This window comes from Amphiura filiformis, chromosome 8 (genome assembly GCF_039555335.1).
Source record: "Amphiura filiformis chromosome 8, Afil_fr2py, whole genome shotgun sequence".
Lineage (NCBI taxonomy): Eukaryota > Metazoa > Echinodermata > Ophiuroidea > Amphilepidida > Amphiuridae > Amphiura > Amphiura filiformis.
The window spans coordinates 18,749,938-18,894,116 of NC_092635.1; the positions used below are offsets into that span (position 1 = coordinate 18,749,938).

The 144,179-nt window shown below is 36.6% G+C and overlaps 1 protein-coding gene, 2 long non-coding RNA genes and 1 pseudogene across 4 annotated transcripts; 1 reads left to right on the forward strand and 3 right to left on the reverse strand.

Moving 5' to 3' along the window:
* Nucleotides 1–44,302: 44,302 nt before the first annotated feature.
* Nucleotides 44,303–47,193, reverse strand: LOC140158236 (uncharacterized). 2 transcript variants are annotated; one of them, XR_011859736.1, is made up of 4 exons: nucleotides 46,970–47,193; nucleotides 46,101–46,381; nucleotides 44,860–44,959; nucleotides 44,303–44,456 (listed from the first exon to the last, which is right to left on the reverse strand). It is a non-coding gene; the product is annotated as an uncharacterized lncRNA (long non-coding RNA). The 2 variants fall into 2 exon arrangements; XR_011859737.1 differs by lacking the exon at nucleotides 46,101–46,381.
* Nucleotides 47,194–50,437: 3,244 nt separating this feature from the next.
* On the reverse strand, nucleotides 50,438–56,470 carry LOC140158747 (uncharacterized). Its single transcript, XR_011859824.1, has 3 exons — nucleotides 56,100–56,470; nucleotides 53,118–53,233; nucleotides 50,438–52,015 (listed from the first exon to the last, which is right to left on the reverse strand). It is a non-coding gene; the product is annotated as an uncharacterized lncRNA (long non-coding RNA).
* Nucleotides 56,471–56,804: 334 nt separating this feature from the next.
* LOC140158749 (aldehyde dehydrogenase 1A1-like) lies at nucleotides 56,805–112,709 on the forward strand. The gene is made up of 14 exons (XM_072181956.1): nucleotides 56,805–57,072; nucleotides 63,058–63,111; nucleotides 63,569–63,673; nucleotides 75,522–75,662; nucleotides 76,782–76,908; nucleotides 79,177–79,367; nucleotides 83,326–83,439; nucleotides 84,864–84,966; nucleotides 93,440–93,624; nucleotides 94,173–94,331; nucleotides 97,229–97,386; nucleotides 110,102–110,176; nucleotides 111,538–111,577; nucleotides 112,561–112,709. Exons 1-14 carry the CDS (start codon nucleotides 56,893–56,895, stop codon nucleotides 112,591–112,593), a joined length of 1,665 nt encoding a protein of 554 aa, XP_072038057.1. The 5' UTR covers nucleotides 56,805–56,892; the 3' UTR covers nucleotides 112,594–112,709.
* A 16,481-nt stretch (nucleotides 112,710–129,190) lies between these two features.
* Nucleotides 129,191–130,951, reverse strand: LOC140158750 (very long chain fatty acid elongase 6 pseudogene; annotated as a pseudogene).
* Between the last annotated feature and the right edge of the window lie 13,228 nt (nucleotides 130,952–144,179).

Consider the following 144,179-nt stretch of genomic DNA (forward strand, 5'->3'; position numbering starts at 1 on the left):
TAAATAAATAAATAAATAAATCCTACTGATGTTCAAGGTTCACAAGAACCTACCCCAACTTCCTGGGGGCACACTCAGTTGGGCTTTCCAAACTGAGTGGGAGAACATCCTTACGGAATGCTCTGAAAAGCTTATGGATGCCGCAGCAAATTATCTGGTGCCAGAGAGAGTTGCGACATTAGACAAAACGGCTAACGACATTGCTCAGAACGCTGTACATGACTTCAAAAAGGCCCTTCCACCTAAGGAGACCAGCAAGGGACTGGAACTCTTCTACATCGTTAACAAGTCCATGAACCGACTTAAACGAGTGAAGAGCGGCAAGGTCACCAAGCCGGACAAACCTATCCTGCCGAAGAAGTCTACCATGAACAAGAAGATGAAGAAGAAGTCAAAGGCAGCACGCCAACTTAAAATCTAAAGTTGGCTCTTCAACATCAAATCGGCCTTTTCAAAGGCCCCATATTTTCCTAAAAGAGAGATGATCTATGTGTCAAATATGAGATAAATGCCATATGCTACTTGAGTCAAATAAAATATCCCCAGTTTGATACCTGATAGTGTAAAATGGCAAAGAAAAGAAATTATCAAAACATGAGTATTAAGAGACACAATAAGGACAAAATTAAGTCCAGAAACTGTCACTTAAATTCCAAAATACTCAACAAAAATCCAAGAAGTCCAAAAAACTCAATATAAACAAAAAATTCGTCATAAACTTAGCAAACAAAAAATTCTCTGACGCAGAATACTCTGTATTAGGGAGAGGTTTGAAATTTGTAGATCCCAAAACCCCTCAAAGCAATAATTTTGCTTGACAGGGATACCAAAAGTTTCATAAGAAAAATGTGCATCCGTTATATCATGTCCAATAGGAAAGCAAAAATTAAACATAAATTTAAACCAGCTTCTAATTGGAACCCACTTTCTGCACCTTCTTTAGACTTAGAACATTATCTAGAGTCTACAAGATCAGAACTGGCAAAAGTTAACAACAGAGTTTCTGGCGATAACTTGACAAAACCCTAATGTTAAGCTCTGAAATCTCTAAAGGAAAAGAAACATTTACTTTTCCAAAAACCAGACAAATCTCGTGGCGTTGTCGTTATCAATAAAAATGATTACATACACGAAGGTGAAACTATGCTACAAGGAAATCAGTACACTCCAATCAATGTCAACATGACATTCGATACAGTGAAATTGATTCAAAAACAGCTAAACCTTATGTTATGGGATCAGAGTAAATTGATAAAAATACATACGACTATGATGACTATCTATCCGAATGAAGGCAAAATCAGAACACCTACGTCTACGTGCTATCTACTGCTGAAAGTTCAAAAAACCACCCCAGCAGACAGGGTTTTATAGGACGACCTATAATCAGCAACTGCGGTGGAGCATGTGAAAAAATAGGCGAATTTATCGATATCTTTCTTGTACCTCTCGTGCAAAAACAAAGCACTTACTTAAAGGGCTAGATCGTTGTGCGCCCCAAATGGAATGTGTGTCTGGTTTATGTAGTTACAATAACTAGCTGATGATACATATCCACCACAAAGTTGCTAACTCTTGACACTGCCTAATGGATATAAGCATTATTAAAACTAGTTTTGCAAAGAAACTGCCTCTAATTTAATGAGTAATATTATTTGCAAACCATAGGCATTCCAATGGGACAAAAATGTGCCCCAGAACTCTGTGATATAATGTTCCACTCATTGGAAAAGATTCATTTCCCTTAGTGATAAAATCTTCAAATGGTTCAGATATCGTGATGACATTCTTATGTTTTGGTCTTATCCGAGCAAAGATAACTTAAAACGACAACCATGATGATGATTTATCTTTGACTTCTATCTTGCCAAGCAAGGATGATGTTAGCTCTGAAACATGCCCAATGTCTTCGACCCTAAAAGACTTCCTAGATCTTTTAGCTGAAAACTGATTAGGCTGATGCTCCTACATCTCATGAAAGCGTGTGTTTATGACAATTCATGACACTATTTTAGGTCAAACTGCATGTGATTTCTTTATTGTGACCTTTTCAAACATCATGCTTTTTCACTGAGACCAGTATTGACTCCATTATACAAATTGCACCTAAGCGCGCAACATATATGGATTTCATTAAATGGACCAAAAAATAGCATATATACCATAAAGATCTACTTATTGATTCATTATGAAGGCACTTATATAATAGTGCCTACTCCTCAGTTTTATACCTTAAACAAACTTTATACCTATTGTACCCAACAAGATTTTCATTATCATGATATTTGTAGGCCTACTAATAGGTCTACTCTTTTCTAATAAAAAAGATATCCATTTTAATGAAATCAAAACCACTCATGCTTACTTTTCATAGTAAAATATAATTTCTGTCACTAAATGTTAGCATAGGCCTACAAAATGCCATAATTGACATAATTGAAAATTCCATTTTAGATAAAACCTTTGTCACTAAAAATGGACCAAATTGCCAATGTCATAAAGTTAGGCACTTTAGACCTAAGTTAATGAAGTATGCAGATCAATGTTTCTACTGTGAACAAATATACCAAAATACTAGGTGATCTTAAAATTATGCTGAGCAAAATGTAGCTGATAAGATTAATAAAAAGATCAACTAAGTCTTGATCATCATTAATCAAAATCGTCCTATGATAGCTTTCTATTGTTTCTCAAAAATAGAAAACTCAACTGTCTTTTTCCTATCTGAAATGAATGGGTCTTTTGGTTGGAATTTCTTCACAACCACCCATATTACAACCTCTATACGCATTGTTTGCATAGCAAAACATAGCTTCTTTTTACTTAAAACTCTGCAATTAATTTGCATAAAGGTAAAATATATAGCTATACCATTCTATTCTCTAAAAAAATATAGGCCTACCGATATCTGACATTAGATTGCGTAACTCTATCACCCCCCTTACCAGACCTATTCTCTCATCCAGACACACAACAGTCACTTACTGATATGATACATATTGTTATTTAGGCTCCAATAGGTGTGAATTGCAGAGACTCTTCACATGTCACTGCTGCAGGTAACATCATCGAAACATGTCACTTGCACCAGTAACACATCCATGTGTTACTGCTGCGAGTGTCGGTAGAGACTATATACAGCACATCAGGTTACCATATCCTAACACCGTATTAAGTTTGAAGTTGATTGGTAATTGCGTTAGAGATATTTTTGTACATAAACATTATGTAACCAGAGGTTTCAAGTGATATAAAAATCTCAACTTTTTTTTGAGAACAGTGGGAGGATGATGCTGTGGATCACGAAATGCCCTTTTAAACTTTGCATATTAATTAACCAGGACCAAACATGCTCAAATAATTTTACACCCGATCATTTGTATCAGGAATACATATGAGAAAAGAATAAGGAATAAATGGGGGTAAACATATGGTCAAAAGAAAAAAAAAATCATTTCAAGAAGAGTGAAATTGGACTGGGAAAAAGTAAAAAAAGTAAAATTGAATGTAATTGAGTAGGTCCATGCCTAAAAACATCCCCCAGACTCCTCCCTGCATCGCGCAAGCACGTAGCACCGCGTTGTCGCGTCACAAAACAACATCACCACATAGCCCCTTGTACTACGCACACCTCTACCTACACACAGCCCGACATACAGTTGGACATACAGAAAAGTGAATATAGTCTCCTGCCTTATCAGAAGAGGCAAAATAAAAGGCACAGCAAGTCAGTCTAGTCTGTCCGTTTAACATGGTTTTCCCTCACCTTAATTTCAAATTATGTTACTGTTTGTTATAGGTAATATACTCTGACAGCATACTGAGGCATGTCGACATACCAGGTGTCCTGGTCATACCAACTGGAGGAGGCCGCATTGACGATATCAGAGAAGGTGTGAATTAAAAAATGTATTATAAAAACATTTGAATTACCGCATAATATGAAGTATTCTTATTCAATGGAGTGCGTCTTGTAAAGAATTCACGTAATTTGATTTGTTTTCTTGTGTATAATATCTTACAATAGTTGATAGTGATATTAGTCAGGCGCGCGCCGCACGCAATAGCAATGGCACGCTTGTTGCTCCTCAATGATCGTAGCGATAATGCGTTAGCGTAATACGTCTGAGAACTAAGAACGCGATGCGGCGGCTTAGATGTTCGTGATGGTTTCGTTCATTTAAAACAACGGGGATGTCCTCACAAAAGTAACTCAATTTTTTCTGAAAAAAGGCAGTTTTTCTCGCAAAAATTACATTAAAACTGAATAAGAATGAGAATAAATGATAGGATTTTGTCTTTTGCCTATCCAATATCATGTCATAATGGATGGGCTGGCCAATATTTTTATCGTAGTGGGTACCGGCTGCGCCGCATCCACTACTCAAAATATTGGCCAGCCCATCCATTATGACACGATATTGATGGGCAAAAGACAAAATCTATCATTTATTCTCTAATTCTATTCAATGGAAGTGCGTCTTGTAAAGAATTCAAGTAATTTGATTGGTTTTCTGGTATACAAATATTGACTGCTATGAGGGGCATGGTTAAAATTATAGGCCCAAGGTGATCTCAAAACCATGACTATGCCCGAGGCGTAGCCGAGGGCATAGTCATGGTTTTGAGATCACCAAGCCTATAATTTCAACCATGCCCCTAATAAAAAGCAGTCAATATTTGTTTTATATACTCAAATCTTAAGATTCTTGTCATCTGTTTGGTTAAAAGCATCGATTTTGGGAAGAGAAATTAATAGTTTCAATGCGAACGGCACACAGATTACAATCTGCGATTTCTGCGTATTTATAGCGCGTGAAAACATGAACGCGCGTGCGTAATATCATTTTACGCTGGGAAAAGCGCGCCCAGTTTGATCGTGGCGCACGTGACCGGTCCATAGTTCATTTCCATGGACCGGTCCATAGTTCATTTTATGGGGCATAGTTAATTCAATGACTGCACTTTCAACCAATCAGATGACAGGAATCTATATATGAGGTATATAATGTATAATATCTCACCATAGTTGATAGTGATATTAGTCAGGGCGCGCGCCTCCACACAACGGCGGCACGCTTGTTGCTCCTCAATGATCGTGCGATAATGCGTTTGCGTAATACACATGCAAGAACTAAGAACGCGATCCGGCTGCTTAGATGTTCGTGAGGGATCTCCTCACAAAAGCAACATTATTTTTTTTTCTGAAAAAAGGCATTTTTACTCGCAAAACATTAAAACTGAATAAGAATGCGCCGGCATCCACTACTCAAAATATTGGCCAGCCCATCGATAGGGTGCATCAAACGCCCCTCATGTCAATGTTATTTTTTGCTTGAGTGATTAAAGTGTAAATAAGTGCTCCAAATTTAAATTCAAATGGAGGTCGGAAATGGGTCCTCCATGAGCTCAAAGTTTGAGCGTTATTTGTAAGTATAGACGAATCCAAATACACGCACTCCTACACCTGACTAGCAGCCTTTAGTTGGGTCCCCGTCGGCTGCAATGCATCCAAAATGTGAAATGATTCGGCCTTGCCGGAAATTTTAAACTGCAATCCATCACCCGTTTTACACCTTCCGCGAAAACACAGGTAGACAAAGGAATGAAAGTTTGGCGGACAATAGAATAACCATTGATTGACAAGGTTACCCCTGCGTCCCCTAGCCGCTTGTAATGATTTAAGTTTACAACACAATACAGTTCCAACAGTTGTGCAAATAAAAGCCGCCTTACACCTAGATCCCGGACCTAGATAAGGTCGAGGAGGATTAATAGAATAATACAATAGAGATAATTTCGCAGGTAATCCCGTCGCATCTATTCATAGATGTACAAATGGATGAACAAAAGGGGATATATGAATAGATGCGACAGGATTACCTCTATTGTATATATATTATTCTATTAACCCTCCTCGTCTTTGCATCTTCTCCAGGTGTTAGGCGGCTTTTATTTGCACAATCGGGCGCTCAAAACCCCAGGTTAGTGCTAGCGGGAAACCAAAGATGGCCGACCAAATCCTGACCATGACTTGGCTCGTTGGATTCGTCTATAACGGTAGAACTACACTTTTTAGTTACAAACACACTGTTTAATGCAGAATCAATATGGCAGCCTTTATTTTACATGTCCAAAAGTGCGTAAAACAAAATAGCTGCCTCATTTGTAGTTCTACCGTTATACATACAAATAACGTTCAAACTTTGAGCTCGCGGAGGACCCATTTCCTGAACTCCATTTGAATTTAAATTTGGAGCACTTATTTAACTTGATAAGTGGCACACTTTAATCACTCAAGCAAAAAATAACATTGACATGAGGCGTTTGATAGGCAAAAGACAAAATACTATCATTTATTCTCTAATTCCTTGTTTCAGAAATTGTTAAAAACAATGTGTTCAAGTCTCATTGAAATCAGGCCTCGAAATAAGAACAAAAATCCAAGGGTCCTCCGGACCCTTGCCTTTGAAATTTCAAGGGTCCTCGCCAATTTTCAAGGGTCCGACCCGGACCCTTGACTTTAAAATTTCAAGAATGAGAATTAGCTACGGCGATCCGGGTTGAAAACTTGATGGGAAACTAAAATGAAAGTCTACTCAGGGAGCTGTACATATTATGTCAATCGGATTTTTCAGTGGAACAACAAAACTAGGATTTTTTGCTCTTTGCTTGGTTCATTTTTTACGGGTCTCGCGGACCCGTACCGTCGAAATTTGCGGTCCGCGCCTACTTTCACGGGTATTTGACGCAAGGACGCGCCTTATTTCGAGCGCTGATTGAAATCCCTTTTGCACATTGGAGAAATGACCAAATGTTAACCTTTGGTGCCATAAAATAAGAAATGATCTCACTTAACCTTAAATAAATAGCAGCTTTTAAATCCAAATTCATCACTAATCATAGGTATGTCACAGTGGCTGCACAATAATTCTGCTACACTGTGCATGCAAGCATAACAGTGAATTGAAAAGGGCGCGCTTCAAATTTGGCCAATTTTAGAAAACATCCATGTCGATAAATGAATTTCTTCATATGCTTCATTTATCCAAATTGTTTGAATTTTTAATATATTGTGTGTGAAGCCTTCCCGAGGCTACCATCGGGTCCCCCCAAATTAAAAATTGTTTTGTTTAAGAACTACTGCCTGTTTTTATGGATTTTTGAAGATCGCTCATAAATCAGTAAATATAGGCCTACTGAAGTAAAGGAACTACCACCATTTAGCTGAAATACTAATCTTTCTTAGCATGTAAATTAATTCCGTGACAACAAATGAAACACTTCCCTAAAACCAGTTGAAGCAAAACATTAATCAATGTTTTTTTAGGGAGTAATTTTCCAAACCACAATAGCTCTAAGCCATTGTGTGTGTCCAAAACCATACTATTTTTGCTTACGCGGTACAGTAAAATTGCAGTTCATTTGACCGATTATCCTCCATGTTAATCCAGATGACAAAATTTTAATTTAAAGTCTCATTGCAACTGAATTTTAATTTTTACTTTTCGGACTTGGCTTTGAGTAATGGTGACACATACCATGTTTACAGTAAAAATGAAAATTATATTCCAGACACCGTCAAAATGTCAAACTTTTAATTTTTTTGTATTGTTTTTAAATAATTAACTGCAGTTCATTTATTCAACCTCATAACAGGATCATACTTAAAGATTTATGATGAATGAACAGGCGTTCATTAAATATTGAAAAAAAACCAAAATTACTCATGCCTAATTTGCATAATAATATCATAAATACATAATTAGCTGTAATTACCTAATTTGCATAATTAATTACTTTTTGTGTATTTTTTGTCATCAATTGAAAGAACTTTGTATACATATGTGTGCAAAAAACCCGCACCTTTATATCATGTACGGTTTTCTATTGGCATCAATTTTGCATATTAATAAGCTGAACTTAGTCATTTTTGAGATTTAATTTGTCTGCAGATTGGCGAAATGGCTAAAATAGTATATTTGATTAATTTATTATAATTATTCAATGATGGATTTTTTAATTTTGTTTTCTGTAACGAAGTCAGGAAAGATAGGCATTTAACATGTGCTATTTAAATTAACGCTGTTTTTCCAAGCAAGCGTCCAAATAAACCTTCAAAATCTCGAAATGTGCCAATTTTGTCATTACAGCCATTTGTGGCAGGATTTCATTCCATCTACGAGCATCTTTAAATTGACATTACATCACAATGCATTGACCGATTTCAATTCTGTTTTTTGATTTTTGATGCTTTAATAAAGCTTAATAATGTAGGAACATTAAATAACGCGTTTCTGCTGCGATTATTTTTGAGGTGATATACCTACTAATCACCCAAATATATTACACCTAAAATGGATGATCAAAACATTTTGAGGCAAAATAATTCAAATGGTTGTCAGTTAATTATAGGTTAATACATGAGTATCACTTGTTGAGAGTGAAATTGAACACAATAATGCAGCGTGCTGAGATGTTGATCGTCTGATGCACGAGCCCCAAGGGGGAGGTGCATTAGACGCATCAACATCTCAGTATAAGTGCATTATTTTGCATAATTTCTAGATCAATAAGTGATACGCATTATTAACCATATTATTATTATTTCATACGAGAAAAAAATCCTGTGGTTTTGCTATTTTTTATAACAAAATTGTCACAAAATGTTGGAAAATACAACCAAATATAAGTGCATCCACCCGCAAAAAATGAACGCGTCTGAAAGCACTGCACGTACTGCGCGGAGTGCGGGCCCGTGCAATTGTACAACATTTATGCACGGCTAGTTATTTACTAACGATTGCTCCGATTGGTTGTCACTATCTCTAGGAGTGTATGAAATGGAATTAACATTGTTTAACTTTAATAAATTAAATTAATTAATTTGTAACATAGTCAAAACTAATTCTTTATCTATTTCTGGACCCAAAGTTGTGCGGTTCAAGTCCTTCAGCGACATACCGGTGGTCATCATCCATGTAGGAGGAAACGACCTGGCAAATGGGAAATTGCCAGATGCTGCAATTAGCAATACAAAACAACTTATGATTGCAGTTGAGGAGATATACCCAAGAAGTAATATAGCCTTGTCGGCCATTCTGCCAAGATTTGACATGTAAGTAGCAAAAAAAATTGGTAAAATATCTCAAATTCACAACTGCTAGTAGAAGATTCTTGTTAAAATTACAGCCTTTATGATCTAGTTCAAATTGTTATTGCTTTTCATATTTGACTCTCACCTGCACACATATTGATGTTTTTATATACACAGCGATGACAGACACGTATCTAGAATGAACTGGTTGCAGCAGGAGCTGTGTAGTTCAAAAGAGAACTACACCTACCTGGATTTGTATGATGAGGATCTAGAATAGTAAGTACAGTACACCCCATACACAATGTTAAATTTCCATCCATATTACCAATAATTGTGCAAAATTTCATTCAGATGCCCTCAAAATATGTCCTTTACCCAAGGCAGTCACTTGCCGTGTCTTCGAATGAAGTTGCTGTTGGTGCCCCCAGCCCTGCCCATTCATTAAAAAATCATCTATCTATGTTTGTGTGTGTTTTCTTCAATTTTGAGAAATTGCCTTGGTGCACTTGTCACATTTTCAACAGTTGCCATGATGCCCTCTTGAAATATTACAAACTGCTGTGTTGCATTGCCTTTTCAGTGAAAACCCACATGAATTTTCAGTGATATAATTAAATTTTACTATCCTAAGGATGTGAAAAAGACTTGGTCAAGTCTATATTAAAGTAAGGATCACCAACTGAATTCGCTGTCGTAGTGCACGTTAGAATATGACCGTTGCCAGGTCAACTGGATCACGCTTTCCTTGTTACGAACCACTGATCAAAATGATCACAACACCAAGCCTATGGCATATCAAAATTCGTAACAAGTGTGTGATCCCAGGCTTGCAGCAGTAACCAATGGTTACTAACGTGCACTACAACAGCGAATTGTAGACCTGCATTAATTTTCAGCATTAAGGTTATACAGGATTTTGAAATTTTGTGTAGACAAATTGGCTGCACGTAACCACCTAAATTTTTTTTTTTAAAAAAATAAACATGGTAGGCCGGATATGATACATATTGTTATTTAGCTCCAATAGGTGTGAATTGCAGAGACTGTTCAGATGTCACTGCTGCAGGTAACATCATCGAAACATGTCACTCAATTTACAATTAATGCATGGTCCGCATTTTTATAATATTTGCTCTGGTTGGATCTCGCTGATGACTAAGACTGTATGAATTGTATGAATATATGACAATTGATATACTTACAAATATTTCCACATATTTTTACAGCAACGCGACGGTATCCATATGTCTCGGTATGGTTATGAGATTATTGAGGATGTTTTGGCTGACAAGCTACATTGGTTGCATTCAAGTAGAAGAAAGATGCAGATAGAGGAAGAAAAAAAAAGAAAGATTACATTAATCGTACTTTAACAAACAAGGTAAATAATAACCATAACACATATTTACATTATTAACTCGCATTCATAACAACTAGTAATGTGGCTTTGCTATTGGTTATTATCATGTAGACCTTAGGCTTGTTAGAAAGGGACTTCCCGCAAGTTGAAGGTAGGTAGCAGGCTGGGTAGCCGGCTTGGACACTTGCATGAACTGCTCAATGGAAAATCAAACTGTAGAGGTAGCTGTCCACAAGCACTTTTATTGGTGGGCACAATGAGTATAGCACCGGTGATGATGATGAGGCTTAGCCTTTGACATCAGCCAAAAAATAGCTAATGATCGTCTTTATGACCAGAACAAAATAGATTTTGGCAGATGTATATGGATTACCAAAAACTCTGGAGGATGACCAGATATCATGAAACTCTCATCTGCCACTAACCTGATTTTTTCATAATTTGTACACTGCTTAGATGTTAATAACTGTGCATCGGTTATTTGGAGGGCATTGTGAAAAATCTAAACATTTTGCCTTTGGAGCCGAGGGATATTCCGAGTTATATTAATAAGGTTATAAATAAATGATCTAACATGCGTAAATGAGTACACATTTTATACTAATGCATACTTGCCAACATTGAAAACCCAGAAAACAGAGTCCAATAATAATAATAGACAGACCAATGTAAGAAAGAGAGCAAGGCGTTTTTGAAGCGGGTCCAGCAACACCCCCTGAAGCTCTTAGGTTTTAAGCCATTAACAGTGCCAACATTATAGGCTTTTACTATGTACCAAGATAAAATACATCAACATCACACACAGGCGGACAACGTGATCACGGTATTCATGGCCACAATAATTATTGCATTTGTTTCAACAAGAGAAGTTAGACCCTAAATTGTGACACAATCTGGTCAATGTTGAATCTTAATAATGACCATAATTTTTTTTTTTTAAAGGCTTGAATCATCATCTATGGTTTGACAATTATGACAAAGGTCTTGGGTTCTGACAGAATAGATTGTATTATACACATTAATTCTTCATGGTCACTTGATCACATTTTTGTTTTTACTATCACAATTGTGTGTGTTAGACGACACCTTTACCTTTGATTGCATAAGGGAACACTAAATTTATCATCAACAGATGTTACTTAAATTTCAATCATTTATAGACATACTTCTTCAAACAATAAACAGGCTATTATTATATAACTCCATTATTAAATGAAGCGAGATGTAAAGTTTTATCATAAAACTGCAAACATTTTATTGATAATCTTCTATACTTTTTTGTTAAAGGGAAAAATGCAGCCTGCAGAATTGCAGCACTCACCAACCAAGCTTGAGGGGACATTCATGATTAAACTAAAAGAAGAGATGAAAAGACAACCAAGAAAACAAAAGGCCCAAAACACGAGATACTTTGCCAAGTAAGTAAAGCTTTAACCCTGTTTCAAAAACCGAAAGATTGTGCAATAATCATCATGTATCTATTGCAGCATTTGGTAATTTGGAATTTGTTTTACTGTATTTATGCAATTATATGACTGCTATGTGTTAAATTAAAGCACGTCTCAATCAATCCTTTATTTTAATATTGGAACCACATACATAAAGGAATACTCATATGAACAAAAATTATTAGGGGGAGGTATGACCACATGTATAAAATAAAAAATGTTGGTTGTTTTAACGTATGCTTCACCTAAGCATCAGCACACTTTTATTCCTCTGCCATTAGGATATATCAGAATCATTTCCACTTCACCAAGTCCGCAACAGATGTGCAGGTACTCTCAGCGACTTAGATTGTAATTACCTCCAGCAGTTCCCCATTTTCCACCTGAGTGGAGTGAAGTAATTGGGAATTAAGCTATCTTGCTCAAGGACACAACACACTGGCCGTGGTGGGGCTTGCATCTACAACCTTTCGATTATGAAGCTCACGCCCTAATTAACCACTAGGCCATCGTGCTTCCCATAAATACATGTAATAAGTGTCCCAGGGCTAATAAGTGTCTGGGCAACCTGATACACAACTTTACGAGTTTGAAGGCCATTGAAATATTTTCACAAAAGTCAGCAAGGTGGACTCAATGGCATCATTACCTGTCTGTTGTTTACATTTGAGCCCAAATACAAAATGTCACAAAATGTGTACCAGTGTAACATTTTACCATTTAAGTTTGGGCACATGACTGATGAGGGCATTTTTGATTTGTGATGCAAGATGAGATGACTACCCTCATAGCTAATGAATCACAAAACCAATGCCAAACATAAGAAAATAGTAAAATAGGGACACCTATATAAGATTGCACAAATGTTAGCTATGGTCCTCTTCACCTGATCTAATATGTATATTTTATCATAGGGATTGGTACCCTGCTGGTGACCTGCAGATGTTAGATGGGCCCAATGCAAATGGAGTGGGGTCTACGTCATACTTGGTGCCACATGGCTCTTATAGTTATAAGGTAATGGAGGTTTGTAGTAAAATTTTAAATTGAGGTCATTAAAAAATGCAGCGACAACAAACACGAAATATGATAAACTTTTTCTTATTTCTCACAAACTATGATTGCTTACTGAGATGAAGCTTTCATCCAGAATTCACTTGGACTTCTTCAGCCCCAATAACTGGCATGTGGGGGTACTGTTGGCTATTCTGAGTGCACGTGAAACAAACGCACCACCATGATAATTCTGCATTGTAAAACGTTTCACCTGCTGTAGACATACCATTTATTTTGATGGTGTGCTCTGCCATAATTCCTGGGAAGTCAAGCTCTACAATCAAAGGCACACCACGGATGATGTAGGCAGTATCTACGAGGATGTCCAGCAGCTGCATCTTTTCTCCTGAACCTGTAGCACAATAACAATAATATTTTTTTTTTTTTTGATAGTAAAAGAAAACCAAACTCACATAAATTTAAAGCTTATTATTCAAAACATAATGCTTAGTGTTCATGGTTTTTTTTAAGAATGGAAAATTAATGGTTGAAAATGAATTTACGTGTAGTCGTGTACATGTCTACTGCAACTGCAAAACCCCTCCAGTTGACCAGGCAAACTTACAAGGGCAACACAATTAAGTAGGCTTAAATATAATCAAGTCAATGTTCACCTCTGTGCCACCAAACTTTACACAGCTCTCAACTTAAGGTGTTTTCCAGATATTTGGAGCGTCCTTTAACGTATCATGTGTGCATTTAACAGTACATGCGTTGAACATTCCCCTTTTAATTATTAAATAGCTTAAGATGACTGTTCAAGGCCAAATATTTTCTTATGATTATAGTTTTATACTGAAATGGCATTCTTTAATTACAGAGTACTGTCATAATTAGAGAGGTTAACATGAGCAGAAACTTGAAGAAAAAAAAAAAAGGAACAAAACCCAAAAGTTGGTCAGCACCAAAAACAGGTATGTCTTCAATGTTAAACCATGAAATTTGTAAACTTTTGCAGGCCTAAAGAATGGAGCGCATGCCCTCAAATCCATCTTCTTGTTTGTTTTGTGGACCCACCACTGTTCATGTAGTGAGAAGCAGCATTCCCTCACAGTCTTGTCATAGTATTTGCAACACAGTTTCTTGGTATCCAACAAAACCAGCTTTCCTTCACATGATCCCGTCTTTATAAAAAAGCATACATCCTCTGGATCCATATTTCACTTTAACATTATAATGCAAATTAAAATTGCAAATTGCAAATGGATGCACAGAAGTGCAGAAGGAACTCACAAGAAGCTTTACTCATGTACTGTTACTACCGACATGAATGTTTCAAAACTTTTTGAATTTGATTCAATGATACAAAAAATCATGCATGTGATGTGTTTATGAAACCGGAGATCTCCAGATTTAATATAAAACTTTAAATTTTACTGTAATCCAAGCACTTCAGGATTAGTCTTTCACATGACACTTAAATAAAAATTGAGGGCATCGATGTGGACCAAATCACACATCATGGCTTTAACTGTATGTGATGACTTACTTTTAGATATTTAATTTAATGATTTTAATTACAATAACATTATTTATTAACCATATTGATTCGGTTTCTCTTCATAACAGATAAAAGATGAAGACATCAAGCAGATGGTTGCGGAAATCTGGGGCGAGAACAAAGGCAATGATAGTAAAGATAAGAATGGTGAGGGTGTGATTGAGAGTGGTGAAGGTGCGAGGAGTGGTAAGGGTGTGATTGAGAGTGGTGAGGGTGTGATTGAGAGTGGTGAGGGTGTGAGGAGTGGTGAGGGTATGATTGAGAGTGGTGACGGTGTGAGGAGTTGTGAGGGTGTGAGGAGGGGTGAGGGTGTGATTGAGAGTGGTGAGGGTGTGATTGAGGGTGGTGAGGGTGGTGAGGGTGTGAAGAGTGTGAGGGTGTGAGGAGTGGTGAGGGTGTGATTGAGAGTGGTGAGGGTGTGAGTGGTGAGGATGTGATTGAGAGTGGTGATGGTGTGATTGAGAGTGGTGAGGGTGTGAGGAGTGGTGAGGGTGTGATTGAGAGTGGTGAGGGTGTGATTGAGAGTGGTGAGGGTGTGAGGAATGGTGAGGGTGTGATTGAGAGTAGTGAGGGTGTGAGGAGTTGTGAGGGTGTGAGGAGTGGTGAGGGTATGATTGAGAGTGGTGACGGTGTAAGGAGTTGTGAGGGTGTGAGTGGTGAGGGTGTGATTGAGCGTGGTGAGGGTGTGAGGAGTGGTGAGGGTATGATTGAGAGTGGTGACGGTGTAAGGAGTTGTGAGGGTGTGAGTGGTGAGGGTGTGACTGAGCGTGGTGAGGGTGTGAGGAGTGGTGAGGGTGTGATTGAGAGTGGTGAGGGTGTGATTGAGAGTGGTGAGGGTGTGATTGAGAGTGGTGAGGGTGTGATTGAGAGTGGTGAGGGTGTGAGGAGTGGTGAGGGTGTGATTGAGAGTGGTGAGGGTGTGAGGAGTGGTGAGGGTGTGATTGAGAATGGTAAGGGTGTGATTGAGAGTGGATGCTGTGTGAGGAGTGATGAGGGTGTGAATGGGAGTGACTCTGGTGGTTTGTATGATGGTGGATTGTTTGTGGAAAATGGCGGAGATAAAAAGAATGAGTGCAAGTTCAAAATGTTCAAAGAAAAAAGACAAGATAAAAGTGAATGCAAATCATATGGTGGTGGCAAACCACAATCAACGAAAAAAAGTCTTGGAGCAGCTTGCGTGTAAATAACGGAAAACTGTCACCCCTCTCCCCCGTGCAATGTTGAGAAATACCAAAGTCTTCAGCGGTTTCCCAATGTGTTCCAACATTGATTGATGGGGAGAGGGAAGGGTAAATCATTGTTGTAGATGTCATGCTTGTTCCCAGGCAACATATACATCATTTCCATGATCATATGAAATTCTGCACGAATTTCGACAGAGTGTACCAAGCGTTCCAAGGACTTTTTTTCGTAGGTTGTCTCTGCCGAATGCAAAATATTTCATCTAAATTTCGTTTTTGTCTCATAACTCAAAAACGGAATGTCGTATGAGCTTCTCATTGCATACGATTTGAGAGTGGATCATATGCTTTGGAATCATAACAAAATTGTTGATAAAGAAATTGGTTTCTTTAGGAAGTGGTCACTGCAATCACCCCTATGCTAAAATACACACATTTACGCAATTATAGCTCTAAACTGCTCTAAAATGTCGTTTTTGTCCCATAACTCAAAAACAGAATGTTGTATGAGCTTCATATTTCACAGGATTTGGAAGTAGACCATATACTTAGGAATCATAATACAATTGTTGATAAAGAAATTGGTTGGTTCAGGGAGTGGGCACTGAAACACCCCCCCCCCCCATACCCCAACTTACACGCATTTAATGACATTTGTATGCTATATATCTCAAAACCGAGAAATCGTTTCAAACACATATCTCGTAATTACGGCTCTAAGCTGCATGATTCCGAGTTCCCTAATTTATTTTTAAAATTAATATTAAAGTTCACCTTCATAGCACTTGTCAGATAGGTGAATGAGCGTTAGAAAAAAGAAAATTGAGTTTTAATTTAATACTAAAACCGCATGTACGTTACGATTTGTAATGATGTAAATAATAAACTACGACTATCTTCAGTAGATAGCATTAACTTGTTTTTGACATGATGTAACAACTATCTTCAGCAGATTTGTGCTTCACAATTTTGTGTATGTATAATGTGTGGGTGTGTGTGCGTGCATGGTGTAGGGCGTGGGATGTATGTGGGGTAGAGCGGAGGGGGTTTGTAGGACTATTATGAGATCACATTTAAATCGAAAGTATTTCATTTGGGAGCTTTTGGGAAAGAAATAAAGAAATGATTAAATAAAGTAATCAAACAGAGAAAGACAGTAAAAAAAGCAAAAATGTATACTTCATGTATATATAATAAACAAAAATTTTCACCGGGTTCACCGTCGCAAATAATAAATGAGACAGAAAAAGTAACACCGCCTGGGAATCGAACCCAGACCCTCAGGTTTACAAGAGCTCTGCCTTAACCACTCGGCCACGTGAGCTTCATGATTAAGGTGCTTGCAATTTGAACCTATAAGCGGTCACTTCAACTTTTTTTCCACGTTCATGTTTTTATTTATTTAAAATGTCTTTCGTTCATTCTTTCATTGATTGAAACTAAGTATTTTATTTAAAATGTCTTTCGCTCATTCTTTCATTGATTCATTAATTGATCTTTCTTTCCTTCTTTTCTTTTCTTTTCTTTCTTTCTTTCTTTCTTTCTTTCTTTCTTTCTTTCTTTCTTTCTTTCTTTCTTTCTTTTTAATACAAAGAAAGAAAAAAAAAGCATAGAAAATAATGAATTCATAATTTAGCAATGATTCACGGAATAGTCTAGGGTGTAAAGTGGACACCCATAATGGTAATCTGTATGGTAAACTGCTACATTGAACAACGTGCATACTGAGCAGTTTGCCCATGCGATTGATATTAATATATACGTATAGATATCTATTTCAATTCAAAATGGTAAACTGCTAACAAAGTTCATAAATGCGATCAATGTGTGATTACTTTTGTATTCAAACATTCTCAATTGGTATAGCCAATGTAAGCGAACGTCACGCTTCATGAGATGCGGCCTAAAACCATAAAAGGTCGATTTTGGACCATTTTGTCATTATGGTAAACTGATGCACTTTGCCATTTGCACTATACAGCTTTACACTTTCCCGATACCTGACTACTATAAAAGACCAAAACTGGTTACTTCGATTGCGAAATGGCAGCGTGGCATAGCGGCTTAGTCCTTCGACTGGTAATCTTTTGACTATTGATTGATGCGAATGGTTCGAGTCCCGTGGCGGTCGATTTTTTTTCTTTAAGTGTATTCAATTGTTGCTTTCTTTTTTTTTCTTTTTTTCTCACTGCAAAAGCGTATTTTATTATAAATAATATTCAGAAATGAGTTGTTTCAAATTGTTACATCATAATCTTTCTGATTCGTTCGGATAAGCCTATACTCAGCAAACGCAAGTTTGACAGAAAACATGTACATGTTGGGTTATACTATAAAGGGTACAGAACGTTTTAATAAAATTCAAAAACATTTTGAAAAACATGCTGCAAAACATTGTAATATTTTTTAAAAACTATATTTGTAGTGTTTTTGAATTATGAGACAAAAACGAGATTTTAGTCATAATTACGAAATGTGTGTAATTTAGCATAGGAGGTGTTTTCAGTGACCATTCCCTAAATAATCCAACATCTTTATCAACAATTTTGTTATGATTCAAAGGGATATTATATACTCCCAAATCGTGTGCAATATGAAGCTCATACAACATTTTGTTTTTAAGTTATGGGACAAAAATGACATTTTAGAGCAGTTTAGAGCCATAATTACGAAACGTGTGTTGTTTAGCATAGGGGATGGTTTCAGTGACCACTCCCTAAATAAACCAATTTCTTTATCAACAATTTTGTTATGATTCCAAAGCATACAACCCACTCTCAAATCGTGTGCAATATGAAGCTCATACAACATTCCGTTTTTGAGTTATGACACAAAAACGAAATTTAGATGAAATATTTTGCATTCGGTAGAGACAATCAACGAAAAAAGTCTTGGGCAGCTTGCGTGTAAATAACGGAAAACTGTCACCCCTCTCCCCAGCGCAATGTTGAGAAATACCAAAGTCTTCAGCGGTTTCCCAATGTGTTCCAACATTGATTGATGGGGAGAGGGAAGGGTAAATCATTGTTGTAGATGTCATGCTTGTTCCCAGGCAACATATACATCATTTCCATGATCATATGAAATTCTGCACGAATTTCGACAGAGTGTACCAAGCGTTCCAAGGACTTTTTTCGTAGGTTGCAGATACGATAGACCTGACTGACAGATCTACTCCTCCATCATCAGGTAACACTCCTCAGGGTAACCGTATAGGGTTTGCCAATAAGCAATATCCTGTATCTTGTTTATCTCAAAAAATTACTTACCTAGACCCTGATGATTCTGTTAAATTATCAGATCCACTTTCTTCAACATTCATTCCACCCATAAACCAACTTCGTACCTTAATGACATCCTTGAAAGATATGAAAGGAAAATGGGTACAATTGGATTATGGCATATACAACTTGGATGGTCTACTCCAATTTAGAAACATGTTTCAAAACAAGGAGACAACTCAAGAAATTAATATGGAGCTAGACTGGTTTTCATCTCCATGTAATCTTCCATTTATGCCAATGCAAGAATTAGATTTGGATGTGATTGATAAGTTTAAAGCACTTTTGTTCAACAATCCGTCTGGTACGCAACTTCATTTGGGCAGTCGCAAATACATATATGTTGATGAACTCAAATGTCTATCATGTGATAGGTGGATTAATGATGACATAATCCAGGCATTCCTGGAAATGATAAATGCAGATGTCAATCTAAATACCTATGTTGTCAATTATAACAGGGTGAAAGATTTTGGTGACTGTGTAAAAAACATGAAAACTCTTCATGCCAAACTTGATGGATGTAATTTCCAAGTTATTTTTGTTTTTAATGTTATCACAATCAAAAACAAAACATATACAGGCCTAGAACCATCATCAAATGAACAACAAACTTATCACCCAAATCACTTCACATATGGGGTGTATAAATTTGCAACAAATACGTTCACATATGCAGATACACTCGCAGGTCCCATTCCTTATAAATTTCAGCATGAATTTGATGCATGTTACCACCTTCTGAATGATTCCCCACCATCGTATTTACTATGTCATCAGCTGAATTACTCTTTACTTGGTGGTGTAGTCACTCATAAATGTAAAGAAACATGTGCCCCATACCCAATTCAAACCTGTGGCACAATCTGTGGGGTAGCCACAATAATTGGCCTGTGCATTGCTGCATATGACAGGCCAGGTTTTAACCTCCTCACTCGCAAACAATCAAAGCTGATGAGTGCTCATAATAAAGGTAAGTATGCACACCTGAAATATATCTCACAACATTCAAAGTTTTTACGGCGTGTACTCATGACATGGTTGATAAACTTTCAAATTGACTTACGATATTTACAGAGGTCTAATAAGGCAAGGCATACACAGCAAAATCAACAACATTCTGCAGAAATAGTCAAATTGGACAAACGTAAACTAAACACATACAGTGAATCAAAATTGGATATGTCACAAACAGAGAATGAAAGTGCAAATATATCAAACAAAGCAAAGGAATCCAAATTCAAAGAGTCCTCAAATGATCAAGAGAAAAGAGACAAATCATTTGTAGCAAAAGAAAATAAATTGAAAGCATCACCAAAAGAACATGATGAGAGCAAAGATATGTCAAACAAAGCAAAGGAATCCACCCTCAAAAGAGCCCCAAAGGATAAAGGAAAGTATAAAGAACAAAAAGATGGATCAAACACAGCAAAGGGATTAAAATTAGATAGATCACAACAAGATAAAGAAGATGAATCAAAATCAATGCATGCATCATTAAGCATGACATGTACTTTGAAAGATAATAAGAAGAATAACTCCAACTTTGACACATCTCAAATTCAGAGCCTCATTAAAACATTTCAAACTAATTTTATACAGGCTAAAAAATGCATACGCCTGCGTGTAACAACAAATAATGGCAAATTAAAGGAAAAATGTTTTGGTTGCACTTCAGAAGGATTCAATGACATGGAATGTGTACAATGTATTCAACGATTTCTTTCTGATGAGGCAAAACAATGGCTAGAATGTGAAACCTACCCATGGATTTATGTTTGTCAATTAAATGATGGTATTGAGGCCAAGCGCTATCTGGACAACATTCGATTCAACTTCAATAAAGTCACTAAATATAAAAGAAAAGATATTGGACAAATTTATGATGAGGACACATTGACTGTCTCAGTAACACAACATCCACAATGGGGCAAGACCCATAGAATGGATGAGTCATACGACTTGTCCAAAATTAATTTGAAAACGGACACTGAATTTACTTTAGTTGATGTCCGTGTTAAGTGCTCCTCACAGTCACCATTATGTTCTGGTGATTGTGGTGTTATCCTGTCAACAATTGATAAGAGTAATCATCCATCAACTTGTCCAAAATGTAAATTCATCATCAAATTAAATATGACTTGCTCAATGTGCAATGAGAGAAACTCTCAACGTTGGTATTCACTTGATGGATTTCCACATGTTTGTAGTGCATGTTACCAATATTACAAACAGCACAATAAATTTAGATCTCAGGCCCTAGTCATCAATCAAAAAAAAAAGCCCCTCTATGTTGATAATTTTCAATGCAAGTGGCAAATAAAGCTTCTAAAACAAACAAATTGCCTCATGGATGGAATGTTTATAAACATGTATCTAATTGTAAATTCCACAAGGACCAAGACAATCCAATTCAAATGACCAAACGACCACCATTGACTGTAAGAGACACTTGGGATACATTACGTTCAGCAACAAAAACAACACCCAACCAGATTTCAAGTACAGAACTACGCAAAAATTCAATAAAAATTAACACTAGTGGAACTTGCCAAGATCGTCTCAAACAAATCCAAAATCGATGTAGAGTGGTAGACCAACATGAAATTCAAGTGGGAATGGGAACAGAACACACTATTAGGTACATCAAATCAGATTGGCGAAAAACCGAATTAATTTTAGAAAGAAACTTCCAGGACGTTTTATTTTTTCAAAGGGGAGATATTAATCTTAATCGTCATTATCATATTGTTCTAGCAAATCAGGAAAATTTATGTAATTTAGGTATTTATGGGAAACATGTTATAGGATATGATATTAAGCAGGATTTCAATGATGCTCGATTTAAGACAGGTTTTGTAACATATGCCGACAGAGAAGGGTGGGGAAGAACTGGAGCAATCACAATATCCAATGTTGAAACAGAGCAGGCGCATACTTTACATCTACAAGTAGTCTTTGCAAACATTCCCTGTGAAAATAAGAATTGCCAACATCAAAGGGAACTTTATGCTTTTAATGATGGATGCGGCTTCATGTGGTTTAGACCATGTGCTTTGTTAAGTCCAATGAAACCAATAGTTCAGCATGACAAAGCAATGGATATCCGACAAGCTGTTCTTTCTCTTTCACTGTCTTCAACATTATGTAATTTCCATGCACTTCAGGCTTTTCGCAATTTTGTTAGAGAGGACCCAAATCTTCATTTATTCATAAGACCCCTTGAAATAGGCTTTAAATGTATAATGAGAGCGTGGAATGATGAAACAACAGATTCATTGATTCAAAAATATATTGCATTCATAAATAATATATCAAACCAATTGCTGGTTCCTACAAGCAAGAAAAAAATGTTAGATTATTTACAAAAATACTGGTTTTGCCCAATATGGAAGAAAACATTTACTGCTTCCACTCTTGCTGCACTCCCAGTATCAGAAAGATCCAATTCCCTGATTTATACTAATAATTTAACTGAAAGAAAATTCCTTGAAGTAGATGTCACCGAAAACAATAAACATTTGAACAAGTCCCTTGCCACAATTGTATGGAAATTCATTGACAGGACATTACCCCGTGATACACAAAGAACAAAATCATCATCAGAAAAAAATGTGTCACAAAAACTAAGGAAACTTAAATCATGTACATTGGCTATCCAAATCCTCAAGGACAAAAAATTAATAATAGCAGATGGTTGGGAAAATCATGGGTGGGTTTTAATCAAAAAGAGGACCCGGATCTCAAGGCTATAGATACACTACCAGAATCATATTTCTTGGGCACAGATGGGGAAAATGAGGAGGATATTTTCCTTTCGCAAAGTCAGGCAATGAAAAATATAAAATTCCTTGGGGAACAAATTTCAGATGAGCACAGCTATGATGTCACCAGCAAATGCAAAACAATTACTTTGGAACTTTCTCAACTGGCTTATTACATGTTTAAGAATGAGCTAATCAAACATGTACCACCACATGCCTTTAAGGATTTGTCTATACCATCTGATTTTAATTCATACCACATTGTAAATGTTTACCTCTGTGTATGCTCATGTCCATCATTCATATTGCGAGGTCAACATCACCACTGTAAGCACTTGCTAGCATGTATAGCCTACATCGTCGAGCAGCAATGTAATGATATGAAAATGGGCAAGTCCAAACATCCCTCATATAAAACCATAGAGGGGATGAAGGACCCAGAGCAGTTACTGGAAAGTGCACGTTCTGTGGTGCCACGCTGGCCTGCATTTAATGACTCTTTCTTAACTAAGCAAACTTCAATACCATTTGGAATGGTCCAAACTGTAATTAATAATTCATATGTCATCCCTTTGGAAAATAAACCACAGTTCATTCTTCAAGAATTAAGCTCAAAGGAGCAAACAGCAGACCAAATAAAATCTTATTCTGGTAAACTACCCAAACGTGCCCCACATAATTCAGGTTTCAGGAAAACTGGTGGTCCCCAAAAAGATTCAAAATACATTTTAATAGACAGCAAATCAATACCAGAACAAGACCCTTACAAGCCAAACGTAACTTTTCCAAGTAATGCAAGAAACCGACATGGGGGACGCCAAACTGGGCGCAAGACAATAAGGTCTGCAGGTAGAGTCAATTACAACAACATAATTTCTGATGCTTTAAAGAAAATGTCAATTCGTGCAAAAAAGTCTCAAGAATTGGCCTTTTCTTCAGGTCATCAAGCAAATAGTTCACCTCCTTCACCTTCATCTTTCTCTTTTGATTTGTCTCCTCCTGAATTAACTCCTGAACCTGATAGCTCTGCAATTACCAGCGCCACTCCTGTTCAAAAGAAGAAGCGGATAATTAAAAAACAAGTACAACATACAGGTAATATAATGTGCTATTATTGCATTGCATCAGGAAAAAAAGTGAAAAATATTTATCGTTCACAAAAAGACTTGGATGACCACATCAAACGCACACACAATCAAAACACCATCGTATGTGCCAAGTGTTACAATACCAACAATCAAAACATTCTTAAGTTCAAAAACGAGCATGCACTGAGAGAGCATATATCTATTTACCATCAAAATATACCAGGAATAAAATTTGGAACTGTTGAATCTACTATAAACAATGTGCTCTCCACATCAAACAAAAGTAGACTTGAGCAAATGTCCATTGAAAAAGACCAGCCTGGTATAGCCAACCTTTCCATGTTGAAATTGAATGAATTATAAGCCATTGAAGCGCAAGCTATCAGGAAAGGAGTTATTGGATCAGGAGAAAAGCAAGAAGGTTAAAGCTATCAATCAGATGCATCCTAATCCAATCATATGTAAAGAGTGCACAAAACCCATATCAGTGTCAGAAAACAAGCATGTGATTTGCAGTCAATGCAAGTTTCCGTTTCATTTAAGTTGTTCGGACCAATTTGATGTTTCTCCTGAATTTATATGCACTCAATGTGATATTGCAATGGCACTAATTAGTTTGCAAAATTAGACACAAATAGCCCAATGCAATAACCATTGCAAATTATAACTACATCAGTGTTCAGCCTACCGAAAACTTGCTCATGAGCCCATATGAAATGGTTTACGGACAAACTTGTAACTAACTGCAATGTGGCAAGTGATAATTAATCATCAAGTTAACCAAAAATGATATGTAGGAAACATATGTTGCTTCAAGTTAGGTTTTCAAAATTTGTGATTTCAGTATGAACATTTGGAGTTCCAAAATTATTGAAACATGCATACATGTGTATACATGAATATTAATGAGCTCCTTTACACATTTTATGCTAAATAATATTTTTTTTTATATGGAATGAGTTTTTACTTTTTTTAAGATTTTTTAAAAACTAAATTTTGAATTTTCGAGTGTTCAAAAGTACACACATAAAATTGTGGTTGATTTATACAACTGAAGTACAAAATCAATTGTTTTATACATAAACAATGTGAGTATCGAATCAAGTAAATTTTCTTCCAAATTTTGGTCTCTGAATTCCATAATTTTACAGCAAATTAATTAGAAAAATAATAAACAAAATCAGAAAATAAAAAATGAATTTGCCGTTTCAGCTGACATGGCAGCTTTGCACACAATTTTTTTAACCTTATCTAAAATTCTATATTTCCATACATGCTATAACCAATAAATAAATTTGAGGATGATTTGGTTCTTTGTGTATCACATGGTAATGTCCTGTCTAAATAATCTTTTATAATGGGGTTGGTCACTTTTTTAAAACATCATTTTTGTCATTTGAAATGTTTACATGTCCCATCTCACCATCTCACACCTGTTTGGATTCAGACAAAATGTCTGTGTTTTCAGGACAACAGAGTTAGTTTGATTTTAATTCATAATTATGACTTAAAATCTTTCATAGAATACCACAGCTACACAGCTAAGATAGTGATTGAGATTTTGATTTCATTTTACCTCAGTAGTTACATTTAAAATTATCTGAAAACTTTTCCTGACAGTTGTTACTAATAATATTTAATAATATTTTGCACAGAATTAATTTCGTGGGTTGATCACATCCCTGAAAGGTGCTATCACTTCAAACTGTTCATAGTTCTGGTCGCTGGGGTTCAACTCCCTGCACAGGCATGGAATCCTATGTAATATGTATCATGTTCGCTTCCATCTGGCGATCAATAACCTGAATAACCATTTTGTAAAATTCAATGCACAAGCTCATACACAGTTTTTGCCAGAAATAAGCTTTTTCTATGGTTACTGACCAGCTCATTAGTGCGGTTCATCAGACATTGGGACATTCTTTACTGCCCTCTGTTGATGACAGGGCTTCGAACTCTTATCAAGGTGATATAAAAAGTGCAGGGCTGTGTGATAGATAGAGTATGATCACCTCTTGTGCTCGTTTGTGTCATATTAATTGCATATTTATAAGTATTAATGAGTTTCTAATCATATTTTACCTGAAATTCCATAACTCCACTTGGTAGCTTACATGCAATCAATGATGAACAGTAAATTGGTAGGATGATAGAGGAAGATCATCTTTTGTACTGTAGGAGATAGAGAAAAAAGTATTGTTATGAGAAATAATTTACATCCACCTTTAAGTAGGGATGACCACTGTCAATACATGTAGTACTAGAACAGTTTTCCATTTACTGTTGTGTACATTCACCCATGTATTGTCAATGCAAAACAAAATCAATACATGAAGTCCCACGGTATGCAGTGCTTGCATTGGCCCGATTTAGACCTAAAACAGGCTGTTTCAAGAAATTCCTGATTACACCAGAAAACATTAACCAAACTCTTTCCTGATTGGTCAGTAAATAGAGAAGACCTTCCTTTATCAAGAGATCATTTTTTAAAGAAAAATTTAATGAGATGAGAACTACAACAGGTTGAAGTGACACCATTCTGTGCATCAGGTCTTGAAACACAATTATCTCAGAATTTGGATTGATTCAGACATGCAAACTTACATACTCATAAAATTTAACTATTTTTGAAGACAAAATGTACAGGATGTTAAGAAATTAAAGAATGTTTAAGCCTGCCGAAACCCATCTGAAATTATGCACTTCTAACTACTTTGTCCATTTCATATGCTATCCATCATGGCTTCTATGCACACACAGTATATTGCTCAATGTAGTAAAGATAACCTTTGAGTTGGAGCAAATTTCTCAAAATTGGTAGTGATTAAAGGCCCTTTCAGTGATTTCACAGGAACATAAAAAAAAATGGAAATTTGTCAGAGTTGCTTAGAAATAAAGAATAAGTCTACAGAATTTCATTAAACCACTTTTCCCCTGAATACATCGACAAATTAGTCAAAAAAACAGAAGTTTTAGAAAGGTTTTCTACTTCAACTCAGATCGACTCGAGAAAATCGAGATTTTCGTACAGTGCGCCACCAATCGACTGGAAAAACTTCCTAGTCCAGTGTTTCTAACACGGGAAGTAGAGTCTAAATTGATTTAAAACAGACGCTTAATTTTTGTAGTAGAAAACAAAATAAGCAATTAAAGGTCACCGAGGCAAACTAACGGTCAATTCAAATATGAAAAACAGTTAAAATTGTGTATTTTGTTTAAAATAGTAGCTACTGATGTAATAAGTAGTAGAAACAATACGCAACGCGTGTTGAGGTGGAGAGTGAGCTTCTTTCGATCTCGAGTCGGACTTTTGTACTGTCAGTATCAAAAGTCCAGATTCATGTAAATGCTTTATTTTGTCTAAAATACACGGCTTTCGACCGAACCACTAGCAGGCTATGTTAGCACATCTATGCCAATTACAAAGGTACCAAAATCTGAATTTTGATGATTTTTACGATCGTCCGGATGAGCAAATCACTGAATGGGCCTTTAATGTTACCAAACTTATGTCATGATGAAATATAACCTTTTTTGAAGATAAAATGTGCTGACTAAAAAAATTGAACAATGTTTAAGACTGCCGCTATTCATTTGAAATAAGGCACTTATTGTTCAGCTCCTCTATGGAGATATTTTCCATGGCAGCCATTTATGATCATACTTAAGGTTCCACCAAACAAACCATGGGTTTCGAGGTCTTATATTTTATGTTGTATGTCAACGAAATTGTTTAAATTTTCAGGATGATCTTATTTCATGTTGTTATAAGCAAATATAATGTTCCAGATAACGCTGGTTATTAAATACATTAAGAAAAAAGTACCTTAATATTGCACTTTCTGTTAGTATTCCTTTTGGACTTAAACTTTTTAACACGTTCTAGCAGCCCTATATAAAACCGTGACACTCAAAAGGCCAGATCTCTGGAATGAAATGTCCAATTAAGATGATTTAAACGGCAAAATGTTTCTTTCATCAATTCCCAGCCAATAGGTCAGTTCTGAATCAATTTAAAAGTACTTCAATTTTTAGTGGACATGCCTACTTTAAGTACCATTAACTAAGTGAAAAAATGGAGCGGGATTTCGGAGAAATGTTGCTACCAATCCACCACTTTCCAAGACGCATGCCTCATCAGAAAGAAATCATTTATTAAATTGTACATACTACATGGACATAAAACAATAAAAAATGCATACAATGGAAATGGGTAATATTTACATAAACTCAGTCTTTTTTTAAAAAAAATATATTGTTCTAGATCCAATCAGCAACCAGCCCTGGCAACCAGCTTGGTAAATGTTTATCTGTTCAACTAGTTAGCTATTTGAATGGCCCATGATAACTTCTTTAATTTGAAAGTATGGTATAGATGAATTTACACATCACATCTGCCAAAACCTACATGTAGCATTCATTTTGTTTCTCTATCATGCTTGTTAATGCATCTTTCAATGCAATGTGTGAAATTACATAGCCGTGGAGTGGCTGTTTCCTGGCTTGATCTGCAATCGACATTTTTTAAGGACGTGTACAGATGAAGCAAGTTGTTGTTTGCTGTATCAAGCCCAGGTAGACATATTTCAAATCCTGTTCCATCAATCTACCATTCTGCTGCACTGCTCCCGACTTGGGATGGGCAGTGGTTGGTTGAGTGGTTTATTTCCGGGAACCCTCCCTCTCCAGTGCAGCAACTGTTGACATCAGAGAATCACATTACAGTAGTTGCAGGGTCCGAATTCAGCTTTATCGCATAGCAGTTTGCTCCTTGAAGCAACTGCTACCCAATTTTGCATTAATTTTGTATAGCACTTTTTATACTGCTTTAGTTCATTTTTGACGACAACTGCCATGTTTCGATGTGATGGGTCACAATTCTGAATGAAATGCCGGTGACTTTCTGTTGATTTCTGTCGACTACTGTCCCACATCTAGCTTTCAAAACAGCAGGAAGTATTACTCTGGGATTTTGCTATGCTATGGTGCATCCTATGTGTCATGAATCAGATCAATGCACCATTGATTCAATGTGTAGCTGGCAGATCACACTAGTTGAAAACTTAAATTCCTTTGAGACACATTAAAGGGCATATTTCTCTGCATCAATACATTATTAACTTTATGACTTCATTCAAGCAGATGGGATTCAATTGAAACCATTTGGTAAAAGATACACCTATTCTGGTACTCCATTTTAATTTGCTAGATTTAGATAGACTTCATTGTTTTGCTTGCTTCTATTGAATTTTTTCCATTGTTTCAGACGTTTTAAATCTTTTCAGGAACTGATCAGAGGTTATTGAAATTTATTTCAGAATTTAGATGTGGTGGGTGAATGAAGATGCCAATCCTAATTTGACCTTTAAAACATATACTTGACTTCTACTGCCAATTCTACAGCCCAGTTCAAGTACTTGGTACTTGGTAGTGCTTCCTCCTAAATACTCCAAAAAGAGTTTTAAGTGGAGGTCGGAGAGAGTGGTCTAATTGATGTGAATTGCAGGGTCAGATTTGAGAGCTGTTTTGAAGGTCGATGGTGAAGGCTGGTCTACTGTGGTATGAAGGAGTTTGTTCCATTCCCTGGTGGTTCGGATGAAGAATGAGTTTGCATTAGTCTCTGTGTTTGTGTGTTGCTGCTGGAATTGTTGTGAGTGTCCTCTTCTGGGTCTGGTCATTTTAGGTTTGATGTGATCGGAGTGCCTAATCTCCAGGTGGCCATTCAGGATCTTATAAAAGCAGGTAAGCCGATGGCACTTCCTTCTTTCCTGAAGCGAGGACCAATTCATTTCTTTCAGGATGGCAGTGATGCTGGTATCTTGTCCATAAGTGTTGGACATGAACCTGGCAGCCCTCTTCTGAACTCTCTCAATGGTGTCAATGTTCTTCTTGGTATAGAGACCCCAAGAAGCGGTGGCGTAGTCTTAAGTGGGGTCTAACTAGCGTCAAGTACAATTTTTCCTTGACAGATGGAGCACAGTGATAAAAATTTCTTCTGATGAATTTAAGCACCCTGGTTGCTTTTGAGGTAGCATACTCTGTCTGTTTGTTCCAGCGAAGATCACATTGAAAGTGGACGCCTAAATACTGGGTATTAGTCGTCTCCTCCAGGTCGACTCCTATCATGGAATAGTTGCAAGGTTCTGGATTCCTCTTGCGGGTGGTCCTCATGGTTTTACACTTTGATGGATTAAATCTCATGCCCCATGAGTGGGCCCACTCAATCATTTTGTCTAAATCTGCTTGTAGCTGGTGTTCATCCTCAGCTGACTTGGATGTAATAAATTATGAATAAATTTTGGATTTATAAAGCGCCTTTCTCCAGATCTCACAGGACTCAAAGCGCTGTAATTTCGCTGCAATGGTGAATCTGTCAATCATCACAATCAGATCGCATCAACTAGGTTGCTGCCGAACGGCGCACACCTATCCGCATTTAGATTGTAACATCCACCAATTATCTGTGCAGCTCCCCAAATTCCATTTGGTGAAGGAAGTTTTTGATAACCAAACAACTAATCACCGATTTTTGCGACACAGGAGGAAACCGGAGATCCCGGAGAAAACCTGTGAGAGCGAGCATGGAATCAGGATAAACCAAGTGCACATGAGTCTTTGGGCCGCGCCGGGGCCTGAACCCGGGACCTCAGTGGTGCAAACTGAGGGAACTACCACTCCGCTGTTGTTGTATACAAGGCAATCATCAGCAAATAAGTGAGTGATACTAGAGATGTTTTCATGGATGTCATTTATGAACATGAGGAAGAGATGAGGACACAAAACTGTCCCTGGGGAGCTCCGCTGAGAACTGGTTTCCAGTCGGATGAGTTTGCATTCACCCCTACACGCTGGAAACGTTTGGTTAAAAAGGAAGCAATCCAATCTTTGGTTTTGTTTCTGATGCCATAATATCCTATCTTGAGAAGGAGCCAGTTATGTGGCATGACATCAAAAGCTTTTGAGAAGTCAAGCACTCCCAAGTCAGTAGTATGTTTACTGTCCAGATTCTGTAGCAAATCATGTGAAGTGAGGATGAGTTGGGTTTCGCAGGATCTCGCTTTACGAAAAGCATGTTGGTTGTCTACGATGATGTTAAACTTGTTCAAGTGTCTCATCACCTGACTATCCACGATGTGCTCCAATAATTTGCAACATGTACTGGTCAAGGACACCGGTCTGCAATTGGCAGGATCAGTGGTGGCACCTTTCTTGAAAATGGGGCTTATATTTGCTCTCCTCCAGTCGAGTGGCAATGAACCAGAGTCCAAGGACTGAAAAGTCAATATAGGCGCAAGTTCATGAGCCGCCAGTTTCAAAGCCTGGTTCTGGATCTCATCTGGTCCAATTGCTTTGAAAACTTTGATGTCATTAAAAAGTTTCTCGACTCCTTCAGTCTGGATTTTAATCTCAGGCATGTCTGGGTATGGACTATCAGGCAAAATGGGCATCGACTCGGATCAGGGTCTTCTCTTGTAAAAACACTCTGGAACTGGTTAGCAAGAACCTGGGCTTTATCAGAGTCACTTGTAAACAGCTCGTCGTCAACCTTCAGTGGCTGCACACCAGTGTTATCTTGGCGTCTGGATCTAATATAATGCCAAAATATTTTGGGGTCTTCTGAATCAGGTACTGTCTGCACATGTTCTCTGTGTGCCTTACGGAGAGCTCGGTCCACTTGCTTGTGGATACTGCATAACTTATCCCAATCAGATCTTAAGCCACTCTTCTTTGCTCTCACGTAAGCTTATTCCTTCTTGCTGCAGAGGCGCTTCATCTTGGAGTTAAACCACGGTGCCAGCGGTCTACCTTTAACACGATTATGTGGAGCTAGTTCAACCACAAGTGAGTTCAGAGAATCTTTAAACCAGGTCCAATTTCCCTCAACGGTACTTGTCTCCGGCAAACGGGCAACTATGTGTTGCTATGGATTTGTTTTACAAATCTGGACTGCTACAAAGGTAAAAAGCCTTTCTCAACGACTACAATTATGTACCATCTGTCAAAGGCATTATTTTGCCCATGCATCCCAGGAGCAAAACGGGTGGCTAGCTACAACACTGATGATTGGTTTTCATACACTCCTATATCAAAGCAGCCAATCAGAAAAGCTGTTAGAAAAGTGCGAAACATGCATTGATTGTGTATATTGTGCACTCCAGCGTAATACGCTGCAGTGTTTCTCAGCGTTAAGCGTCGCGTAGGATTGATTCATTTTTCGGACGGGTTGATGCATTTATATTTGGTTCTGTTTTCCAACATTTTTAGTGATAATTTGTTATATAAAAAAGTAAAAATCACGTGTTTTTTTCTTCTCGTATGAAATAGATTAATAAACTTGTATTACTTATTGCTCGAGAAATTAGACAAAATAATGCACTTGCGTTGATGTTGATGGGTCTAATGCACTCCCCCCTTCGGGGCTCGTGCATTAGACCCATCAACATCAGCGCTGCGGCATTATTTTGTCTAATTCTCTCACAATAAGTAATACGCTGCTCATTAACCTATAATTCATAAACTCTTAGATATTGAGAACCAATCTGAGCAGACATTACAAAATGCCAGGAGTGTATTTTTGAGTATGTATAATTGTACTAGTGTGCATGCCACGTTACTAGTCGCAGTGCTATCAGCAGAGATGCCAGTGGTTGATGACCTAGGAACACAATGGCTCACAGGGATGAGCATTCCATTTGATGCAAAAATCAAATTTGGCATTCATGCCGATGCAAAGAACGAAGGAGAAAAAAGCTTGCCGCAGCTACGACTACTGGTGGGTTAAAAATGCTTATAGAGCTGAGATTGGGACAATTTACATGCCTATTGACACCACAGAAGAATCGGCAAAGAAAACCTAACAAACACCAAGGCAAAACCATTATCAACTTTGATTTATGGCCAATCTAATAAAAAACTGCACAGGGCTTTGTAATCTTTACCATATCCATAAATTCATACCTGCCACCACGCTGTTCGTTCCTATCTATAGGGGTGGGGGTGTGTGTGTAGGGGTGTATGTATGTATGTATGTATGTAGATAGGGGTTGTTGTGGGTATGTATGTAGGGGTATATATGTATGTAGGTGTGTAGGGGTGGGCGCAGGGATGTATGTATGTATGTATGTATGGATGGATGGATGGATGGATGGATGGATGGATGGATGTGTGTGTGTAGGGGTGGGTGTACAATGCATGTATGTAGGGGTGTGTGGGGTGTGTTTGCCGGCAAACGAGGACAAATCACAAGATTTTTCAGCCTAAACTGCGGACTTACCTCCAACCAAAGACAGTCATCAGTCTTAAACTGCTGCACAACACCTCAAATGCATGCTAAATGCATTATAGTGATATTTGCTCCAAACCGCAGACCACACATATAAAAACTACAGTCAGCAGTTGATGGATAAAATTCTGCTTCGTATCATACACACAAAAAATCTGCCATTTTAGTCCACGGTTAGACTATGAAAACACGATACACATATCCGCAGTTAGATAGCAATACACACTGTCCTCAGTTGGCTGCAAACACATCCTATATGTGTGTGTAGGGGTGTATGTAGGGGTGTATTTATGTGTGTATGTATAGGGGGTGGGTATGTAGGGATGTAAGGGCGGGTGTGGGTGTGTAGGAGTGTGGGGGTGTATGTATGGGGTGTGTAGGGGGTATGTATGGGGGGGTGCAGGTGAGGGTGTGTGTATGTATATATTTGCCATAGCCGGTATCTCAGAGCAGATTGCTACTCAATTTTGATCACTTTGCTATATATCCAGCGAATTGTGCAAATGTAACAAATTTCAAGTAGTGCAACCTGATAATGCTATGTACAAAAAATGTCTCAGATCTAACACTGTATGGATATTTACCGGTAGGGTTTTGTGTGTGTTGGGGTGAGTGCGTCTGTGTCTACCTGCAACCAAGGCCAAACACAAGATGTTACGCATTCAAACAATGAACCAACCAGCAAACAAGGACTTTCCTCATTCTTTGAGAGGATTGTAGTACAGTAGGTCTCAATTGCATGCCAAATGCATTTTAGAGATACGTCTACTATTGTGCATTAAGTATAGTGATCTCATTTGGTAGATGCATTTTGCACTGGTTATTGCTACTACACACAGCTATAGTTTGATCAGCTCTTAATAGGCGGAAATGTTAGGCTTTTACCACTACACGAAAAGTAGACTGATATTAAGAGTGCTGTCTGGTCAATATTTTGTGTGTTGTTGACGAAAGTAGATAAAGTATAGGACGAGTTTGTCATGCTTCTGGCAAGATGTCATAGACAATTCTCAAAGTAAAATATTTTGATATTAATCCGGGATGCTATAAGGCCTAACGATTACACGAGCTGATCAAAGTATACCTGCATGAATAATCAACCACTTTGGTCCTTGGTATGTCAAATAAGCACTGATTCAGACATCTTTGGTTTGAAAGCAATACAAAATGGCCATGGTTGACTGCAAGGGAATGTTTGTGCATGCAGTGTGTGAGAACTTACAAACAAATTATGGGAAATGTTGTTTAACTTGTTGGAAACCAGTGAAATCATTTGCCTTCTTACAATCCACACCCACTGAGTAAGAATAAAAGCTCAGTAACAATGGACTCACTAAAACAGAGGACATATGTATATACCACTTGACATCATTGTTTATCACATCATTGTTTATCAACAAAGGTGAGGGACTCATCTATTGATATGCTCAAAAGAACCGCTACACTGGTCAATGGCTTTCTTGTACTATATGAAATGTGGTGGTCGATTAAAATGCACGTGCCCTGAGCAAACTATGATGTGTACGCACACAGCAGGGCAAAGACCAATGGAAATTGCCATAATTAATGCGCATACTGCCGGGCAATGACGTCACATGTGAAGTGGTCTATAGCCTCCACAAAAGATGGGGAAAATGTAAATACATAAGATAATTAAAAACTTGTCCTTAAGTCTTTTGTGACACATCAAAACATTTTAAATAAGGGCAGTGTGGCAATCTATTTTCAAATGTTTGTGCATGTCCTTGTATGTTTACACATATAAGTGTGTAAATCAAGGGGTATCATAGTAAGAATTCCAATTGAATGAACGCAGCTTTTAACAGCTGCACTCAATCCAACCGCGATCGTATATTGCGTATTTCAAACTACATCGCGAACGCATGACCTTGGATACAATGCTATCCAATCACAAGTGCGTTGGCATGGTTGGATTCACTTCCGCGTTACTCACGCACAGTCGCACACGCTGGCGTACATCACGCAGTGTACGCAAAAATTCATCACGCTATTGAAAGCTGCGTTCATTCAATTGGAATTCCTACTATAGGTGTTATTGTTTCACACTTAACACAAGTACTAGTGATTGTGTGGTATATGGTGGTTGTATGCATGTATACAGTATGTGTGTTGGGTGTGTGTGATTAGTGTGATATGCATCCACAGTGAGGATTTCTAAAACTGTTGATGTTAGTGAGAGTGAAAGAAGAGAATATAATCATTTGAGAATTACAAAATTCCAACACACCAACAGGTTTTAATATTAAATAGAAAACATTAACATGTTTAATATGCAAGTCTTCTAAGTTAACCCCTTGTATAGAGGCTGTCAGCCTTTTGCCATCTTGTGGGTACAAATGATCTGTGTGTTCATGCGTCGGACACTACGTGCAGGGTGCAGCTTGCCACGCAGCTGTTATCACGCGGTGATTTTGCTGTTCATGCATGGAGATCCAATGACCATTGGAGCTTGTACCCACAAGATGGTGCCATATGACATCATACTGATTACCTCTATTAGCTCTTGTATTGTCATCTGAATGTACATGTGCATCTGCAGTTCTTGTGTTTTCAATGTAACCAGGACCTAGGAGACAATAAAAGTAGTAATTTTTTAAAATTTATTAAGGCCTATAATGATATCTACTCAAATTATAGATCATATTTTTCCATCTCTTATGCATGGTATAGTAGTTACCATATTTTGTGTAGTCAGATACATGTATTATGTAAGCATCAATGCAATCACTGATGTGATTGCTCAGAGTGATACAATGTACATGTTGTTAAATTTTACACTGCAGAGAGAAACATAAAACATTAACTTCAACATTGTGTAGGTGTGCACATAATGAATTGATCGACATGCGTGTACAATTGTACAGAGATCATTTTGTTTTAAATGTAAAATTAAACAAAGTACAAAGAGGTGAATATTAAAATTATATAAAGGGAAATCTTAAACATGTAAGGTACCAGTAATTGACTTACCAATTAGAGAAGTGTAAAGTTTGCAATTTGAATAATAATCTCAAGTCTAAATATGAAAACAAATATCTTCTATTGCCATCTGAATGTACATCTGTAGGACCTAGAAGAAAAAGAGAGTAAAAGGACATACTGCAGGGTATAGCACAAATTCTATATCACACAAGAATGACAAGATGTTTTGAAGTTTATAAATCTGTAACAATGTTAGGTTTACAGAATCAAGGTATTGCTTTTAGTCACTGTTATCTATTGTCTGAAATAACACAGGCAACATCATTATTTTAAGTAAAGCAAAGAGGCGAAGCCGAGCTGTTTTACATTAAAAACAATACCTTTATTCACTTCAATTCAAATAAAACTACTATAAGTATACAAAATTTGCATGAACATTCTCAAGTGTTTAAGAATTGGTAATATCATTATGCTTTGTCTGTAAAAAATAGCAAAATTGGGTCAAAAATCCCTAAATGTAGATACATAAATCAATAGATTTACAACATAGTAAACATACCATAAACTTTCTGCAAAATATATCTAAAATATTTGTTACAAAAATAAATTGTACAGGGGGACTGAGGGGTAAAGGCCTCCTTTTGGGCAGAATGAAGATTTCTCATGAAAAGGTCAGCATATATGACAACCCTGGGATGACAACATGTAAAGAAATGGACCTTATTTATGCCATGATATTGAATGAAATAAAATAAAGCAAAGTATATTATTAATAAATATGATTCAGTCTTATGTTTTGGGTCTGTGTTGCATGAATTTGTTTGATATGTGAATGGATGATGGGTTATACATCTTGTCCTCCCATAACTGTAATTTGATTTTAACTGATGACTTTGCACAACTGTTGACTGTAATTTTACAAATTCTGTATTAATGGAAGGGTCACACACCTATGATTTTAAAGTTATCAGATGGACAAGATGTGGATTCAGCTGTCAACTATACTGCCCCCTCCATGACAAAAGGGCATAAATAACATAAGTTTTTGGAAAAATTAAGTTATCACCTCATGAAGGTCAATGCAGATTATAACCTATTATGAGTATGAATTATAACTATGAAAACTATATAACACTTTTATTCTAACCTGCAAACACCCAAATTAGGATGGGTTATCCTGTACAAGTCAATGCGGGCTGAGCACGGTTTTAATTAATTATCATGAACTGATCAATACAGTTGCTCTTTTGTCATGGTGGGGCAGTAGCGATTTGACCAAATACCTGAGCTTACATTTTAATTGGGGGTATTCGGTTTCCCTCGGAATGCGCTTGAGGCATTCGTTGTCATGCAAGCGTGACATGGATAATGGACGCATTTGAGAGACGCACTTGATGGGACCTGCACGCGAGTATCAAGACGCTTCAGATGAGACGCAGAATTGTTTTCGTTAGTCTCCAAGCACTTCCCAGCGCCAAGCACCGTCGGCAAGGACACGAATACCCCCAATTTTCTCCCCATAGCTGACGTCGCGATTGTACGTGGCTGTATAGGGAGTCCCGGTTCTCCTTCTCTAATTCTGTGGTAGAGATTCAATAAAATAATAAGAATTTTAAACATGCCATAAACATAATTCAGATCTGAAATTTACTTGGTTGTATGCATCCATGCATAATGATTATGATGCATGTAGCAATCCTCGGTTTGTTGTGATTTTCTTTATTATTAGCACACTGCTTTTACAAGGCCAATTCGCCTTTGTGACATCCGCCTCGACAAAGTCAAGAGAATCAAAGAGTGTGAATATTTGACATGGTTTATACTAGTCTAGATATTATGTGCAGTGATGTGAGGGTACTTGAATTGACCAGGCCTGGTACCGTATACTAGATAACATAACAAAGTAAATAAAATCGTTAAATGCAATAATAAATCCCGCAGCTATCCATGGACCTCGACAATGCTATGCATGTGTACATAAAGTCATAATCATGAATGATAATTTATGAACCAGCATGCTGAAAAAAATAATATATATCGAGAAAATCAACACACTGTCGCCGTGAATAGATTTCACGATCAACGAAAACTATCAAAAAGAAACAAATCTTTTCTATAGTCTAGTACAATTTTTTTTGCTTTATAATTCAGAATTATGTCTAAATTACCTGCAAAATACTGAACACATTGTTTACATTGAATTCACATGCGTTCGATCGACAGCCCGTATACTTGATAATACAGTCCGTAGCACATCGCTTATTGGCTGATTTTTATTTTTCCGCTTTCGATTCCTGACAAACAGCCATGCCCGCAAAGTCTGGAACACAGACTAATTACCCGCACCTGCGCAAAGCGAGTGAGAATTTAGGGGAGTAGGTCGAGATTCAGTTTATTGCGCTCCAAGCCCAGATTTTGGGCTTGAGTTTGCGCAGTATGCACTTGTTTATATGACGTAGTCTCTAACGCCGCCAGTTTTATCCCGCTCATGGCGCTAAATTACATGGCGGCTAAGGAGACTATATCATGAATAAGTAATGAGCTTGCGTCATGGCTTGCATATTGTCGAAGTCTGGACAATCATGTTATCATCTGCCAGCGGGTAGCGGTACTGAGACAGTCAGACAGTAGGCCTAGGCTAGGCCTACTTTATAGATTTTTGGAAAGCAACAGCCGAGTTTGAATGGTTTCGTTATTTATTCACTTTCATTGCCAGAATCATTATTATTCCAAGTTATTCTTTAATATTCTTCTTCGTATCATTATTATTATTAATGTTTTGGCACAGAAACACGTTTTTCATTTATAAACATATATTTTTCTTACTTTTAACTTTTTGGTTAAAAATAAAAGACTCGATCACAAAAAGCCATGACTCTCGACTTTAACTGATTGGGTATCATATTAGTCCCCAAAAACCAAGAACAAAAAATCACGCTGTCCTACTTTCAACAAAAGAATTTTGCCCCCCCTCCTTCGTGCCTGACAAGATCTTTCTTTTAAAGCAACCGCTAAAAGTGAGACAGAATGTCGGGTTTATAATGGGCATTCAACGTTTTAATAAAATCAATAATTTACAAAAAATATTTTGACATTTAAAAAGTGTTTATAGGCCTATTGTGGAGTTTTTAATAAATTTAACACATTTTCATGACCTTTATACTTTTTATAGGCCTATATTAAATCAGACATTTGAATGTTCTTAGGAAGTGTTCATAAATACCTTGGGGCGGAAATAGGGGATCAAAAACATTTTGGGTCCGAAAAAGGGGGAACAAAAATTCAGTTCTTAATAGGGGGATCAAAATATCAAGAAAGTTTGCGCACTTCACACTTTGGGTGTAAAACACTAACGGTAATTTTTGGCTAATGAGTTCTTTTTTAGGACATGAAGGGGGGGTGGAATAAAAAAAGTTTAGACCATGAAAGGGAAATAAAAATAAATAAATCCACGCTTTTTTAGGGGTATCAAAAATTTTTGATGTCCGAGGTTCCAACACCCCCGCCCACCAAAGTATTTATGAATCCTCCCTTTTAACGGTTTTTTTTTACCAAAACCAAACTGTTTATATGAAAATTATTATTTTTGTACATAAAAAAGGCATACCAGCAAGCACACAAATGTTTTTAAAATTGCTGGTATGCCTTTTTTTTCAAGCAGTGAATGTGAACGCATCACAAAAGAAACCAATTAATATTTTGACTAGAGACCTGATTTTGATGGAAACTGTTTACTCAGTTGCTTGGCTCAAAATGTTTACATTCATTTGATGAAAAATCGCGTTTAATTATATAAAATCTTATATTTACAAGTTTATAGGGTTTTTAAAATAATGTTTGATTCCTCTTAAGGGGATACTGTCTACACCCCTGGCCAATTTTGTGCCTATTTTTGCATTTTTCTCAACAATTATTGCGCATATTGGTGACAAGATATGTATATTATAGGGGCAAGGACTACAATTACTGCACTAAAAATTCAGGAACTCAAGGAAAGTAGTTATTGACTTATTGATCAAATATTGGTTTTCCTTCATTTTTGACTGTTACTCCACAACTGTTGTATGTGTTCAGTGTGTTGAAATAAAATTTCCAGTGCAGTAGTTGTAGCCCTTGCCCCTATAATATACATATCTTACTTGTCACCAATGCGCTTAGTTGAGAAAAATTATCACCCACAAATACACCCAATATTGATACCAGTAAGTCACTAAAGGACAAAACAAAAAAAGAAAACAAGCACACAGATACTGGTACATGATACAATGTACTTCTTTTCATTTTATTTTTTATCACATGACTGACATGGTGCACAAAGCACACACAAAAAAGGATTACAACTTGATATGGTCAATATGATTCAAACAAGCATCAGTTTATTTTAATTGGAAAAATACACTAAGAAAATTTGCATTTTAAATAAAAATCAATAAAAAACCCTGCTTTTAACATGAAATAACTGGTATTCAGATTACTCAGTTAACTTATTTTTGAGAGACGCTAGTAAATACATAATTGAATTTATTGATACAGGAGATAATTTTTGAGACAGGCTGTAGTACAAAATTAAAACAAATAATGTCTAAGGCCATCTTAATTACATCCGGTGTCTCAAAGCTACCGCAGCGTTAGTAAAATCGTCGCTGTAGTCCTCTTTGAAAATCAAAAATTAATTTTTTTATCTCTTTATTTTTTTTTAAACAAAAAGGCGAAAATAAAACTCAAAATTAGTATTTGATTTCAAGTTTTTGATTTTTTGAACACGAATATATTCAATTCAATTCAAGAAACATTCATTTCACAATTTACAACTTCAATAATACATGATATACATTGTACTGACTGATATACATTGTACTGACAAATGTACAAATATAATAAAAGAGAAGAATAATAGTTTGTAGCAGTTACTTTTTTGTCTGTTATTCCAACATTTGCAACATTGGATATACTGTATTTTGCACAAAATGCTTGTCCGAAATCCTGTACTGACACATAAAAAATACAGTAAAAAACACAGCATTCCGCATTAGGTTTTCAATTTCTCACAAGCTTTGAGACACAGGATTTAATTAAGATAGCCTTAGCATCAGTGTCGTACACAAAATCATGCATACCTCACAAATGCAAAATTGGAATCAACTGAAATTTTGGGAATAAACCTCTTTTGTGGATATCTACTTAAGGGATCTAAAATGAGCGTTTATTGGGTTTCGACAGTATTTTTTGTGGGACATGGCTCACAGGGATGAGCATTCCATTTGATGCAAAAATCAAATTTGGCATTCATGCCGATGCAAAGAACGAAGGAGAAAAAAGCTTGCCGCAGCTACGACTACTGGTGGGTTAAAAATGCTTATAGAGCTGAGATTGGGACAATTTACATGCCTATTGACACCACAGAAGAATCGGCAAAGAAAACCTAACAAACACCAAGGCAAAACCATTATCAACTTTGATTTATGGCCAATCTAATAAAAACTGCACAGGGCTTTGTAATCTTTACCATATCCATAAATTCATACCTGCCACCACGCTGTTCGTTTCCTATCTATAGGGGTGGGGGTGTGTGTGTAGGGGTGTATGTATGTATGTATGTATGTAGATAGGGGTTGTTGTGGGTATGTATGTAGGGGTATATATGTATGTAGGTGTGTAGGGGTGGGCGCAGGGATGTATGTATGTATGTATGGATGTATGGTATGGATGGATGGATGGATGGATGGATGGATGGATGGATGTGTGTGTGTAGGGGTGGGTGTACAATGCATGTATGTAGGGGTGTGTGGGGGTGTGTTTGCCGGCAAACGAGGACAAATCACAAGATTTTTCAGCCTAAACTGCGGACTTACCTCCAACCAAAGACAGTCATCAGTCTTAAACTGCTGCACAACACCTCAAATGCATGCTAAATGCATTATAGTGATATTTGCTCCAAACCGCAGACCACACATATAAAAACTACAGTCAGCAGTTGATGGATAAAATTCTGCTTCAGATCATACACACAAAAAATCTGCCATTTTAGTCCACGGTTAGACTATGAAAACACGATACACATATCCGCAGTTAGATAGCAATACACACTGTCCTCAGTTGGCTGCAAACACATCCTATATGTGTGTGTAGGGGTGTATGTAGGGGTGTATTTATGTGTGTATGTATAGGGGGGTGGGTATGTAGGGATGTAAGGGCGGGTGTGGGTGTGTAGGAGTGTGGGGGTGTATGTATGGGGTGTGTAGGGGGTATGTATGGGGGGGGTGCAGGTGAGGGTGTGTGTATGTATATATTTGCCATAGCCGGTATCTCAGAGCAGATTGCTACTCAATTTTGATCACTTTGCTATATATCCAGCGAATTGTGCAAATGTAACAAATTTCAAGTAGTGCAACCTGATAATGCTATGTACAAAAAATGTCTCAGATCTAACACTGTATGGATATTTACCGGTAGGGTTTTGTGTGTGTTGGGGTGAGTGCGTCTGTGTCTACCTGCAACCAAGGCCAAACACAAGATGTTACGCATTCAAACAATGAACCAACCAGCAAACAAGGACTTTCCTCATTCTTTGAGAGGATTGTAGTACAGTAGGTCTCAATTGCATGCCAAATGCATTTTAGAGATACGTCCACTATTGTGCATTAAGTATAGTGATCTCATTTGGTAGATGCATTTTGCACTGGTTATTGCTACTACACACAGCTATAGTTTGATCAGCTCTTAATAGGCGGGAAATGTTAGGCTTTTACCACTACACCGAAAAGTAGACTGATATTAAGAGTGCTGTCTGGTCAATATTTTGTGTGTTGACGAAAGTAGATAAAGTATAGGACGAGTTTGTCATGCTTCTGGCAAGATGTCATAGACAATTCTCAAAGTAAAATATTTTGATATTAATCCGGGATGCTATAAGGCCTAACGATTACGAGCTGATCAAAGTATACCTGCATGAATAATCAACCACTTTGGTCCTTGGTATGTCAAATAAGCACTGATTCAGACATCTTTGGTTTGAAAGCAATACAAAATGGCCATGGTTGACTGCAAGGGAATGTTTGTGCATGCAGTGTGTGAGAACTTACAAACAAATTATGGGAAATGTTGTTTAACTTGTTGGAAACCAGTGAAATCATTTGCCTTCTTACAATCCACACCCACTGAGTAAGAATAAAAGCTCAGTAACAATGGACTCACTAAAACAGAGGACATATGTATATACCACTTGACATCATTGTTTATCACATCATTGTTTATCAACAAAGGTGAGGGACTCATCTATTGATATGCTCGAAAGAACCGCTACACTGGTCAATGGCTTTCTTGTACTATATGAAATGTGGTGGTCGATTAAAATGCACGTGCCCTGAGCAAACTATGATGTGTACGCACACAGCAGGGCAAAGACCAATGGAAATTGCCATAATTAATGCGCATACTGCCGGGCAATGACGTCACATGTGAAGTGGTCTATAGCCTCCACAAAAGATGGGGAAAATGTAAATACATAAGATAATTAAAAACTTGTCCTTAAGTCTTTTGTGACACATCAAAACATTTTAAATAAGGGCAGTGTGGCAATCTATTTTCAAATGTTTGTGCATGTCCTTGTATGTTTACACATATAAGTGTGTAAATCAAGGGGTATCATAGTAAGAATTCCAATTGAATGAACGCAGCTTTTAACAGCTGCACTCAATCCAACCGCGATCGTATATTGCGTATTTCAAACTACATCGCGAACGCATGACCTTGGATACAATGCTATCCAATCACAAGTGCGTTAGCATGGTTGGATTCACTTCGCGTTACTCACGCACACAGTCGCTGCACGCTGGCGTACATCACGCAGTGTACGCAAAAAATTCATCACGCTATTGAAAGCTGCGTTCATTCAATTGGAATTCCTACTATAGGTGTTATTGTTTCACACTTAACACAAGTACTAGTGATTGTGTGGTATATGGTGGTTGTATGCATGTATACAGTATGTGTGTTGGGTGTGTGTGATTAGTGTGATATGCATCCACAGTGAGGATTTCTAAAACTGTTGATGTTAGTGAGAGTGAAAGAAGAGAATATAATCATTTGAGAATTACAAAATTCCAACACACCAACAGGTTTTAATATTAAATAGAAAACATTAACATGTTTAATATGCAAGTCTTCTAAGTTAACCCCTTGTATAGAGGCTGTCAGCCTTTTGCCATCTTGTGGGTACAAATGATCTGTGTGTTCATGCGTCCGGACACTACGTGCAGGGTGCAGCTTGCCACGCAGCTGTTATCACGCGGTGATTTTGCTGTTCATGCATGGAGATCCAATGACCATTGGAGCTTGTACCCACAAGATGGTGCCATATGACATCATACTGATTACCTCTATTAGCTCTTGTATTGTCATCTGAATGTACATGTGCATCTGCAGTTCTTGTGTTTTCAATGTAACCAGGACCTAGGAGACAATAAAAGTAGTAATTTTTTAAAATTTATTAAGGCCTATAATGATATCTACTCAAATTATAGATCATATTTTTCCATCTCTTATGCATGGTATAGTAGTTACCATATTTTGTGTAGTCAGATACATGTATTATGTAAGCATCAATGCAATCACTGATGTGATTGCTCAGAGTGATAAATGTACATGTTGTTAAATTTTACACTGCAGAGAGAAACATAAAACATTAACTTCAACATTGTGTAGGTGTGCACATAATGAATTGATCGACATGCGTGTACAATTGTACAGAGATCATTTTGTTTTAAATGTAAAATTAAACAAAGTACAAAGAGGTGAATATTAAAATTATATAAAGGGAAATCTTAAACATGTAAGGTACCAGTAATTGACTTACCAATTAGAGAAGTGTAAAGTTTGCAATTTGAATAATAATCTCAAGTCTAAATATGAAAACAAATATCTTCTATTGCCATCTGAATGTACATCTGTAGGACCTAGAAGAAAAAGAGAGTAAAAGGACATACTGCAGGGTATAGCACAAATTCTATATCACACAAGAATGACAAGATGTTTTGAAGTTTATAAATCTGTAACAATGTTAGGTTTACAGAATCAAGGTATTGCTTTTAGTCACTGTTATCTATTGTCTGAAATAACACAGGCAACATCATTATTTTAAGTAAAGCAAAGAGGCGAAGCCGAGCTGTTTTACATTAAAAACAATACCTTTATTCACTTCAATTCAAATAAAACTACTATAAGTATACAAAATTTGCATGAACATTCTCAAGTGTTTAAGAATTGGTAATATCATTATGCTTTGTCTGTAAAAAATAGCAAAAAAAAAAAAAAAATCCCTAAATGTAGATACATAAATCAATAGATTTACAACATAGTAAACATACCATAAACTTTCTGCAAAATATATCTAAAATATTTGTTACAAAAATAAATTGTACAGGGGACTGAGGGTAAAGGCCTCCTTTTGGGCAGAATGAAGATTTCTCATGAAAAGGTCAGCATATATGACAACCCTGGGATGACAACATGTAAAGAAATGGACCTTATTTATGCCATGATATTGAATGAAATAAAATAAAGCAAAGTATATTATTAATAAATATGATTCAGTCTTATGTTTTGGGTCTGTGTTGCATGAATTTGTTTGATATGTGAATGGATGATGGGTTATACATCTTGTCCTCCCATAACTGTAATTTGATTTTAACTGATGACTTTGCACAACTGTTGACTGTAATTTTACAAATTCTGTATTAATGGAAGGGTCACACACCTATGATTTTAAAGTTATCAGATGGACAAGATGTGGATTCAGCTGTCAACTATACTGCCCCTCCATGACAAAAGGGCATAAATAACATAAGTTTTGGAAAAATTAAGTTATCACCTCATGAAGGTCAATGCAGATTATAACCTATTATGAGTATGAATTATAACTATGAAAACTATATAACACTTTTATTCTAACCTGCAAACACCCAAATTAGGATGGGTTATCCTGTACAAGTCAATGCGGGCTGAGCACGGTTTTAATTAATTATCATGAACTGATCAATACAGTTGCTCTTTTGTCATGGTGGGGCAGTAGCGATTTGACCAAATACCTGAGCTTACATTTTAATTGGGGGTATTCGGTTTCCCTCGGAATGCGCTTGAGGCATTCGTTGTCATGCAAGCGTGACATGGATAATGGACGCATTTGAGAGACGCACTTGATGGGACCTGCACGCGAGTATCAAGACGCTTCAGATGAGACGCAGAATTGTTTTCGTTCGTCTCCGCGCACCCCGGCGCGCACCGTCGGCAAGGACACGAATACCCCCAATTTTCTCCCCATAGCTGACGTCGCGATTGTACGTGGCTGTATAGGGAGTCCCGGTTCTCCTTCTCTAATTCTGTGGTAGAGATTCAATAAAATAATAAGAATTTTAAACATGCCATAAACATAATTCAGATCTGAAATTTACTTGGTTGTATGCATCCATGCATAATGATTATGATGCATGTAGCAATCCTCGGTTTGTTGTGATTTTCTTTATTATTAGCACACTGCTTTTACAAGGCCAATTCGCCTTTGTGACATCCGCCCGACAAAGTCAAGAGAATCAAAGAGTGTGAATATTTGACATGGTTTATACTAGTCTAGATATTATGTGCAGTGATGTGAGGGTACTTGAATTGACCAGGCCTGGTACCGTATACTAGATAACATAACAAAGTAAATAAAATCGTTAAATGCAATAATAAATCCCGCAGCTATCCATGGACCTCGACAATGCTATGCATGTGTACATAAAGTCATAATCATGAATGATAATTTATGAACCAGCATGCTGAAAAAAATAATATATATCGAGAAAATCAACACACTGTCGCCGTGAATAGATTTCACGATCAACGAAAACTATCAAAAAGAAACAAATCTTTTCTATAGTCTAGTACAATTTTTTTTGCTTTATAATTCAGAATTATGTCTAAATTACCTGCAAAATACGAACACATTGTTTACATTGAATTCACATGCGTTCGATCGACAGCCCGTATACTTGATAATACAGTCCGTAGCACATCGCTTATTGGCTGATTTTTATTTTTCCGCTTTCGATTCCTGACAAACAGCCATGCCCGCAAAGTCTGGAACACAGACTAATTACTCGCACATGCGCAAAGCGTGTGAGAATTTAGGGGAGTAGGTCGAGATTCAGTTTATTGCGCTCCAAGCCCAGATTTTGGGCTTGAGTTTGCGCAGTATGCACTTGTTTATATGACGTAGTCTCTAACGCCGCCAGTTTTATCCCGCTCATGGCGCTAAATTACATGGCGGCTAAGGAGACTATATCATGAATAAGTAATGAGCTTGCGTCATGGCTTGCATATTGTCGAAGTCTGGACAATCATGTTATCATCTGCCAGCGGGTAGCGGTACTGAGATTAGTCAGACAGTAGGCCTAGGCTAGGCCTACTTTATAGATTTTGGAAAGCAACAGCCGAGTTTGAATGGTTTCGTTATTTATTCACTTTCATTGCCAGAATCATTATTATTCCAAGTTATTCTTTAATATTCTTCTTCGTATCATTATTATTATTAATGTTTTGGCACAGAAACACGTTTTTTTTTTTTTTACATATTTTTCTTACTTTTAACTTTTTGGTTAAAAATAAAAGACTCGATCACAAAAAGCCATGACTCTCGACTTTAACTGATTGGGTATCATATTAGTCCCCAAAAACCAAGAACAAAAATCACGCTGTCCTACTTTCAACAAAAGAATTTTGCCCCCCTCCTTCGTGCCTGACAAGATCTTTCTTTTAAAGCAACCGCTAAAAGTGAGACAGAATGTCGGGTTTATAATGGGCATTCAACGTTTTAATAAAATCAATAATTTACAAAAATATTTTGACATTTAAAAAGTGTTTATAGGCCTATTGTGGAGTTTTTAATAAATTTAACACATTTTCATGACCTTTATACTTTTTATAGGCCTATATTAAATCAGACATTTGAATGTTCTTAGGAAGTGTTCATAAATACCTTGGGGCGAAATAGGGGATCAAAAACATTTTGGGTCCGAAAAAGGGGAACAAAAATTCAGTTCTTAATAGGGGATCAAAATATCAAGAAAGTTTGCGACTTCACACTTTGGGTGTAAAACACTAACGGTAATTTTTGGCTAATGAGTTCTTTTTTAGGACATGAAGGGGGGGGGGGTGGAATAAAAAAAAGTTTAGACCATGAAAGGGGAAATAAAAAATAAATAAATCCACGCTTTTTAAAAAAAAAACAAAAATTTTTGATGTCCGAGGTTCCAACACCCCCGCCCACCAAAGTATTTATGAATCCTCCCTTTTAACGGTTTTTTTTTACCAAAACCAAACTGTTTATATGAAAATTATTATTTTTGTACATAAAAAAGGCATACCAGCAAGCACACAAATGTTTTTAAAATTGCTGGTATGCCTTTTTTTGTACAAGCAGTGAATGTGAACGCATCACAAAAGAAACCAATTAATATTTTGACTAGAGACCTGATTTTGATGGAAACTGTTTACTCAGTTGCTTGGCTCAAAATGTTTACATTCATTTGATGAAAAATCGCGTTTAATTATATAAAATCTTATATTTACAAGTTTATAGGGTTTTTTAAAATAATGTTTGATTCCTCTTAAGGGGATACTGTCTACACCCCTGGCCAATTTTGTGCCTATTTTTGCATTTTTCTCAACAATTATTGCGCTTATTGGTGACAAGATATGTATATTATAGGGCAAGGACTACAATTACTGCACTAAAAATTCAGGAACTCAAGGAAAGTAGTTATTGACTTATTGATCAAATATTGGTTTTCCTTCATTTTTGACTGTTACTCCACAACTGTTGTATGTGTTCAGTGTGTTGAAATAAAATTTCCAGTGCAGTAGTTGTAGCCCTTGCCCTTCATAATATACATATCTTACTTGTCACCAATGCGCTTAGTTGAGAAAAATTATCACCCACAAATACACCCAATATTGATACCAGTAAGTCCCTAAAGGACTAAACAAAAAAAGAAAACAAGCACACAGATACTGGTACATGATACAATGTACTTCTTTTCATTTTATTTTTTTATCACATGACTGACATGGTGCACAAAGCAAAAAAAAAAAAAGGATTACAACTTGATATGGTCAATATGATTCAAACAAGCATCAGTTTATTTTAATTGGAAAAATACACTAAGAAAATTTGCATTTTAAATAAAAATCAATAAAAAAACCCTGCTTTTAACATGAAATAACTGGTATTCAGATTACTCAGTTAACTTATTTTTGAGAGACGCTAGTAAATACATAATTGAATTTATTGATACAGGAGATAATTTTTGAGACAGGCTGTAGTACAAAATTAAAACAAATAATGTCTAAGGCCATCTTAATTACATCCGGTGTCTCAAAGCGCGTGTTAGTAAAATCGTGCGCGTAGTCCTCTTTGAAAATCAAAAAATTAATTTTTTTTATCTCTTTATTTTTTTTAACAAAAAGGCGAAAATAAAACTCAAAATTCGTATTTGATTTCAAGTTTTTGATTTTTTGAACACGAATATATTCAATTCAATTCAAGAAACATTCATTTCACAATTTACAACTTCAATAATACATGATATACATTGTACTGACTGATATACATTGTACTGACAAATGTACAAATATAATAAAAGAGAAGAATAATAGTTTGTAGCAGTTACTTTTTTGTCTGTTATTCCAACATTTGCAACATTGGATATACTGTATTTTGCACAAAATGCTTGTCCGAAATCCTGTACTGACACATAAAAATACAGTAAAAACACAGCATTCCGCATTAGGTTTTCAATTTCTCACAAGCTTTGAGACACAGGATTTAATTAAGATAGCCTTAGCATCAGTGTCGTACACAAAATCATGCATACCTCACAAATGCAAAATTGGAATCAACTGAAATTTTGGGAATAAACCTCTTTTGTGGATATCTACTTAAGGGATCTAAAATGAGCGTTTATTGGGTTTCGACAGTATTTTTGTGGGACATGAGAGCACCTCAGACCTATCGAATTGCATTCTGAATCTGAAGCATGTCTTTCTGATATCAAATAATTTTCATTTTTTGAAAATCACAATATAATACAAATTTTATGACAAATTATAAAAATTTGATATTTTCAAATTTTGATATATCAGTCCTCAAAGTAAATTATATAAATCTAATGATATATTCTTAAAGTGTATGTAGCAGGAAGGAAAAGCCGACGGTCAATTGAAAATTTTGACCTTTCATATTGAAGATATGGATTTTTTCCCAAAAAGACCTAATTTTTTTTGGTGTTTTGAAAAAAAAAATCCATATCTTCAATACGAAAGGTCAAAATTTTCAATTGATCGTCGGCTTTTCATCCCATCTACATACACTTTAAGTATAAATCATCAGATTGATAAAGTTTACTTAAAGTACTGTTAAATATCAAAAATATCAATTTTTAATGATTTGCCATAAAATGTGTATTAAATTGCGAATTTCAAAAATCAAAATTATTTGATATCAGAATGACATTCTTCGTATTCAGAGTGCAATTCGATATGTCTGATGTGCTCCGATGTCCCAAAATAAATACTGTCCAAACGTTCATATTCATCCCTTAAAAATGATATAAAAAGAGTATGCTAGGATCACTAAAATTAACATTGTCTAATTATTGTCCACTGTTTAATACATACAGGTACATGTCTAACCTACTAGGTTATTATTATTAATTATTTATTTATTATTATAATTCAGTCTGTAAAATGGGCACATACAAAAGTCGTGTAGCCTACCAGGGTAAGGGACCGTTCACAAACACTTGTAAGGGGGGGGGGGCCTGATGCAAAAAAAATTATCGCAACATTTTTTGGGGGCCCCACCTTTACAGGCCTCAAAAATTTCAGGGCCCCCCCTTTTTGACATGAAAATTATGGGTCAACCCCATAGAAAAGCATATAAACTCAATTTTTCCAGGAAAATTTGTGGTCATTTTTGTCAGGGCCCCCCTAAGGAGGGTAAAAAAAATTCAGCCCCCCCTTTTTGCATCAGGCCCCCCCTTACAAGTGTTTGTGAACGGTCCCTAAGGGGACAGCTAATTAATGGCAAGTTAAAAATGGGCGAGTTAGATTGAAAGAAAATGGCGAGTTAGATAAGTTACTCCCCTAGCCCCTGCAGAGAATAGGGGAAGTCTCGCCGGTGAGTTAAGATTTTTATGGCAAGTCCAGCAGACGAGTTATGACAAGTCTCATCGATGAGTTAAAATTTACGGCAAGTCCCATCAGCGAGTTATGGCAAGTCTTATCAGCAAGTTAAGATTACAATCTGATTTAGGGTAAAATGGATTTTTTCTCACCATCATGAACCTCAACTAGTGAAAGCAATTTCCCTGTCATAGTGTCATCATATAACGGCATTGCTGTAACTATCTTGATAATGTTGTCATAACTCAGCGACTTGATTGTGTTGTTGTAACTCGCCGTTCGGACTTCATGGCTTTGTCGTAACTCGCCTTTAGCTTACTTTATGGGAGTAATTGAAAAAATCCCTAATCTCTGGGTGGGGGGGTAACTTGCCTTTTCTTTAAGTCGCCTTTCTTTTTAAGTCGCCTTTTTAACCTGCCTAGTTACCACTGTGTCCAGGATTTGTTGACTTAATTGTAGTCCACATTAGCATAATTATAAATTATGAGTTCCACTGTGGTAAAATATCAAATTATCAGTAGCGATGGCTACCAGCTAGCTAGTCCACCAAACCTAATTGATAGGTAGGCGTAGGCCTACATGTAGGCTGTAACAGCCATTATGTTGACAATGTCTTTTTCTGTCAATAGTTAAAGTCACTTGAACTTAGTTGAAGCGCCTACATTCTATATGGCACAGGTGATTGCTATGGAGCATTTACTTAACACATCATCACTATATCTTCATCTCGATCTGTCTCTTGCTTTAGCTTGTTGCTGCAAGTGGTTCCTTCCAATAAGTTCAAATTTCATCTGTAAAGAAATAACCAAAATATCAATTGAAAATATTTAGATGTTTTTCTTATCAAGATTTTAAAATTAACAACCTACAGATCCCCCAAAAGTGACATGGAAAGAAAACAATATCTTGGGACCTGACTTAATAGCTCAGGCCTGACTATAAATTAGGGGCCCGTGCCACTAAGTCAGATACTATCTTGGGGCTTGAACTTGAAGTTACTATCTTGGGGGCCTGAGTTACTTAGTCGGGTCCCAAGTTACCAAGTCCGGGACCCAAATTACCAGATTGGACCCGAGTTACCAAGTCAGGGATAGTATGTAGGGCCCAATGATTATTTTTTTCTTTCCATGTCACTTCGAGAGCTCCTTCCGGAGGGGGGAGGGGCTGAAGAAAATTCAATTTTGCCGTCCCTTCCTCAGTTTTTTTTTCGGTGGTTTGAAAAAGTGAAGAGCAAAAAAAAAAAAGGATAATAAGCACTAGCACCCTAATAGCAACACATTTTGATGTATAGTACTTGCCCGGGGGTCACTCCCATTGTGGCCTGTACATCATCCGCGATAATCAACTTTTGAAAAGCACCCTAAACAAGGATCTAACCCTTGGCTAAAACGATACCCTAAACAGGTAACACGCACCTGTTTCACACCATAAATTAGGCGGGCCTAAACAGGGATTTTATTCATTGCATCAAATTTCATACCCTTAAATTTCATTTCAACGTATCAGCAATTGCAATTTTGCTACCATTTTTTCAATTTTTCATGTTTTTGACACCCTAAACACGATACACGCGTATCGTGCCTACCCACGAAAAACTACCCTTTTTACACGTTTTTATTATCGCGGATGGTGTACAGGCCACAATGGAAGTGCGTGTAATTTTTTCTAATTTTTTATACTTTTTAAATTTTTTCCGCCTTTTTTTTCTTTACCAATTCTTTTTGCGGCCCTTCTTTCGCTGCCCTTGACCCCTTCGATTTGGCCTTCCCCAAAGCCCCCAATACACGCATGAAAATCAAACATCACTCTCTTATATCAGATTTAAGGAGAGCATTAGAGAGCAATGCTCTTACTCTCCTCAAAATGCAGTCCCTGGTTAATCATAGTACATACCAGCTTGTCCAGTACTGTTGAGTTCATCACTATACATTCTGATTAAAAGCCACCATCTCCTGAAAGCAGTTGCTGCACCTGTACAGTTCACATCAAGTTGACATCACTGGTATCACCTAGTTGGGAAAATTCAAGAAACAATATCTTAATTTGGAGAAACGTTTTACAAGAACAAACATGCTTTGCCTCCTGGTTTCTGAACTTGGGCTTCTCCATGCTGCAATCCTAGCCCCAGAGTTACATGGGAGGCCTAAGTACCAATTCAAAATATATTTTTGGAAATTGTTTTACCATACCATTTATTTGCACACAAAAAGTAAACTGCGGGATTTACTGCGCACCTTTTAAATAAAAGTGCATAAATTATTTGATCATTGCATCCATATGTGATGTGTATAGCATGTGAGTTGTGTTGAAGAGATCAATGGTGGTGCATTTGAAGTGTAACACACATATTGTAATTTGGCATTTTGCCCATTCATGCCTTAAAGGCTAAACTATGATCAGCTGGTCATCATGTGTGAGATGGGAGTCAGGACTAACTACATGTATAAAAAAAAGCCCAAAATTTTCCGCTTTACAAAATGTCAAATTCCACTTTTTCCCGCTTCGTAAACTTTGCGATAAAAAAATTTTCACAAAAAAACCCTTACGATCAAATATAGGGCCTATGCGGGCGAAATGATGGTTTATTAACAATTTATTATGTTGAATTTTGAAACTGTTTTTATTACCAGTATTTAAGGTTGGTCTGAACCCTGGAATTATGGAAACTTTTGGGCCTCATAAAGTTCTGCTAAATTGTAATTTGTTGGTCTAAAGTATATTAAAGTACCGGTAAATAAATCCAAGTAAGGTAAAAGTACCGGTATACATATTTAGAACTTGAATATTTAAGACTTGATAAGTTCATCTGTGAGGTCAAATTTGGGCCAAAATGCTCATTTTTGGCCCAAAATCTAAAACCTGTTTTTTGGCCCACTTCTTTTAAATGCATCCTACCAAAAAATTCTTGGGCCAAAAAATGGCTCCTAGATATTTTTATCTAGTTTTTAAAATTAATAAAAAAAATTTGGCCCAAGAATTTTTTGGTAGGATCAGATGCACTAAAAAGAAGTGGGCCAAAAACAGTTTTTGGGGGTTTTGGGCCAAAATGAGCATTTTGGCCCAAATTTGACCTCACAGATGAACTTATCAAGTCTTTGCCATTCAAAATATGTATACTTTTATATACTTTAGACCAACAATTTAGCAGTTATGAGGCCCGAAAGTTTCCATAATTCCAGGGTTCAGACCAACCTTAAGTCTCCAGTAATCACAATGCCTTTGTAAGAAAAATAATTATCAAGCACGAATCACATGGTTTTATTTCAACAAATTCATAGTGACCATGACCATAACCATAAAAACATCCGTCTCTCAACACGCGATATTCAAAATTCCCGGGCGCTGAATTTGTCGAGTGCAATGACGTCCCAGACAATGAAGGCTGACAACAATTGAGCACAAATAACCATTTATACGTCATTCTTAGTCAGTGGGAGTGGTCTAGTTCAGAGACACATTTTTGATTGGACACTCGCAAGATTTCGGTGCCGTTTATCAGGCCGTGAGACGACCCCCACGCCATCATGCGTCTTGATAATGCTTTACACGCTTGTAGAGGTGCGCGCGTATGTAGCGCCAGCTGTATGCGTGAGACTACTGCGGAATACGCGACGCGCTAGCAGTACGCGCAACATAATACGTGAAAGTTGTAAACAAGTTTCGTTCATTTTATAATGAGGGGAGTTTTTATGACAGTAACTTATTTTTTGCTTTAAAAAAATTGTTTACAGTTATTAAAATAATATTTAACTGACTAAGAATGAGAATAAACGATAGGAATTTTTATTTTGCCTATCCTCTACCTATGATAGACGACAGGCAGGTCCAATATTTTTATCGTAGTGGATACCGGCTGCGCCGGCATCCACTACTCAAAATATTGGACCTGCCTGTCGCCTATCACACGGTAGAGGATAGGCAAAATAAAATTCCTATCGCTTATTCTCTAATTGACTTCGGTGCGGGAATTTTGAATATCGCGTGTTCAGAGCCGACGGTTTTATTTGTTTTATGGTCAATATGAGTTTGTTTTAAATAAAACCATGTGATTCGTGAAGGCATAATGTTATGATTGCCGGAGACTCCCTTTTTTTTCAATTTTCTTTTTTAAAGCTTTTTTCAGTTCATTTTTTCTTTTTTTAGCAAAACTGCTTTTTCCGTTTTTCTTCCTGAATTCTGAGATTGTCGCGGAAAATCCGCAATGCAGAAAAAACTTCTGTCTTTTTATAGTCAGGAGCAGGACTTATTCATGGTCTATCGTGGATTGCATACACAGCTGGGCGCAGCGCCTTTTTTATAGGCGGAAATTATTCGGCTTTTGTTACTGCTCTCATCAATAAAGTCCAAACTCAGTCACTCTCACATAAATTCACATTTAGCGTGCGCCAGTCACGCATTACGCAACGCACAACTAGCATTTGATTTAAGCATTGCTTACGCCACGATTAAGCCCAACTGCGTGGGCTCGTGGCAGTCGCGTGCATGCCATTCTACATGTAATTAGTTTATTGTATTTAAATATCAATACAGCACATTGGTCGTTGTTACGAGTCATTTTTTTCAGCCTTAACCAAACAAACAAACATCATGTTGACCGCCCGCGATTGTCCGTGTCCGAGAAAACATTCACAACACATCACACATGATGAAAAGCAGGAGTACCTAGGGCATGATGATGATTGTATTTGTTATTTTGTAAATCATGTACCGGTACCAGTAAATCTAAATTAATGTCATGCACGTCATGTCATGACTGCCTACAAATTACATTTACAATATTGAATCAGTCATGAGTCACGACACTGCTCTTGTTTTAGTGTAAAAGATGCATATCCTACGTGAAATAATTGAAATAACTTCAGCTTTTATACTTACATTGCTTTATACCATGCATGCATGACCACCGTGAATACCGAAGCTGTGCTGTGCATTGTACTACTGCATGACTGTGTGGCCCCGGTGTGTGCTCTGAGCGGGGTTTTTGTGACGATCTTTCCTTCTCAAAATCAAGTTGAATATTGCGATCTGTCGGTGTGCAATGGCCTCAATGTGTTACAAATCCACATAAGTTTCACCATGATGACTAAAAATCGTGCAAAGTTCATTATTTTGGTTTAAAAATGGAAAAATTGTAGAAACCACTAATGGCGGACGCAACAGATTTTTTTTTTAAACATCAGCTACCAAATTGCAAGCAAGAAAGGTTTATTCCCTGCGTCGGTACTCAGCTGTTTGTTTTCAAGCCCGCTTTATGTATAGCGAACGAAAGCTAGCCAAATCAGCCAAATGTCGGGTTTCAAAACTCCAGATCAGGGCTCCGTTTGCCTTTATATTCCCATAGTAGCATGATATGAGATACATAGTCGCTGAAACAGTGACGTAATCAAATTCTACTAAATATTCATTTTTCACTGCTCCTGATTTGGAACGCAGAACAGTTCAGTCTTCACCAACAGCACAACCCGATGACCGTGCGTAGTTGTTGAAAGACTGAAGGATCCAGTCTACAGAGAAGCGGCCGTGCGCATAGGTTAGGAGACTGACGGATTTAGTCTAGCTGAGCTGAGCCATCTAGCTCTGCCAGTAAAAATTTTAGACCCGGGATGCATGGATTTGAGATTTGACCTGGATCTGACCGTGACATTGTGACCATGACCCAGTCATTCCTATGTTAATAAATCTTGCAAATGTACACAATCGTGTGGTGCACCTGTATGTACTGAGGCTGCCTCTCCTACGTGGTCTCTCCGACTCCGAGTCCGATAATCATATTACTCGAGTTGCTGAGCGGCGGCTGCCCTGGCTTCGATTTCGTTTGTTGTCCATTGTGTTCAACAAGTTCAACACTGTAAGGCACTGTAACTTAGCTAGAAGTAAGTTCAACCCTGGTTCAATGACATAGTACCGTAATGATAGTTACATGGGTCATTAATTTTACATTGGGTATTATCTGCACTGCTAATTCATTGTCATTTTACGTGCAAAACATAATTTTCTAATGGTAATTGTATTTAATTCAAATTTTGCTGTAAACTAAATGTTTTGTATTTGAATGTTGTAAATTGTAAAGCTCAATTTTGGTATTGCGCTATATTAAGCGCTGTTCTAATATGTTTTGTTACTATAGGCCAAGTAAAAAAAACAAACACATGTATTTTGTATATCATCCGGACTTTTTAAAAAATCAGTGAGGGAGGGCCTTATAATTTGTTTATATTATGTTGTTGTTTTTTAAAGTGTTTGCAATGTGTTTATTAGCTCGTTCACGTAGCGGTTTCGTTGTCCCACTGGCCTACTTACGTTAATAACGTAGATTGCCTGGCGATCGGAGTGTTATCGTCAGAGCACCTCGGACTATGTGTTTATAAATGATAACCAAAAACTTCTTTAACATATCTTTTCATCACAACATTTTTAGAAACAAATTAACAAAGTAAGGAAGCAAATTTAGGAAAAATAACAAAAATATTTGAAAATCTCCAAAAATCGGTGAGGGTGGGAACGTTCACAGCAGCTGAAGGGAGTATCCCATTATGCTTTGCGGTACCATAATAGAACTGTATGTGCCATAGCAAATGTACACAAAATCCATCACTTCAACTTTCAACTGGCTTAAATCAGGGGAGGTTAAGACTTTTGTTTGCAAAAATATGACCCCTTAAGGGCTGGGGTATGAACGTTTGGACAGTATTTATTTTGGGACATTAGAGCACATCAGACATTGAATTGCATTCTGAATCTGAAGAATGTCATTCTGATATCAAATAATTTTGATTTTTTGAAATTGCAATTTAATACACATTTTATGGCAAATCATTAAAATTGATATTTTTGAACAGTACTTGAAGTAAACTTTATAAATCTGATGATTTATACTTAAAGTGTATGTAGGTGGGATGAAAATCCGACGATCAATTGAAAATTTTGACCTTTCGTATTGAAGATATGGATTTTTTTTCCCAAAACACAAACAAAAATTAGGTCTTTTTGGGAAAAAATCCAAATCTTCAATATGAAAGGTCAAAATTTTCAATTGACCGTCGGCTTTTCCTTCCTGCTACATACACTTTAAGAATATATCATTAAATTTATATAATTTACTTCGAGGACTGTTATATCAAAAATTTGAAAAATATCAATTTTTTATAATTTGTCATAAAATTTGTATTATATTGTAATTTTCAAAAAATGAAAATTATTTGATATCAGAAAGACATGCTTCGTATTCAGAATGCAATTCGATAGGTCTGAGGTGCTCTCATGTCCCACAAAAAATATTGTCGAAACACAATAAACGCTCATTTTAGATCCCTTAAAGGTCCGTAACCCGATCGACAGCATCATCCCCCCGATTTTTTTCATTGTTGATGAGGTTTTGGTATCACATAATAGATAGGGCCTACTATTTTTCTCATTACTATCCTGAAATTTGACGCTCCAAGTCGATGTATTTCGGAGAAATCATGAAACACAGCGGCTTTTACAGGCTACCAGTTTGTAAACAGTGGTAAATACTTTGGATTTCTGGGCCGGGAATTATGAACGAAATAGCTCGAAATATCAGTCTCCTCAACAGCTACATTCTGTGAAAAAAGCGAACCACACTAACTGCTGAGGAGACGCGTCTAGACGGTGTGCCGTATTTAATTATAAAATTTCCACGATGGAGGCAGCGGGCCGATTAGCTCAGTCGGTTAGCGTGCGCGCCATGTTTCTACCCGAGAGGTACCCGGTTCAAAATCCGGTATCGGAATGTTTTTTTTTTCCTCTCCATTTTAACCCAAACTTTTTTTATATTAATTTGAAATGTACATATTGCAAGGGAAATATATTTTGTTTCCTTTTTTCTGAAACGATACTGAAAAAAAAACAAATATTTTTCGCTCCATACGGGCCGGGCATTGATTGTACAGCATGTCAGCATTAAATTAAATCATACAAACGGAAATGGTTGTTGTTGCTTGCTTACCCAGAATGCAATTCACATATACCAAGGTATTGGATTGCAAATTTGGCTATTTATTCATATTTACGCTGAAAATGCTCGCTTTTTCACAAAGCAGCATAAAGGGGCGATATTTGATATTATTATGTAATTTTAAAGACAATCCATATCCAAAACCAATAGGGTTACCCCCCTTTAAGTATTGTGAAAATATCCATAGCTCTCAATATCTAAGCGGCTCTTGTTTATATTTAATCATGCTCGTATTTTGGGGGGCTTTGGGCGCCAGCCCCCGGGTAAAAAGCAGGGGCGGCCAAAATGAAGGGCGGCGGAAGAAGGAAGGCGGCAAAAAACTAAGAGGGCGGAAAAATTTGATAAAGCATAAAAAATTTTGAAAAAATGGTACTATACATCAAATGTGCTGCTTTTAGGGCGCTAGCGTCTGAAACACTTTTTTATTTATTTTTTTTTTTTTGCTCTTCACTTTTCAAATGACCGAAAAAAAAAAATTGGGTCAACCTTTTCGGGCTGTTGAGGAAGGGGCGGCAAAATTGAATTTTCTTCAGCCCCCCGGGGTTGGGGCGGCCACGGTACGCCACTGATTTTGTATACATTTGCTATGGAGCATGCAGCTATACTGCAATGCTTGCTGGGATACCTCTTTCAGCTGCTGTGGGGAACGTTATACATGTTATTTATTTTACTTGGCCTAAATTATAATGTCCAAACATGAATATGAGTCATTCTATGCCACAACTGTTAACTGACCAAGGGGTGTACACCATGATACCTCATGTATCTTTTTCTTAGTTCGATTTTGGGTATTGATAGATATCAATTATAAATGAAAAACCTGAATATTGCGCAAAATTTGTTGATTTTGCCCCCCCCCCTGAAATTTACTTTGCCCCTGACCCTCCATGCACCCCTTCCCAAAAAATTCCTGGTTGCCGCCAGCCCGCCACTGAGCTCCGCACTACTTGAATCCCTATATTTTAATACAAATTTGGGCAATTCCGTTATTATGTCACACACATTCAAAAACAGTCAATATTTTAAAATTGTCCAAACGACTTAGAATGTAGTTTACCGATCTACTATTGAATTTCATCTAACATAATTTTTCTGCGTATTTTCACGCACTTATACGCAAAAGCACGCAGCGCTGGCATGATTGTTAGACACGGCACGATCGAACAATTGGCCCTCATGCGAGAAATCGCACTATACAATACACGGGGACTTTGACTGTTGATACATGGTCTGTGGTAGTCTGTGGTTACGGTACCGTCAACATAATAAGAGCCAAGTATTTGGAAGGTCATTTTGGGGTCATCCAGGGGTCATCTGAGTCAAATTAGTAAAAACTGTCGTATGGGAATGGAACTTGGTGGGAACAGACAACATTTAGAGCCAAATTTTGGGAAGGTCATTTAGGGGTCACCACTGGCAGGGGTCATCTGAAGTCAAATAAGTAAAAACTGTCATATGGGCATTAAACCATTCATGATCAATTGTATATGTTTATGACTAATGCAGGTCTTCTCTCTGAAGATCAATCTGGTTTCCGTGCCAACCATTCAACTACCACAACTTTACTTAATGTAGAAGATTTTATTCTTAAGAACATGGATAGTGGATTTGCTACTGGTGTTATATTTATTGATTTAAAGAAAGCTTTTGACACGGTCAACCATGAAATACTTCTTAAAAAACTTGAAAAATATGGTGTTCAAGGCAGAGAGCTTCTGTGGTTTAAATCATATTTGTATAAAAGATCTCAAACAGTTAGTGTAAATTCTTCTTTATCTGATTTTGAAAATGTAAATATTGGAATTCCGCAAGGATCAATCTTGGGTCCTTTGTTATTTATTATTTTTGTAAATTGTATGCCTAATGCTGTTAACTGTAAAACCATTATGTATGCAGATGATACAAGTTTAATGTGTAAAGGAAAGAATGTTTTGGAAATGCAAGCTAAACTAGAGTCAAGTCTTCACAGTGTAGCAAATTGGTTTCACATAAACAAACTTACTTTAAATGTTGATAAGACCAAGTTTATGATCTTTGGTACCAACCACATGCTTGAAAAGTTTAATGATATAAATCTAACATATGAGGGTAGTTTTATTATTGAACGAGTTCATGAGTTTAAATATCTTGGAGTAAAACTTGATTCTAAACTTTCTTGGTCACCTCATGTAGATTATTTATGTAAAAATGTTTCTAAAAAAATTGGTGTCATTAGGCGTGTTAAATACTTCCTGCCTCGTCAAACCATTGTTATGTTATCAAATGCACTTGTTATGCCTCAATTTGATTATGGAAGTTCTGTATGGAGTAATTTTTCTAGTGAATTTCAAACAAGGCTGCAAGTGTTACAAAATCAGCTAGCCAGGACAATTTTATCTGCAGATATTAGAACACCAATAAGTAACTTAATGAGTACACTAAAGTGGTTAACACTAAATGATAGATGGCAAAATCAACTTCTCATTTTAGTTTTTAAGTGTTTAAGAAATATAGGGCCATCTTATCTATCATCTCAATTTGAATTTGTTCATGATAGTCATATGCATATTACCAGGAATCATACATCAAACACTTTGGTTGTACCAAAATGTAATTCAAATTCAGGCAAGCGTACATTCCATGTCAGAGCTGCTAATACTTGGAATGGAATTGCACCTCAAATCCGCAAAGAATTAAATAATATGTCTTTGTATCAATTTAAAGTGCAAACAAATATTTCTGCTAAATAACTTGTATTTCTATTCCCTTATAAATTGTACTTTTATAAGAACATCTTAACTTTAGTTTGTATTTTATATAATCTTTGCCATACATGTATGTAACCAATATTATGCTTTTGATTTATCATGTGTATTTACCGTTTATCAATTTATGTACTTTACATTATTTATAATTGTATGAGGGCCTGCTTGGAAAGCAGTGCTTGACACTGAAGTGGAATTACCCTCAATAAAGAAAGATTATTATTATTATTATAAACTGGGTGGGTACAGTCACCATCAGCCAGGTAATCGCGACAGCCGAGAACCGCCAAATATAGGTAACCGCCTAGTTTAGAAATAACGTCCGGAACTCGTTGCGGGCGTACCAATTGACAAAAATCAGAGCGTACGTCTGCAACACAAAAAATGTACGTCCCCAACAGCTGAAACCGAGTAATTTTAACCTGTAAGATAAAAAAAAACAGATTTTTGTCTTTGCTGTGTTTCTTTAGCTTGGTTCCTCATACAAACAAAACTGTATTAGTTTCCATCAAAAATCTGTACACTTCAGAGTAATTACGACTGAAACACATGTAACGTACCGTACCTTAAAAAGTTCACTTTCTGTGAGTATATCCGTAACTAACAGGGATGTTTTTGTGACCTGTCATGTGAACCAAGAATGAATTAAATGTTCAGGTTTTATACTTCTATCAGAGATACTTCCAATACAAGTATTCAAAATCCATATGCCTCCATAAGTTAAACGATATGGGTCCTCAAAGTCTGTGAAATGTACATCCACAAATTACAGAACTGCTCCAATTAAAAGCTTGAGCTCCTTGATTTCTGTCCCATTGGCACACTGCAATAATTTTGGCTTTGGACCTTGAATACCCCAGCCCCCTCGGGCCTCACTCAGAGGTAGACATTGTGCTCATATATATGCAGGGGTAGAAATTTAGAAATCCTTTCCTTTCTATGAATGATTTTTCTAGATTTTGACACATTGGACAGATTTGGTTAACAAATATCTTACAAATACCAAAATCTGGATTTTCATCAATTTGTAGTGTTTTATGGGTTAGCAAATCATTGGTATGTTTCACATTTTTGGTATGTTTCACATTTTTGGTATGTTTCACCTGTTTAGGTTTATCAGCATCTAGTGGTCATCATGGCAGCACCAGAAGTCCGGTTCACACAGGTAATTTCTCTTCTTCTCCTCTTTTTCTCCTTTTCGCCCTTTCTGACCGTGCCCTCTTTGAGCTGCACTTGGTCCAAAACAGAAGTTACTGAAGTGGGCACTTCTTGATCCATATGCGGATTGCGGAGGAGGGAGCCCAAATGAAAGAGTTTTTCAGATTTTTTGATCACTTTTAAATGTTGTTCTTTAAAACAAACTTATTGTCATAATACTATAAACAATTAATATTAAATAGTTGCCATAATCCACATGATTTGCGTTCAGTCTATATATATGATTTTGGCCTGTCTGATGTGGGGGTGGGGGTCCAAATACAGCGGGTTGTTCCTAATTGTTTGGGTCATGTCAGGTTGGGTTGGTATTATTCAGAGAATGCCAGGATCTGGGTGGAAAAAATCTTGCCCTGCAATAACTTCAATAAGGCACTAATCTGTATTCTCAATTTGTTTTGGCCCAGATTTTTATCAATAATGAGTTTGTGAACTCTGTAAGCGGCAAGACATTCCCATGCATCAACCCCATCAACCAGAAGAAAGTAACTGACATTCAAGAAGGAGACAAGGTAAGGTTTGTTGGAGAGGGAAGGAGGGGGGTAACAATGTTCATGAGGCAAGTAGGTGCAATAACTCCCATTCAACATTATTGCTAAAATATGAATTCAAATAGTGGGCATGATCGCGATTTTGGTGGTCCATCGTGAATTTTGAGAATTTTGCCAAACACACTACTTTTCAATGTAAATTCACCAATAAACAAACACAAACTGATAATAAATAGTTTTAATGCAAACATCGACGAAAAAATAATGACTCACCAAGCTTCCAGAAGTTGTAAAATATAATCCGAATAAGACCTGCGCATGCGTCAGCATTTCTATTCCGTCAGTTTTACTCTTTCTTGGCTCAGGGATAAGAGTGGGAAACCCGTCACGTCATATGAGGACGGGTTTCCCACTCTTGCGGTACGGGGCATGCTAGAGATTGCTAGAGATTTCCCACGTGCGCGGGTATTAAAAAGTTTTCAGAATAAAATTATATACACGGAGGGGGGTTATAATTTCCAGTGTAGCAAAGGCTCAAATATTTTATTCGAACACGAAGAGGGAAATAACAAGTGATAATTATCTGCTTTGTGATGTTTTTCAGCAGAGAAAAAAGGTAAGAAATAGAAGTCTAATTTGGAAGCTTATACTAGCATTGTTTTTGCAATGGTTTTCCGTGTTCCTGGTTGAGTGGTTGACTAGCAGCAGGGTAAATACTGGAAAACGCATTTTCGCGCTTTTTGACTTGAATTTTCGCGCTTTATAAAAAAACGGCCGCGCATTTTGCCGTTTTAAATCGCGCGAAACTCCGGTGCCTAGCATAAAGCAATCACAACATATTTTTGTTGACCAAAAGTGATTGCTGAGATCTGATCGATAAGTTACTATACTTTGATCGGCTCGTAATCGGCAGGCCTTATAACATCGCGGATTAATATCAATATATTTTTATTTCGAGAATTGTCTTGTGACATCATGCCAGAAGTATCATGAATTATTAATTCAAGTCCTACTTTGTCTACTTTATTTTAAACGCACACAATTTCGAGCAAACAGGTCAACTATATCAAATGTGGATCTACTTTTCGGCATAGTGGTAAAAGCCTAACAATTCCCGCCGATTATGAGCTGATCAAACTATAGCATGGCATAGCGTCAAATCACAACCAGTTGACTTTGTTGCCAAGTCGCTAGCCACAGCTATCACTGGACGCTTGTAGCAACTGTGCAAAATCACTTGCAATTTTATGACTCCACCAGAGGTATTATGTTTCCCGGTTGTCTGTCTGTCTGTCTGTGTCGTCATTCCAACCGTCCGAGGTTGGAACTGGTAAGGCAATTTGGTGGATGGAGCGGCATTTGGCAGTCTTCAAATTCCAGCAGGTTTTCTTCTCAAAATATGGTAATTAAATAGGTAATTTGCGTAATTTATGCATATCAAGCACCAATTTTCTGGAGATCCATATTTGTTACAATGATGTGACTTGGTGGGGAGTAGCACAGCCAGAGGTTCTCAACCTATTTTAGATTTTCAGTGCAAAATATGCTAAATATCAAGGTCATTTGGGGGTAATCCAAGGTCAAATGGTAGTAGATTGTTGCAGGTTCCAAAATGAGACAAAAATATCAAGGTTATTCTAGGGTCATTCAAGGTCATCCAGGGTCAAATCACCATAGACTGCTGCAACTTCATGAAATTTGGTGGGAAAGACCACTGCACCGCAGCTGCGCATCAGGGTGGAGGCATTACAGCTGACACTTTGCATGTACCATTTTATACAGCCTGTGTTGGTTCAAAATTACAATTTATGCTTAATTTTTAATTGCCTAATTGTTTTGTTTTTTGTTTGTTGCTGGTATTTGTTGTTCTTTGTTTTTTATTTTTTGATAGTATCTTGGTTTCAAATTGTTTAAGCTCAAAATCTGACATATTTTTTGGCATTTTAGGTTAAATGTTATTTTATAGCATAGGCATAAAAGGAATAAATAAAAATTATGCTGCAAATAAATTTTAAATATATAGCCTATATATTTATGTAAAGAAATGTATTGTTTTAACAATACACTTAAAATACCTACAATATCCTTTTACAGATTTTAATCTGTTTGAAGATTTAAAAAACTCCATGCTTTCTTAAAATTGGAACTAGCCCCGTTCTCAAACTGTGACGCCTCTCAAACAGCGAGCGACTTAAATCTTTAAGATCATCATACAGGTATCAGACTATCAGAGTACAGTACAGAAGCCTGTGCTTACTTGCAATCAATATCTAAGATAAAGTTATTTATTTGAAAAATTGCAAACCCAAATATCATAAACATGAGAATACCCATTTGCCTAGTTTTTGCAGCAGAGGCATTGGAAGCTTAAAATTTAGTAGTTAAATTTCCAGTCCACTCCAATTTGAATGCAAATGTAAGTGGACAAATCTTTATTTGTGAAAGGTGGTTTCAAGGCATCTGAAAATCAGGTTGAAAATTTCAATTTGTAATAAGTAATTACGCAGCATCATTTGTAACCAGAAGGCCATGGACATGGTGCACAGTAGTAATTCCTTCAATGTATTCCTGCAGTGTTTTCATTTGCTTGATATTGCAGTGTAGAAGTAATCAGAATTGGATGTAGATATTTGGTTTCAACACTTTCCCTCATTGCTATCCAGCTACATCTATACAAAGAAAACATTTCAAGAGGCCTGAATTTCAGAAGGTAACGTTTTGTTGCAGGCCATCAAATTTGGTTTTTAATCAAGATTTTGTGTTCTACTTTATGGGGGAATTTGAAAGTGGACCCATCACTATATATCGATCCAAAAGTCACAATTTCTTGCCAAATGTTATTCAAATTGTCACACTTAACTGCCAAATGTTGATAAATTTGGAACATTTTGGCTATGGTGAGGCAAAATTAGGAGGATATTTTCCATTTTTTTTTGGTGAAAAAATGACCCATTTTTTTTTATGCACCAAAATTACCCTAGAAAAAGGGGGTCCAAAAGGCCAAAAATACATACAACTAATCCCCCCCCCGACTTGTAGATAATAACAAAGCTTTTTTGTTTAAACGTGTTGCTAGAGTTGACATTTTTAAGATGGTCATTGATGATCGAATTTAAGGAAAATTAGCAAAATTAAAGCAAGTCATGCAGAATAGTCATCAAAATTTGATACAGAGCCCTACTTGTAATAAATAATTATATCTTGTGTATTTCTCTAAAAACAAATTCACAATGCTATAGCCAAAATGCTCTCATTCCCAATGGCATAGTTCAATAAACCCATTACTCAAAAGTTGACCTCAAGTTGTGGAGTATGAGATTTTGTACCCATTGCATACAGAGGTCATTCTGTGAATGTACAAGCATATAGAGGTTCAAGAACTGTGTCCTTACAGATTGGGGTGTGCAATATACTAGTGTATCTCATCTCAAGTTGAGAGTAACGCCAAGTTGGATTTCTAGCATCTAGAAATCTAGCATCGTTACTCTTAACTTGAGACGAGAGTCACGAGACACACTATAGTGATTCATCGTCGAAAACAAGTAATTACTCTAAAGGCACTCAGATCTGCATTAGCTACACATTATTAACTCTTGAATAAGTTGCAATACCTTGACTTATCCATCTGCCCTGGAGCACTTCCCTTATATAGATCCACTGTCAGTCGCATCTTGATGTATCTAAACATCTTAGAGCATTTTCTGTAGTGTTTTATATAGATCCACCATCAGAAACATGTACATATCTTTAACATCTTAGATCAGGCTCGTAAAAATCTGTTTTTTATGCTTTTTTGGTCAAAAAAAGTCCCAAATTTTGGGAAGAAAGTCCACTTTTCTCAAAATCGCCCCCCCCCCCCCTCTTGAAAAAGTCCACTTTTCCTGCGTACGGGCCTGTCTTAAATTTATGTACAAACAAAAATCTAAGATTTGTAGTTGATGACATTGCAAGACTTATTTCAAGAACTAGTGAATTAATACTATTTACAAAGCATGTTTGTATTACACTTTCTATTAAAAGTGACATTATGGAATGTGCAATTCTGAATTGATATTCTTTGCTGAGGGGAGGGGGAGAGCCAGAGTCTGGGGGGAAATGTCCCCCACGGTGCTACCGATTTCAAATATGCCAGTGATTTTTGCATATTGATTGCATAAAATTTGAGTATTATAAACTCATCCACAAACCTTAAGGGGGTACTACACCCATTGATTTTTTTTTGCATTTTTTTGCATTTTGTGAAGAAATTACAAAAAACAATTGGACAAAGTGGTATGCAAAATGAAGGGCAAATCTTCTCGTTTTATTGGTGGCATCGGTATCAACGTAGCTTACATGCTTTTAAAAGTAGAAGCCAAAAGGTGGTACATCACTGATGATTTAAATTCACTTCATTTTGGAAAGCTTACTATCAACGGATTTCGTTAAAATTTTGGATATGTGTTGCTAACACATTAGGGAAATAAAGTTGATATGTAAAATGGGAATAAGTGGTTCCTGATTTCTTTTATGACTTCATGAACTTGGTCCTCCACAACTATCAAAAAAGGAACTGGTTAAAATGCTTCTATTTTCAATGTTGAGCTATATTTTGTATTTTTAACTTGCGACATTATTTCATAGAAACTTAATTAAGCCATAGGTAACAGGTTACCACAACCATACTACAGCAATGTTGAAAAAAATTGTATTTCTTGTCACCTATACCACCATATTGGGTAGTTTTCCGTTACAAGCTTAACTTTTGTGATTTTGGTAACTATTTTATATTTATTTGTGAAATCCATCTCAACTAGGCATCCTAAATTGTACTCACCATTTACATCCCAAGGTATATTAGTATATCCACCTTGCACTTCTCGATATATATCCAGTTAAAGACAGAATATCAAAATTATGCCTCATTATGATATCACAGACTCTCACATGTGTATTCAAAATTGATGCTTAAATTTGACCTGAACCAATTGACCTATAACCTGACATACGGTGACCTAATAGCCTTTTCTTCTCCTAACAACACATTATAGTATTAAATTGACTAATGACTATACATCCATTGTGCAAGTGTTTATTTAATTTATTCAGTGTTAATATTAACTGTTATTTTGCATGCACCACTGGATTTTCTATAGAGAGTATAACAAAGGATTTAATGTATTCTATTCATGTACTCTACTTGAACATGTTGAATGGAATAAATTATGGTTTGTTATGAAACACACATCTGAAGTTACTAGGATACAGTAAACAAAAAATATATAGGGCTAAAATGATTTACTAAAATGGGTTTAAAAGCACTTTGTATGTAGATTTATTTTATATAAGTTCAGGGCATGAGGTGATGAACATATTTATGTACTTTATAAATTTGCAAGAAAAAAAAGAAGAGGGGTACTGATGAAAATCAGGGTATTATTCCCCCTTAAAGATCCCTGCATTTAAATTATTTACAGTGGGTGAGTTGTTAATGACATGTAGCCATTTTTGGCATTGGAGAACAAATCAATGATGTATGTAAGTCACACATCATTTCTTTTAATAGCTTTAAAAAAATTAACATCTTTTTTTGGTTTTCTTTTTTGAATTTCTAAATTTCAAGATTTTCACTTCATGAACTGGTGGCTAAAAATACCTGCAAATGCTAGTAAATACAGGTCCCCCACTGTAAAAATAGGACCAGCCAAATTTGCACGCTACAGAGCCTGAAAAATAAAATTCTGCGAATTACAAATTGACACACGTATGGGAGCTGCCATGGGGTGCTAACAGCAACGCGGGGGTCGCCGGGGTGCTAACAAACGCGTCGCCAGCACAAGCGTCCTACGCGATCAATAACACGTATAGGGCACGTTCAAGTGCACCATACATGACCGGTAGTTCCTGATACGCGATGACAGGGTCAATGGCCACTTCGACGCAGTAACATACTTCTGAACTTGCTGTCAGGGTCCTGGTAAATACCTGATTTCACAGTGTTGGAAAAAATGTTCTGCCATAACTAAACAGCTACATAAAATATAGATTTTGAAAGTGCATATGACTCGATTTTTATTGTCAGTTTATGAGCCTAGCTACAGCTCGATGAAAGTACACACCAGGTTTACGAATATTTAAAATTAGCGGCATTACATGTATGTTTTATCAAATTTTAATGAAATTGTGTGGAGTTATTTATAAAGGTAGGTTTCATTTAAAATATAAATCCATTTAATTGACTTGTCCAAGACCCCGTTTACACAGAGAAAAGTCTACTTCAATTGCGACATCAAATTCAGATTACGAATAAGGATTAGCATAAATTATTTCTTGAAGGGGTGTTTACATGGTAGTCGAGTTCAAAACAAATTGTGAATTCAACTTTTATGCCATCACTGGCTCATGCTTCAAATAACCATTATGAAGTCGACTTACGTGTTACGTGTTCGTTTACACTGCAAAAGTCGAGTTTGATATGAAGTCGACTTTGAATTCAGCAAATGTTGCTCCAGGTCATCATTTGAAGTCGACTTCTGAAGTCGAGTTCTAATCACGACAACCCTGTTTACACACAAATGAAGTCGTTCAAATCAAAGTCGACTAAAGTTGACATCAGGTTCTGTGTAAACAGGGTCTATATCTTTATAGCTACAGCTTAATGAAATTGCACAGCTGTTTCGTTAATGTCACGTTAACGGTATTATGTATAGAAATTTATGTTAATCAAAATATATTAATAATGAATAAAAACTCTGCAAAATTGCATAAAATGCACACATGTGCATACAATTTCATATAATAACAATCTTTGTGAAATGGATTGATTTAGAAGGGTAGGTTTTCATTTAAAATGTTGATCCATTTAATTGATGTTTTTTTACCTAGCTGCAGCTTGATGACAGAAAGTACACTCACTACACAGTTGGTTTGCTGATATCAAGTTTAAAATGATATTATGTTATACAAAAAATTACTCATAATACAAAAATGTATACAAACTCTACAAAGTTGCATAACATGCACACATGAGCATACAATTTCTTAAAATGTCACACAGTGTCGTAAATTCTCAGGTTGAAACTTGTGTAGAAATATTTTAAGCACAGATTTTTGATTCTCAGTGCACCAATTTTTATTCTCACTGCACGAACGTGCCACGAGGCACATTAAAATAGCCCCCTGTCCTGTAAACAAATATAAATACAGTGTCATGACTAATTTCTATTAAATATGAAGAAGCCGGGATGAAGAAGTTACATCCTCATATCCTAGAATTAAAGTAACATTTTACTCATCACCAGTATTCGCCTATATTATCTAGTTGTGTAGCTGATCATTTCTCTCAATCTAGTGAGTAATTTGGAATTTCCAGGTCATTAATATTCCAAATTGACTTCAGCAAATTTGAAGTGGAGAACACCTGCTCCTCCTGAGGCAATGATATTAATGGGATGTTTTCTTACACCTTAAGGGATCTAAAATGAGCGTTTATTGCGTTTCGACAGTATTTTTTGTGGGACATGAGAGCACTTCAGACCTATCGAATTGCATTCTGAATACGAAGCATGTCTTTCTGATATCAAATAATTTTCATTTTTTGAAAATTACAATATAATACAAATTTTATGACAAATTATAAAAAATTGATATTTTTCAAATTTTTGATATATAACAGTCCTCGAAGTAAATTATATAAATCTAATGATATATTCTTAAAGTGTATGTAGCAGGGAGGAAAAGCTGACGGTCAATTGAAAATTTTGGCCTTTCCTATTGAAGATATTGATTTTTGCTGAACCATGAAATGGTATCAGCCTATACACCAATCCGAGAAGCGTTTACTGTATTTGGCCCTCTATTGACGGAACCACAATTGTACCAGTGCGGGAGATTTAATTTGTTCAATCAATTCATGGTCGTGTATTGAAAATTACTGTTGTGTACAATTCTGTATAGCACACTAACAAGTAATTGATTGAACCCCCGACCTTGGGACACCGCAGTTTTACGTCGGGGACACCGCAGGAATGGCCTAGTCGGATTGGTGTATAACTGTCTATGTTACTAGGTTACTAGGTCCCTAACTAACCTTTTGGTCTGAAATGGACATATCTCTAAATGCCACAAAGGTATGACCCCATGAGTGGTGTCATATGAAAGAGGAAAACATAAAGAATATAATAACAATATTTCCAAACGTCAGAGGTCATCCAGGGGTCACAGGGGTCAAAAAAGGTCATTTTAACCGAAAATGCTCCGATTGAGCTTAAATTTAAATGCAATGATCCTTATGACATTCTAAACATGTGTAAAACATGACAATCTAAACATTTAAAAATATTTTAAAATTTATTTAAGGTCATTAAGGGGTCATAAAGGGGTCAAAGGACAAGTTTTTCAAAATGCTCCAATTGAGCTGAAATTTTAATGCAATGATCCTTATGACAATCTAAACATTTAAAAATATTTTAAAATTCATTTAAGGTCATTAAGGGGTCATAAAGGGGTCAAAGGTCAAGTTTTTCAAAATGCTCCAATTGAGCTGAAATTGATATGCACTCCGGGTGACAGTGGTATAGGCCTACCACAATATACTGCTGAAGCCACATGGTTCAGCTATGGTGCGGTTATCGCTCTAGTTTTCCCCAAAAGACCTAATTTTTTTTGGTGTTTTGGGGAAAAAAATCCATATCTTCAATACGAAAGGTCAAAATTTTCAATTGATCGTCGGCTTTTCATCCCACCTACATACACTTTAAGTATAAATCATCAGATTTATAAAGTTTACTTCAAGTACTGTTAAATATCAAAAATATCAATTTTCAATGATTTGCCATAAAATGTGTATTAAATTGCGAATTTCAAAAAATCAAAATTATTTGATATCAGAATGACATTCTTCGTATTCAGAATGCAATTCGATATGTCTGATGTGCTTTAATGTCCCAAAATAAATACTGTCCAAACGTCCATACCCCACCCCTTAATAGTTTAAATTTTAATTAGGTGGGCCACTTGTCAATGGCAATGGGGGGGGGATTTTATGTCAAAAATGGGATTGGACTTTTGAGCATTTGGGAGCTTTAAGAAACTGTTCAGTATTTGCACCAGATAGATAAAGGGGGATTTGGGAAAACAGGCACTTCTGTCTTTTAATTAATATTATTTTCATAATATTGTATGAAATGGCACAGCGGTTGTTCCCTTTAAAAAATGGCCTTGCACCATGACTGAGACCCAGGTTCAAGCCCCAGCTGCTCCCAAGGACTATAATATGTACACTTGGTTTATCATGATCCATGCCCGCTCTCATAGCTTTTCTCCGAGATCCAATGGCATAGCTATGGGTTATGGCGCCTGGGGCAAGGATATTGAGAATGGTGCCCCAAACTTGAAAAATTATATGGGCCTATTCATGCAAACTGAAATTGTTAATTGTTGACCCCAATTTGTTTTGTTCAGTGCGCTTGAGAATCGAAAAAGAGGGGGGGAGGGATCACCAAAATTTTTTAGCAATTTTAATACTTCAATATGGCCAAATTTGATACATTTTCATGCAAACAGAACAAAAAGGAAGAAAGCCACAATTAAATTAATCAAAACAATGATCATGTTGATATCGAGTACATACATTTAATATGTTAATAGGATGTTGAAAAGTGCAACTTTTTCTGAAAGAATCATTTTTGGACAATTATTTTTGACCAAAGAAAAATGATTTTGAGAGGGGAGAATTTGGGTGGGTAGCAAAAAGATTACTCTATTCACATGTTTTTAAATGTTTCAAATCAACAATATGCACAGTATATCAAGTTATGCAAAGAAATATTTTGTAATTTTAGGAGGGAGGGCTATTTTTTGGACCCTTTAACCCTAACACTGACCCATGCTTTTTGGTATCGGAAGTCAGAGAAGATCCGATTTTTTCAAGAAGAAGAAGAATTTTTGACTTGGCACCCCGGATTCGAACCTTTGACCCCTCGCATGCCAAGCGAACGAACGCGACCGGTAGCTGCTCGGGTTATTGCTGCCCGGCCAGCAATTCCGTGAGCATATCACACTTCGGTGATTGCGTCATCGCAGACCCTGGGATGCATGCATGTTATGAATTTTTCATCGTGGTATTTTGTGGTTTTTACTGGTGTTAGGGGTAAAGGACACTCTAATCTGGAAAAATACATCTTTTTAACCCTAACACTGACCCATGCTTTTTTGGTATCGGAAGTCAGAGAAGATCCGATTTTTCAAGAAGAAGAAGAATTTTGACTTGGCACCCCGGTTCGAACCTTTGACCCCTCGCATGCCAAGCGAACGCGGACCGGTAGCTGCTCGGGTTATTGCTGCCCGGCCAGCAATTCCGTGAGCATATCACACTTCGGTGATTGCGCCATCGCAGACCCTGGGATGCATGCATGTTATGAATTTTTCATCGTGGTATTTTGTGGTTTTTACTGGTGTTAGGGTTAATACATGTATTATTTGTACCACTCAGAAGCTAGGTGTAGTGACTTTTCGTTTTCCTCTGTGACCAAACTGAAAGGACTGTTCCCATAAAAGCTCATAAACCACAAAAGGTATCAGAGGTGACAACATCAATGTACAACCAGGGGTACAACTAGATTGCAATAGTATGCAAATCTTTTTGCTCATCAACCTTGCCCCATGTATCACCTTGTTCACTTACTGTATGTTTTATTTTATTTTATTTTGATTTATTTACATTTTATTATGCACAATAGCCTCATTTAGCACTTGTGCTGCTCTCCCTGAGGGCCCTGAATGAGTCTGAAGTCTGTGTTGAGTCTGTGGTGACCTCAACTGACCTTATGGCAATATTATCTTTGACCATACATGTAGACCCTGGACAGCAAAACACCAAAGGTACCTGGGAGAAGTTGGAACCAAAACCATTGACCCAGCTGTTACCATGCACCAACCAACAAAACCTGAATACCAATATGCTATGAAACCCTAGGGGGCACCAGTGGTTATTGACCAATGGGTCAATTTTTCTGAACAAAAATTCACCTAAAACTTAAAATGGTCATTTTCAAGATCAAAGCACTGTTTCTGTGTAATGTGAATAGATAAAGCAAAGGGGTATTCTTGCTCAATAGCTCAATAAATCATAGAAAATTTGAATGGAAATCTTTTGGACCTGTTTACAAGTGTTTTTGCAGCTGTATATTTATCCAGGATATGTGTATGATTTGTGTTTGGCCTAGGACCAGCGAAATTAGTTTCAAAATTGTTGACATCCTAAAATGAAAACCAAAAGAATGATTCAAGGAGAAAGGTGAATGATACCCCAAGAGAATTGCCCCAGTATGATGGCAGCCCTACATGTATATAATGAATGATGGAATATAAATGCACAAGTGCCATAGCCATCCACGGCACTCTATTTTACTTTTATTAGTTTCAAGTCAGTAGCAGGTTCAGGTTTTTTATAATCACAACTTACATATTCTATCAAAATATTGATAAATTGGTCCTATGTTTTGGGTGTTGAAATTAAATGACTGTACCCCATTAACTCTTCTTAAACTTCTAGTAAAACCTTTTTAACCTACTGGCTAACCCAGTTAAAGAGGAAGCCCCACCAGAGCAGTTCTTCTGGGGTGATCCAAACCTGCATGGTTATCAAGTTAATCAGTGTCAAGGTTATCTCTGAATTTGACAGGTGCTAATTGATGTTTTAATGTTATTGCATTAATTAGCACTTGTTAAATTCAGAGATAACATTGTTACTGATTAATTTGATAACCAGGCAGGTTTGGTTCACCCAGAAGAACTGCTCTTGCAGGGCTACCTCTTTAAAGTCTATACTAATGATCAAGTTTATTGTTACTATTGTATTGAAGTTCACTTGGTTTCATTTTTATTGTAGGCTGATGTAGACAAAGCTGTCCAAGCTGCAAGAGATGCCTTCAAACTGGGATCACCATGGAGACGTATGGATGCAGCTGCAAGAGGAAGACTCCTCATGAAATTGGCTGACCTGGTAGAAAGAGATGCAGATTACATATCAGTAAGTAGATGAAAGGAGTGATAAAAGAAAGGAGTATAAAAGGGAAAAGACAGATGAGAATATGGGACAGTTGGCCATTTATGTGGAACCACAGATCAAAGAAGAACTGAAGACAAGAGTGTTAAAAATTGGCACTTTGGGCCAAACTGTAAGGCATAATACTAAGCTATTATACCACTAAGATCAGTGTCAGATAAGTAAGTGTCTACTAAGACGTTCTTTTGGGCTATACATGTAGTGACATGGTACCTGGCTTTAATTGAAATATTGGCTCATGTATGCAATCAAAGAATGGACTCAAAAAACAATGTGATTAAACATTAGATAGAACACTGTACAATATACAGGGTCCAATAACAACTATGTTCAAGATGCACACAAGAGGGGAGGTGAAGTGCTGAAGCCCAAAGGCATGAGCAACGGATGAATCCTGACTGACAGAGAGGCACAGCAGAATCATGCAACAATAACATTTGTGTAAACTTAATTGTGTATAAAAAAAAGGCATTTGTAATTTGCCATGTCCAATTTGCCATGTCCAGAGTACCACTGTCTGATATAACAAAAGTGAATGTTGGAAATACAAATTAACACAATTTGTATCATGAATACCCATTTTAAAAAGCAATTTGAAATCAACCATATATGTGACCCCTCGGCACAACTGAGCCCGGATGTCGCCAGTGCCACTATTGAGATATGCTCCATCGAACTTAACAATAAACAATAGGAAACAAAGGATTTATTGACTGTTTTATTGATTTTTCACTACTTAAATGTCAAGTACTATAGACATGATATACATCATTTTAAAGCTAATTTCAAGCAGAATATTTTGGTTGAATATCTCAAAAATGATGATTGGCGACTTCAGGGCTCAGTTGTGCCGAGGGGTCACATATTAATTATGAAGATTAGAGAAGAAGAATTTCCTGTATCATTGACACTTATCTTTAATGTTATTGCAAACAATATACCAAAAGATACCAAGGCTGTCAAATGATGCATCTTGAATGATGTGTGGTAGAGAATTGAATTTGAATGTGAGTAACATAATAGTAGCTAGTAGTAATAAAGGTTCCAAGATTGATGAAAAAGATGTTTTGATCTCATCTACAGAAATTGGAAACCTCTGACAATGGAATGTTGGTGAAGAATGCAGCTGGATGTGTGGAAATGGCTGTAAGTGTATTGAGGTACTATGGCGGGTATGCTGATAAGATCCATGGCAAAACAATCCCTATCGGTAAGTTTGCTGAGGCCTTGTCAATTGTGTTTAGATAGGAAGGGAATGCTCTTGAGATATGTTGCCAGATGCTGATAAGATACCGGTCTTGGTTAAACCAGGGACAGAGGAATACACTTTACCAGGGGTATAGCTAGGCAAATTTTAGTGGCGGGTAAAATTTATATGAAGTGGTAAAAAAACTGAAATTTTGATAAGAATTGCTCATTTTTAAACCGATTGTTCATTGATTTTGAAACATTTGAGACTGGGGTATTTGGGCTCAAAATTAACTTGAGTGCCGGGTGGAAATTAAGAGTGCTGGGCAGGTCCGCCCGCCACCGCCCAGCGTAGCTACAACCCTGCACTTTACCAAGACTGAGTACTTAGGATGATTTTGTAACCAGAACCAGGAGGATCAACTGAGAACATCCCATACTGCAAAATTGGACCTATTTATTATAGGTTAATGACTATATATTACTTGTCGAAGAGAAATTGGTTTAAATAATGCATGCACGCTGAGATGTTGATGCATGATCCAATGCACATATTTCAAATACAAGAAACAAATCCAGTGAGTTTTGCTATTTTTATAACAAAGTATTTCACTAAAAGGTTGAAAGATATGAGCAAATGTAAATACACCCATCCAGTGGTATAAGCAGGGGGAAGCTGCCACCATGGTAAGCCCCTTCCCCCCTACCCTGCCCTTTGGGATGCTAGTCACCCTGATATTTAAAATATTGAGACCTTTTTTTGTACTTTCAGCCCATTTTTGACTATAGGCGTGTTTCTATTGGGACCGTTTACCGGTAAAAAGACGGTAAAGGGATTATTTCTGCTCAATAGAAACTGACCTTCCCGCTATTTACCGGTAAACAGGGGCGAGTTTTTACATAACGTTTTCCTTCTTGAGGAAGGAAAATAGCGGGGACGCTTATAAACGTCAATAGAAACTCACTCCGTTCTGATTGAATGCGCATACAGGGAAGAAAACGGAAGTTGAGTCGCGAAATTGACCTCTGCATCATCAATGAGTTAGCTTGTTTATGTACCATGATTATGCCATTCCGTTCGCAAAAATTCTTAGGCCTAATCACATACAAATATTTGACTCACTTGCTATAAATAAAGTAAATATTCATAATGCATTATCCCTGCATTATACATATTATGCTAAATATTCAACATGAGTTATGATTTATGACCCTAGTAAAAGCCATGAAATAAAACAACAACAACATCAGCGGATGAATCCAGATGTGCATGCGAAAAAAAAAATAGAAATCAACTCGGATCCAGCGGCGGTGTGTGCTTCAGAAAATTAGAAAGATTTCATGAATTTAATATTATGTTGTTGATGTTAAATTACTATTAAGCTAAAAAGAATTAACTGAAATTAAACTGTGAAAGATTAAATTCTAAGACCTATTTTTTTGCGCATAACAATACTGAGTACTCACGTCGATATCACTGAGGGGGATTTCCCAATGGCGTAATTGATGTACGAGAACGAATGAAAACGCTAATAAAAAAACATTATTCTTCAGTCTTCTTTTCTCATGTTTGCAACCTCATTTTTAGCCAAACAATTAAGAAAATACTACAATATTAAAATCCACAATGCTTTGCGATTGACCCGGGGATTGACCCCAGTGCACGACCTTTCGCCGGCAAACTTTAAAGGTGTGTCAGTGGACGCTGTTCATCGAGTGTTTACCGGTAAACAACGTGCAATGGAAACTGACCGTTATCCGCCTTTCGCCGCTATTTGACGGCGAACAGTTTTACCGGTAAAATGCAGGGGACTCAATAGAAACACGCTATATGTTCAAAACCAATTTTCCCTCTTACAAGTTGCCTTGCCCCTTTTGCACTGCCCCTTTTGCACCCCCTCTGAAAAATAATGCTCCATCTGGGTTACCGTATTCATTCCAATAAGCGCCCGGGGCGCTTAACAAAGTCATTTTGGGTGGGCGCTTATTTTTACCTTGTTTACCTAATTTTTTCGTAAGGGGCATTTATTAGAGACAAATTTACGTATGTTATAAAAGGGTCCCGAGACGTTCCAATAGCTTTTCTGATGCAGAAAATGTATTGCAAGTTTACGCAGGACTTGTATTCCTGCGGCTATTTCACTGTATCGACATCTATCTGTCACTTCAACATTAATGGTACCCTTTAGCAAATTGAAAATACCCTGGGTGGGCGCTTATTGGGGCATGGGCGCTTATTGGAACGAATACGGTACTTCAATTCTACTACATAATCTGTTTCCAAATTCAGATGGTGACTTCTTCTGCTACACTCGTCATGAGCCAATAGGAGTGTGTGGCGCTATTATTCCATGGAACTTCCCTATAGAGATGGCATCATGGAAGATGGGACCAGCTTTGGCATGTGGTAATACCATGGTGATCAAACCTGCTGAGCAGACACCACTCACTGCACTCTACTTGGCATCACTTGTCAAAGAGGTATGGTACTAAGAGTGGGTGTATATCTTAAAAAACCCTTTTACATGTAGGCCGTGGGAAATAATTGTTTGGTCAGGGTTGCCAACCAACCATAGCTCAAACCCTCAAACCCAATATATAATAAGAACGAGGTAGAGATGCTATATTAGTATAGATATATTCCAAATATTTACTTATTTTCAATCCCCTGCACATTCATATAAAACAATTTTACAGCGAAATATGATTAATCAATTGATAATGGACAAGCAATGCATTGTTTAGTCAGACAAAATACATCAATAAGATAAAATAACGTGTAAGAAGGTGTAAAGGGGATGTGACATGGCTTTGGGATACCTTTTCTGCGATTTTGGTATGTCGATGAGGGGGTTTTCAGTGGAGACCAATGCGCCCAATTGGGCAAAAGTACCCAGTTTGGTGCTTTTAGTGAAAATCGGAATACTGATGGGTTGCAAAAACAGCAAAAAGTAGGTATAGAGAAAGTCCGCATCTGAAAGTTAGTGTGGCTCATCCCTAAACAAATTTTTTGAAGACAACCATCCAGCTTCACCATAACTTTCAGCAGTCTTACCTTGAATTGAAGCTATAACCTGAAATAATAGATGTGAAGGGTATTCTTAAGTCATGCCTGATAAGAAATGACAATGGTAACTGATAAAAGAACCAAGGACCTTCATACTTGTTTGTTTTGAAACTCTTCAATCTCAGCAAGTATGGGTGTCCATCTTCGCAACATAGATGTTTCTCAAGCATGTGGTGGTTGAGTTGGTGAAAGATCAAATGGGGTCAAATAGGGTTAAATTGTCATAAACCTCATCAATGCAATATCTCTCTCTCCCCTTTAACTACCACAATGGGTGAGGGGATCTAGTAGTTTGCCAACGACCTTGTTATTATTATAATATAATACAAGAAATATGTGATGTGATTTATCCCCCCATCCCCAGGATCAATGCCTATGGTGTGTTTTTAGCCCATGTTTTTGCCGCTACGTGGATACATTAAAAAACTTAAAACAAAAGCCTGTAAAAAGATCCAGCGCATAGGGTTATGCACTAAAATTTCTTTCACATACTTCTTGGCCTAATACAAGCAAATTAATAATATTCAAATATAGAGCAACATTACGAAATAAATAAAAGGGTACAATCATGTACATTCACCAAATAACTCGGATAATAAGATCCACAGAACAAATGGCAACAGAAATTGAAAAGCAAATATTACATTGCACCATGGAAGAAAGAGATGAGAAGGAACCACAACGACTTCGATCGGCCAAGTTTTAATCCGCTTATCTATTGACGCATGAAAAGAAAAGCTATCATTGGTACTTACTTTCATGTATGATCCATTTACCGCGATCGATGCTTGGCAAAATCATTACTGGAAAAAATTTATAACAAACCCATCCACGAACAAACAAACGCTACCCAGAAGTAAGATTATGGAATTTCACTGATGCTCTGAACATGTATAGTAGCTTTGTTTTGGGATCTACAGTCAAACTGTTTTCTTGATCGTGTTGTGTAGAAAATGTCCTATAAAACATCGAAAAGGTAATCAAAATCGGCCGTTTTTTGCTGAGTTTCATCTTTAGCAAATAAGGTAAGATTTTGGTGACTTTTCGATGAAAAATAGATGTAAAATGTTCTTAAATAATGCACAATGTTCGGTTGAGTCCGGTACATAAAACCTGTTTAATTTAATAGTTTATATGTGTATAATCGTAACTAACTAACACGTTTCAGTGCCAAAGACTGCCAACTCTGAGAAAAAAGTCATCAAAGTTCGGAAAAATTGGGCAAAATGAAAGAAAAAGATGTAGGCCATCAATGACCGATGATCACGTCACCAAAGAAAATCCTATAGGGTGCTTGCACGGAAGGTCATTAGTTCAAATCATCCTTCACACACGCTCCAGAAGACATGCAAATACATGGAATACAATACCAATCACCTATTTAACGCAGGGTATTGATCAAAGTAAATCCTCATGAATAACAATGTCAACTAAATGTCGGTAAAGGGAGTGGACAAAGTGAATGCGTTCGTTGTGGTTCCTTCTTATCTCTTTCTTCCATGATTGCACCAAGAGCAAACAACTAAATGTTCTGTGGCCAAACTTCAATGTTCAGATTTGTACTAGTACAAAATCAACATAATTTAGTACTTATGAATACAATCTAAGATATATAAATCATGTAGACAAAAAGACACTTTAAGCAAGTGAGATTTATGCCATGCAATGCACTTTAATACATGCTGTAGAAGTTACTTTTAGCAGACCAATCCATAATTTTATAGATAAGCTGACCACAGGTTTTTATAAACATGGGTTAGGAACTGGTCTACTGACATACTTGAGGTTAGGTAGCAGCATATAGCCACTTCATTGTTCAATTTCAAAAAAAGTTGTTTGGTTGACCTCGACGACCTTGTTTTTAAGGTCATAGCCAAACTTATCTTAATAAATAAAGACTAAATTATGGTCTTTCATTACTGTATGATTTCATTCATGTTTTGAAACAGCTTAGATGTATAAAGAAACTGTTTAAATATTAGTGTGTATCTTAAACCAAAAGTAGGCTCAGTATTCTTTTGTACAGTTAAAACTTTTTCCAGATTTTCTAGCATAGGGTCGGTCACATGCACACTTTGACAAGAATCAATGACCATTACCAACAAACTGTTTGGCATCACATCTTGCTTCTTCCAAAAGTTCTGACACTGCAGATTTCAGTCAGTGCATGGGCATTTTGTAAACTTAAGATCCCACTCATCGTGTGTTCTTACCATATCAAACCGAACATGTTCATGGACTGATTTTGTTTCCAAGCAATGGCCCTTAAGGGAAGGGGTATGAACGTTTGGACAGTATTTATTGTGGGACATTAGAGCACATCAGGCATATCAATTGCATTCTGAATACGAAGAATGTCCTTCTGATATCAAATAATTTTGATTTTTGAAATTTGCAATGTAATACACATTTTATGGCAAATCATTAAAAATTGATATTTTTGATATTTAACAGTACTTGAAGTAAACTTTATAAATCTGATGATTTATACTTAAAGTGTATGTAGGTGGGATGAAAAGAAAAGTATTGAAGATATGGATTTTTTTCCCCAAAACAAAAAAAAATAGGGCTGTTTGGGAAAAAAATCCATATCTTCAATATAAAAGGTCAAAATTTTCAATTGATCGTCGGCTTTTCCTCCCAGCTACATATACGGCTTTAAGAATATATCATTATATTTATAAAATTTAATTCGAGGACTGTTATATATCAAAAATTTGAAAATATCAAATTTTAATAATTTGTCATAAAATTTGTATTATGTTGTGAATTTCAAAAAATGAAAATTATTTGATATCAGAAATACATGCTTCGTATTCAGAATGCAATTCGATACGTCTGAGGTGCTCTCATGTCCCACAAAAAATACTGTCGAAACGCCATAAACGCTCATTCTAGATCCCTTAAGAATGAACAAAGAAAGACAACTGAATAGTCATTAGGTACTCACCTGTAGGAGATCGCTTCAAACCCAACTGCCGGTCAACCGGCAGAACCAGCTGTTAGGCCTGGTTTCTAATGTTCGCATAAAACATGGTTAAACCGCCAGTTCTACCAGGGCACTGGTGGTTGGGTATTGAAGCTATCCCTCAGCCTCACATAGCTTTGCACATGAAATCAAACTTGAGACTCATTAATGCTACTGCTCTTTGGCCTGGTTTCCTTCTGGTATCAAACTTTTACACCCATACTGCAATGAAGGCTTGTGCTTTTGTCAAACTTAACATGTCCATGGATTAGATTTGTTTCTAACTTATGAACATTATGAATAAAGAAAGGAAGATACCTAGATATTACTTTCCCTAATGATATTAAATTAAACTTGAGTCAACTCAATAATATACATACACTTATAATGCTTTGTCTTTGTAGGCTGGTTTCCCTCCTGGTGTTGTGAACTTTGTTCCTGGATATGGTCCTACTGCAGGTGCAGCTATCTCAGAACATATGAATGTAGACAAAGTAGCATTCACTGGATCAACTGAGGTAAGTGTTTGGTTTCCCACCTGGTGTAGTCAACTTTGTTCCTGGATATGGTCCTACTGCAGGTGCAGCTATCTCAGAACATATGAATGTAGACAAAGTAGCATTCACTGGATCAACTGAGGTAAGTGTTTGGTTTCCCACCTGGTGTAGTCAACTTTGTTCCTGGATATGGTCCTACTGCAGGTGCAGCTATCTCTGAACATATGAATGTAGACAAAGTAGCATTCACTGGATCAACTGAGGTAAGTGTTTGGTTTCCCTCCTGGTGTAGTCAACTTTGTTCCTGGATATGGTCCTACTGCAGGTGCAGCTATCTCAGAACATATGAATGTAGACAAAGTAGCATTCACTGGATCAACTGAGGTAAGTGTTTGGTTTCCCTCCTAGTGTAGTCAACTTTGTTCCTGGATATGGTCCTACTGCAGGTGCAGCTATCTCAGAACATATGAATGTAGACAAAGTAGCAGTCACTGGATCAACTGAGGTAAGTGTTTGGTTTCCCTCCTGGTGTAGTCAACTTTGTTCCTGGATATGGTCCTACTGCAGGTGCAGCTATCTCAGAACATATGAATGTAGACAAAGTAGCATTCACTGGATCAACTGAGGTAAGTGTTTGGTTTCCCTCCTGGTGTAGTCAACTTTGTTCCTGGATATGGTCCTACTGCAGGTGCAGCTATCTCAGAACATATGAATGTAGACAAAGTAGCATTCACTGGATCAACTGAGGTAAGTGTTTGGTTTCCCTCCTGGTGTAGTCAACTTTGTTCCTGGATATGGTCCTACTGCAGGTGCAGCTATCTCAGAACATATGAATGTAGACAAAGTAGCATTCACTGGATCAACTGAGGTAAGTGTTGTGCCTGGTTTCCCACCTGTTGTAGTGAACATTGTCCCTGGATATGATCCTACTGCAGGTGCAGCTATCTCAGACTCAGCACATATGAATGTATGACAAAGTGACATTCACTGAGGAAAGTGTTGTGACTGGTTTCCCTCCTGGTGTAGTCAGCATTGACTGTTCCTGCATGCATATGGTCCCACTGCAGGGTGCAGCTATCTCAGAATACATGAATGTATACTATTAGTTACCTGCTGTAAAATCACTTGTGATCACTAGCAGGGTGCAATGGTTGGAGCTTCAAAGTTGCCTTAAAGTCCACTGGCTTACGACTTGACGCTCGGGCATGCTAGTGACTTATCAATTAGATATTGGCGGTTGCTCTGCTAATCAGCGCCGGAAGTGATGTTATGAAAAAATGCTATGCTTGTAGCGATTGTGTAGTATGATATGTCCTTACGAGGTTTCAATATATTTGACAATCAACTATAGTAAAAATTTCATTTGAACAAATACAACTGCCAAGAACATTACGATTGTCTGTACACTGTGTGTAACATCAGTATGGTCTGCTTTGTAATTTCAGATTGGTAAAATCATTCAGCAAGCTGCAGGTAAAAGCAACTTGAAGCGTGTATCCCTGGAGATGGGTGGAAAGAGCCCTAATATCGTCTTCGCTGATTGCGACTGTAAGTAATAATAATAATTGCGACAAGGCACATATCCACTCAATTAAGAGCGCTCAAGGCACTAAAACAAAAACCAAAAACTGAACAATAGACAAAGAAAACTGGAAGTAAAATAAGAAACATAACTTAAGAATTACAGAATGTCTCTGACATAAGATGAGTTTTTAACAACTTTTTAAACACAGTTACATTTTTAGCAGTTCTAATATAAACTAGAAAGCTATATATTTGTACACAAATACGGCTATACCCGCATGTTATCGGTGTACCCAAACTTACAGTCCTTATTTGTAAAAAGTCGCCCAATTGGGCAGAAAATGTGTAAAAAGTGAAAGTCCAAATCACAAGCTTTAATTGAATGTAGGTTGCACTGTCGTAGAACTTAAAATAAAGAAATTGTAAAAAGTCCCCCCAGGGGAGTCGTCTCTCTTACTCTCCATAGGTTGCTGTTGTCAGTATCTCTTACTCACAGTGAGGCTATGCAATATGATTGGGGAAACTATTCCAGAGGGAGTATGTAAATTAAGGAGGCACACAGGATCACTAATTATCTATTATTATTCACATCATAACTCGAAAACTATTTATGTAAAGTATATAAAAGTATACATTTTTTGAAAGGAAATGAGCTCATACATCCATTTAAAATGTCAGTTTTGGGTCAAAAAGTACAATTTTCGAGAAAATCCAAAAAATTGGCTTTTTGACCAAAAATTTTTGGTCCGCCATAAAAAAATTATTTGAAAATCAAAAACTGTAAAACATGAATTTTATTAATTTAGACAAATAAATCTAGAAAGTGTTTTTTTATTTTTTTGAAATTTTGCTTAGTTTTTAAAATATAGGCAAAAAATCAGTAAAAACGCGTGTGACCCGTGTTCAAATTTTTTGAATCATGGGTGATAAAAAAAGTTCTAGGCCCTAATTTAAAAAATGAAAAAACACTATCTAGATTTTGGCCATATCTAAGCGTTAGACTTAAAAACTTACCTCAGTGATGCTTCATTGAGGCTATGGCGGTCCAAAAATGGTTAAAAGTGGTGAAAAGTGATCTTGCCGAAAATCGCGATTTAGAAAAATACAGCGGATTTTAGGTCCATTTTTGAAGATTATTCCATAAATATATAATCCGGTGACTTGTGACGTTTGGTCAAGTAAGAAAATGAGAAGGGGCGTCCAACTGCAGCAGATTGGCATTTTTTTGGTGATTTAGAAAGTAAAATATACAATATGACAAAATTATCCGTGCACATTCGGCAGATGTTTATCCACATGGCAGTAGCCATTTTATTTACTGCAGTCTTGTTTCCATGGTGCAGCAGAGCTTCCGGCAAGGCCGCGGCGTCGCGTTGGCGTTTGAGGAGCGACAGGGCGTGCGGACAGACAGACAGGTTACGCGAATAAATTGCACAGTGCATGGTCGTGTTGCCGCGAACGAAACCATGATTATTTAAGCACAATTTTGTCCTGTTCCGTATTAAAAAAAGATCATGCCCTGTATTAAAATTTGCGGACATCAGAACATTAAAAGTAGCATAGAATAACTGACAAGCAATTATTTTTGCAGATAAGTTTTATGAAATGAAGAATAAACTGAGACATAACCATGATAATTGCGATTTCTGTTTTGTCCTAATTTTCATAATTTTGCTTTAAAAATGCAATGTTTTTAATTGATCGTTTTTGGTGATTTTCTTCTTTTTTTCTTTTTTTGGTGTTGACAAATATGTGACCCATTACAACCTGCGAATGAGCCGTAAATGTCCTCAATTGTATTCTGAGTTACAGTGTAAAATGGGCATGAAGGTCGTATTCATAGGTACCTCAATTGGGTGCTACGTGTACCTCATTTAATGAGATACACGTAGCACCAAATTGAAATACCTATGAATATGACCTTCATGCCCATTTTACACTGTAACTCAGAATACAATTGAGGACATTTACGGCTCATTCGTGCTGTACGGTCACATATTGCATTTTTATGTTCATTGTCCTTTTCTGAACCGCAAACATGATGTTGTTACTTCTCATTGCTTTTTCTTTTTAGTTGGTGCTTGAGAGGCACCACAGCGGCCCGTCCGCGCCAAAGATAGGCATTTTAACGCCCGTTATAGCTAGGCCTACACCATCATAAGTAGGCCTATCATAACATGCCTCAACGATATCAATATGTAAAAAGGTGTTGCAAATTCATAACACAGCGTGTTATAATGTAACGAATGCTATGCCAAAACTTTACAATGTGTCATTACTCAATATTCCGTTTTTGTTATTGTAATTGTTTGTTGTTATCATATTTTATTTTTAACTTTTTACGGAATATCAAACACGTACAAAAGTCATAGGCCTATTATAGGCCTAAAGCCACAATAAAGTTGTAAAATATTTTGTACCGCATAAAAAGTGAATAAAATACAACAACAAAAATATTTAAAAAGTGTGTCTGTTGTTGTTTTCAATCAAATAAGCGTGTAAAAGTGGGGTAAAAGTTGTAATGTGTCTTGAATAAACGTCTTGTAAAACGGACAAAAAGTAGGCCTATATATAATGTTAAGCGGGCAAAACACGGAGAGGTCACAAGAAAACTGAAAACACGGAAATTGACATAGCCTAACAAAACCGAATTTCAAAAGTAGAAAACGGAACACTTTATGGTTTTAAATTAGATTGGGGTTTATGCAGTAGGCCTACCGTAGGATATAGGCATCATGCTATAAAGAGCGTTTTAAAACACTGCATGAAAACATTCACGAAAAATGCTTTAAAGCAGTTTACCTTTTAAAGTAGGCCTATGCAGAAAACATTATAAACGTGAAAGTTGAAAGCCAGACAAACATTGCAAATAAAAAGGCAATCGGCCAAAACATTCGCAAAAAGTGTTGTAAAACCAAAAGCTTTTATCGCAATCATGGCATATGGTAGACCTAATAGGCCTACTATTGGAAATGTAGTTAAAATGGGTTATGAAAAAAGCACGCAATTTGCGTTTTCGATTATATTTCTCGTTTGAAATTATTATTTAACATTAAAACATTCATGAAAATGCTTTCACAAACGCAGCGTTTCTTTCGCTATGCCGATTTCAAATATAGACATTTTGACATAGAGTTGTAGGCCATGATGCCTAGATGGTCGATATGATGTATTGAAATGTCAACGTTTTTGACATTATGCGTTAATGGTCATGAAATGAATGAATGAATGAATGAATAAAATAAAACAAATCTTTAAACATAAAATAATAAGCCTAATGATGTACTATACGGGCTAAGTCTAGCCTACTAGCAAAATATTTAGGGCCTACGTTTTCTATCGTATCTACCAGATTGCGCATCATTACAGGGCTTCTTTATACGGGTAACTACTTGAGCCTCATGTTCGTGATCGATCATTTCGGTATTACAGATAAATTTCATCTTTTCAAGTTCAGAATGAAACTTGAAAAACAAAACAAAAACAAACAAAAAATTCACTATTATGTTCATATAAAAAAAGACTAATTTATACCACTATGAGCACTTTTTGGCGAAATATATCGAGTAGGCCTACTGATTCTGGGAAGGGGGACGGTGGTGGTCTGTCGGCCCGCAGTTTCGCAATGCAATGGTGCAAGCTTTACCTACCTTGGAAGGGATCAATACGATAACATACGGTAGTGATCGCGATTGGCGACTCCAGCGCCTCAATCAGTAATCACCTCGCACACCGTCATCATCCCTATATCTTCGTGTTAAAAATTGCCGTGATAGTACAGTGAATCCTCACGTTTTTCAACAACTACGCATGGTGATTTTATTCGAGATAGGCCGTGCAACTCAGGCTAAGCACACAATTTGAGATTTTGAGCCTGCCACACTGTTTCTATTCTATGTTTTACGATTTTCGCATGATCAATATATGGCTGGCCGTAACCGCCTGGCGTGGAGCTGCTACGCTGCGTAGCTTACTTTTCGCTTTGGAGCTAAATTGACCAATCATGTTAGATCTTTTCATTACGCTGGAGCCAGTGGATGCATCCTCGTTCCAGAGAGAAAACTCTTGCCAAAATTAATGTTTACTATGGGGATTTTAAATGAATCGATTGTAAATAAACCACGACCAGTTGTACAGGATCAATACCATTGTTTGATTAGTGTATAGTCAATGTTACCTTGCATGCATGTGTAATGTGTGTGGCGTGTTTGTTTGTTTGTTTGTCTACTGTGTCAGGCCAGGATCACTGACACCCACGGTACTGATACTCTCATACTATCACGGTGATCATATTGTTGAATGTTGTTGACTTAAAAATAATCATGATGCAGTCATGTCTACAGTAGAACTCACCACGACCTTTGAAGGACTTAAACCCTATTAAAAGCTATTAAACCAAGATAACACTCAATGAAAACGGCTCAACTATGTTACATCAGATCTTCTCTGGTTAAATACACACTGCACTTGTGTCTGTTTTACCTGTGCAATGAGCAATGAGCTGGTATTATAGTTTCAGTTGGGTGAACGATTATAAAGCGAATGCAAGGTAACAATACTGTGGGCTTTTGTTTACGAAATGAGACAATAGTCTGCTTATTGTTAACCAGCGTTCTTGAAAATGAGAAGCTTAATGACTTAACACGCTTTAGAAATAATTTCTTCATATTTTTTGGTACAAAAGTACCAATATTTCCAAACACCTAAATTAGCTAAAATTTAGGACATGTTACAAAACTATATTTTCTAGAATTTCAGAGAATACTTTAAATATTGGCGGTTATTTTTTACACAGTAGTGACGTCAACTAGGCAATGGCCTATACTTCTAACATACACTATTTGTAGAGGTCACGCGTCAATGGTGAGCGCACTGAGTATTGTGTATAGGAAAACGGACAGTAACTACAGTATGTATGGCCTACTACTAGTATATAAAGTAAATCCGAACTGGTTTGCAGTTTGCTGAAGGTCGAATTCCGCAGGGACACCGCGCAAGTTATACAAATTAGCTCCCGGCGATACACTGCAGATCGCAGAACTGTGTGCATAGTTTACCACCACTCTGCCTAGCTATATAGTTATGTACAATACTGTATGAGTTTCTTATGAGTGCATGTCCATCTTAATAATAAGTCAGTTCGTACTTTTCATAAACTACTTTTTTGAATCATAACTTTCATGACCGAGGATATCTTGCAACTACGTGGCGCTTCGTCTGGCAAATTCTTAATGAATAAATTAAGCTTCACGTAATGAGTAAGTCGTACTTAATTAGTCAGTTTTACCTCCGAGTAATGAAAAACTCTAACATGATCATGATTGGTCAATTTGGCTCCACGGAGCAAAAAAGTCAGCTACTGCAGTAGCAGCTCCACGTTGTGGCGGTTATGGCCTATATCAGTATCCCATATGATATTTCTATTGCAAGAAAATTTTATTTGTTGTCAGGTTTTATCTTAAATACACTAACTGGAAATTAAATACACTAATTAGTGAGGACCGGTATTTTGCTGTGGATATGTTTAACTGCAATTTGCGGGTAAAAATTTGAAATCCTGAGTAAAAATTTTGATCATATTCAACTCTTTGAGAAAAAATTTATATAAAAGAATGCATGTAAAATCCAGCTGCAATACAATGTACATTATTGACACACTATCACTCTCTTTATCTACGGCAATAATAGAATATCGATTTCAATCGAATTGAATACGATGCTCAGTTTTGAGTTTGTAGTTGACTACTAAGCGACCTAAGCGATCGATTGCTAGCCAATCAGATAGAACTCCTTTTCTTGCGCTCGTGAAATACCAGTCGCCCGTCGCTCACCAACGGAGTATTAAATTTATATTTATCGAATAGGAAGTCGACACTGTGCCTCGCCCATCCAGTTTACCATGTGTGCGTGTCTTTGCTAGCTGTGCGCCACAGTACGCGTTACGAGAACGCGATCTATTGCGGGAAAACAATGATTTTTTTGCTTTTGCATTTTGACGAATTTTTAATGAAACAGGGTCTTTAAAAAAGCTTTTCTTATGGTTCAAATGTTAAGATTTCTTTAAAATCTATTAATGACAAGATAAAATACGGTTTGAAGATGACATTAGTGATGAAAACTCAATTTTGGCCATGTAACACTTCAGTGATCCTGTGTGCATCCTTAAATGGAACAGCCATTTCAGAGGGAGTATGTAAATTAAACGGAACAGCCTATTTTGGGACCATTTCAGAGGGAGTATGTAAATTGAATGGAACAGCCAATAGTATGTAATTTAACTGGAACAGCCTTAACGCTTCACGCTGGTATTTCCAATTATTATATTAATAATTATAATACGGATATGTCTGTTTAGTCCTACGTGTGTGGGGTGGGGGTATGTGAGTGTTCGTAAAAATATAATTCTCAGGTGCTACTGTGTACAAATTTTGAGCCCGGAAGCTGCTTTATTTGATGAGAAACGGCCGGCCCTTTTAACATATGGGGCCATGAGGCCCATAATATTTGACTTATGAGGCCAATGGACATATGTTGAAGTTTAATTCTCCAGTGATATCAGTAGACGCAAGCTGGGTACTGTAGATGCTTTATTTACTGAGTAACGGCCGGCCCTATGTTTTAGCGTTTGGGGCCCTGGGGCCCATATAATGTAATTATATGGGACTCACATGTACATATAACAATGTGATTTTCAGGTGCAATCTGTGTACTAACTCTGAGCCCTAAAGCTGCATTATTTACAGAGTAACGGCCGGCCCTATGTTTTAGCGTTTGGGGCCCAGGGGCCCATATTATGTGACATATGGGGTTCATATATACATATGACAATATAATACTAAAGACCTATCTGTGTACTAAATCTGAGCCCTGTAGCTACTTTATTTGCTGAGAAACGGCCGGCCCTTTGTTTTAACGTTTGGGCCCCTGGGGCCTCTAGCCTTGTACATCTGGGGCCAAAATGGGCAAAAGGCACATCTACAATTTAGGGTTTATACATGTGCAACATATGAGCCCTAGTGCCCTTGTAGCTTTAGAGCTAGGCTTGTCAATCTGTTGCCCCTTATTTTTAACATTTGGGCCCCTGGGGCCCATAATATATAACATATGGGGCGCATGTATACTTGTATTTATAGAGTACCCCTAAGGCTATCAGTGTACCAACTCAGGGCCCTGAGGCTGCTTCATCTGATGAGAAACAGCTTGGTTAGTGTTTTTTACCTTTGGGCCCCTGGGGCCGTGACCTTTGACCTCTGGGGTCGAGATGGGCAAAAGGCACATCTACGGGGTAGGGCCCATAAGTGTACCACATATGGGCTCTGGGGCTCTTGTAGTTTTAGCGCTAGCCTTGACAGAATGATGTGTTTGATAGGAGAAGGAGAAGGAGGAGAAGGAGATGGAGAAGAAACCACAGAATGGCAATATACCCGTCCATGCTTCGCATGCGGGTATAATAATAGGCAGTTCATTCCATAGACGTGGAGCTGCGATTGCAAATGATCTGTCACCCCATGTGCGGTATGACTATGATGTTGTCATTTGTTGACACTAAGGCATTAAAAATTGTTTGATTAGCATAACCAAATACACAATAGAGGATTTTGTTTAGTATTTTATTCAATTTAATAAAGTAATAATTTGTGATCATGTGAGCTGATATTTGTAGTATCAGTTTTCTACTAGCCTTGCAGGAGATGGGAAAGCTCTGAGCCTTGGCCATAGAATATATTGTGGAATATGGTATCCCAATTTTTGTATTTTTACATTTTACTCAAGGAAAATGTGGATAGCATTTAATATGGGTATAAGATCAGTTCTTAGCTCCTTTTACTCCACCTTACCACAGGCCTTGCCGTCTAGATTTTAAAGGCGAATGGTTAATCGCTCACTAGCATGATGCTAGGCGAGTAGTTGAATCACTCTCTAGTATGATGGTATAGGCCCTAAGAGTGTTGCTGTCTTTCCGCTCAGTATTGTTGTTATGACACTGACTAGATGTGATCGCGTTGAGGTCTGAAAGATTATTCATACCATATAATATGAAACACTATGGTTGTTCTGATTCTGACACCCTCTGTTTACGTTTTCAAGGATTAGGGCTAATTTCTATGATTAATACATAAAAGAGTGCTGAAACTGTAATGTCTAATATGGATTTAATTTTGGGTGACTCACAGTGAGCGATATTTAGTGTCTATGGCGAGTGGAAAATCGCTCGCTAGAAATTGATATTGGGCGAGTGGTGGTGAGCGATAGTGATCGCTCACCTGAAATGGCAAGGCCTGTTACCATCTACCACAATTCACTATTTATAAAAACCATGAAGGTAATTCAGTTGTGGTTGATGGTTGATGTGCTTCAAGATAATTATTTGTAGTCAACTACACTATAGACATTAATACTTCAGTATGGATCTATGCACATGTATGCACTGCAATAGACCTTTTATCAATGTTTCTCTAGTTACTTCATATATTTTTTCTGTTTTTCTTTTTCTCAGTGGATTATGCAGTTGAGGAGGCTCATGAAGCCCTGTTCTTCAATATGGGAGAGTGTTGCTGTGCTGGATCCAGGACATATGTCCAGGAAGGAATCTATGATGAGTTTGTGAAGAAGAGTGTAGAGAGAGCCAAGACTAGGGTTGTTGGTAATCCGTATGATGACAAGACTGAAAATGGACCACAGGTATGCATCAAAGAATTTCATTAGAATGAGTTTATAAAAAGTTTTAAAAATGGCGAGACTGGGGTTGTTGGTGATCTGTATGATGACAAGAATGACAATGGACCACAGGTACACTACCAGATTCCTATTGCTGCCGACCCCAAGGTACACGCTGCCCAGCTACTTTGTAGCTACTCTAGTACCAGTGCAGTACCAATCCAGTACCAGTGTGTGTATTGTACATACAATTCCGATGTGTGTACTCTGGAGTACCAATGAAGTAGCTGGGTAGCAGTGTACCTCTGGGAGTGGCAGCAATAGAAATCTGGTAGTGTATGTATTAAAGAGTTGCAGAGAATGAGTTTATAAAAGGAATAGTGTAAAAAGCTGAGGGACTGGGGATTATTTTAAATAGATTCTGCGAAAATTAGCCCTTGTGTACTTTTTTGGTACCTTTTTTTTTCCTTCCTTCTGGGCAATTACTAACCTATATTGATTGAATTTATTTAGCAATACAAACATTACTACTTAAAAGTTACCTTCTAATGTCCATTCTTACATTCATACAGATTGATCAGGAACAATTTGACAAGATCATGGAACTGATTGAGGCTGGTAAGAAAGAGGGGGCCAAGCTGCAGTGTGGTGGTAAACAAAAGGATGGATGGTTTATTGAGTCTACTGTGTTCTCTGATGTCACTGATAACATGAGAATTGCCAGGGAGGAGGTTAGTATAAAGATTTTAAAGGTTTGAGTGACTATTTGATATAGGCATTATTAGTAAAAGGAACCATGATGGTTATGGATAAACCACTAAGTAAAAGCCATTCAGCAAATAATGTGAACAACAGAGAGACAGAATAATGTCATGCAACAAAATGTAATAAATACTTCAAAAAAACAGTTCTTATTTGCTTGAAAAAAATCTCACAAATGGAAATAACAATTAAATATATTGACCAGTCAGATTAACCTAAATAATGAGTCTACTCAATTTAAATCACCCGTGACAAAAAAATATATACCAAGTGTACTTGGAAAGGATATGTTAAATCGTCATTACATGAAGACTTAAAAGTTTCATCACAATGAGTGTTGGCAGCTTCATAAGGAACTGTGACCATACAGGTCACCACAAGTAAAAACATTGCTATTTATTTTATCCAGTATAGGATTAAGAAAATTTTCCTGCAGACTTTTGCACAGATTGTGTACATTGACAACACAAATTATTTTTCTCCTCCCATCTTCAGCACAGATTTCAACAATTTCATATTCAATATCCAAATCACCAACATCCACAACTGAAACAGCCAAACCCTTTTTGGCAAAAATCCCACAACCTCCTCTGAGCTGCCATCACCAGAAATACCAGTCTGATTTAACCCTGACTTCTCCACTTTGATAAGACCAGTGATTAATGCTTCAAGGGCATGTTCCTTTTCACCAACATCTTTTGCAACCTTACAGATATGAATATTTTGGGGCCATTGATATCTTGATCATACATTTCATTTGTACAATTTTAGGTTTGTTTGATTTGCTGGACAGGCTCTGGTGTTTTAACATCACTCTGTTTGTAAGTAGATTGTTGTGAATGTGCATTTGGGGTTTTTTTTAACTTGTAACAAGGGAGGCACGTATATTGTCTCTTTCACGCACCTCACTGCTTCCGAATACGACATTTCCCTGATATGCCTTAATCTGTTGTATTTTATTTTCTTCTCTGATTCTGGTTCTGGTTTGGCACTGCCTAATGCCCCTAAAAGGGGTCAAACAAGCAGGTGGTGCTATACTGCTGATTTTAGTTGTTGGTTGCTTTGTAGTTTTATAATACTACTTCCTTGAATTTCTTCCTGTCTGGAATTGTTGTTATTGTTTCGGGTAGTGCGTTCCCAATCTACTGTGGTGCGAGGAATGAATGAATACTTCAAGCACTGTAAACCTGTGTTACATATCGTCTCACTGGGAACACTTCAAACCCCAACATGACTTCACCAGGCATAACCTTCTTGTTGAATGTAAGACACACTGACATAGAATCTTCCAAACTACCATTCCTTTTTGTTTTTAATCTCTTAGCCTCAATCACCTCCTTGCATACCTCAACAATTTCCACCTCACTAACGTCCAAAGGAATAACAGAAATAACACCCTTCCATTGAACCTCGCTTTTGGGAAACTCAGCCTGAACTGCCCACTTACCTAACCTACTAATGGATTTTAGCTTGTTGGCTTGGGCTGAATTATGACAAGTACCCGCGACACCCCAGTCATATGTTTTGTGACCATTGTAGCATAGTTTGTACCAACCTCGTTTCAGTGCATTAGCTACCTTGGCCAAAGAAATATCAGATTTTAGTATCACCGCCAAATGCCCCTTTTCAACAGCTACATGAACATTACTTTTGTACTTCAGTGTCAGAGGTAGACCTTGTATATCTACATCTTCTATTTTTCCCTCTAGGCTTAGCACTTACATTACTGGATAAGCCACTCATCAACATCACATTACTGCCCTATTGAGAAATTTCATCTTGTGTCGGGTTCTGTGCCTGACTCATCATTACCTCAAAGGACAAACGCTCACACCCCATTGGGGAATTACTCTCTTATTCCCCTCTTCTAAATCACTAGCTGACATACCTAGGGCTAGCATACTTTGAGTCAGGTTCTGAGTATGAATCCTCCTTCAGGTCTCCATGACCATGTGGCAATACTTCGCCACATGGCTACAAATTTATGCAGCTGGATTAAAGGCCAAAGACTGTTGGCCTCAACCAAGCCTATACACAAGTCAATAGGGAAATAAGAAAGCCTATTTAATAAAATAGCCTAGAAAAAAATAAATCTCTAAATAAGGACACAATTTGGCAATGGCACTGTCTACTACCCCTACCTTCACTGCAAATACATCTCCAGAACAAAGATAAAAATCAAATGGTGATCCTTGGAGCACACACCACTTCCTCTCCAAAAAACAAATTCACTCTCGATCTTAAAAATAAAAGCTCAGATTTCCTATGAACATGCATCCAGCAAGCCAGGACATCAACTCCAATATGTGGCATGAACTATTTATAATGTGAATTATGTTCCTATTGCATAGCCCAGTACTTAAAACTGTGAAACGGCTGAGGAATTCAATGTTGATATTGTTTATTAGTACTGTGTCTCATCTCAAGTTGAGTAACACTTTTTAAATTTCGCAGTGACAGTTTTTAATCTTGCTCGCCAACTAATCCCGCAGTACATATGCACGCATGTAGAAGGGCAATTTTCTGGATGCTGGCGATGCAACCACATAAACGCACTGATTCAAATATGCCACTGCAAAATCCAACATGGGATTGGCATTGCTCACAACTGTCAACAAGACTCACTATAGCTATCATGGTTATGCAAGAAAGACAGCTACATACATGTAGAAAGAAAGCATTGGCACTTATACTTGGTGATATGCACGATTATGCAAGAAAGACAGCTACATACATGTAGAAAGAAAGCATTGAGACTTATACTTGGTGATATGCCCGATTATGCAAGAAAGACAGCTACATATGTAGAAAGAAAGCATTGAGATTTGATATCAATTCACATCTTTTCCACTTTTTGTACATATAGATTTTTGGACCAGTGCAGACCATCTTCAAATTCAAGACACTGGAAGAGGTGATTGAGAGAGCCAATGATACACAATATGGATTAGCTGCTGCAGTGTTCTCTAAAGATATCGACAAAGCCCTTACTATATCTAACAGTGTACGGGCTGGAACAGTCTGGTAAGTGATTTGTGATGTGTTTGGGCTATCCATTTAAAATCCACACTACCCCTGTGGAAGATTTAGCTAAAGTCTGCCACAGAGGGAGTATGAGTTTCAAATAGAATAGACAGCTAGGTAACTTCCATTTGAAATACTCACTCAAGTTGGGAAATATATAGGTAAAGCCAAAATACAGGGGGAGTATGGGTTTCAAAATGATTAACCCTGACTAATTACATTTGAAAAACCCCCCCCCCCCCCCCCCGTGGAAGATATTTCCAAACTCTATCACAGGGGTAGTGTGGATTTCAACTGGAATAGTCCTTTGGGTGTGATCAGGTTATATAGTGAGTCATTTAGTTAGCAGAGATGCCAAGTCTCCCTGATTATGCAAGGGGTTCCCTGAAACCGCATTTAATGTATCACATTTTGACAGCCAAATTTAAGACTCTCCCTCATTCTGAAAATTTTTGTAGCCATTTAAGCTGCACACACTTTTGAAAATCTCTATTGCTGTAGGAAATCTCCCTGATTCCAGGATGTAAATGTTGGCATCTCTGAGTTAGGGTGACAAAACAGTTGTTTCTCACCAGCGTTACTTTGGACAGGAGGGGTCATGGATCCTGCTTGTTCTTTCATACTCATGCAAAGGGTGTCAGAAGTGGCTCTAAACAAATGGAGCAAATTACATTTTTGTAGGACTTACAGATATGCACAAGTACCCATTTTGAATAATTCTCTCTAGGACCTATGTTGAAAGAAATGTGAATTTTTGATACCCTTTTGAGTATTTTTCACCATGATTTTATTATCCTTATTAGAATTTCATAAAGGTATACAAACATGTTGATCCCTTTCTGGGACTAAAAGTTGTGATATTGATGCACTATTTGACCTTTGCACAGATCTGCCATCTTGCTACCAAAATGAGGTACTCCGGGCCTGCAAACGCATGCGCAAAAACTGCATTTTTATTTCTTGCGTATTTCTAGTAACGTGCCAGAAGGCTTTTGCAAAGTGTATGTGGTAATCAAAGCACACGTTTGACAGACGTACGCACACACAAAGGGTCAATAGGCAAGGAAGTCCTGGGACTGAAATACTATATGTGCAAACCTGTGTAATGCTTATGCTGAATTGTCACACAATATTTGGACTTCACTAAAAAAAAAGAAGGTATACTTTTTTTAGTTCACCCATTTGTGACCATCCATATGCAAGTTGCCCATGGTATTATACATGTGGCTATGAGGTATCGCAGTCTAAAATATCTTAAGAAGGCTTAGCTTTAATGGTAGTAATTATAAGATTCATATTATGTTTGTTACCATTGTGAATTAAACAAGAAAAATTAGTTTATGCTCAGATCCACCAATGTAACCAGCAAAGTATGTCATACATACACACATACTTCTTGAACACAGTAAGGTATGACTTCTCTTAAATTGATTGGGTGTGTCCACAAGGACTACATGTACATGTATTTATCGCTGGATCCATGTAATTAATCACAGGAAGCATGTTGGCCCAATGGTTAGGGCGCAAGCTTCATAATCGAAAGGTTGCGGGTTCGAAAGGTTGCATGTTCTTGAGCAAGATAGCTTAATTCCCAATTGTGTCACTCCACAATCTAAGTCACTAAGAGAACCTGCGCATCAGTTGCAGACTTGGTGAAGCAGAAATGATTCTGATATATCCTAATCAGGGGCGGATCCAGGAATTTTCAATAGAGGGGGCGCCGAGCCAACACCGCCGCCGCCACGGCTTGGCGCCCACACCAAGTCAGGCGCCGCTCTGCAAAAATACACAGAGTCAAGCGCCGATTTGCAAAAAATAGAGGGGGCGCGCGCCGGATGCGCCCCCCTCTAAATCCGCCACTGCTAATGGCAGTGGAATAATTGTTGAAGTGTGTTGATAATTAGGTCATGCCTAGCTGAAGTGCATGTTAAATCAAACAACATTTTATTTATTTATTTAACCGTATCTTGTTTCTCAGTAAGTGGGGCCACTTAGGATCTTTGTATGTTGCATGTTTGAGTTCAGGTTTGACCTCTCTTGCAGTGCTTACAAAATTAAATTAACCCATCCTTATTTACAACAAAATGCTATGTGTCTCAATTTGTAGTGGGTTGATACCCTCATACCCTATTCCCCAATCCCTAGTGTTCGCTAAAAAGATAGTACTCTGATCCAGCGTTCAGCTTACTCACTTCGCTCGCACCATTTCAGGGTTGTTGTTTTTTCAACAGCTACTTACATCCCCGACAACACTCTGGTTGCAAAATGGAGTCATGTGACTACCAATTGCTGAAAAATGTGATCTGCCAATCTAAGGGTGCCTTATTTTTTTGCATCCTGTGTATTGTAGTTCACTGTTCATCACATAAAAAAGACCTGACTGGGGATATTGGAGTCACCCGGGAAACCAGAATAATGTGACTTTCCGAGTACTAAATTAATGAACAACAGAATTAAGCTTAAACTTTAACAAATGTAGTTGAAGTAATAAAAAGTTTATATTGAGATTTTAGATAAAATCGTTTATTTTCAATATGTTTTGTAAATTTTCCTTTCCCAAGTATAGCCTAATTAGTAAGTTTAATGTGCCCAAAGGAGGCTGCTGTCATCTAACCGACAATGTCTTCAGATTCGATAAGCATTTATCACACAAGAGTGCTATTGTTCTGGTTAAAATGATTTGATTTTACATGTACATTCCATATTGTCAGATTGAATATAAATACCACAAATGTTGCTCTACAAGTAGTTCCTTAAAAGCACTTGAATCTCAGCATCTAGAATATTATCCAACCTCCCTTGTTCTGGATCTATCTGTTATCCACCTGTGTGATCTTCATAGGAAATAATATTATAATGCTTGAACTGAGACGTTGATGCTTCTAATGTACTCCCCCTGCTGGGCTTTTGCATTAGACACATTAGCACCTCAGTATGTGTGCATTATTTTGTATAATTTCGCTCTCAACAAGTGGTATGCATTAATTCACTATAAATCACAGCTTACATGCTCTGATGCATTACGAAAGACATAAATGTTGCATTCATATGTCATCTGCCAGTGTACCATGTATTACCCATATTTCATCGTCTGGTGTCCCAAAGCACTTAGCACTTTGGACATTCAATGCAGAATTATACATAATTCATTTATCCAGATTTTCCCTTATCCGGCCAATGCTTGGTCCCATCATGGACAGATAAAGAGGTTGGACTATATTAAATTCCAACTCAGTTCTTGTCTCCTAATTTTAAAATCATCACTATAGATCCCAATAAAATTAAAAAGTGATAGCCTAACAAGCCAATACAGGATCCGTGTAATTTTCTACACTATGCTGGGAAAAAACATCTGTAGTGTTTTCAAATTTTATCCTAGAGTTAGGCTTTACAATTGACAGTGTTTATGCTATACAGAATATCAGGTGTTATACCAGCTGCTGCTGTATTTTATAATGAATATGTGAATAGACATTTAAGAGTTGAGAAAATATATGCAGTTTACGAGCCTGAAATAAATATTTTATAACCATGTATATTGCAAACCATATTGCATGGTCCATCAAGTATTCATCTAAACACTTGCAGCCAAAATGATAGGCGGGAGGAAAAAATGATATGGATTTTTTTGATTGAATTAGTCAAATTTGTGCTGCAGAAAAAAATGAAGGTCCAGTAAGAGAATTGAGGGCAGTTTGATGGAAAATTCTTAAACGTACCAAAATTGATGTTTGTTATTCAATGATATAAGAAGAAACATACACAAAATCTATGATTAGAACATTGATTTTCCCTTAGACCATCAGAAAGCTTCATTGCTATAGTGTCTTGTCTCAAGATGAGAGTAATGCATTGTTGGGTTTCGCAGTGGCAGATTGGAGTCGGTACTTTTTTGCTGTTGTGTCGCCAGTGTTATTGTTTGGACAAATCATCCTTATACACATGTGTATAATACACCCCAAAGGATTAGGTTAGGGTAAACAATTCTAATCTACCACTGCAAAATCCAACATAGAATACAATACAATCCAACATCATTCTGACCCTTTTTTTGCGGATCTCTCTATTATTCGTCAGTGTGATTCAGGGATGTAAATCTTCCTGATTTCAGGACATTTTGCTTGGATCTTCGCTGTACAAAGTATATGGAAATACATATTTTCAGGATTTGTTAAAGCAGTTTCAGGAAATTATATCAGTGCTTAATATTTTCATCACTGGTGAATAGTTTTTGTCCCGAAACTTGAGATGAGCCAGATTATTATAGTCTTCTTGAAAATAGTACAGCTGATGTGAAGTGAATCAAAGATTTCACAGTTCAAATGTAAAATATTGTCAGTTTTTGATTATTTATTACTGTACTTATATTGAAAATTTCTGGGAGAATTAAGAAAGAAACCAATATTGTCACCCTGCTAGGATAATTGAAAATAGTTCATCAGTCTGAGCTAGTATGCTATGATAACTGCGTACGTCATTTACTGTAATTTTGAGAACAAAGTACAAAATATGGTTCAAGCATTCATTATTTATGTAATCTCTCGGTAGCATTTGTTCTAGTGCAGCAAAGATTGGTGAATAAATATGTTTAAAACCATGCTTGAACCATATTTTGTACTTTGTACTCAAATTACAAAAATGACTTGGGCATTATCATAGCAGGTTGACAATAATGGTGAAACATTTTCACTCTAAATTCTGTGTACTGTTTAGTTCAAATTGAGAGGAATCGATCACTTCTTCGATAGTATACTTACATTGCATTGTCAAATGTGCTTGTCAAAGCCAAGTGATAGGCCTAATTTGTACATGATATTTTTCCCATTTCAATGCAGTGTACTAAATTAAGAATTTCATTTGAATCAACGCATCAGTTTGTGATCGTATTTCAAAGGACAAAATGTGGGCGGGCAAAAATACTAATCAAACCAATCAGAAGACATCGGAAATGCTGACCAATCAGAAGCGAGTTGGATTCAGTCAAATAAAATTCACTGTAGCTTGTAATAAACCTAGTTATGACAAGCAAATCTTGGATATTTGATTTGAGTAACAAAACTTGATGGATCCATTCACTTGTGGTTACATAAATGCTAATTCAATGCATTGAAATTTAAATTGAATTGAAATGAATTTTGGGTGATTTTCATTTCAATGCATTTGAATTGGAATAAAAATGATTTGGCTCGGGCATGAATTGGATTGGAATTGAAATGAGCAATGAAGAATTGAATTGGATTGGAATTGAAATCATTTTTCTGGAGTGAAATAACATTTAATAGCGTACAGCAAGTCCATACAATAACTGAAGCAAAATTTTCTACAAAAAAGTCTTCATACATGTATGAACATTGATCATTTTTCATAATGACAAAGTTTACTTTTAAAAATCTTTTTAAAAATTTTGAACAAGAAAGTTAATTTCTTGAAAATTGGTGGTCTGTTGAAATATCTCCATATTAAACTAAAAGTGTTTCTTCGGTCTACAATGGGTATTGGTACAACCTCTATAAAGCGGTGGGTAATTGGAACCCATTGTGTCCTGTCGTGTCCGAACATACACAGTGACTAACCTGAGCAGTCTGAAGACAGTCAAACTAACAACCTCTCAAGGCAAGTATAATATCTGATATGCTTGGAAGATGGGAATAACTTGATTTCTATCTCTAAGTAAATTGTCAATGTTGCTGACTTACCTTGCTTGATTGAGTAGCTTTGTATGCTGTTTTCCCTGTATGATTTAGATCCTGCTAAGCTTTAGAATACCCTCCCATGTTTACCAGCTAAAATATTAGACATGAAATGCTCATGTCCCAACACTACAATATAAACTACATTATCAAGTTTCCTACCTGGTATGGAAAATGCCATGTATTGTAAAACATGTCAATTAGTAATGGGAATTAAATAACATGGAAATTAAAGTATTGAGGAAATATTGGGAAAATATGTAGGCATTACCCTGGTTCTATATGGTTTTTAGTTTGCTAAAAAGTTTATACTATTTAGAAAATGTCTACTTTTATTATGAACAACAGTGATTATGAACATTATATTATTCAATTTGTATAGGTACTAAATGGGTTATTCCAGATAAAATCTATACACCCTCTATGGAAGACACAATCTTAATTTCCCACAAAGGGGGTGACAGTTTCAAACAAGGTTACCTGAATGAGTGACTCCATTTGAAATTACACCCCCTGTGTGGGGATTAAGGTCATGTCTTCCATAGGGGGTATATAGATTTCAACTAGAATAGTCCAATTGCTAAAGATGCATTAACAAATTTCAGGGGTATTCTAAGGAGTTGTGAATATGTCTAGTTTATGTTTTGATTTGGTGTATATTCAAGAATGCTTATGCATGTATTCACTTGAACCAATGGCAATGTCTGGTTGTTTGAGAACCATCTCAAAAGATGTGCAAAGGTCAAACATGATCATGATATGGCTGTGCATCTCATTAGAGTGTGTTTTATGATCACTTGTGTCAATATATTGGTATAGAGTTAAATATTGTCTTGGATGTTTGAGTATCAGATTGGACCTTCTATCCATGGTCAATTGTAATCTGGAAGTAAATTTAATATAGATGTCTAATGTACAAGTTTGTTGGATGTTTGCATGTTTGCTTTGCACACACCTGGGAAATGGTATGGCTGTATAAATCAGACCCTTATAATGTTCTTCGTTTGAAGCAATGGACCCTCATTAAATTTGGTCACACATATTTTCAGAGGTGTGTGTTAAGACTGCCACAAACATAATAAGGGAAATTATGTAACAGCACATGAAAAAATAAAGATATCTTGTAAGGCAATTATGACATACATTACCGTAATAATTTGATAGTAGCATTAATATGTGCTTACTATCGAGCGCTTTTAAAACATGCAAACATGAAGTGCCACATCCACAAAACTGTAAAGGGTTTTGAACAAATCATTGATACACTACGAACAAGTAAACCTGCAAATTTTTGTCTCAACATCATTAGCTCATTTGGTAAAGCACCAGACTTTGGTACAATTTCATGTTTTCAAAGGCGCTCGATAGTAAGCACATATGCTAACTATCAAGTTTTTATGGTATGGCTGTTTGGGTAAATTGCATCTTGTCATTTAAAGTAAAATTTCTCTGTTTTTCTTTGTAGATTTAGAAAGTGGTAAAAATGTTAAAGTCTTTTGGTGTTCATTTTACACCCTATCAAATACTATGTTACTCATCGTTTAAAAATAAAATTCTGTCCACCAAGAAGCCTCCTCTTCACATGATAATACAATAAAACAGGTGATAGGTATGAATGGCTGTGGAATTGAACAAAAAACCAGTCCCTCTGACACCGAACTACATGTCCACCAACATGGGTACCATTGCAATGGTTCTACCGTTCCGGTTGGTTCATTCGATAGAGTCTATAGAAGGGTTAAGAATTTGTTGGATATGAAGGACTGACTGATACCCAGTGGCGTAGCTGGGATTTTTTCCAGGGGGGGGCAAGCCTGTATGGGGCGGGGGCCCAAATCCACCAAACGAAAATGGGGGTAGATGCGAGTGGTGCGACGCACCCCCATCGAAAAGAAAGTGTACTTTCAAAGAAAAGTACACTTTCAAATATATCAAAGAAAAAAAACAAAACAAAGGTAAATACGTTTAAATTTGGCAATACAGTTGTCCAAGAGAGAAAATGGTAAACCGGGTTATTACTGAGAAAAATTTGCTTTGTTTTATTACTAATTTGGTCTTAATAGAAATGAATTTTGGCCATAATTCTTGCTAAAAATTTCCAATTTCAGACAATTTTAGCCCAAAATGAAGGTAAATTTTACGTAAAAAGCGCGCAAAATTTAGCAATGTTACCATATTTCGGTCCAAAACATGGTGTTTTGGGGAACATACCTTAGGCTATTTTAGGGGCCTGGACCCGGTACCCATCTGGTCTAATCGTAAATCCGGCCCCAAGTTTGAAATAGCTCAACGGTAAATGACTTAATCGGCCAATTTTGTGTCGATACTGAACATTTTCGATTGGGGCATGCTACAAGAAACATGTCGGACACAGCCTTCTTGACCACCTTTTTTTACTTTTCTTTTTGGGTTGACCATTTTATTGTTTTAGTCAATATACTGTTCCTATAGGTGCTTTTGTGCAATTAGCATTTCAAAAGATTTATATTTCTTTGTCTTCAAGAAGTCATTACAAGTATATTGTCGAGTATATTGATAATAATCGTGTGGCCCTACATATCGTAGGCCTATGGATTCCCTCTTTCTCTTTCCCTTCTCTTCCCCATCTTTTTCCTCTCTCTCTATCCTTTCTCTTTTTTCCCCGCACTAGGGGCGGGGGCCCAAATAGACAATTTTTGCCAGGCTTATTGACAATAATCGTATGGTATTGCATATCGTATGGATTCCCCATCTCTTTTCCCCTCCTCTCCCTATCTCCCCCTTCTTTTCCCCTTCTCTTTTCCTCTCTCTCTCCTTTTTCCCTTTTTTTCCTTCGCTAGGGGGCGGGGCCCAAATAGCGCCAGGGGGCGCAGGGTCTGAGGGGGCGGGGGCCCAAATAGGCAATTTTTTGCCCCCCGGCAGCTACGCCACTGCTGATATCTGTGCATGATAATTATTGTCATGCTCTTTGTATTTTTCATAACTCCTTCACATTTTATTTGCATTTATATAAAATGATATTACCATACATTGGCAAATTATTCACTAATTAACAGCTGGTGAGATTTAGATACTGATTTTAGTAATCTTTCAATTGATTTTAATTATTCAGTTATTAATTTGCCACTGCTGTTGTAACATACATGTACCAGTATTTAAACTATGCACTGATAGCTTTGTTTTAGTTGGAGTTACTCCAGCAAACTTAAATCAAGGCTTGGTGTGTGTACACGTGTATGCTATTGCTTAATAACTTTAATGGTCAGATCTAAGTCAATATTTACTCAATTGATAAGACAACTTGATCAGACCAGAATTCTACATTTGGTTGTACATTTACCCTTCTGATTACCATAAACTTTCAAACTTTTGGCCGTCTGAACTATGTGAACTGAAGTTAAGGACCCGGGTTTAGGAGCACTGCTAACTAGACTGCTGCCCTCATTTATCAACTCAATGGGTTACCGACTGAGAAACGTACATGTTAAAAAAGTGTCAGACTTTTTCCCAGAATCTGGGGAAAGGAGATTGTGCACTGGGTGGGCACATCCCCCTTAACACCCCTACGTCACATAAGTGCTCTGGGTGGCATTTCCCACTTTTTAGCACCTGCTAAACAAATGACCATCAGCCACAATTTAAGCCTTCTTTCCTGATCAACAAGTGATTAAAGTTTGCAACATTGTGCTTTGCAATTTGCACCATTCACTCAAATTTGAGGGTAGAGCCTCTAACTGGCAGCATGCATGAATGGGAATTGAACCATAAACCTGTCATGTCACATTGTGTACAGTTACATTAGTGACCCTTTCGGTAAATCCCATAAGCCTTTGCTAGTAGAACTGACATGTCATCATTTGATGTCACGCCAATGTGCACATCATTACTATGCATTTCATGGCTTTTAAATGCACACTAGCGATGTTCACTGAATGATGTGCACATCGGCTTGACATCATATGTTTTATTCTTTTGTCAGTTGGAGGCTCTACCCAATACGCTGACGAAGTTACGTAATTTATCAGATTAATTACCATAGCAATAGGTGAAAACAATTTTTTAACATATCGCGCTTCACTACACTCATCACCTGTGTATGTCTGCAATCATAGACTGAATACAATACTGGTCTTTTCAAAGATACTAATCTTACAGGTGCAAGTGATCAACATGATATGGTTCCGCCGTGAACGTATCAGTGCAGCGCGGTATATTAAAAAATTGTTTTCACCTATTGCTATGGTAGTTAATCCAATTATTACGTAACTTCGCCAGCGTATATAGTGGAGCCGTGAACGGGGAGAATACAGACAAGCCTGCCCCCCCCAAAATAGACCATGATTGATCACGATCATATGTGCCATTCATTGCATATCAAGGATATACAAACTTGTTAATCATACAAACAAGTTGTTTGCTCAGACAGATTATTTGTGTTTACTTGGTCCTTTTGTTCCCTTTGTCTTGTTATCTGAATAGTGTAATAGTCTTGGTTAATGGTTATGTCAATAAAAGAAATAGATCAGTCCACTCTGCAAGATAATGCCCAAATCAGAGTACAAGATCAAGCCTGGTTGTCTGATTACAATCGCATCACTGATCTGGATCAAATGTTTGTTGGTTTTGGTGGTTTTTTAAAATAAAAATTGGTGGTTTAAAATCCAATTTTATTAATTGTGGACAAATCTAATCTGTATGTTTGAAGTGTTTTATGATTTTAAATAACTTTAAGTGCCTTTTATACCTGTTAGGATTGAGTTGTTTGAGTCAAATAACGTTGATTTACTTCTAATTTTAACACGATTTATTCAAGATTTACATCATCATATTTTGTATTTTGAATGAAAATTTGTATAAGATTTTTATTGCATAATTGGAATTGTCAAATCACAGCCTCTGCTGATTTACCTGAATTATGACTCTGAATTCGTATATAAGTGGATAGCACAGCAGCTGATAGGTGTATCCCATCATGCTCTGCGGTACCATAGTAGAACTGCACATGCCATAGAAAGTGTAGGCCCTACACAAAATCCCTACTTCAACTTACAATTACTCGCTTATATCAGAGGAGCTTAGAATTTTGTTTGAAAATATATGATCTCTAAAGTATTGTGAAACTATCCATAGCACTCAATATTTAAGCGGCTCTTACTAATGTTTTGTATGTATTTGTTATGGAGCAAGCAGATAGACTGCAATGCATGATGGGATACCCCCTACAGCTGCTGTGGGTGGATAGTATTATGTATTAAAGCAATAATGTACGATTTGCATTTAGAATACATTTCTATTTAAATGTTAGTTTCCGCTGATCACATTGTCCCCTTTTAATTTCAACCCTAACAAATGAGGTAAAATGCCCACTAAAATGAAGCAAATTGCTATTTCGTTTTAATCAGATTCTCACAAAAATTAACCAACTCTGCCTGAGATCAGAGGACGCTTGCAACAAGTTACAAAGTACCTATGCATTAGCAGTTTTGTTATTAAGTTCTACAGATCATTGCAGGTCCAACACAAATTTGCTGTTTTACATCTGCACATGTTCATGATGTTGTGTTTCTATGACATGAAATATAAAATGCATATTTCTATTTACACAAGATACAATGAACTTGTAGGAATGTAACCAAATAGGTGCATGTTTGCTCTCTTGCTAAAAATAAAGTCTTATACCTGTATAAGTATAACATTGAAATATATGTGATAGTTGCAGAATGAGATAGCAATTTTTTTGTCTTGTGTACTTGGCCGTTTACCCACATTTAAACAATATAATGTATACAAAGTATGCAAATCTCTATGTTAATGCCTGACTCGCCTGATATGGTGTGATTACACAGCAATTTTAACAGTCCCTCCATAGTATCTATAGATTATAGTGTCCCATAATAATTTACTTTCAGTTTCACTCACATGCTTTTGTTGTGTTTTAACATAATATAATTTGCTTGAAAGTGCTTCACTTTTTCAGCTAGCTAGAGATATATGTATAGTTCTAAATTATTATGTGTTGTAAAATATAACGTAATTGCCCTGCTCATATTGCATTTATGTATGGCACTGTATGCATCTACCAATTGACTGTAGTATCATAAAGCATGAACTCAATCAACTCATTGTAGCCTCCTTGTATATGCAATGCTTATTATATTTCCAATCCAGTATATGATGTATTAATGGCAATTTATGTTGTATATAGAAAAACAAAAATGATTAGTTACTAGATTTCAGGATTCAACATTTACTTTTTTGCTAAATAAAATGGTGTTTAGTCCAACTATAGATCTTTTATATATTTCCTCTCTGAGATCATGAGGTGCATCTTTTGACACTTTGACATTTACATTCATGACATGGAATCTCTAACAGGTGGGGTCCAAGAGCCACACCAATGGCCTACTTTAGGGGGATGTCATTTTCTTCGGAAGGGGGTGGGTCATGAATATGTTGGTGACCGGAGCATTTTTGGTCACCAGCCCTTAATAATTCTATACCCCCCCTAATTTTGGTGTAAAAAATTATACCCCCCCCCTATTTTTGGTCTAAAAATTCTATGACCCCCCAGTATATTCATGACCCACCCTCTGCCAAAGAAAATGACAGCCCCCTTAGGGCCCATAGACAGCCAAGAGGGGGCCCAATGCAGAACAAATGGACATCACTCTTGCTGAAAAGAAATTTATGGGATTGTTTCTAATTTTTGAATTTAATTTTCATCTTACCATTTTCACCACTCTCAAAATTGCCAGGAACCCTGATATCAGGATGGTGTTGATTATTTTAGCTGTATGGCTTACAAAGCATGTAAAGTTGTAATTTGCAAGAGAAAAGAGTGAATTGTTTGAATATAGTGCTTGGATCACTGTTTAATCAATTCATATTGGAAGATGTCAAATATGCATTCTTGCTACCAATTATAGTTTGTTAGAGCTGATTTCTCTTGAAAAAACAAGGGTTCTCTAATAGCTTTTGTTACATGAACAACAATGTTATGGTAACTAGTAAACAGTATTTGTTTGTTTCTTGTTTATTTTATGCAGGATCAATAACTACAACATGTCCAGTGCCCAGACTCCATTTGGTGGATACAAAATGTCAGGCAATGGACGGGAATTGTAAGTATCTTTATTATTAGCAATTATTTTACATATAATTGTTATTGTTGCAATTTTTACAATCCAGTTGAATTTGTACAATTTAGTATATACTTTTATTTGGAATTCCAAAATCTTCTACACCTTTTCCACTTTTTGTGGATGAAAATGGTTATAGACCTGAACAAATTTTAACTGTTCGATTTGGTTGGAATTCAAAAATTCAATAGCCAATTGAGTGTCATAGACGAGTGAGGACAGGGTGAGCAGTTGCCAAGTTGCCTGTCTGGAAAATGCAGAAACTTGGGTCGATCCTTCATGTAATTATTTCGTGTAATCTAATCCTAACTCTAACCCTAATCCTAACCCTAAGCCTAATCCTAATCATAACCCTAATCCTAACCCTAACCCTAATCCTAACCCTAATCCTAACCCTAATCCTAACCCTAAACTAACCCTAACTCTAACCCTAACCCTAACCCTAATTTCGTGTAAAATTACATGAAGGAATAACCGAAACTTGTGATGGTAATTTGGAAGATAAAGGGCTATACAGACTCTGAGAATTCAATATAGAATATTTGATGTAACATGTCTTTGTTATTTAATATATTCCCATTCTATAACTTCTAACAAATGTTTGATGATGTAAATCGATAATATGTTATGTAGAATGTCTGGTGGAAATATATTATCAATTTTAATTTATCAAACATTCATTAGAAGTTCAACATTAGGGGCCAAAGATTTTTGGCGGTCGAAGGGGGGCGACGATTTTAGCAGGCGAGAGGGGGCCGTTTGAAATCTTACCCCCTCATAATTATTACACAGCCCATTACTGGAAATAGAATTGGAATAGATTAAATAACGATGACGTGTTACATCGAATATTCTACATCCACTAAAAAGTCAGTAGCAGCCCTAAATGGAGCAGAAAAAGGAGAAGATAACAAGAAGAGGGGAAACAGGAAGACATAAAAGTAAGGGGAAAAAATCAAGAGAAGGGAACTGTTTTATCATTATTATGTTTTGATGAGTCCAAGTGTGTGAAAATATTGGATCCTTAACATAATAATGATAAAATTGGATGCTTTACGCCCAATATTTTTTAGTCACGCTATGAATTTTAAAATATTGGACTCGACTACGTCTCGTCCAATATTTCTAAACTCATAGCTCGACCAATAAATATGGGCTCAATCTATCCAATTTTTTATCATTATCATTTATAAGCGACACCCATTAATGATCTGTTGTCGCTGTTCATTGTTATAAAAATGTTCATAGATATTCTCTAAGAATGTTTGTCTTGATGTAATGAGTTCGAATAAAGATAATGTTGATAACTGAGTGAAATGTTTTTTTCTTTAAACCCTTACCAGGGGAGAGGCAGCACTACATGAGTACTATGAAGTCAAGACAGTAAGTAAAAATGATGCCAATATTTATGGGTTTGATTTGTTGTGATGTTTCATATGAAAAATTGTTAGTTTCAATGTGCCCATGAAAGTTTTTTAACAAGTGCCTCAACACATATTAAAAGCTGATAGTAGACTAAGAGCATTGTAGGTTATTGAGTGATAGGAGACTTTTCAGTTTCCTGAATCTACTAAGCTCAACATCGCAACCAATTGGGCCTGTAGCCAGCTTAGTTATTCAGAGGGGGAAAAGCCCAAGTATGTCCCAGTTGGTATACAGGGTCCAAAAGGGCCGGTTTAAAATAAAATGTAAATCTTTCCATCCTGATTTCAACCAAAAATATATTTTCTAAAGGGTGCATTGACTGCATTCTTTCCCCCTTGCCTGCTGCTGGTTATGCCTCTGCAGCCAGTATAATGTTCCCAGGTATAAAAATTTTTTTTTAAAGAACCCCTACTCATTTATTTTTGACGAGATATACTGTTCATTTTGATTAGGTATAATTTATTGTCACTTTGAACTGACAATCTTATCAAAATGAATGTTTCTGTATTTTAACAAGTAACTATTCAAATTGACGAGATCTCCAATCCATTATTTGACACGATTACCCATTTCATTTTGACAAGATTCTGTACAGTCCCTATCTGACAAGGCAAACTATTCAAATTTCTTCCCTTTTTTTTGGGTCAATTTTGGATAAGAACTTATTCATTTTGATAAGAACCTATTAGTATTTTTAAATCAAATTTGATGATTTTCTTGTCATTTTGATGAGAATAGCTGTTTAATTTTGTAGAGAAATCTGTTGTATCCCCATCCGAACAGTTTCCCTTGTCACATTTGACAAGTTTCTGTTCAAAAATGAGTAGATCGTTTAAGAGTGCACCCTCTTTTGAATTACTCTAGATCAACACCTGCCAGACTCATCCTCCCATTTCTGTAGATACAAATTGATTATATAATATTGTGTCTTTTGATTACAGGTGATTGTGAAGATTCCACAGAAGAACTCTTAAAGCGTGTCACCAGTTTATCACCATTGTGATTTGGGACAGAGCAGATAATCAACTCATCAAAAACATTGGAATCAAGTTTATTATAGAAATTGTCAATGTGTAACTGGGTATTTTTATTGTATTACAAGCCATGGGTACAGGGCTTGAAATAAGGATTTAAGATCCAGGAGCAATTTTGGGTGTTTTTGTGTAAATATTGCCCCTGGTCTATACAAATACACACAGTTCTGTTTTAGAACTAGGGGCATTTTGCCTTTTAGCAGGGGTAAATTTGCCCCTTGCTCCTGCTTATTTCAAGCCCTGCATGGGTATGGGTATTCAGGGTTGAATACACTGCATCTGGCTTCTTTGAGTGAGTGATATATGTGTTCAGTTCAAATGTCACTTAAACTGACTTTAAACGATACGGCAAGGGCAAAAAAATGGTCAAATTTTCAGACTGGTTGATAAGTCAGGGAAAATACCCTTAAACCATTTTCTTTTCAGAAATAGCAGTAATATATGAAGAAAAGATTATGTCCGTTTTTCAGATACCATCCCTATTGGATTTGCACAGAATTCTTATGCCTGGGCATATTTAAGATATGGCCCTCTTTACAGCTGTAGTGTCTGCCTATCTATTCATTGCAGTAGGTACTAAAAAAGTCAATATTGCAAGTGCAAAAAAAATGACTTTGTGTAGTTTGAGATTGATGCATATCTGAATGTATATCGCTGAATGTCCCTTTAAAAGTGGTAAGGTAACACTTGAAGTACTGACCCACTTTGCAAACTTATAGCACGTGTTGGTATTTTAATGTCACTCATTCAAAGAAGCCAATTGGTACATGTCAAATATAGAAATAGAGCCAGATTCAATTAGGTCACATGTAGTATTGTGAAACAAGGTAAAAATCATTGTGCATTGAAAGGGGTGCTTCAACAGATAGAAGTTGGGAAAGTCAAGTGGAAACAATTTGTTTGGGTTTAAGGGGGTACTACACCCCTAGCCAATTTTTTGCTTATTTTTATGTTTTTCTCAAAAATTATAGCGCATTGGTGACAAGTAAGATATGTATATTATAGGGGCAAGGACTACAACTACTGCACTGAAAATTCAGCAACTCAAGGCAAGTAGTTATTGATTTATTGATCAAATAGTGGTTTCCCTCATTTTTGACTGTAACTCCACAACTGTTGTCTGTGCTGAAATAAAATTTCCAGTGTAGCAGTTGTAGTCCTTGCCCCTATAATATACATATCTTACTTGTCACCAATGCTCTATAATTTTTGAGAAAAATGCAAAAATAGGCACAAAATTGGGCAGGGGTGTAGTACCCCTAGTACATTTTAAGTCTAGCTGAAACAAGCCATGTTACATTTTAAGTCAATCTCCCCTGTTCAGAAATTGTGATCTTGCCATATTAATGGTTTGAACAATTTATTTTTTAACCAAAATTATATTCAAATGTACTATTGCTACATTTATCAGTTACGTTGTACCTATTTTTTCTGTAAATTGTACCCCCCCCCCCTGTATACCTTTTTCTCAAAAATTATAGCGCATTGGTGACAAGTAAGATATGTATATTATAGGGCAAGGACTACAACTACTGCACTGAAAATTCAGCAACTCAAGGCAAGTAGTTATTGATTTATTGATCAAATATTGGTTTTCCCTCATTTTTACTGTAACTCCACAACTGTTGTCTGTGCTGAAATAAAATTTCCAGTGTAGCAGTTGTAGTCCTTGCCCTATAATATACATATCTTACTTGTCACCAATGCTCTATAATTTTTGAGAAAAATGCAAAAAAAGGCACAAAATTGGGCAGGGTGTAGTACCCTAGTACATTTTAAGTCTAGCTGAAACAAGCCATGTTACATTTTAAGTCAATCTCCCCTGTTCAGAAATTGTGATCTTGCCATATTAATGGTTTGAACAATTTATTTTTTAACCAAAATTATATTCAAATGTACTATTGCTACATTTATCAGTTACGTTGTACCTATTTTTTCTGTAAATTGTACCCCCCCTGTATACCTTGTAAAGCATACAATTTCAATGTCACCCAAGTTGTATAGTGTGTTTCACATGGCTTATAATCTCATGTGTGATATAAAATTTTTATCTTAACCCAATTGCCTATTTTATTACCAAATATTATTTTAATGTTCTGTAATTTCTTTTTTGTAACCAATCTTGTTAGCAACTGACAGTAATATACCAAAGCTTGTAGTATAATTTAGCGTAAGTCTAAGTTTCAACAAACAGTCAATCAAAATGATAACATTTCATATGTAAGGAAAATGCTGATAAAACTGACATTGCAGGCAGTGTAATGACCATTGACAGCAACCAATAAACAGGAAATGAATTATAAACCTTGTACTTAGAAACAATTGATATAAATTGTAATTTCTGTAATATTTGAAATGTCTAAAAATTATATGGAATATCATTTGATGATTGGTCTGATCTTGTTGCATGCAGCAGACCTCCATTTTTACTGCAAAGGGTATTTTAATTCTTAAAATGACATTTTGTAATTATTGTAATTGATGTGTTTATGTAATGAATGAAATTCATTTAAATTCATAACTGAAATCCAAATAAAGATATTTTAGGTTAAAAAGCTTTAAACCAAATGTGTAAGATATTAAGTTGTGCTCAATTTCATTTTCCGTTTAATTGTATTGTTTATTTTTATTCTGTCATGATTGGTATCCAATTAACATTACTACACATGCTATCTTTTCTAAAATCGTATTTTCATATTCTGCTTACTTTTTGCTTTTACAAATTTTCATTAATTTTAAGTATCGTTTTTCAGAAGCTGCTGACATTCTCTGGATTTATATCTTTTTTTAATCTTTTTTCTTGTGCTGTATCTGAGCATGGCATTGTACACAATGTACTTGTTCATCAACTCAAAAAATTGAAACAATGAATCTCTGCCTTTCTTTGGCTCACAAGTATTTGTCGTCCTGCAATTGTCTGTGAATTTCTTGAAAACATGTCTCAACCTAAATGTAAAATCTGGAGTTTTATGGTTGAATAAATTAGAAGCTTCCACTTCCGATTTATAACATGTCATCCAATGCTATATTTTATAAACTTACTTTGTATCATGAAATGGTAAAATCAGAAATAAAGATATAATCTGTAAGAAATTTGATGTACGTAGTCTGATTTCTCATAACTTTGTAGCTACATCAAACAGTAGTGGTTATCATATGCAGGTCATGCATTCACCATTATGACTCGTGTGATGAACTCGCGCGTAAAATTGGAATTTGAGAGTGTAGGGAGCAAAAAAACTCGTTGGTGGGCCGTATCATTAAACTTACCAAATCCACCAAAATAACCCATATTTGGCCAAAATCATCAAAAAAGGAAGCGGGAGGGACGAGAAACATGTTTTTTTATTTACTTGGCCTAACCCTAGTCCTGGGGGTCATCCTGCATACTAAAACGCTTTTGTATAATACCCACAAAAGACTAGAGATAATCGTAGATTCAATGATTTGCTCTCATTGGATTTTTAAAATCTCACATAATATAAACCCCAAATTTGACCAGAACAATTTCAATGCTAGTCCTATCAGGGATATGAGACATCCCTGGTCCTATTACATTCAACTGAATGATTCACTTGGAACTAGAAATCTTGACATTCTCAGAAGTCTTGGAACGTTTTCATGTATCAAGTTTGCCAAGTCTTGGAACGTTTTCATGTATCAAGTTTGCCAAAGGACATGCCCTTTCTCGTAATGTCAACAGTCTAGACTTCGTAGTTCCCCTGTTCTAATTAAAGGATCATTTCCCCGACAGCCATTACTATCGTGCTACTTGATGCGAGTCATTGAGAACCAGTTTTAAATATTAAGGGGCTATGTACGACTTGGAAGAATAATTGACAAAATAATGCATTTAGTGCAGTTTTGTTTTAATAGTATTGTGGTTCATGGATTGACCAGAGTCATTGTAAGAATCAGAATGTAATATTTATGCTGTTAGGTTAGTCTAAACACCCGGGGACACATCAAAAAATTTGGTGGGTATGCTCCCCGGAATTTTGAGTAGTGGGTCTCCCGGGGGGGCACTTCAATATGAAATGGATATAAGTGTAGGGCTAGCACTTTCGCACTAAGGGGAATTCGGTGAGAGCAAAATGTAAAAAATATGGGGTCATTGGGTGAGAACATGACCTTTTTTTAAATGGAATCATTGGGTGAGAGCCGAAACAGCGCCACAAAAACCTTGAAAATCGAATTTCTAGTTCTAAATGGCTTCAAATTTCATTGTTTTTTCAAAATAAGTAACAAAATCAGTAATAAATGAAAGTTGCTGTTCAAATTGAACTTGTAAGGGTCTTTGGGTGACAGATCAAATGGAAAAATACGGGGTCTTTGGGTGACAGAGCATGTGTTCGTAAAAAATATGGGGCCTTTGGGTGACAGCGATGCTGAAAAAGGGGGTCTTAACAGCCCTACATGTACGCGTCACCTCCAAAGTTGGAGTGCCCCCCAGGGGTGGGTCTTTGGGAGCTGACGGGGTACCGGTAAAAGGGGGTCTTTGGAAGCTGCGAACACTAAATGGGGGCTTTTGGAGCTGCGAACAGTCAAAATCAAGGGGCTTTTTGGTTGAAAATCGCCTGAAAAAAAAAACAGAGTATGAGGAATGAGCAATTTGTGGGTCTTTTAGAGCTGAAATGTCAAAATCAAGGGTCTTTCGGAGCTTCGAAATCCAAAAAGGGGGGTCTTTCTGGGGGGGCATACGGTCATTTGTGTTAAGTGCCCCCCCCCCCCCGGAAAACACTTAAATGATAGTGAAATAGATAAGAAACTTTGCAGTCCCTTGTATTATTCGTTACTTCAAATTTGCATTTGTTTCATTTTGTTTTCAGGATAAACGCATTCGGTAATCTGACAAGTCAAGCTCCATTTGGGGGATTCAAATCGTCAGGAAATTCCAGGGAATTGTAAGTAATTAAGAGTAATCAGTATTGACATCAGGCATGACATTTAAAGCAATATTATAACATTTTCAAACAAAATAGGCCTAGATTAGCATTTCTTTGCCATAAAATGTTAGCTTTTACTGTCAGATATATCCCTTTTATTTTTGAGCCGAACAACTACGGCAAAGCAAAGAAAATTGGAATTTACTACCAGCGCACATGTCGCCAATACGTACCACTCCTTCGGTCATGTTGTGGTACGACCCTTTAAGCTTTGTTGTGTATATCACCGTCTCCCATCCACGCCGTGACGTACTGTGTCTTATGAACATCGTGTATGCGTTCGACTAATAATTCCATCGTAATAATAAAGCGCTGAATCAGCCTTTAATTCAAAATCACGGATTTTGACAAAACTACAGGACTTAGAGTCTTGATTTTTGCAGGGTATATTGGTTTAATAAAGTACAATTTAATCGTGTAAAAAAGGAATTTTAAAAATTCAGTGAGGGCGTCTTCCTCAACAAATGTTATAATATGGCTTTAACTCAAGTGTGCACGTCTTCTTGTTCCAAAGTTCTATATTTCACATATACGTTACCTTAAAAAACTATCTTTGCAGTGCAGGACCATGTCCTGACTCCCCAAGAGCGTAGGGCCACCGAGCTATAATGGGGGAAAATGTCCAAATCGTCCTAAAAGACTCCAAATAGGCCTATACGTGTTAACGCTAAAACGGTTCAATTAAACTGCACGAAAGGAAGATGCACATTAATACGCGCGTCCCGGACGCGCGTATCGTGCCTACCCACGAAAAACGACCCTTTTTACGCGTTTTCATTATGCGCGGATGGTGTACAGGCCACAATGGGAGTGACCCCCGGGCTAAATATGTGTGTTTTTCCCCCGGGGTTTTCCCCCCATGTGACATGGGGCCTACTCCATGCCGCCGCTGCCCGGCACTAGCTTTTTTTAAATCCAGTACTCGATGATGCCGATAGAAATAGTATAATAATGATATTTTTAAAAACTATATTGTATTTATTTTATGACAGGGGCGAGGATGCTTTGCACGACTATTATGAGGTGAAAACGGTAAGTTTTGGGTAATTCCCGCGGTAAACAATAATTATCAGGTATAGGCGGAAGAATATCATTCAAGAAATGATACGTATGGGCCCATACTATACTCAAACCAACCCCACGCAAATCGACAGCTTTTTGAACGTTTTTATTTTCATAATTATCTAAACAACCAATAACTAGCCTTTTTCCCTTAAGGGTCATACTTATCAGATTTGGCTTGTCTTTTGTAACTTACACTTTTCAAGTCGGAAATCTATTATATTTACGAATATTTTTCCGTTCTTCTTCTACCCCCCCTCATCTTATAGGTGATTGTGAAAGTTCCAGTGAAGAATTCGTAAACGGTAGTCGAAAGCTCATGGGCATCATTGGGCAATCACCATTGCTATTTAAAGGGACCAATCCAAGTGAATTTATAAATAAACTTTAATTTTTGCGTATAACCATATCTGAACGTGTGAAATTGTATGTATTAGACCTATATTATTAGACCTGTAAAAAAATGCACCAAGTGTTTGACCTTCTTTGAAATTGTTTTAAAAATATAAATATTAAAATATCATGTTTGCGATATTATGTAAAAATGTTTGTATGTGGACCAAATGGATTCAGTATTGCCTAAAACATGTTTAAAAGTGTTTGTAACCCTTTGTGGAAAAGTTGCTCATAACACTAGTTAGGCTATAAACTATACCAAGGCCTGGTTCAGACTTTGTTTTAATTCGTATGTCGAATACGTTCATCGAGTATTCGTTGTTCAATCTGTTTGAAAGTCATTTTTATCTTTTAACGAATGTTTGTTGACGTTAACGAATATTCGGTGGCCAATAGTTTAGCTATATACCAAATAGCGAATATTTTTTTGTCAGCAAACATTCGTTACAAGATAAAAAATTACTTGAAACCATTGTTTTCCTAACATGCATAATCGTTATATTTAAAATGTTTCCCATATATATATAAAACGTGTGCCAAAACTTCCACCCCTTTCGACCTGCAAAAATGCCCGTCCTTCTTTTTGGCTTGCTTAAAATTCTTACCCTTTTAACTTCATCCACCAGGCTCACAATCATAACACAGCCCCTAAGACAAATATACTGCATAACAAACTGGAACAAACCCTAATATGACCACCTAGTAATATTTAGTTTCGTTTCACTGGACCCAGTAAACCCAAAAATGTTTTTATAACGTTACAAACGCGTAAACGGGTATTTTTTGTATCGATAAAACAATTTAAATTAACATTTAAATGTCGGGTTATATAAAGGTCATTGAAACGTTTTGTATGAAAAAACAGTGCACCGTATTTAAAATGTAAAGCAAGTTAATATTAAATGTAAAATAATTTTTGGCTAACATTTTTTCAAAATATTTTGTCAACATTATAGAACGTTTTGTAGCAGGTTTTCAGAAATGTTTTGAAATGTTATCAAACACGTATTTATACCTCCATAACCCGACGATATTGTTAACGTTTTCGGTGAAACGTTTTGGGGGATGTTGAAAAAAGTTTCTCCATTTTCGGCGTTGTTTTTTCATTGACTTTTATTTTTGGAAAATATGTCATGCTGCACTATATCATTTCTATCATGCCGATCTCATAAGCAGGCCCGTACGCAGGGGGGGTGCGGGGGTGCGACCGCACTCCTCCCCAAATTTGGAAAAGTATACAAAAAGTCCCAAAATTTCAGAATTTGCGAGCGTAGCGAGCAAAATAATCGGGTTTTTAACGCTTTTTTGGTCAAAAAGGTCCAAATTTGGGGAAGAAAGTCCACTTTTCACAAAATCGCCCCCCCCCCCTTGGGAAAAAAGTCCACTTTTTCAAAATCAGCACCCCCCCCAAAAAAAAAAAAATCCTGCGTACGGGCCTGCTCATAAGTATAATGTCTCCTTTACTTTCATGATCTCAGGTATTTCAACTCAATACTTATAATATCTATATAAATAAAAGAAAGGTTGCCCATCTTGTGCGCGAGTGTTCTCCGAATTGCCTAGACTTTCGGCTTTGATTTAGTGGTATATTGATCGGGTACATATTGCCATTTTTCCATCGGACATTCGTTTTTGCAAAAAATGATGGTAACTAAGAGAATAACATAAAAAACTGTCGTGTTGCTATGCAAAATCGCATGCAGTGGCATTGTGGGTAATAAGGACAGTGTGAACCGCGTAATAATATTTCCATTAAAAAACCATACGCAGAGCAACATTGCCCTGTTTTCTGCCAATTGCGAGGTGGCCAAGAAATGATTCAGTCTATCTAGATGCACAACATCGCGTACTTTAAGAATGATCTTACGAGCTTTTCGCCCCTACGCAGAGCTACGCACCCCATTTTCCGCCACTGCACCCAAGTTGGCAGCCAAGAGATTAAGGCTACGTCGCGTGAATTTTATTATTTATTCTAGGCCTATGAATCGTTGTTTAGTTTTACAGCCAAATTCATACGCGAGATTGAGGAATATACGGGGAACGCATTGCACTTTATTTGGTTGAAAACGGTCAAGACCAAGAATTGGCCTCAAAATCAGTGAAAATATGGTTAAAACCGGGGTTTTTCCTGGGATTTTTTGTTGTCAAAACTCAGCGGTAGCGCGTACCGTAACTAACTGGCAGCAGCGCGTTGGCGTTAGTAGGCCTACGTCGGCGTACTGAGCAATGTGACGCGCACGTACGGGGTGCATAATATGCACAGACCAACTTTCCGTGCCCGAGAAATAGAAAAGAAAAGAAAGGGAGACAAAACTGAAAAGGTAGGCCTATGGACGGGTCGGGTTGTGGATTATATGCATGGTACTGGATTCGGTTAAGAGATTACCCGCCAAGATGATAACAAATCGTGAGGATACGAGAGGAAAGAAGGAAGCTAAAAATGAAAGAATGACTAGCTAACTAAATAACTAACTAACTAACTAACTAACAGTAAAAAGCTGCGTCGGCAGTGTGATGATGAATACAAAAGTAAAAAAGTAGGAAACTACCGTGAAGTATATAAAATTGGGCGAGCTTTCGGCCATAGGCCTTTTTCATAGCCATGATTAAAACGCGAGCGGGAAAGCACAAAAAACGCGAACGGAAAAGCACAAAAAACGCGAAGGGCCTAACGACGGAAAGCGGGAAAATCAACGTTCATTCCTGCAGGCGTAAGCTAACTAACTAACTAACGAACTAACTCATGTAAAAAAAACTAAAATAATGAGAACAGAATTAAATAGATAAAATTCAAACGGGAAATCACAAGCTAAGCAGGAAATATGAAAAAGGGAATAAAATGTAGAAAAAAGCCAAAACTAAAAGGAGAAATGTAAGAAATGGTAGATTTATAAAATAATGCATGGGAACGGGAATCGTTGTTGAAGCAGCGCCCGCAGGCGATGCTTCCCTATTTAATTTCACTGAAATGGCTTGCATACGATTAGGTGATATTCCTCAACTTTCGTTGATACACCATTCAAAATACATTACGATAATCGAGCTCAAATGAGCCTAGAATATTACAGGTTAGGCGCATGCACATGCTGTATTTTGTTATGAGTTTGATTTGCATGGCAGTACATGACTGAGAAAGAGAATAAGCATAGTTTGTCTTTTTAACAGTCTGTGCAAGGGTTGGCCGGTTTGTAGTATGTATTGACAGTGTAAGTAGAGGTTAAGTAAGGTGAGACCACCAGATTTGGAAGGGGTTATATTATATTATTCAGTCGTGAATTTGCTCTGATTAAAAACAAACGACACGCCATTTTATAAAGTGACTGTAGTGCCCTTAGTGAAACCAGATGATTGGTAAATACCTATAGATAGATAGATAAATTAATAAAAACAAATAATTATTTGGATTTATTTGGTGGATCAACCAATGGGCCCGTCTTACGCTTCGTTGCTATAGGCCTACGCACATATTAATACGCACACACGCATAGCAACCCAGCGAGCACGCGTCATCGCGTCAACCTCAAGACGTAAAATGGCAGAGACGGTACGAAAATTGCAACAGTAAATTCTATTACCGTTAGAAGATTTTAAGCAGTTATGTCATCATATTGAGGGGTCACCGACCATTGGGGGGCTTGATGGCCGCAGTTTTTCGGCAATTTTCCTGTGGAATTTTCTACATTTTCAGATCGATCGGAGGCACATGCCTGTCCATATCACGCTACACGCAATTGATTTAAAGGTATGTAAATTTGTAATTTGAAAATAAATTTTGAGTTTTGATGCGTTTGACAATAATTTAAGTAGGTCTAGAGAGGAAGAAAGACAAGAGTAGGAGAAAGGGAAAGAAAAAACTAACGTTAGAGATATAGATAGAAGGAAAAAGACACAGAGAGGGAAAATGATAAAGAAGTAAAGAAACGATGTGAGCAAAAGTAAAGAGAGATAGAAGGACTGAGAACGAAGGAAATCAAGAAAGAAAGAGATGAAGGGAAAGAAAGGTTTAATGACAATCAGCCCTGAAGAGAAATAAATAAATAAATGGTGGGAAAGGGTAGGAATGAAAGAAAGCGAGGACGGAAGTATGTGTCGAAAAGAGATCAAAGAAAACAACGAACGAAAGAAAGAAAGAAAGCAAGAAAGAAAGAAAGAAAGGAAGGAAGGGGAAGTGAGAAATGGAAAGAAAGAAGTAAAAAGAAGGTATGGCCTACCAAAATACGCAAAATGGATTTGTGTTTTGGTCAAATTCTAATATGCAAACATGAGTTATTGGGCTGGTAAAAGCGATACCAATTGCCAAAATTACCATTTCCCTCACCCACCACCGGAATTTACGCCTATGTAACTCAACCTTCTTGAAACTCAATGTTGCTATAGACTAGGCCTACTTGATGAAACAGAAACAAATTTAAAAGTAAGAACGAACGAACGAACGAAAGAAAGAAACGGCCACATAACATGCGTGCAAAAGTGGAACAAATTTGCCAGTAACTAATATTTCTATAATTATATGTACATCTGAACGTTATATTTTTCCACCAAATAAACTTACACGAAGTACAATTTCTGTGTTCAAGTGCTTTACTCCAAAGTGTTCTCACAGTATATAGCTTAACTCCTTTGCTTCCACTTCAAACAGTGTGCATAAAACACAAACCTATTAAATGCCAAACATTTCGTTGAGCATACACTTTATCAAAGTGTTTAGAGTTTTTGTAACACTTTTAACACTGAAAAGTGTTTATTTAGGCCTGTCCAATTCACACTAAGTCAGTGTAAAAGACATCTAAACACCAAAGCAAACATGAAGTTAACACATAAACACAAAGAATGATCATATGACAGTATTTTAAAAGATCCTAAACATCGGACATGTTGAGTTCCAAAATTGTTTAAAAGTAATAAAATACAACAGTAAAACATCTACCCCCCTCCCCTTACAAAAAAATTCATCACAGATTCCAAAATTTCAAAGATTTCCTTTGACGCTGCTTAACCCTTTTAAAGGGTTTTTTTATTTAGTTTTACAGCCATAGGCCTTTTTCATAGCCATGATTAAAACGCGAGCGGGAAAGCACAAAAAACGCGAACGGAAAAGCACAAAAAACGCGAAGGGCCTAACGACGGAAAGCGGGAAAATCAACGTTCATTCCTGCAGGCGTAAGCTAACTAACTAACTAACGAACTAACTCATGTAAAAAAAACTAAAATAATGAGAACAGAATTAAATAGATAAAATTCAAACGGGAAATCACAAGCTAAGCAGGAAATATGAAAAAGGGAATAAAATGTAGAAAAAAGCCAAAACTAAAAGGAGAAATGTAAGAAATGGTAGATTTATAAAATAATGCATGGGAACGGGGCTCAATAAATGAATAACATGGAAACGGAAATCACAAGCTAAGCAGCATGGGAACAAAATAGACCTATGCAAAAGAAACTGAAGAGAAAGAAAGGAGCTAAATGAATTTTTTTTTTAATTAAGAAGAAGACAAAAAAGGTACGGGTAGGCCTATTATACGGGTTATGGTTACAGTAACTAAATGAAACGGGAGCAAACTAAAGAGGGAAAGAAAGAAACTAATCAGCAAAATTAAGGGGAAAAAGAAGTTAAAATTAGAAACTAATCAGGAAAAATAAGAAAAATAAATAACACAAGCTAAGCAGCTAATATAAATGAAGCTATAAAGGGAAACGTATAAGAAAGGATAGATTTAGAAAATAATGGGAATGGGGTTAGGCCTAGATAGATAAATAACATGGAAACGGAAAATCACAAGCTAAAGAGCATTGTTTTAATGGAAACAAACTAGGCCCGTGCAGAAGAAACTGAAAAGAAAATGGAAATGCAAGAAGGGACAGGTTTAGAAAAATAAAATTTACCTTTCAATGATTCTACCTTTTCAGTAATTCCTCCTGTTTTAGTGATCGCTCCCATTTACTCATCTAGCGGGGACCCGCGCGAAGCGCGGGTATCCCGCTAGTATATAATATTATAACAAAATGGTATTTATCTGTAACCAATGTGTTTGTGATTAATGTAGTACATAATGACGATGATGATATTTACCTTATGATGTATAATTATATGATTAATAAAATGAATAAATGAACTACCGTATATTCGATTCCATATGTAAAAAGTGTCTGGTTAAAGTACCATTTTCTGTGGTTTTGAAGTAGAATTAAGTTTCAAGGTAACATGCATGGTGTCCCCTCCCCCATTTTAAATTTGGTGCACTATATTTAAGTTCGGGGTTTATTCCGTCCATATCTAGATATTGTTGCCAGGGGTCGCATTAAGGAGTTTGCGCGTCCAGGGACTCCTTATTTTTTGATTTTGCCCATTTTGGACTCCTTAAATCTCAAGTTGAAAGTGACCAAAGGGTCCGATAAAAAACTGTATGGACTCCTTAATTTCACGATGCACGGAGGCATAAATCATCAATTAAAAATAAAAAAATAAAAAGATCAGTAAATCTTTTGAATCACCATAGGCCAACAACACTAATAATTTCACTGGAATATTTGACAAGTTCTGAAGTTTAGAATTTCGGACAGATGGACTCCTTAAATTCTCATCGGACCCCTTAAATGTTGGTTTTGCAGGTACCAAAGGGTCCAGAAAAATTAAATTGGACCCCTTGATTATTTTGTGCTCGCGCTACCCCTGATTGTTGCCTATTAATAAGATTAGCTCTTATGAGTTATTAGATTTATATGAGGTGGATATTATAAAGCCTCGTCAAATAATCAGGTAATTAGATAAAAGTGTATAAACTTGATATAGGCCTATGTTTGGGCCATTGTTAACTTAGGTGAACTGAACAAGCAGTTGCTTATATTTAAACATGTTTTAAACAACCTGTTTAATTTTGAATTATTTTTAAACAATCGCGGTTCAGTTCACCGTTATTTAACATGTTTAATAGGTTTTTTTACTTTTTAACAGTGTACACGACCTTTAGGTGTCAATTCAAGTAATACTAAATTTCCTGAAACTGCAAAAATAATTACACAGATAACAACTAAATTACGGGCCCAGGAAATCACCTATTGAACGAATGCTGCGAACGATGATTATCATTTACCATTTTTCAATTTATTTATCATCTGCTATCAGCGCGCCATGGAACACCAGTCATATGTGAATTGTGAGGGTAATTCAGTAAGTTTTACCTTTCCTTTAATGGGTATACCGTATAGTAACCGTATAGCTACTTCAAATGCAGCATACATGGGAATGTCCCCTACAAATGAGGGCAAATGTAATAACATGATCAATACCGTTTCCAGACTTTTACCTCAGAACTTCCAACATTTACGTGAAAATATGCGTGACGTGTATCCCTCCTACGAGATTAGCTCGATGATTTTTAAATTATATGAAGAGCTTTCGTGTTGCAAAACCCCTTACATCCACTTGAGCAATTTTGAGAACACATCAAAAAATCATTTAAAAATTACAGATATAAGGGGGTTTTCAACAAAAGTTTTGGGCAGGATGCTCATCCTGCCCAAGCATCCCGCCAAAAACTGCTTTCGTTGCAAACCCCCATATATCAGTACTTTTTTGATGATTTTTTTTGCTCAAGTGGATGTAATTACAACAAAGCTCTTCATATATGTTAGCAGATTATCGCTAAAATAATTTCAAAATGTGCAACCATACAGCAAGATGACCAGCAATAAAAATGCATTTTATCTTCAAAATACCAGCATCCAATTTTTACTGATATGCCAGAGCATGATACTCTATATTTGAGGACCATCTGTAAAGTGTAATTACTTGGTTCTGTCCCAGCTCAGAAAGACGTTTATAAAAACTTTTTAACTTTTTTATTTCTAAATTAGTTACCTTGTCCAGGGATATGCCTTGTCGTTGAATTACCAGTTGTCTCATATCCCTGGAATTAGTGTCGTGTATGCTTCCAATTTAGCCAAATTCTATACAAACAAGATCGGCATATTTTGTCTTAGACATTTTAATTAAAGAAAAACTTTGAAATTGATTACAGTTCTTATCTGCTCTTTTATTTTATTTCCTAAAAAGCAACTTTATACCAGCTTCAAGAGACCAAATGGTATTTTACGGTCACTTCATTTTGGTCTACTTATCTGTAGTGTAGGCCTATGCACATGCTAATATTTTCCCCATTTCTGTAGCACTGGATCCTGATTTGAGTGATTTCATTTCATTTTACTTCGCCTACCAATATTAAAACAAAATTTGCTCACAAGAAAATACTATTTGATGAGGCAGGCTGGAGGCAGAACTTTTTGAATGACCCTATACGTATAGGTGTCGCTTACCATTCAAGTTAGTTATATACTTTGAGCTCTGACTTTGATCAGCTCGGTGGGCCTTATACACTCGCGAATTAATATCAAAATATTTTATTTTGAGAATTGTCTTGTGACATCTCGCTAGAAGCATCACAAATTATTAATTTAATTTAATTTTAGGCGCAGTGCATGCATGGTAAAAGCCTAACATTTCCCGCCTATTAAGAGCTGATCAAACTATAAGCACTGTAAATAACAGCTAGAGACATCAAAACAATTGTTATATTTATAGTTATAACAATAATACACAACTAAATGTACAGGAAAAAATGTACAAGAATCATACGGTTCATGTATACCCAAAACATATTTTTATTACCATTTATATATGTTTGTTTCACAAACGTATATACAATTCACCCAACGTTTTCAACACAACAGCACAGCCAGTGGCGTCGCTATGGGGGGGGGGCAAATCTTTTCTTGCCTACCCCCCCCCACTAGTGCCACCACTGAGCACATGTCCTGTTACAATGCATAGAAGCTTTACGTCACAAGGTCTGCAAAAATATGTTTTCTGAATTTGCTGATCATTTGATTTAAAATTGGTATTAAAAGCAGATTACTAGTATTGCAATAAAATAAATAAATACGTAAGTATCTTTCTAGGTCTTAGGATGGAAATTAGCTTGAAGAATACAATTATCTTGAACCTTCCAAATTATATAAACAATTAACGAACATGGTGAGATATTGCAGGCTGGGATATGTATGATATTGTAGGTCTACTTCATAATTTCTAAATCCAGCAGAAAATCTTCATGTTGTGTACATTCATTGTATCACGCAATTCAAGTACTAATTCAGCTGAAAATCATAGACTTCATTCATTCACTTCATCATATGTCAATCTTACTTCAGCATCACTACTCAAATGTGGCGCCATATTCCAGTGGACCGGTGCTACAAAGACCCAAAATCAACTGAAACGAAGTGATATTTCAGCATCATGTGATTGTGTGTCATCAGAACCTGGGAGAGGTTTCCTGTTTAGAACCCCTATCATGCCTATATTAGAAAAAATTATTCCAAAATGGTTCTTTCTGACCTTTCCAAAAACCTTTTTCGGTTCTTCATAATCATGTTTCTACATAATATAGAAAATATAAAATAAAGACAAATTATTGCAGTTTAATACCATAATACCATATACCATGCACCTAGATTCACCTTGGGATGAAATCAAAACTTGACCACCGGTTGACCGGCTGTTACCGGCGGTTGAACCGCATTCCATTGTTTAGAACAATAGGAACCAGACGGAACCGGCGGTCGACCGCTGGTCGAGTTTTGATTTCATCCCTTTAAACAATAATAAATAATAATAATGTTACACAATTTTCCAGTCAAGTAATTGTCATTACCGAGACAAACAAGATCATTTACAAGAATCAAGTTGTCAGATTTTTCAAATTACAAGCTAGATTTACCAAAAGTTAAGAAATGAAGCGACTGAGATGGCCCAATCCCGGGCCCAATAGATCATTGATTAAAATGTTAATGAAGTATTTTGAAATTATAATACATTTGATTCGTTTGTATAAACTTATGCACTGTAGGCCTACAGCACAACACATGCATTTTTGATTGTGCATGCCTGAGATTCCAATTGAAACGATTGCAGTGAATACAAAGCAAAAACCATAGGCCTAGATGCCGGACCTAGATGTGGGGGTGGGGATTTATTTAATTTGATAGGGGGATAGTCTATACAATCCCCCTATGTTGACGCATGATTATACATGTGGGTTTTTGATCAAATTATTCTCATTTTTTTTATTCTAATTTTGCACCATATTTCACCAGTTTCACATCAATGTGGCAAAATCGCGCATTGGTGCCAAAACCGTTTTCTGGCCTCACTATACATACTTCACAATAGTTTCCACCCCCCCTGTCAAAAAGTAAGCTTCTGGCAAAAATCATGGTACCCATGTGCAGCCATAGACCCTGAAAATTTCCAGGGTCTATGGTGCAGCCAATATGCAATATGCTGCATGGCTTTTGGAGGTTGGGATGGGCTATGCTTTTTGTAGGTCAGGTCATTGCTACTTCTGAACACACTTTAGAACAAATCACTGTTCGATGGTCCGACATTCCAAGCAATAAGTCATCCATATGACTGAGTAGTTCAAGGCTGAACTAAAGTTGCTAACCCAGCCAGGGCACAAACACAAAATGGTAGCGTACATATTGTGACCGAGCTGCCAAAGTCAGTCTATCGCTTTTTCTTTGCTTCCCCGTTCAGCTCAATTATTCCCATTTGCGACGCCGGCATGTCCATTGGCTGCAATCTTCTTGTCAGCAACCTTGTCTGTTCTCTTCACGAAATATGCTTGGTAAAAGAAATGGAGGAACAGTACAAAATAACTGAAGTACATCAAGAAAGACACTTGGATGTTCTTGTAATTAGTCGCGCAATCCCCACCTGAATTTAACACATGAAGAGCGTACACATTTACCATGATTCCAACAAACATTTGCGTAGTCTGGAAAGACGTGATGAATATGTTAACAGCTCTAGGTATGCGAAAAAGTTTGGAAGCTTTAGCCGCATAGTAAGTGTACATAACAGCATGTACATTGCAATTGACAAAAACGAAGTATCTTCCCGGTGCTACACACTGTCCGTAACTATACCAAGCGTATAAAAGCACAGTGATGTGGTGGTACCAATGAAGAAAGATCAACTTCTGTTTACGAAGTACAATGAAAGCAGTATCTCCAAGTTCAACGAGCTTGCTAAGCATGAACACCCATGCCCAGAATCCAGCCACAGAGACGAAGCAAATGGGATCACAAGCAGTTGAATGCCATCCATAATTACGTAACACGTAAAGGAATTCACCCCACGCTCTGAAGACACAGTACCAGCTGTAAATGGCTAAAGACAACGACCACAGAGTTAGAGGCCAATAAAGCTCAAAACGTGGACGGTTTTGCATGAGTCGTTGCCCACCAAATATAAGCACCAAGTAAATTGCACTGAAAAGAAATGCGCTTGTCCAATACTTCTGGAACCAGCCGAGTTTTGCGACATGATCAAAGTTTATTTCAAAATCAAAGTTGTAAAACCACGGAAAATCAGCTGGAATGCTGGTAAAGTTTGGTAGAATAACGTCAGCCATATTTAAAGACGAAGTTGCAGGATACAGGAGACAGATTTTTTTACCTGTTAAAAACACGAGTACACCGGCACTAAAAAAACACGGCTGAAGTAGTAATGGAAGGTATTCTAGTCAACAGCCTCCCACACAAAGTTCACTAAAACTGCTTCAGCAGTTATAGTTCAGCTATGTTTGCTGCATGTACTTCCAGGTGGGAAGTAGGAGTCGTTGTAGCATAGACCTTAGGTTGTAGTGTGAACCTTTATAACAACTTCCGCTGAGCTTTCACTTGACTTTAAGTGATATTTCCTCAATTCGTTGCCTATCTCTGCAGAAAGCGCACCTAAACATGCTACACGCCAACGGTTGATGAATTCGACCAAGCATGGTACACAGCTCAGGTCAAATCTATTATAGCTTGTAATCATCAGATCATGAATCCAGATGTGTCAGTATTCAAAGCAAAAGTGGAATTGTATTTAGGTGGTGTTATTGAAGCGAATCCTTGAAGATTTTGGTTTGTTTCACAAAATATTGTTTAAAATCGCTTGTAAATTAAACAAATCAACCCCGGGGGGCACATCAAAAATTTTTGGTGGGTATGCTCCCCGGAATTTTGAGGTGGTGGGTCTTTGGGAGCTGACGGCGTACCGGTAGAAGGGGGTCTTTCGGAGCTGCGAACCGGGCTGTGAACAAGTAAAATGGGGTCTTTTGGAGCTGCGAAAAGTCAAAATCAAGGGTCTTTCTTGGCTTTTTGTTGAAAATCGCCTGAAAAAACAAGAAATATGAGCAATGAGCAATTTTTGGGTCTTTTAAAGCTGAAATTATCAAAATCAAGGGTCTTTCGGAGCTTTATTTTGGTCAAATATAGGGGGTCTTTCGGAGCTGCGAAACCCAAAAAGGGGGGTCTTTCCGGGGGAGCATACCCGTATGGTCATTTGTGTTGAGTGCCCCCCCGGGAAATCAACTATTAAACAACAAAATCTGCAGTGCGCATCCACGCCGCGCCCTAATTCATTGTGAGTTCGTGACCTATCAGTTGTTCCGTTGCATCTAAATTGATAAAATAAGACAGTTGACATTGGGGCGAAGGTTCATGGCATGCTGCTGAAGAAATTATATTAAAGTCATTTAAAGTGCACTACAGTACCCAGCATGCACAGTGAGTGGTGAAACTTGACCAACCCACAAATGTAGATGACACCATAGAAGATACACACGTCACTATCCCGATCACTATCCACCAATGGGCTATTGCAGAAAATAAGTGCACACTACACCCCCTATAGAGGAGTAAAGTTGCAATCAAAGAAATGTCCGGATTTCCAAGTCTGCTTTCTGAAAATGACTGGAATTCCAGTTGCCAATGTCACTTGAAAAAGCTTGGAAATCCAATTAAATGAAGGGAAAATCACGGAAATGTCCAAAATGAACTCGCAAATTGAGGGTTTCTGATTTCGAACTATTTTTCTGCCGGATTTTTTTACCTTTGGACACTTAAGGTCTGGATTTCCAACAGTCACGATTGGACAAAAAGTCCGGAAATCCGAACTCCTCTATAGGGGGTGTGCATCTATTTTCTGGAAAAGCCCAATGCAGGTTCATGTGTTAAACTAATTCCAAAACGCTTTTTTTTTTTTTTTTTTTTTTTTTTTTTTGCCTGAGACATTATTCGTTATGTAGAAGTGATGAAATAACAGGATTAACTACCAATAATAGACCTATAGCTATTCGCCATCGAAGTGACGTAATAAATCGGACTAACTACTATAGCAATGGGGTAAAACAATTTTTGAATGTATCGCGCTGCACTACAAGCAGGTTGTACTCATCACCTGTGTATCTCAGCAATCATAGATTGAATACAATACCGCTCCTTTCAAATTAACTAATCTTACAGGTGCGAGTGATCAGCTTGATATGGTTCAATGCAGAGGTACCGCGTGAACGTACCAGCAGCGCGGTATTTCAAAATTCGTTTTACCACATTGCTATGATAGTTAATCCGAATAATAGGTCTACCCTAGCAATTCGCCATCGAAGTGACGTAATAAATCGGCCAACTCCCATATTTTGGAAACAAGTGACATGCCAAGTTATAAAAGGTTGACCTATAGGTGTTTTTATGGGCAATAACATCTGGGTGGCCAACTAAATCAATCATTGGGGGATTCTAGCATGGGGTCAAAGGTTACATGGGGTCAGATTTCAAAAAGTATACCTACCTGTGACATACCATACGGTTCTTGAGTTATTAACAAAAAGGTCAAAGGTCAGATTATGACCTCCACGAGAGTCAACATCGTAAAAATGCTCCGATTTAAACCAAAGACAATGAAAGATGTCATAAATTTAAGTTTAAGGTCAATCGGACAAAGTTCAAATTTGATCTTTGACCTCCGATTTCAACCAAATGTAGGCTAATTTCGAACACTCTTCGTATCTACCGTGTGAATTTGGCGAGATTCGGATCAAAACTGACGGAGCCCAGGGCCGGATTTACCATTGGGCCAGTGGGGGCCCCCAAATTTGCCCTGTGCATCTTCCTTTTTAGCCCCTAAACACCATTATTTGGGCCAAAATAGGGTAAAATTGCGCGCACTGGCCAGTTATATACAAATTTCACTTTCATTTTGCGCTAAAAAGTAAAATAGTCCTAGCTAAATCTCCTCTTTAAATTATAATGCTCCCGCCGACACCGTCAATCTATACCTAAACCAAAACCTGGCCACTTTTAAAAGTGCACATGCCTTCCTCACGGTGAATTGGGGGCCTCCAAATTTTGGCCTGGCCCCAGGGCCCCTAGAAAGGGATAGCCCGCAGTGTTGTATAGTCGAGACCGGCTTATCCGAGACCAGGCAGTCCGAGACGAAGACCGAGACAGGCAGGTCCAAGACCGAGACCGGGCTTGAAAGGAATGACTGGGCTTGAAAGGAATGACTGGTACATCATGTACATGAAGGAACGAAAAATTGAATTTTAAGGCTAGGTTTTCAGGGTATCAAAAAGTTAGGCATTTCAACCAAACGTAGTTTGTAACACTCCTCGTATTTTTCTCGATCTCTCGTATCAATTTGGTCATGTTGAAGGTCAATCGGACACAGTTTAAAATTTGATCTCTGACCCTTGACCTCCACATTCCCCTCATATCAAGGATTCCACTCACCAAGTTTAAGCCCATTCGGACAAAGTTTAAAATTTGACCTTTGACCTCCGATTTTATCAGAAGTATTCCAAATGCAATTTGATTTATAATTTTTTGTTTTGGATTTTTTAGGTTGCATCCCCCATACACATCCACACACGCCTTGTATAAAAAACGTAGACTAAACCATTAAATGTTTCATAGATCGTGAGATTTATCAAATGAATACAGGCCTAGTACTTTAGTAGCCGCTCAAAATGTATGAAGTTCAACTTGGATGTAATCATTAATGGACATTATACAATAATATAATATAATATAATATAATATAATATAATATAATATAATATAATATAATATAATATATAATATAATTGTTGTACCCGTGAAAATACGAGTAACATTTGTATTGTTTTCCACATATTTTATTTTGCATTCCACACACATTAAATTGGGTATAGCCTATTAAATAGCCTTTCAAATAAAATATAATTACAAATGTATAAGAGTCTATGCTATTACAAATACCATGCAGACTAAAGTATATTGTATAGTAATATGCTAGTAATTTTAAATATGTTATAAAATTTACCTTTTTGTAAAATCAAAAGTTTATATCTGTAAAATTAATGACCGTTTTACGTACATATATATTATTTGTCACTCTTTTGTTTTGTTCGAAGTATTATGGCTATATTTGATTCACAATATCGGATGGTCATGTTTCATTTAATAAAATCAATGGTTGCAAAGAGTTCAAGAACATAGACTATTTTTACACCAATTTACGTTGCTACGTGTACGAAATAGCTCTCAACCTATTATATTCACGTCACTAAATCGCATTGTTTGCTGCCATGAATAGTATTAAATGTCTGTTTTTAAAGGAAAGTGACCGGATATATTTGGAAAATGGAATTGTTTAAAATAGATGTATAAAATATCACCCCTTTCAAGCATTCATGCAAAAAGAACACATAAATGTTTCTTGTATTAAAATGGGACTAATTCCATATGGAATTACTGACATTTATACAGCGTGATAATCATGATTAGTTTACATGCTGTTTATCATGCAAATTATATGATAGTAATGATTCATGTCCACATGATTTATGTATTTGAGAAAGAACTCCTATAGGAAATTCGAAAATTCAGACCGTAGATATTTTTAAGAAATGTAACATACATGTACGTTACCAAAAATTTTGGTAACGTATGTTACATTTCTTAAAAATACGGTCTGAATTAAAAGTGCAAGATTAAAACAAACAAAAAGTGACTATAAACTGTTGAGCAAATTATAGCCGCAGGTGTACTTTATTTCATTAACGCATTTCCAACATATACTTGTCGGGCATTTTGAAGTTAAAATGTAACCTACATGACAGAAACATACGTTACCATTAACTTACTAAAACTGCGCCCGATTACCCATGTATTGTTTTCTTTATAACGCTGTACCATGCACTATAAGTACTCAGGAGAGAAAATTACAGAAAATAGGCCCAATGAAAAGTATCCTAATTGTAAGTTTCCTTTCAATTCTTTTTCAACTCTTTTTTGAGGCAATCAATTCCCCTTTAGCAGAAGTTTCTTTTTGAATTAAAAGGCGACATTAGTTGCATTGTTTTATGCTAAAACAATAATATTAGTTTTTGCATTGTCAACAAAAGAGCTTGCAGTACTCCTTTCAATCTAATGGTAACGTAAGTTACCCATAGAAAACACACGGGCATTATTGAAATTGATGCAAAAATAAAAGTTCACAAGATTTGATCGTCATATTTTCTAGAATGAAATTTAGAAGGACTGCCTTTGATTTATGGATAAAAAGGAGTAGCTTATAAGTTATAGAGATACTTTATTTTTGCCGATTTTTCAATTCCAAGTATACTGCCGATTTATCGGTTTTGACCCTACGTGTATATCCGATCGAGTGATCCGATATTTGCATACAACATAAATGTGGGTGGGTAAACGTCATAGCCGGAGGCGTGATGAATTATTGTGTACAAAAGAGTTTCTCTTTCAGCCATTTGACTCTAAACTGACCCTACTTTCCTCTCACACTGAAAAATAACGTGATTTGTGCACTGCAGGTCATGAACCGATTTAAAACATCTACCGTACTTTTTTCAACCCACCCACAAACACGACAAATCTGATAATGTTGACTACTTTAATAGTATATTTGGTTAGAATCTAGAGATTGGGCGTGTCTTCCTGCACTTTTTAACCCCCCCCCCCCCCCTCCCCTTACCTATGTGCTCAAGAAGCTTTAGTGAGAGTATAAAGCTGTGTGAACAAACATTATTAAATACAAATGTATAGTCTATTATGGTTCTGGATGTGAGCTATATGGCTATGGGCCCTATACGGGAAAGGAATAGGCATATAATTACAAAACAAAAATGAGAATAAATAAGTTCCCACATTTTGACATTTTGCACTTCATCATTGTTATAATGGTTTGTCCAAAATTTCATATCCTGGCAAAGGACACTGAGTGCTATCTCTATAATTATTATACATTCTATGTTTAGAGCCCCCCCCCCCCTCCTTTATGTAATTTGACATGTTATATACTAGGCCTACCCTGAACTAGTAGACGAAAATACTAAAAATCATGAAAATATTTATATGCACATGTAGTAGATGATTAGAGGAAAGTATCTATCAATTCAAACTTTGAGTAAATGACAAGAGGCGATTATGTTATATCTTAATAATTTAAAATCTCGAACTCAAACACCAAAATGTATACTATTAAATTTATACAACTATTAATTGACGATTATATAATGTGATTAATCATGTTAATTGCTAGTTGATAAAAATTTAAAATCTTTTAGTACTATTACGAACTTTAATAATTGACAATATTGACAATATGATTTATTGCTACTTAATTAGGTATAGTGCTATCGGATAGCATTACGAATGACACTCTGTACAAAGTTGTTCTGTCGGCTCAATAGATATTGGAAAACTTTTCAAATTTTGTAAGTAATTCACTCATACTATCGTTCTTTCTTGATTTCACCATTGGGCGCTCTGAGACCATTACGAACCAGTTTACCGGGAATCAAACCATCCTTTTCAGTTGGCGTGATTGATATCTCCTTGGAGTTATCCCCGGAATAATACGTTATGTAGAAGAAATGTGTGAATAAAATCAAATAAGTGGAATACATGAAAAAAGATAAGCTGATATTGCTGTAATTGGTGGAGCATTCAACACCTTCACTTAATGCTAGAAGAGCGTAACAATTTATCATGATGCCTACAAACATCTGCGTAGTCTGGAAAGACGTGATGAATATGTTCACTGATCTAGGTATGCGAAATAGTTTGGACGCTTTAGCCGCATAGTAAGTGTACATAACAGCATGTACATTACAATTCACGAAGATAAAGTATCTTGCCGGTGCCACAACCTGTCCGTAGCTATACCAAGCGTATAAAAACACAGTGATGTGGTGGTACCAGTGAAGAAAGATTAGCTTTTGTTTACGAAGTACTATGAAGGCTGTATCTCCAAATTCAACGAGTTTGCTAAGAGTGAAGATGAATGCCCAGAATCCAGGAATGGATGTGTATCCTATAGGATCACAAGCAGTTGCATGCCATCCATAATTACGTAACATGTAAAGGAATTCACCCCACGCTCTGAAGACACAGTACCAGCTGTAAATGGCTAAAGATGACGACCACAGAGTTAGAGACCAATAGAGCTCAAAACGTGGACGGTTTTGCATGAGCCGTTGCCCACAAAATATAAGTACTAAGTAGATTCCACTGATAACAAATGCACTTGACCAATATGTTTGGAACCAGGTAATTGCTGCAATGTGGTCGAAATTTTTTCAAAATCAAAGTTGATAAACCACGGGAAATCGGCCGGAATGGTTTTAAACTTAGCATAGCTTGGAAGAACAGAATCAGCCATTTTAGATGGAAAGATGATAGATGCAGATGACGATGATAGCGAATGATAAAAGATGAAGACGGTTCTATTTACTGCAAATTGGCACACACACAATCAATTACTCTACATCAGCCTATAATCAAGATGAAAAATGTCCAATGATCTGGAGTTATCTCGAATCCTCACACACAGGCTTTCATCGTAGAATTAAAACATGGAAGACATCGTACATCAGACAGCACGACCTGTTATGGCATCATATATGCAGCTTATTGGCTATATACTGATATACATCCAGCGTATATAAATTATATCCAGCTATGTACATTTTAACTAATATACATTTGCTTGAGAAAAATAGAATATTGTATATCCATGTTCAGTTGTCCTCAAGAGCATAAATATCATGAAATTAGAGCTTAAAACGTTTGTGTGATATAAACCCGGATCTTGTGTGATATTATCACATGCATACAGATAAATGCCGGCCGGCTTCAAGCAAAATTATAATACACGGTGCACGTAACTCGTAGTCTCCTGCATGAGCTTGCATGACATGTCTGCATGATATATTGAAGCTTTCTTTAACGTAACATAGCAATATATAATTAATACATAGTTCCATTTATACCACTAAAATGTACTCTATTGATTTCATTCTGAATTTTGTATTTTAATTAATAACTATATGCACAAATTTTATTCACTTTGAGTGGTGTTGATAAATGAATAGATGTAGGGCCCCCTATATTTAATTAAATTTGTATTGAAAAAATGGAAGTGCTATCTTCATAAGATAGTAAATATGCATACGTGGAATAATCCTCGCTGGGAAGCTATGTCAAATCAGCAAATGCTATTACCGTGATTACCATAACCCCTTGACCGCTGAATCGGTTAACCCCATTAGTGTTTCTGTCAGCAGAATTTTTTTTAAAGAATTTCCCCCAAATTTTCATAATTTTTGAAAACAATATTTGAAAAAATATATTGACATGAGTACAAACATGCCAAGTATTGCGGCACTAATCATTGGTATATTGCGTTTGGAAGACAAAATCGAATCAGGCGACTCACACAATCCCATCCTGTTGTGAGCTGTTGTGGCTCACGGGAGGTACGTATATATTACCAAATTTTCATAATCAATGATAATGTGATGACATTCGTGCACCTCGGAAACGCAGCACTAGCATCTCAAATATTATTATGCTCATTGCTCAGGGCACAGTTATTTAACCTCAATAGGAGTGTTAATTCGTCAAATGACCTTTCAATATTTTGGGACAAAAAATCCCTTTTCCATGCATAATTAATTAATTAGGGATTAATGAACGGTGTCATGGAATATGAGGTCAGTCATATGGTTCATACATAACAAACACAAAACATTTTCAAAAAAGGTTTATGGGAAATGTTACCTGAAAACGTTTTTTTTTAAATGTCGTGTTATATTTACATATAACCGTATAAAGAATATAAAACGTATAACATTCAAAAACAAATTGGAAAGTTACTGCAAAATATTCTAACATAACGTTATTTAAGTGTTTACGATTAGATATAGTATTTGGCAAAATATGTTTCATAAAATTATTTTGCAATAAAATTTTGACATCATTTTGTTGTTTCATGTTGTAGTGTTTTCATATACAAAACCAAAACATTTTGAAACTTGTTCATGACCTTTATAAATCAAAAGCAAAACTCAACATAACGTTTTGTGTTTGTTGTATAGTGAGGGAAATCGGGTACCAACCAAATGTTAGTCCGACTAGTATGTTTTTGCTGAACCAAGAAATGGTATCAGCCTATATATAAGGGTATGTTACTACAATACTAGCTTAATTTACTAGCTTACTATATGAAGAGCTTTGTTTCAAAACCCCTTACATCCACTTTTGGCCAAATTGAGTTATTGGCATAATATTATAGCGTGGGTAAAAATACACAATTTGGTGGTTGTTTGACCTTCATACTACCTTCCCTTCCGGAGTTATCGCATATTTCCCGTTTGGGAAATCTTAGGGAATTTCCGGAAATCTGAACTTAAAATGAATATAGAATTGTTTTGTTTTAAATTTTTTTGATGTATAATGGTAGCCTGGAATGTTCTTTACCTATTAAAACCAAAAGGAACTGTTTTTGGGTCACTATGTTTGAAAAAATAATTTTAATTAACAAAAGGTGTAGCTTCGAAATACCCAAAAATGCCATTTTCCCCAATTTAATTAAAAATTCATAATTAAAAAAGTAAATGAGATATTTCAATTTTTCTTTTTGATTTTCAAAGCATTAGTCAAGTTATATAATGTAGTGCAAACAAATGGGCTCAAATTTGATTGCAAAGGTGGTTTTCTAGAAAAGGGGTAAATTTATTTTGTTGCAAAACCCCTTACATCCACAAAAGGTGCGATATAAAATAAATAATAAAATAAATAGGAAGCCTTGAACATTGTCCCAAACCTATTCTTTTAGTTTCTATTCATCAACACTTTATCCAATCCCAAATTGAATCAAATCGAACAAGTAATACTTGCACAATTAAAAAAGCTGTTTTTCTCAAAAGTCAAAAGTGGATGTAAGGGTTTTTGCAACAAAGCTCTTCATATACTGACTAACCCTTTGGTCTGCATGAAATGGACATATCTTGAAATGCCACAAAGGTATGACCCCTCCTCCCCCGAGTGTTGTCAAATGAGAGGAAGAAGTAAAGAATATGATTTCCCCACCCCGGGTGACACTCATCTAAAGTCCTCCAAGGACAACACTGTATAATTTTTGTTTTTTCTCCATTGGCCGGTGGCCTAAAGAGTTTGTTTAATAAACCTCACTGAGCATGTTTTGCTCAGCAAATGGAAATGGATAAGACCATGGGTGATTATATTATGGTTCCTTTTCATATCTCAAAATGCCAAGAATGACCCCCGAATGATGTCAAATGAAAGAGAAAAAAGTAAGAATATATTCAAAAGTAATTTCCCCACCGGGGGCGACACTCCTCATAAGACCTGGGTCAATATTCATATTTTGGGTCCTTTTCATATCTCGAAATGCGATAACCGCTCTAGTTTCTTTAGTCACCATGCCATCCATCTGCTGGGATTCTACTCGTATATAATAAGCCTACTCTGATCGCTCAAACCAAGAAAGTCAAATACATACTAAAGACCGTCATAAACATGATTGCATAATGGAGGAAAGAATGGGGGATTTCTTTTCCACAATTCGTCCTAAACCATGGTAAAATGAATGTTTTAAACAGTTATCTCAACAAAATAGAGATTTACTTTTTATCATGTTTATATCCCCCTCCACGGTGGGACTTCATTCAGAATTGTGACAGGAACCATCCTTAAGGGGGCACTACACCCCTAGCCAATGTTTTGCTTATTTTTGCATTTTTCTCAAAAATTATAGCGCATTGGTGACAAGTATGTATATTATAGGGGCAAGGACTACAACTACTGCACTGAAAATTTAGCAACTCAAGGCAAGTAGTTATTGATTTATTGATCAAATATTGGTTTTCCCTCATTTTTGACTGTAACCCCACAACTGTTGTCTGTGCTGATGAAATAAAATTTCCAGTGTAGCAGTTGTAGTCCTTGCCCCTATAATATACATATCTTACTTGTCACCAATGCTCTATAATTTTTGAGAAAAATGCAAAAATAGGCACACAATTGGACAGGGGTGTAGTACCCCCTTAACCATATTACATGTAGGCCTACTAATCACGCCGCCCGAACAAAAATTCTGGGGTGGGATGATTTTAGGAATTATTTGGTTTTCCTTCATGCTGGATGATCTACAGAAATGTTGGGCTCATATATCATCGACAGAATGCTGACAGACAAACTTCTCTATCACGTGACATGTCAGGATTGATTCATCACTTCAGTGATTTGAAGATGGGACAATATATTCAGTGAATAATAATTAAATTGATGTGCTGGCAATATGGTTAACCTATTTTCGTTTACAATTATGAAACAGTAGAATGCGATTAACATTCTGCAAGAATGATTTCTTTGACATTTGTATGTCGAGACGTGCAATATTTTATTATACATTGTGGCTTGTGCTAATCATATACTTAGTATGTAAAACCGACCTTTTATTACTTTTAAAAATAAACTGTTTACCATTTTATACATTTTGTTCTCCTAAAATACCAAAGATCGTCATAAACATGCATAATGTGGAGGAAAGAATGGGGAATTTCACTTTCATTTCCACAATTCATCCTTTAACCATAATAGCCTTCAGATCGGAAGTATACATTGAAAATGAATTTCAATAAATTATGACTTTTAAATGGATGATGTATTTATATGTATAATATTAACACTCTCGGTATAAACTATTTATTAGCATTTATAGGCTTATTCGTTCTCCTTTCAACATGATATACCTCACAGAATTGCTAATAATATAATTAAAACGCTCTTATTCTCCTCCAGAATAAGTATCGAAATGTATCATCAATCAAGTTCCATACATGTCTCGATCATTAATGCAAATTATGCATTAATCAAAATGAATACAATATCATTTTACGGGGTAATCAAACTGCAGTTGCTGTGTACCAAGTAAATATAGTTACCACAAAATGAGGAAGTTCATTTATTTGAATTATATTACAATTGTTTTGTTACGCTGAACAAGAAAATACTTTGGTACATCATAACGGGATAGGATGTAGTTTAGGCGTTTTATTTAAGGTGGTGCTACACCCCTGATAAATTTTGTGACTAATTTTGCATTTTTCTCAAAAAATAACTACACACTGGTAACAAAAGTATGTACATTATAGGGGCAAGGAATGCAATTACTTCACTGAAATTTCAGTGATGCACAGACAAGTGGTTCATTATATATGTTAAGAAATGAGGTACATTCTTGCGGTACCTCCTTATCATAAATAACGTAACGAATACGATTGTCTTGAGTCACTGAAATTCCGGTGTAGTAACTGGATTCCTTGCCCCTATATACCTAACTTTTGTTACCAGTGTGTTATTATTTTTTGAGACAAATGCAAATATAGTCACAAATTTATCAATGGGTGTAGTACCGCCTCAAAGGGCGTGGTCCAATCTTGTCATGTTCTGTTTTCTATCTTAACATTGTGCTGAGAATATAGGCCTAGTAAACTAGTCTCAGCATTGTGGCATGCCATTAAACATGTTAAAACATTTTATAGCATCGTGATTACCAATGTATGCTTACCAAAGAAATAGTCATATCAATATTTCTTTTTCCAATGTATCATTTTTGTGACAGACACTGAAGATCTGGGTCCAAACATATTGCAGATACATTGATGACGTCGATGGCTAACCAGTGGTGTTTAGTCCGACTAGTACTATGTTCTTTCTCAGTTTGTCATAGACATCTCAATCTCTGATCGTACAAAAAAGACCGACCAAGTAAGTCCGAGAACTGTTGGGTTTGTCTTTCTTGCACGATCAGAGATCGAGCAGATGACCTGTGACTAAGGAAAACCCAAGTCCTACTAGTTGGACTACTCATGACTAAAAAATAATGTAAAAATCAAATGAGACGAAAAAAATGAAACAGAAGACTCAGAAGTACATAATATTGTCATAAGCCGTACCAGGTTAATATGTATTCCGCGTAAATGTACCTTTTTTCTTACAGAACTGTCCGTTATAAAATGTTCCTAATGTTATAATAAATTAACATTTACAATGAATGATAATGTAAATACAACATTTTCTATAAATAACTAGACATGAAAATGATGAACTTTCATGAAATTTGATATAATGTACAAAGTTACTAAGTCCTATAGCTATTTTTAAAACTATTTTTAAAACACATGACACAATTTTAACCAACACGGATTACCATTCCAATATCTGAGGTGAAACACACACTTTGTTGATTAAAATTTATAACCAACAAGTTCTGATAACGTGTGTTAAAAAGTTTAAAGAAGTGTTTCGTGATCCCAGTTTTCTTTGGTACGCCCATTTCCTTTTTAAAGGAATTTTTACTATGACATTTTTCAGCAGATATCCACGAAAAAGCTTGTTCCTAAAATTTCAGTTGATTCCGATTCAGTTGCTTCCTGGAATTCCCGGAAATCTGAACTTAAAATGAATATAAAATTTTAGGAAAATATTTTATGATGTATAATAGTAGCCTCGAATGTCCTATTAAAACCAAAAAGGAACTCTTTTTGGGTCACTATGTTTGAAAAAAATCTTTGTAATTAAAAAAATTCGGAAATGCTCAAAAATGGCATTTTGCCGGATTTAATTAAAAAATCATATTACCGTAATTGTTTTAAAAACTTAACCAATATAAGAGTGTCAGAGAGATTTCCAGTGGTAGAAAAATCTCAACTTTTTTTGGGAGAAGTGGGAGATGAGGCTGTGGATCACGAAATGCAACAAACAATTGTGTGATTCACTTAGTAATCCGTGTTGATTACAAGTTTTAACATGTGTTTTACTTCCAAATCAGTATAAGTTTTTGTCCACTCCAATATTTTGCTTCTTACATAAAAAAGCCAAAACACATGCAGAGTTTCACAGTTTACCATATAATAGTACTGTATC

Excerpts from the sequence above, each read along its gene's own strand:
- LOC140158749 (XM_072181956.1), top strand. The coding sequence starts at position 56,893 with ATGTTAATAAATCTTGCAAATGTACACAATCGTGTGGTGCACCTGTAT. Across the intron at positions 83,440-84,863 it reads CATTCACTGGATCAACTGAG|ATTGGTAAAATCATTCAGCA; the intron begins GTAAGTGTTTGG and ends TTGTAATTTCAG. Across the intron at positions 93,625-94,172 it reads AGACTGAAAATGGACCACAG|ATTGATCAGGAACAATTTGA; the intron begins GTATGCATCAAA and ends ACATTCATACAG.